General features: G+C 42.1%; 4 protein-coding genes across 5 annotated transcripts in view; 2 read left to right on the top strand and 2 right to left on the bottom strand.

Annotated features, from left to right (window-relative positions):
* Positions 1-15,211: 15,211 nt before the first annotated feature.
* Positions 15,212-21,737, bottom strand: lipg (lipase, endothelial). The gene is made up of 10 exons (XM_080432381.1): positions 21,430-21,737; positions 19,677-19,867; positions 19,049-19,228; positions 18,120-18,231; positions 17,782-18,000; positions 17,325-17,570; positions 16,896-17,016; positions 16,421-16,645; positions 16,207-16,311; positions 15,212-15,978 (listed from the first exon to the last, which is right to left on the bottom strand). Exons 1-10 carry the CDS (start codon positions 21,518-21,520, stop codon positions 15,966-15,968), a joined length of 1,503 nt encoding a protein of 500 aa, XP_080288507.1. The 5' UTR covers positions 21,521-21,737; the 3' UTR covers positions 15,212-15,965.
* Positions 21,738-31,077: 9,340 nt separating this feature from the next.
* LOC308089511 (E3 ubiquitin-protein ligase KCMF1-like) lies at positions 31,078-52,385 on the top strand. Of its 2 annotated transcripts, none has more exons than XM_080434284.1 (7): positions 31,078-31,241; positions 36,903-37,070; positions 45,801-45,940; positions 46,438-46,539; positions 48,315-48,495; positions 50,069-50,387; positions 50,733-52,385. In XM_080434284.1, the coding sequence occupies exons 1-7, from the start codon at positions 31,226-31,228 to the stop codon at positions 51,067-51,069; spliced, it is 1,263 nt and encodes a 420-aa protein (XP_080290410.1). In that variant the 5' UTR covers positions 31,078-31,225; the 3' UTR covers positions 51,070-52,385. The 2 variants fall into 2 exon arrangements, with proteins under 2 accessions (XP_080290410.1, XP_080290409.1); XM_080434283.1 differs by lacking the exon at positions 31,078-31,241 and adding an exon at positions 33,602-33,687.
* An 8,745-nt stretch (positions 52,386-61,130) lies between these two features.
* On the bottom strand, positions 61,131-109,418 carry slc20a2 (solute carrier family 20 member 2). Its single transcript, XM_080434210.1, has 12 exons — positions 109,218-109,418; positions 89,579-89,649; positions 80,631-81,209; positions 76,897-77,037; positions 76,574-76,659; positions 73,781-73,877; positions 73,523-73,642; positions 71,428-71,664; positions 70,410-71,070; positions 69,900-70,085; positions 66,434-66,518; positions 61,131-62,683 (listed from the first exon to the last, which is right to left on the bottom strand). The coding sequence occupies exons 3-12, from the start codon at positions 80,923-80,925 to the stop codon at positions 62,519-62,521; spliced, it is 2,073 nt and encodes a 690-aa protein (XP_080290336.1). The 5' UTR covers positions 80,926-81,209; positions 89,579-89,649; positions 109,218-109,418; the 3' UTR covers positions 61,131-62,518.
* Positions 109,419-139,673: 30,255 nt separating this feature from the next.
* Positions 139,674-144,179, top strand: part of LOC308089318 (bifunctional methylenetetrahydrofolate dehydrogenase/cyclohydrolase 2, mitochondrial-like) — a gene marked incomplete at its 5' end in the record, with an annotated part of 17,832 nt that continues 13,326 nt past the window's right edge. The window contains 4 exons of the mRNA XM_080433980.1: positions 139,674-139,819; positions 141,134-141,318; positions 142,697-142,819; positions 143,531-143,683. Of these exons, the coding sequence (XP_080290106.1) occupies positions 139,674-139,819; positions 141,134-141,318; positions 142,697-142,819; positions 143,531-143,683 (607 nt within the window). The remainder of the gene's footprint in view (positions 139,820-141,133; positions 141,319-142,696; positions 142,820-143,530; positions 143,684-144,179) is intronic.

The following is a 144,179-nucleotide window of genomic DNA, read 5'->3' as shown; positions in this document are numbered from 1 at the left end:
GCCACCTTTAGCTGTCAGCTGAGAAATATTTAAATTTCCAAAGAGCTCATTGGACACAGATGCAAACAATGAGGTCTTTAGTTATCAGTTAGTCATTCAGTTCATGTTCCTCAAGATGTTTTTGAGAATGTATCACAATTATGATTGTGATTGATTATAATTGAGGAAAAAAACGCAATGAATAAATAAATACATACATTAATTTAAAATCAAGCCGTTGTGTTTTAAAAGGTTTTAAACGTGAAATATTACTGTCAGATGGTTACAGGAGTAACTGTGGTCTACAAGATGTTTGGACAGACAGCTAAACTGAGGGGAAAATATGTTGTATGTCGATTCAACTGTGGAAGAGTATTATAAACACTGGAACCCAGATAGCTCACTTGCACACTGTGACGCTGCTGCAGGTCATTTCTATGGCCCATAGGAGTCTTGGAATGGACAGCTCCCAGACACATACAAACAGATGAAGGTTTGTTATATTTGCTTTATCAGCGTCCGTTTCTTGTCGTAAGGTCCATGTCTGAGAGCAACGGGGTTACGCGTGTGCACATGCTGCACTGTGCCGCGCAAATAGGCCTTCACACTTTTGCGCACATAGATGATGGGCCTGCAGCTGGCATGTTTGTATCCCGCTGCAGACCCATTTGTTTCCCAGCTGTTTCCCAGCTGTGCAAAGACCCCCCCCCCACCACCACCACCACCTGAGTCACTTTTCTTAATTGATTTTATTTTATTTTCAATATAATAACACAGAGCACGACCACAATATGAAACAATTGAAATAAAATGTCATTTTCACCAATTGATTGGTTTGACAATGCCTGGATTTCAGGCAAATAACCAGAGTGGTGGATTAAACTTAAAAAATAAATGTATAAGGCAACATAATACATGCTCTTGGGTGAACTCTGCCTGATAGGTTACCCTACCCAGCTGCTGACTTTGGGTCAGTTTTGTGTCTTTATACTGAAATGGTCGAGCTCAGGAATGGGGCGGAGTAAATTGATCTTGTGACAGTGTATTTTGGCAACGTCCAACTTGTCTTCAATCTCCAAGCAAAACATATAATTTCAGGCTCAGTTTGCGAGCATACTGTTACTGTAATGATGATGCTTCAAGGGAAAAGAGAAGGAATCTGACATGCTGTCTCTGGTGCTGTCTCTGGAGATAGTCTACTACTAGAGTAAATCTTCAAATGATAAACTAATGTGGAAATAATCATACAGGACAAGTCAATATCGTTTTTCATTTTCTGACACATTCAGGTCTGTTTACGCTCTCTAATACAGTATATGTATCATGTTCAAAGATTAGAGTCTGGAAAGAGCAGCGATTATAAAACCAGTAGCAAAGTGTTTTTATTAGGAAGTGCATTTATTTATTATGGGAAATGCAGTTGTAATCACACTTATTGTGCTGTTTTGCAGCACAATACGTTTGGGATCAAAACTGGGCTAGGTGTCCTTCACAGCCACTTTCCCACCAAGTGTCAGAGTTGGGTTTGACACAAAGTCCCTTTGTTTGGCAAGTTGTGACATATTCAATGGCTAACATTCAAACAGAGCACAGAACATTCAAACAGAGCACAAGGGTCACGGTCTAGGGATTAGGGTCAACTTAAAGGTTTGGAGGAGGAGGAGGAAAGTGGCAAAGGGGTTGGGGTTACGTTTAGAATCGTCGTGGGGGATGGCACCACTCTGCAGAACAGGAGATTGTATGTGCCTGCAAATGAATTGCTTTTTATGGTCCTTTGGTGATGTTTGCCAAGCTATTAAACTGGATCAGTTTCAACAGCATCACTGGTTAGGCCTCTTGCCTTTCAGTGCCTGAATGATGCACGTGCACAGGAAGTGGTTTTGTGATTCACATTGATGTGATGAGTAAATTTGCCGTAGACCAACCATGGCTCTTTGAGCAACCACTCAAAGTACTACAATTGGCTTCCACACAATTCTGGTGCGAATGAGACACGGGGCTATTGTGGTCCGATCAATCACACAGGGATTTCTTGGCTCAAAGAAAAGTGAGCAAGGGAGAGTATTCACGACTTAAGCCCTACTTTATACTTCATCTTGCGACAGTATCGTGTGGAGAAAATAATCACATATTTGAAAAGTTTGGAAAAATATGGACACCGGAACAATAGTGGTTTAAAGTGGTTTTAAGTGGCCTTCCTGGAATTGGAGTGAAATAAAAGCAAAAGCTTCTCAGCAGTCTAGTGAAGAAATCAGTTCATCACATCAACAATCATTCATGCACAGAGCGATATGTGCACATTGTGTAATCTCCGTCTTTGCCACAGCCTTCTAACTGCCTCCGATGACGAGAAGCGCATCTGTTGCCCAGAGAAAATGCTGGCCACCACAACCCACAATGAATGTAGGTCCTGAGCCACGCTGCCACATGCGAAACGCATGCATGGGAATCTCAGAATGTCATTGAACTGGAGTAACCCTCTTTTAAGGTGAGGCCATACCTCTCAGCCAATCACGATTGGCCTAGAATCAGGCACTGTGCCCTGAGCCAATCAACACATTTGTGTTCTTTTTTACCCTCTCTCTCTCTCTCTCTCTCTCTCTCTCTCTCTCTCTCTCTCTCTCTCTCTCTCAATTATTTTCATCCCCCCTGAAATACTATTTGATGTGAGTAACTCTCCACCCCCAGAGGCGGAAGTGGTTAACATCCTCTCAGAGTGCACCAAACCAGGGCTTTTGTCTGGTACTTTTATCCCAGTTTGTATCTCCTGGGCTTGACTGCCATGCCATTGTGCAGCGCTCACTCATTCACAAAACACACAGCAGACTGGAGGGGGAAATCCCCTATGTTCCACGTAGACATGGATTGTCGTGCCATGTTGGTCGCAACGGTTATTTTAGTTTGCTCTGCGATAGGGATTGTCACCTGACCACAAAGAGACGCCTTTGATCGTCACATCGGTGATGTATTTAAGAGCGCTACATGAGTGTGTCTCTGATAGTATCTGTGCAGCGGTGTGCTGCTGTTGATGTAATTTGAGGAATGTTGTCATTTGTCCTTAGGGCTTGCATAAGCTGCATCAGGCCAAGACACGACTCGCTCTACTGCTTACCCAACACAAATTCCCACAAAATTCACAACATACAGTAAAGCTCATTTGGCTGCTTAAGCCGCTAAAGAGTCCGTTCCCATACACTTCTATCAGGGGAGACGGGAGGGTCGAGTGGTTAAACGCCTGTTGAGAGCAAAACAGTTGTTTTACCAGGAGACTTGAGAGAAGAGCTGCACCCAGCTGTTTTAGCTGCGAACATTGAGGCATTCTAGGAATAAGGCATAGAGGCTAAATGCACTGGTGGGAAGAAAGGCTTTACTGATGATGAGAGAGAATGGCTGATGGTGGCCAAACATAAATTCACAGTAACCAGAAGTACTATATACGATATCTTTGAACTTCCATGGTATTCATAAAATCATGGGGGAAATACAATGGAAAGAATATAAAGAGTTTAACCTGTTAGATGAGCTTGGCACAGGACAATTACTTTGTGGGTGGACACAATAATAAATCCTGGGTAATTGTTCAGTCATAGTTTCCAGGTTTCATGTTGAAATAGCTGAGGGCTGACTCTTCAGTCACCCTACCTAATAACAGCATCAGAAAATTACACCAGTTGAGGTGAATTTTGTCTTCATCCTCTGGATGCTGGCATTGAAAAATAGGTGTTCTTGTTCACTATTACTGACTGTACATTTACTGGAGGCTGCTCCTCCCCACGCTTGATCTAACTAGTGAACCCACATTTTTGCATGGTATCTACTAACTACACCCATGCCAGAGGGTGAGTGTATATTATCTGATGCTTCAACTAACTGCTCAGTCCTAAGTTACGTAAACAAATGCAACCAAAATATAGGGCGTAACACACGTGTGCTTGTGCAGAACATGTGACCAGCCTCCTTAGGCCAAACTGAATATGTGAAAATAGGCCAGTAATGTCAAGATCTATATGTCAAGTATATATCTGTGACAAATCAAGGAAAGCTACTTGGAATGTGCAATACGATTTCACAGGATTTCCAGATTATAAAGCACATGTGTGCTGGTGTATTCCTGTCTCAGCACTCTGTCTAATGCTTCTGTCTAAAAACTTTTTTTGCCCAAAGCACACCATGGCAAGACCAAATCTCAAGGCACAAAGGTGTATTCATAGCAAAAATAGTCTATCTACAAGCTCATAAAGCATCGCTATGCATTGCGTTGTGAGCTTTTAGATCAGCTATTCACACAATTTTTTTTATTTGTGGGAAATGAATAAATAAAATGAAAATGTAACATTTTCACTTAATAATGACATGCCCAAAATAGTGACGCCAGTTAGAAAGTGGTCAAAATATATATTTAAGGTATATAATTTGCCTCTGTTTTGGGAGATGAGTGCACACAAAGCAATGATATAGTTATAGTATATAAAAAAATAATTCATAACTTTTCGTATAGGTGTATATTGCAATAATGATGTGTGGTTGTCACAAAATCCCAAGGAACACCAGTGTGCATTGACACACCGCTTGGAAATGACTGATCTAATAATAATAATAATAATAAACTTTATTTGTATAGCACCTTTCATGACATGAAATGCAGCTCAAAGTGCTTTACAGAGCAAGAATACAATTACAGTCGGTGGTGTAATGTCGGTGGTGTAATGTCATCACACCACCGAATAATCAAAATCACTGCACCCAGGGGACAGCAACGAGCTTCTCTAAAGGTCTGAAGAGCATTGGTCACCACAATAGAGTGGTTGGGTTGTTGCTGTGAAAACACTTGTGTGGTCAGCTCATGGCCTCCAATCACCATCCTCTATGAAACATATTTCTAGGAAAAACACGGTGGTATTAAAAGATTAACAGTAAATCCCCATTCTATACCACTGTAGGTCTGATGGAAAGTGAAGTTCCCTTTGAGGTGAGATCTGTGTCTGCTGCAGGAGTGAGGGCCATAGGGGTACAGAGAGATTCCACCATGTTTGATCTGTTCCAACGAGTTACAGTCTTGGAATCATATGAGTCAAACCATGTGACTTCAAAGGCGAATAATGCAGAATGCCGTTGACTCATTTGGCTTGGTTCTAGCATGCTGTGGCATTGACACAAATGCCTTTAACATTTCCATTTGGATACATTTTATAACAGTCTCAAATCACATTGTGTCTAACCAAGTTGTCTGCACTAGACCAAGCAAAGGGCTAGCACAAATTCACGATAGAGACCACGTTAAAATGCTACTGACTGAGACACCCACACATACTGCAGAGAGGAGGGCAAGAGGTTCAGCATACGGTATATCATCATCATTAAGCCGCTTATTTTATTATGCAGGCATGATAGACACCTGATCATTAGGGCAATAAAATACGTCGTTTTGACAGGTGCAGTGTGAAACAGAACTTGGAATGCTGTCATTTATATCCAGTCTAGGCTAAAAGAAATGGCAAGGCATTAACCCGCTCAGATGTCTGATTCTGACTCATTTTAAATCAATGTCTGTGGTAGAAGCTTGGGTTTTATATAGATACCTGGCCAAAGTGGCCATGGTATATGTCCAGATATCGTCAATCATCTTAATTTGTTGTCTCCGCCAGGCCATATGGCCGAAGGCCGGAGACTATGTTTTCAGATTCCATTCCAATGGCTGTCTTCCAAATTTCACGGGCCCTGGGTAGGCCACCCGTCCTGGCGAAGACCTGCGCTCCGAGGAGCCTACTTTCCGTGGGGAAGCACTAAGCAGCATTACGTTTTTATGCACCACATATCTGGAACAAACTCCCAGAAAACTGTAGGTCTGCTGCCACTCGCATGTCTTTGAAATCACAACTAAAGACCTTTCTGTTTGCCGCTGCCTTTGATTGAGGTATTTTTGTCATTGTCATTTTATAATTGCTTCCCTTGCTTGATGTTTTCATTAAAGCACATTGAATTGCCTTGTTGAAATGTGCTATACAAGTAAAATTGCCTGGCTTGCCTTATAGTTTCTTCTTCGTTTGATGATTGAGAGCTACCATTAACTCTCATAGTATGTCTCAAAATTACACTTTTACAACATGTAATACAGCATAGGTATAAACGATTGCAAAGCAGCACGCACGCACACTCGCACACACACACATTTTAATTCTTTATTTGAATCCAAATTACAATTAATTTACAGGGAAACAAATGAAACAGGGTTGGTAGTTCATGGCACCTAAGGATACACATGGCACCATCAGCTGAAACAGAGCAATATCTAGCAAGTTGTTTAGCTTTGCTCTTTGTCATGCCAGCGATTGTCAGGCCACTCGTGGTCAGTTTATATACATGGCCCAGGCTTCCAAATATGATTATTGAGAATCTACATCTGTACCCAAGGTTTGTTATGATTCTCAGTAGCGGTTGGTAGAATCACAACCTCTTTGTGAAAACGACATCAGGTGGATATATACACACACACACACGCACACGCACACACACACACACACACACACACACACACACACACACACACACACACACACACACACACACACACACACACACACACACACACGATTAGGCGGCTTGGCTGATGGCCACGTCATAAAAGAGTACTATCAACATGCTTATCCAATATACACGTGCTGTATATGATACATATTGCCATGATACATACAGCCCTCCAAACTGGTAGCTGACCTATTTTCTGCCAGCCAGACACAACTGTAATGTAAGCTGATTTCACCAGCATAGCAATAGAAAATAAGCCTCATCCGCACGCCTGCTATAAGAAATTCACTTAAATCCAAGGCTTCGCATTGGATGGAAAGCTTTATGCATGCTTTTATAACGTGTGAGAATTACATTAATCCTATTCTCAGCAGATTATGATTTCTATTTCACTCACTTTCAGCCAACAAGGGCATTTTCTCTCACATTCCTCATATTTCTCGCTCTTTCCCATGAGAAAGTTATAGCCTACACTTCTGAGACCAATGGCTGTAGAAGAAAAGGCAAGCCATCAGCTGAAGTGTGTGTGTGTGTGTGTGTGTGTGTGTGTGTGTGTGTGTGTGTGTGTGTGTGTGTGTGTGTGTGTGTGTGTGTGTGTGTGTGTGTGTGTGTGTGTGTGTGTGTGTGTGTGTGTGTTGATAGTGTGTGTGTGTGTGTGTGTGTGTGTGTGTGTGTGTGTGTGTGTGTGTGTGTGTGTGTGTGTGTGTGTGTGTGTGTGTGTGTGTGTGTGTGTGTGTGTGTGTGTGTGTGTGTGTGTACTAGACTGTACTGGTGTGGAGTGAATGACACAGTGGAGTGTTTGAGTCTAATATTGTTCTGTTAACAGTGACCATCACTGTGATACTGTGGGAGTGCCCTTTTGAATGTGTGCTGAGGGGGAAGTATGGTGATGGTGTGAGTCTGTGTGTGCGTGTGCTTGACTGCTTGTGTTTGTGAATAGGATAAAGAAAATAAAACGTGTTATAAGATAAGGTGTTTTGACCTTATTTTAATGGATATTCCCTTTTATAGAATCATAAGTATCTTTAAAAAAGAACTGGACCTCTCAGTAGATCTTTGTTTTCAACAAGGACTTTTTGAGCAGGAAGCCTATTCTTCAGGGTCAATGGCGCAATGCTGCTTATCTAAAACATGCTGTGTCAATTTCTGTCAAATATTTAATGTGTGTCCCATAACCAGGATTGACAAATTAGTCATATATTCTACCATAGAAGATCCAACATCGCTGACACTGCTAAAACCTGATAGATCACAACCTTTGCTAATAGGAGCTACAGAGTACATTTCCCCTGCTAGACGTTGACATCTTGTAACAGGCAACTATTCAATTGTCTTAAATTTCATACAGAGCTTAAGTTGTGTCATTGTTTCCTTTCTACTCAATGGCTAGCTTTGTGAGGATATAAAAGTATGGGGCGGTTACTGTTTTGGTAACTGTGGTATGAAGACAGCTGTCATGTGATGTGATGTGATGTGTTTCTCATTACAGTCTATGCTACTATGTGCAAAGAGGGGAAGGGAATCAGCACCATGTGTGCGTGTTGGAGGTGCAAACAAATAAGACAAGAGGTGCTTCTTGCATGGATTTATATGCATTGGATTTGGCCTCACCCCCCAAATGCCCGTATGAGAGTCTCAAAGAATTTGACTCCATAATGTCCTGGAAAGGGCGTTAAGGTGACAAGATCCAATGTCACTGAGAAAGACACAATGTAAATTTGGTTGCTCAAAGTCCGACCTTTGTCGGACGATGTGGATGAATTGCGGTAGAATGACATCTTATTGTGATATTGTTATCATGTTGTTCACCCTTGCCTTATGAAATGTTCTGACATTCTGCATATTATAAGTGTCAAGATGCCATGGCTCAACCCTGGTATCTATTGTTTTGGGAACAGCTTGGCCCTCATGACACAAGTAGCTTCTCTCCTCTCTTGAGTATAACTATGGTCTGATCCCTGTATTTGAGGCACAACTACTTTACCACCGATCAGTGTGTCTAACGTACTTCTCCACATGATATCATGTATTAAAGCACGACTACCACCTTGAAATAAGGTATTAGTTTGATCCAGAAACAACCGCTTGAGAAGAATTCTGTCAGTGGTCGGCAGATTTAAGGCGGCGTCAGAACCAGGATTGGATTTATTTCTTTTTATAAAGACATTCTTGCTAACAACTAGGCTTATAATATGTTTTCCATACAGGGCATCATCTAACACACAAGTAATCACTTGTTTTCTGCATTCATTGTAATCCCACAGTCATACTGTGGTGTTTTATACTCTTTGAGAAAACACTCCAAAACTCGTGATGACCCCCTGGTCTCTGGGAACTCTATGAAAGAAGGATAACCTCTCACAACACCTGCTGATGTATCACATTCATCAGAACACAATCTGCAGCACCTCAATAGGATCGGGTGCTGGGCTGCTCTCCTGCCATTGGTTCCCGCCTCTCTCCAGTTGTGCTTGTGATCAAGAGGCAAGGCCTCTGATGACCCCTGGGGGGGTGTGGTCATGGCTGGATGTGGTCTGATAGGAGGAATTAGCCTCAGGGGGCTAAAAGGGTGTGAGGCCATATGGGGAGAGAACATGACATAGTCAGTGGTCCACGGTCCAGCATGTGTGGGAACTGTGCTGAATCACTGTTGGAGGACAAATACTCCAGCTTGCTCCATCCTTCTCGTGTTCCCCTGTATACTTGGTAGATTAGACAAATCATGTGACTAATGGCTCTCTCACACGAGCACTATAATTGTGACGCAGGTAGGTACTTGTCCTTCAAACATAATTGATAAAAGGGCGCTGCTAGAAATCATAAAAACATACTGTGTAACATCCATTTTCTTTGGCCACTCCTCTCATAGCTCCGTTGTCATTACAGCGTTCGTCTATATGGAAGGAGCGCTCAAAAAGGAATGCTGCAGGGTCAAAGCGCCCATGGATAAGTTGTCACAAACAGCATTTATTAACGCTAAAATGCATAAATAAGTGTCGGGGGCTGACATTCGCGAATACGAATTAGTGTTTCATAATGTTTTTTATGTGGAATGGTGAAAAATATACCAGTGAAAGATTATATCAAAAATAACTTAATTTTACAAGTTACACAGTATGACTTTAAATAATACATTGCAGGTCCATCTGTACTCAGCAGCCCTGGTGTCTGTAATCAATGTATTTATCATTGTGTAGTACTCCCTAAAAAGTACTTCATTTTGCATTGTAATGTGAGGTCAAGAGAGGTTATAACATGTGCATAAACTGTTCACTTTTTGTCCTTTTGAGCAGGGGCATCATTTGGGGTCCCAGGGGATGGCAATTGCCACCCCTTAGCATTTGCATTATAACCTCAAATATTTTTTTTTGCCACCTCTGAACATCTTTTGCAGATTAATCAGATTTTAGATTGGTGAATCTCAGTCCATGTCCTTCCATTTGCCACACGTTATTATGTGTTTTCTTGTCTGCAACCATACATTCATTAGACACTTTCAACCTGACATTGGCCGTAGACATGTCATTATAGCCAAACATTAAAAAAAACACACCCAGTGTGAAGTGGGCGGTGTCAATCAGGATCACAGTGGTCATCATAGTGATGGAAGCTCACTTCCAAAAAAAAAAGATTTTTGGAAGTGCATAATCCTATTTATAGGTTATTAATGTCATCATGTGTCTCCCTAGCCAATCACAGTGCTGAATAGAGTCAGCCAATAGAGTCAGCTAATCACAGTACAGGAAAGTGGGCCAAGTGGGCCAATCACAGTTAGCCTGGGCAGCATTCCTTTTCGGGTATATGATCCGGTCGGGAGCGGAAGTAAAAAAAAAAAAGTGGCCGGATGGGCAGAACCGGAAAGACGTCTCACCCCAAAATAGGTCCGTCCTAATAAAATCCTTGATGCGGCATAGTTTAGCTTATTTTTTAAAATGTAAATGTGCGTGCACTATCCGGAGACTATTTAGCGTCTGTATTATCCCACGGGGAAATTCTATTCCATTTAAATAGGGATTGGGGAACCAAAACAAAGCGGCACCGCAAAACCGGATGGGCAGAATCCGGAAAGAGGATTCTTTTTTTTTTTCAGTAGGCGTGGCCTAGACCGGATCATATGGGTCTTTAGTAACGCAGACCAGGCTTTCCTCCGAGGTGGAAAGACTGGTGATGCGAGGTTAATCACAGTGCAGGAAACTAATACTAATGAGGTGTCCCAACCCCACTTATAGGGGCGGCTACACCGCCCAAAAACATATTTTGTATTTAATAGTGGAAATAGCAGATCTACAAGCTCACAATACATCCATTGCGACGCGATGGGAGCTTGTACATCTGACATTTTTGCAATTTTTTAAATAGGGGTGATGTAATTTTTTTGCCACCCTCTAATTTCGTCTGAAATGACGCCTCTGCTTTAATTTGAGCCAGACATTTGCGGCCATGAGGCACACCAAATGAGTAAACACTGAGACATCTCTCAAGCTGGTAGTCATTTTGTTTTTCTTTGCTGGTCTTAGATGGGTAGAGCAACAGGAAAGCATGGACAGAGAGGAGGGACAACACAGAGTACTCAAAGGTGACAATGTACTGTTCAGTGTGTGGAAAATTCCGTGGAAAATTCTGTGCACGGACCCAACCTCACTGCCACCCACAACCACCCTCCACACTACCACACATGAGAACTAAGTGACAGCAGTGTAATTATAACCGGCAGTGAACAAAGACAGCGTGCTATCATAAGAATGTACATACAGTAAAGATGTCAAAGTGGGGTGCTTGTTTATTTGGCCCCTTCATGTTATGTATTGTATGTTCATTGTGACACCTGTGTCTTGCTTATTTTCCACACATGGCCTCACACTCACTGACCATGTGGATGAAGCATCTAGGACAGCCCAGCCACGTGCACACTGACCTGTGCCTGTTACATTGGAAGGCATTGGCTCAAGGGTAGAGTGGCCGGTAGAACGGCCGGATTTGAACCGCAAGGTCGATCCCAAGGTCGATCCCGGGCTCGATCCCGGGCTCCCCCAGAGTTAGTGTCGAAGTGTCCTTGAGCAAGACGCTGAACCCCTAATTGCTCCCGATGAGCAGTTTGGTGCCTTGCATGGTTTCCTCCGCCATCGGTGTATGAATGTGTGTGTGAATGGGTGATGTGATGCACAATCTATGTAAAGCGCTTTGGATAAAAGCGCTATATAAATGCACCATTTACCATTTACCCAACCCGATCGCCAGAGAACTACGTATGTATGCACGGATCCAGTGCACTTCATTCCGTGGATAGTCGCCTAGAAACCCTGAAATTCCGTGCATATGTACATCTCTCCCTTTGTCACAAAACCATTTCGGAGGCGCGCAGTCTCAAGGGAAGTGTCGCCACGTAAGGGGCCACCGAGCGAGCTAAAGCGAGCGAGTTGCCGTCCCTTGTTCCTACTCAGCGCCGTTTGAGTTATGTACCGATAGGCACAGAATCGTACATTTTGTTGTGGGGACTGCTCTGCTTCCGGGTTTTTCCGGGTTGCGACTGGTTACGCCCACCGTGGGACTCGCCGTACATATGCACGCAATTTCGGGGTTTCTAGGCGACTATCCACGGAATTAAGTGCACTGGATCCGTGCATACATACGTATATCTCTGGCGATCAGGCTGATTTACCATATATCATCCAGAATCACAGAAATAGTAGATAGCAAGTAAACTGCAGTACCACGCATCACGCATACAATCTCAATAATGCTCATGCTAGTATATATTGAAATAGCCTGCTGCAGCGAACAACACAAACCCTGAAGCGGAAAACCAACGTGTATACACACGTTCCTCTCTATCCTTGTCAGCTTCTCAATGGAAAACTGGAAAACAGAAACATTTGGAGGGATGGATTCATAGACAAGATGATGCAGACAGTGTCTCTGGATTTTATATACATACATACATACATACATACATACATACATACATACATACATACATACATACATACATACATACATACATACATACATACATACATACATACATACATACATACATACATGTGTGTGTGTGTGTGTGTGTGTGTGTGTGTGTGTGTGTATATATATATATATGTATGTATATATACATATATATATAACGAAAAACATCACATGGATGCACCTGGGACGTATCATCAGTGTTGTAGCCTGGGGTCATAGGATGTTTCGGGTCTCGCAACATACACCCTCACCCAGGTGACCCAGCCGGGGTTGATCAAGCCCCGACTTACGTCCCAGTAGCTACCCACGGTCAGTCCTATAGGGCAAGACAGGGCCACTCAGTCCGCTTCTCCGGAAATACTCTGCCGGGACTCGGGGAGGCTCTGGCACGTGGAGGGACTAGGCTCTGTGGGTTGTCTCCTGGCCGGGCTCCTCCTTCGTCTCACCAGGTCCAGGACCTGAGCGTTGCACCAGACTCCCCTGCTACAAACATTTCATTCTGGTGTGATGGTGTCTTGGCCCGTGATGGTACTGCAATGAATATATATATATATATATATATATATATAAGAAATATATAAATATAAAATATAAAATATAAAATATAAAATATTATATATATATATATATATATATATATATATATATATATATATATATATATATATATATATATATATATATATATATATATATATATATATATATATATATATATATATTTATTTATTTTTTAAACTAATATATCTATATATATAATTCTTTCGTTTTATTATATTTCTCTTGAATTTTTTCATTCTTGTTCTCTGAGTGGCGTTGATGTTCTATTTTAATAAACAAAAAAGCTTTAAGATTTATACATTTGAACTCATGTTTTTTAGTTATTGAGTGAATCTTTTCTAAGAATGGGTTATAGTTTTTTTTCACTTTGCTTCACACTCATACAGGCAGACATTCCCTTATACCAGGATAACAAGTAGAACCAGTATAAACCAGTACAACCGGTGTTCTTTTAAAGGTCACATAATAATTCTCCGGGGGCATTTAGAGATTAAGTTCATAATTCAAGAGCATTTTGACGGGAGTTGCTGAGGGAAGACTTTCCAAATCCAGACTAGTCACAAGCCCTCTTTAACCTTTACAATGGCACTGCCTGCGATTAGATCAGCAGGCATTCCTTTGTGCTTATAGGAATTTCACGTTTGAGTGTTTTGTCTTGATTACAGTTCATCGATTTAGAATTAATTTCACCTTAGTATTTACTAAATATTTTCTGTATAAGTCTATTCATCAATCTTTATTTTTTCCTTTATGTAGGAGAAATATCTTGCAGGTTGTATTCCTGGAAAACACCACTGTCTGGCTAAATTCTCAATTTGAGCCCCTGCAGTGTTTCAGTTCAACATTTCACTACCCATTTCCCAAAGAAGTTCCTCAAATGATTTGCTTAGAATTGAGAATAAGGAAGGTGGCGTGCCTGTTTTTCCCCATGTGTAGCAAGGCTATGTAAAGAAGGACATAAACGTCAATTTCTTGATCCGGCAATTACAGCTGGCAGATTAGTCGCAATGGGAGGCAAACTAGAGCTGGACATATAATGGAAAGCATTTAAATCAATGAGAGCCAAGCCATATTGGACAAGCATATGAATTAACACTGCCATTGGAAGATTGCAACATTTGTCAAATAAGTTTAAAATATGAGTATGAGTGTTTCTGACTGTGCGGTAATTGCCTGTCATTGCGAGACTGTCAATTGGTGACAGAATGTCAACCAATTCTCAGTCCATACTGCCAAGTAAGAAACTTCCTCTGTGCTATTTGGATACCTCAATAAAATGATACAGTGTTGTGCATATCGAAGAACAAGAGCTCAGAAAGAACGTGCATTGTCTTCTTTTTATCTTCCTGAACAGATTCTCTGACAAAATAATATAAATTATATACTCCCCAGTCCCACTCCTTTGGGGTGTTTTCTATCTATGTACATTTTCACATGTTAGGCCTGCCGACTGTGACACTGAACAAAGATGTAACTTCCATCACTCAGTAGCCAGATTCCAATACTCACATTTCTGCCTCCTTTCCTCCTTCAGCATGGCGGTGTTGGTGAAATTGGCGACCTGACGAAATAGGTGACCATCTTGTGTACTTCACATAACGTCAATTTCTGAACGTATATCACTGCAGTTTGTTTATTAAGAGTAGTCGAAATTTCAGTATTGTGATCTGGCTATATATATATATATATATACATATACATACACACACACACACACACACACACACTGTATGTAGGGCTGGCCCCTGCTGGATCCAGCCAAAAAGCATCCGGGGAACATTCTTTATGTTATGCTCCTTCATGCACAGAGGGAAATGTGCCATAAACTCAGGAATGTTTATTGGATTCCAGTTCCTTTACACATTTACTGGTATATCAGAGTGGCTTTCTTTGTCTGGAGATAAGGCATACTATAAGCTTATGAGTAAGATAACTTTGTGAAACATTTGGTTAATAATGTGGATGGGTATGATTGCCTGATTTAAGAGTTTGGTTTGAACCAACTTGGCAATGTCAAAGCAACTTCCTCATTTTGTTCGGGGTACTTCCCAATTGTGGGCATACCAACGTGGACCATGGTGGGAAACCGTAGTATTCAGGGAAACGAGTTGAGATTCTTAGTTGACCATAACCTTATTTGTTACATGCCAGCATTTAATCAGATCAATGTGGAAATGCGTCAACATACTTGAACACATAAACAAGATTTATTACAAATAACGGTGAATTTTATTATTTTCCAAAAAGTTATTTACATTATGTACATAAAACACACATTTACATTTACTAGGTACAGTAACAATGACATTTTGCACTGAGCCTCTGAAAGATCATGTGCAAAAAGCTCACTCATCTCCTTCGGTTATACAGTGTATCACAATAATCTCACACAGCAGAAAGGCACACTTCTTGGTCTCTCACACATACACACGCACGCAACACGCACGCAAGCACACACATACTTTTACACCCAAACACACAATACTGCAGCAAGGTGTGCTTCAGGTCGATAAATAAGCTTGGTCTTGCAGTGCTTCTGTTCTTCATAAATAAAATAAAAAAACAAAAATGTACAGTAAAGCGACTAGACTTGCTGGTGAACATCAAATGACACACAACTGTATACTACTTCACTAGTCCACATAAGGAAAAGTTCTCTGAATCCTCTATGAATGTAACACGCTTAGGCCTGCCTCCGCTGCCAGCCCGCGCACTGTCCAGCAGCTGTTCTATTGGACAGAGTCCAGGGCCATTCTGACCAGAGACCAATGGAAACCATCCACATGTATTCAGTGTTTGAGACCTCGTTTAAGCCTCTCCCGTCGCGTGCTGACCAATCCACCTCCTATGAAAAGTGCTCGAATGAAGAAAAGGCAGTACTCCTCACTATAACGTGTTGGGTCCCCATAGTGACAGTGCTGTGCTTGTTTGAGGTATCCTTACATGGGTATTCTGTCAAGCAAAACAAGCAAATACATTTGTTAGAACACACAAGAAGTTATTTTAATCAAGCCAAATTTTTCAAGGTTTTCTATAAGTGACACGGTTGTACGATGGAGCATAAATTAGGCTTAGATTGCTGTTTCCCGGGCCATTACATTATTCTAGAAATAAACATTTTCATTTGTTACAGTACATCCATTCTGCATTACTTCACAAGCAAACAGTAATATTCCATACCTTTTTCTTGGTTTCACTTCCCATCCATCGCGGCATTTTACATAAGTCACAGACTCTCCTGGTGATATCTCAGTCTTTAAAGGGTCTTGGGCACAGAATGTAAACCTATGACAACATGAGCAATACAGTCAAACAGACAAAAAGGTAACATTGCAGATGAACCTTGAACAATTATGCCTAGTTATGTGCCATTCATCGGGGTGCCATCGCTTACTTCTTTTGCGTTTCTCCAGCTTTCACACGAATCCGCCGTACTTCTAGCACCGGTTTGGCGGGCGCAGTTTGCCAGGACCACAAACTCTGCTTGATGTTCTTCCAGACGGCATTCCAGGAGTCAGCGGCTCCCTCCCAGCTCAAGCTGATCTTCAGCAGGTCCCCGATTTCGTCCTCAGTAAACACCAGGAACGTGTTGGTCAGGTTCAAGCCAACACTATCAGGCCTGAGCATTGAGAGGAAGAAGATTAAAGCCACATCATGACCACACACAGAACCTCAAATACACTTCAAAGTCCATCTACAAAGAATTATTTAATTCACCCGTATAAAGGCTACCAAATAGAATGGTTAGCATGCCTACATACATTGAACCAAATGGGCCTGTAAGGAGGTCCCCTTAAGGGTCCATTTTTGTAAGGGTCCATTTGGAACCCAGACTGCCCTACAGTAGGACATGCAGATCAAGTACTTACACATCAACAAACATGTTTTCGGTATCATTGTGTTCTCCATGCAACGTGACGTGGAAGGTGGGGTCGGCGTTGTCAAACTGTTTCCTGTTGAACACGTGCATTTTCATCTGGTAGTGGTATCCTTTAAAACAGAAAGAATAGATAAGGCATAGATTCAACAGCGGCAACCTTGAAAACAAAAAGTAGAATTACTCTGCCATCCACCACTGGGAACAGGAGCTAGCCCAGTGTCCAGTACAAATAGTTTGCAACCAGACACATTCAACATAGACATGAGATAACAGACATTACTACTGTAAATGTATAAAGATAAGACCCTCGAGGCTCGAGTGATCACGAACTTGACACGAGTACAGAACGGCTTATCCGTTTCAGTCTGTTTGTCACCACCGGAAGAAAGATAAAACCTGTCATCTCAGTTCAACTCACCTCCAAAGGGTGTTTCGGCACCTGTCTTCAGGTACATCTTGCTATTGCTACGTCTCTTGCGCATCTTCTTGGCATTGTAGCCGATGTTGTTGCAGCGGTTTTTGCGGCAGCTGAGGCAGATGCCTTTCTTGAAGCGGTCCGGCCCAGTGCACTGGTAGGCAAAGCTCATGTGGTCCTTGTTCATCAGGGAGTCCACGAACAAGTGCACAGCACGCTCATGCTCACACTTCATTACCTCCATGAAATCTTGAGGGGATTGAGAGAAATTTAGAATTGTAGGCAAACTGTAGTTTTCCCAACAGCTCAACATAAACACACATGCACTTTAAATAAAGTAAAAGTTCTCAATGTGTTGCTTACGTAAATCCAAAAACAATAACACCCCCAAAAAAGGGTACCTTGCTACTAAATTACTGTACAGCTATAAGTCACGTCTAGATAGTTTTTAAGTACTTACTTCCAGCAATAGCCAGCACATCCCCGAGTGCACAGCCTGGCTGAACGTCGCCTCCATTGGGGTAGATATCAATGTCTCCTATTGGTTGCTGGATCCCAATGCTCACGCCCAAAGCCTCTCGGGTGTAGGTGTGCAGGACGTCGACAAAATCAGCATCGTCTGGAGAGAGGCGCTTCTCCTCTTCAACACCTTCAAACATAGGCCCTGCAGGGTCAAGACCTGCAAGTGCAAGAAACTAGTCATTAGGGACATTTTTTAAATCACTATCATGGCAACACCATTGTGTGATTTCCTCTGGGGAGCAAAAGTTCAAGTCATATCAATTCCCGCCCACTTACCAGTGATTCTACCAACGTTCCCTCGTACATGTGTTCCTGCATAGCCTGCAACATGTGCCCCCAAACTGTAGCCAATCAAGTGCACCTTCTCCAACGGCAGCTGCTGCTCATCCTGTTTTGAAAGAAGTGATAAAAAAACTAACATCAGCAGCTGCCACCACAAACGCCCAACCACAACCGAACAAGTCCTGGATTTCAGCCAATGACAATCAGTAGTGCATGCTAAATCCAGCCAATCCCCACTCTGGTAATGAGTAGAGAATACATTCACACTCCTTTCCATGCACTGGCACCTCCATCATCTGCCCCAGTTCATCTCCATGAAATACAGTTATTGTCTATGCCTAGAACTATGTGGCAGTATGCCCGAGTTACTCTTCTCTAGCAATTCATGCCCTAGCTTGATTTCCCTGAATGAGATAGTTGGCTTTGTCCCAATACTGATAAATAGCCACCTTTCCGCACTCCAATGGGCACTCAACTAAAGGCATATGGAGTGGCACAATAACAGAGGTCATTCATGTGAAAAATATTCATACAAGGAAGAATAATGGGGGGGGGGGGGGGTGGCGGTTCAAAAGTTGAGGATTCAGATTCTTGGTATTGAGGCTGCCTTTTGAATGTTCCTGATGCTTAAATGACCACTTTGAATGTGTGCACACCTGGAACTGGTTGGGAGATGTGTTATATAAAATGCTTTGTGAGAGAAGTGTTACAGAAAGCACTTTATATGAAATTTCCACCTAACATGTCCACACACTGAGCTCCCATTTTTGCCATAAAAGCTATACATTCGTTTTAGTGTAGGCTATGAATCAGTCTTTACACAGTTTCATGGCAACATATTGGATTTATGTGTGCACCTTTGACAACACACTGTTCAATGCTCTGGTCAAGGCTCATGAACCCAAATAAAACCCTGCACATACCTGGAGCCAGTCGATCATTTTGGCGATGTGGAGGCCCACACGAAGGGTGTGGTTGACTGCATCGGGGTAGAGCTGATGAGCCAGCGATATCCAATCGACGACAATCACATTCGCCTCGCGTTCTCTCTGCATCACCGCAGAAACCAGCGTTTTCATCCAACTCTCAAACATCCCGCTCATCTGAAAGGAAGGGCCAGGAGCGTCACTCATCTTTCCTTAAAACTAAAAGCCTCATAAATGGACCACCGTATAAGCTTCAAGTGTCAAATGAAACTTATCCATTTGCAACTCTGAGTGTAGACATGTAACCAAATGGACCCTTGTGCACTCTCAGAGTTAAATGAACAAAGTGGAGTTTACAGTACGGTGACCTCTCTCCAGCACCGTGACATCTACATGATACATTCCAACCAAAGAGATCCGGACCAAGAATCAACATTTCTGCCCCCAATAACAAAACACGCACATCATCAAAGACCTTCTTCTCAGCAAGACCCACACTGCAAGAGATGCTTAGATCTCAGAAATAAAGAAAGCTGCAATTAGATGAGGAAAGTAGGACAAATGAATCAAGCCCATGAGTTTGCTCTAGTCTTAAATGTGTGCGTGTTCATTTTGATGAGCTTACCGTCCAGCCGTGGATAATGAGGATGGTTTTGGCTGTGGCATTAAAGCCACACTCCTCTAGACGCTCTTTGTTGCCAGGCAGAAGGTAACAGCCATCCTGTTCCAGATCTAGACTCTTTCGCATGTTGAACTTGATGAGGTCATTAAGAGAACTGTCGTCTCTTGACAACTGATCCAATCCAGTCTCTGTACCTGATACAATAGAACAAAACAACAGAGGTTATAAAATCAGCTGATCTTTGAGTTACAATAAACTACTGTGCCCTTTACTGTGCCCTTTGTTAATCTGTCAATCTCGCATTCAGTGTTGCAACTTTCAGTCACAAAAGGTCACTTTTTAAGAGATCTATGGGAGGTCAGAATCATGAGCGGACCCCTTTGAACTTGGTAAAGAAAGACACTTCTTGACGAACATCTGCTACAATAATGTGGAGTGTGCGGCTGCGCTCTGCACAAGGGCCTGCAGCCAAAATGTCATCTATACCACTTTCTTTAATTTGCTTCTCTGACACAGCTGCAGACAGTGCTCCCATGGTGACATAACTTTCTAGTCCTCCTCAGGCCAAAGGGGTTGATTGATATATATGGCTAAATTAATTTGTTGTACTTCTTACTAGGCTGATTGACCAGTGGTGTAAAGTAACCAAGTACATTTACTCAAGTACTGTACTTAAGTGCAACTTTGAGTAATTTGTTTTACTTTACTGGAGTATTTCCAATTTTCAGTACTTTTACTTCTATTTCACGACATCTCAGAGACACATTTTATACTTTCACTCCACTACAATTATTTGAAAACTTTAGTTACTAAGTACATTTTGATTATTACAGAACATACATTAACCACTTCAGCCCTATATACACACAGACATTTTGGCCATTTGACAATAGCCAACAAGATCACGAATTTTAAATTCCGGACTTTTACTTGTAACAGAGACAGAGTATGTCTAGATTGCAGTATTGATACTTTTACTTAAGTAAAAAATGTGAGTACTTTTTCCACCACTGTGATCGACTGACCCAATCAAGCAGGCTAATCAGCCTTACGGCTTGCTGCGAGTTTAAAACATGAATGAAAGTTGGTCGCCAGGACCCATGTGCGTGTGAGCACAACAAATCCAAGAACGCAAAATGTGTTAATTTGATTATAGGCTACATTCTAACAGACCAAACAGGCTTGGCCAGTGTAATGAAGCGGTGCCTGGCAAAACGCGGAACACTGAGCGGAACGCGGCTCCCAAGTGGAACACAAACCGTGGCTTTGTCCCTGCCTTGCCTTCCCCCCAAAGGACACGTAATCTCTTCAAATCCATCCCCGCTTTTCAGCCTCACTTAATATTACCCTTTACACACTTGTAACTGCAATGCAATCAACCCCGATTAACGACGTAGATCACCAACAACAGTCCACTGTGGTAGCTAATGTGAGATTATGTTCAATTAGGCTTACTTTAAAAGAGAACATGTAAATGCAATAACGCGCATAATCTCTTACTTTCAGATGTGCGTGCGGTGGTAGCCTAGATCGACTTTTAACGGTAACCGGAACGCTCGCCCCAAAACCCCCATTCTTTTCCTTTTAGGCATAGTTTACTGAGGTTCCGTTTAGGAATACCAGGTGGAGACCTTTCCGAAGTCGCCGGATTTGCCCCCCCCGCGGCCACTGTGTTTTGGGGCGAGCGTTTTTGGTACACCTAAATTTAGGCACGGTAAATAAAAAGACACGTTATTGCAATGAATGAAAACCTTACCTTTAACCGCTGCATTCTCCCCGGGTTGAGATGCAAATAGGACAACTACACACTGTAGGAAAATCCACAATGAGAGAGTGATACGATTCATTTCTCACCCACCAAGGAATGAGGAAGAAACGTTTTTCTGTGAAAATATTAACTCAAATCGTTCCCAGTGCCCGGTGTATATAAAGTGTATTAATATGTAGAGCTTTTAGATCCAACAACAGGACGATCGAGAGAGAGAGAGGGAGAGAGATCAAGCCGGGTCGGGTGGTGCGTTACAGAGCGCGTTTGGAACCGGTTACTGACTCTCACTGAGTGAAATGTATGAAGTTGCATCAAGTGTCTCATTAGAGTTTTAAATAGTTTCTCCTTTTCAGTCATCTGATCATCGGCTGATCTATCTGGGATTCTATTGGTCAAGCCCCCATTTGTTTACGTTTAAAGGCGTGGCGGAGTTGAATGAACTAGTAGTAGGCGTCTCACATTGCGGCATTTTTTAACCCTTACATCAGTGGTTCGCAAACTTTTTTAGCTCGAGTCTCGAGAGACCTATTAGGATACATTTTATATCTCCCTGGGACCCAAATGAGTGAAAATAGCAGATAAGCTCACAACACGTCGCATATTTTAACTACTTATTTAAAGTATTATTTTCCCTCTAATTTTCTTTTTTTTATTGAATTATTTTGAAAAACTTTTGAATTTATTTCTAACTTCTGATATATATTTTTTAAAGTTTGGGATTTTGTATTTATTATTTAAAAAAATTATAATAATGAAAAACTAAATGTAGGAAACAAGAAAATAAAATGGTATTTACTCACGACCCATACAAATTGGCCCGCGACCCACACATGGGTCCCGACCCACAGTTTGGTGATCGAGGCTTATATTTACGGATGCTTGGGGTGTGTGTCAGTGTGTGCTGACGCACATCGTCCGCTTTCCGTCACGCACAGCTATGGTCTCAAGTAGCACTGCAGCAGCAGCCATCAAAACCCGGGTGAAATCATGTATCCTGTTATGTGAAACAAAATATAGATTCGGTTAATCATTTAGGCTCAACATTTAAACAATTTTTAAAACGTATTTTGCCTCGGTCCATGCATTGTGTCATGCACGCAGTATAAATCTAATTTATCCAATAGTAGGCTATTTTGTGCACTCTGGGAGTTGGGAGTTTAGGCTACTGTGTTGGAGGAAGGGACTAGGCTACTAGACAGGCAGAGCCAAGGCTTGGTAACATTCCTCGCTTTGTAGTCCGTTGGGAGCAATGGAAGAAGTTTCTATTTGACCATTATCATACGTGGGAACCCCCCCCCCCCCCTTGAAGCATGGTGGGAATATTTAAAAGGCTCCGACCCGTGTAAGGGGGAGGAGGTCGGTGGGTTACCTCATTCTATCTCACTATCTGGCGCTGTGCCAAGCCATCAGCTTAGCTCACGGACCAGTTTCAATTGATGGAGGGGAAGAATAGGCTCACTCACTCACACTGCAAGGTCTTCTTGGCTACAATAACGCCACTGTTTGTGTACATACATACATGAGCAGCCCACTACTCAGTAGAAAATGCCACTGTAGGACTGTCTTGAATACACCTGCTGCCAGATCAGCATCAACATCCAGCACCTTAAACAGATGTCTCTCCTGCCATCAGAGATACTGTAGAGTGTCAGTGTAGTCAATATAGGCCAGTGGTTCCCAAACCTTTTTGCGTGTGGAAATCTAAAACAGAAATTTGTCTCCCCGGGACCCAAACTTCTTTATTTCTTGAATTCCTTTTATTGATTTAGATTGAAAAATCTTATATATTTTTATTTATAACAATTCTGGTTAATTCTGGAAATATTTGAAATAATAATATATATTTTTTAAATGTAGGGAACAAAAAGGTACATTTACTAGCGACCCATAAAAAAAACGGGTCCCGGACCCGAGTCCAACCCACTGTTTGGTAAACACTGATATAGGCTATGCCGTACACACACACACACACACACACACACACACACACACACACACACACACACACACACACACACACACACACACACACACACACACACACACACACACACACACACACACACACACACACACACACACACACACACACACACACACACACACACACACACACACACACACACAGTGTTCCCTGATGGCTAATTTTATAGTGTTCACTGAAATGGAAATTATATTTTTCGAATGAGGTTGTGTGTGCAACAAGAATAGATTCACAAATGTTTGCTGAGGCCAGGAACAAACTTTTCTATTTTTAGCACAGTGTCAAACAAGCATGCATTAATAACCTCATGAACACAGCAGGAGGTGTGTAGTACTGCATCATCCAGGGGTAGGCCTACACAGTTCACATGATGTACTGTAATGACCTTTTTTCCTTCTTAAATCTGAGAAAAGCCCCCCACGTGTGTGAGCATGTGCACACACACAAACATACACACAGTTGTGTTTTTCAAGCATGTTAAGCCACTTAAGCCTTATACTTCTCTTACGATCGCAAAAATAGCAGATGGAAGAGGTGTTGCAAGCTACAACACGTCACATCGCAACGGGTTGTGAGCTTGTAGATTGCCTATTTTTGCAAATTTGGAAAGATCTTTTCTGCTGCTTGCTACCATTTCTGACAATACAATGACTCAAAAGTGCAATGAATGATTTTGTGCAACAGAAAAGCACTCATGCCCCCCCTGTGAGCTTTGCCACCCAACCCCCCTCCCCAGGTTGGATAACACTGATAGAGCGTGAACCAAGCCCAGAGATAGAAGCAATAGTAGGTGGACAGATGTACGCATGAGCAGGGCGTTCATCATGTTCTTCCTGGTCCATTCACTAACTAAACCTATCCAGCAATTAAGCTTCATATAATCTACAAATACTGACATCTGGACACTTTGCACTTTGTTTAATTTGAGCCGTATGTTGTCTACAAATAAGGTAGATGGGTAAACCACCTCCACCTGTCTGTAAAAAGTATTATAGCTTGATCAAAATCCTATGTCTTCAACAACAGAGAACAACCGTGAACAAGTGATGAGGGCCCTGGAAACGGTGAATAAGATGATGAAGGAAAAGGATGGAATATTGAATGTTCTGAAGGAAGGCCACTTTTGCATCAGTTGGCTCCAGGCTGCCCCCTGGTGTCACTGCTGTGGTGTAAACTAAAGGCTTATTGCAGTTCACTGAGGTCTCATCAGTGATGGTTCCATGTAGCCTGGCATTGGCCAGACTGACAACATGGATTCACTCTCGCGTTCCTACCCGGTATCAGTCTGGACTTCGGCCCATAGGGCGCGAGTATAAGAAATCAGAAAATGATTGGTCCAATCAGTGACTGCGTTTTAACTGTTCTGGAGAGAAGATCTAAGTAACATACTTATGCTGTACTACATGCCTAATATAGCAACAAAAGGTGAGGCACAATCATGAATTTAATTCATTTCAAATAGAGATACTGTATTTTAGATATAATAGCATACTTGAGAAGGAGTTATTTTTACTGTTAATATAGTCACAATGGTGATAGGAGGCTGAATTACAAAAGAATGTTCTGGCTTTCATAGATGTGTACTGTTTAACCACTTAAACCAGGGGTTTTCAACTGGTGGTCCGTGGACCACTGGTGGTCCGTGGAGGTATTGCATGTGGTCCCTGATCATGCATTCAGTAATGTAGTAAAGTGAAGAACTTCACAGTTCCTTGTGAAGTTCTGGATGAGTTGTCAGGCAGAATTCCCAAAGCTTACAGTAAAAGCACAATGTATTTTAGCTTTTGTAACTACGTATCTCTGTGACCGTAGTATTTTCATGCTGGCAATATTGAAGAATATGTACAGGGCAAGGTTCGCGCCAGAAAATGACATGAGACATGAGACTCTATAGCCAAGAAGAGACAGACATGGACCACCCTTAATCATGCCATTAGAAACAGTTCACTCAATGACCTGGTGACCTAATGACATGTCAATGTAGTTGGAGGTCAAGTAGGAGGTCAAGAACTTCCGGGGTGTCCGCTGGCCTAGCGATCCAGGCACATACCACATATGTTGGTAATCCAGCTTGACAGCGTGTCGCGGGTTCGACTCCCGATCCCGGCGACCTTTGCTGATGTCATCCCCCCCATCTCTCTCCCCATTTCCTGTCAGCCTACTATCCTATCAATAAAGGCATAAAAAGCCCCAAAAAATATCTTTAAAAAAAAGAACTTCCACAGAAAAGGGAGGAGAAGGGGAAGTGTACCTGATTGCCTTAGTTATCATTATTAGGAAATGTGCCCATGTAATAGTGTGTCTGCTCACTCATATGGTATCTTATCAAAGGATTATGCATATTTTTGTTTTTATAACTATAATATAATATAATTATTATAAGCTGAGGATGCATAGCAAGTGTTACCAAAAACACTAATCTTAGCCCATATCCCCACCCAACACAACAGTGGTCCCTGGTTGATTCTTAGACAGGGTGGTGGTCCCTAGTTCACAATCAGTTGAAAACCCCTGACTTCAACCCTATACACTTCATTCATCGGGTTCCCCCAGAGGTCTATACTTGATCCCCCCCTCCCCCCCCCCGTAAACCAAATCTCTTTGGTTTGAGCTTGTATTTTCAAATGTTAGCCTATTTTCGGTGAATGCTTTTGCCTAATAATGACATGCCCAGAATCGGGATGCTATGGGTTCAAGTGGTTAAATGAATAACATTTTTTTAAACAATTAACACCAAAATACATGTATTTTTGTTGACAGAATGTCTTTTGCTTCGCAAGGTTTGAGTATAAGACTGTCCTTTGTTTGTCTTCTTCTGCAGCAAGGGAGGACGCACGCACAGAGAACCAAAAAATGCGTTCAGACTGTCTGAATTATACATACATGTTTCTTTATAGTCAGGGGATATTAGCAGAAAAATGTCCAATCTTGGAATAAATTCCTTACCAAAAAAAATCTTCACCAATGTGTTTGTAAAAGTGTCTAGTAACACATCTCACAAACAAAGACTGAAATGCAGTTTCCCTAGTGGAATTTTTGACAGCTGCTGAAAGTTGGGGTACCCACCATAACCTTATGCAGGGAAAAAAACTGCCCAATCTCAATGGGCTTTTTACACAAAAAGTATACCTGGAAAAGGATGGCTATGGCCGTTTTTAGCCCAAGGAGTGGTTTTGGTGCAAAACAAATGCTTGCAATGGATTCAGAATCATAAAAACACCCTAGTTTGACCCCTCACATGCTACTTAAAACAGAATTAAATTTAGATTTTTTTTAGGTTATGGTGGGTACCCCAACTTTCAGGAGCTGTCACAAATTCTCCTAGGGAAACTGCATTTCAGTCTTTGTGAGATGTGTTACTAGACACCTTTACAAACACATTGGTGAAGATTTTTTTTGGTAAGGAATTTATTCCAATTTTTTAAATATCCCCTGACTATTAGATACATTACAGCGTTCTACAGCAGCACCATCGAGAGAGTTCTGACGAGAGGCACCACTGCCTGGTTCGGGAACTGCACCGCCGCGGAACGCAAAGCACTGCAGAGAGTGGTGCGTGCAGCGCATCGTAGGAGGGGAGCTTCCCCCCTCCAGGAAATACACGAGAGACATTGTGTGGCTAAGGCTGAAAGCATCATCGGGGACATTCACCACCCCAGCCATAGTCTGTTCAAACCGCTGCCGCATCCACGGCCAGGCAAACGATACAGGAGCATCATGAGCAATAACACCAGACTCTTGAACAGTTTTTATCTAGCAGCAATTAGACTGCTGAACAAGAGCTAAGTCTGGTGCCACTGCACAGACTGAACTGACTGACTCCTTTTATATATACGTATTCATGACTCTAATTTACTATGCACTTTAGTCACATTCATTTATTATGCAGATTAGTCATATATTATGCACTTTGTCTATCCTCTCTCTTTTATGATATGACTATCTTTCAACAGCAATGATGAGCCTGCACAACTAAGAATTTCACCCACCTTACTTGTAATGTGATGTGACAATAAAGATTGAGTGTGATTGATTCTGATTCTGTAGGCTACACTAACTGACAGTGCAAAAGTTTCAGTCCATGTTGGACTTTACCTCAGTGCAAAGAATGTGTCTTTTACAAGTCAGATAGCTTGTGTAAAACTGTTTATTATAACTATCAAAATAGAATTGTGACAAAAGTGGAATAATTGACAATTGCTTTTCTTTTCTTCAGGAAACTCTGAGAGTGTAAAGAAAATATCTGTAAGGGTCCAAGTGAGGTTGCCTCAGAAAATATGTAATTATAAGAGCTTGAAAGTAGTCCATGTGTTGTTGTTTTTCCTATTAATTATTGTCATTTATGACAACATTCCCATGATGCTCAACAGAAGTGGAATACATTGCATGATTTTACACAAATAAGACTCTGAAAGAGCACATAATCAATTTGGTATGTTGGATTTGTGGGCCTAACTTCATGAGGTTAGCAATTTGATAGTCGTGGTCAGTGACAGTGAATAACTCAGTCAGTCGGTTAGTCTGGGTGGCAGAATGATTCTGCAGTGTCAACTTGTCCTAATTTAGCCCGAGAAGGTCTGCCAGGCAAGGCACAACAATATGGCATTGTTTAACAGGGGAACAATCGCGTAGGCCTATTCAGGCAACTCAATAGGCACAGTACATTTGAGATCATGCAGAGTAGATCATTTTACACAATGAACCTTAACATTGCCAAAACTAACTTTATTTGATCATGCCAGAGGTTTTACATGAAAACACACTGGTGTAAGGCTAGTGTTCCATTATCAGCCATAACACTGAGCAGTCTTACAGTATGCGTTTCTCTGAAACAACACCAGTTGTTTGTAGAAGTTGTGCTGAAAGGTTTACCCTGCACTGATGTCTTCTTATCCTATAATACAATTGCGCTTCACGTTTGTGATGCCCAGAAACGTGAGATCCCGACGGTTTGATTGGCCGAATTGGGTCACAAACGTGACATCCATCTGGATGTGAAGTTACTTCGTGCAACAAATGTCACAAACGTGACATCCGGATTTCATTGGCCAAGCTTCGCCTGATGTAGTGCCCTGATTTGGTTTTGAAATCCTTGCATTGGTTCTGTGATGCTGTTATTTTATACCCTTTTTAAGCAAGGCTGTTTTTTTAACGTCTGAGAGGAGGCTGCATCTCATCTCATCTCATCTCATCTCACCTCACAACAAAAAGGATGTCCTGATTCCTGAATGCATTTTCAGTTAGAGTAAAATGGCTTTCCCTTTTTTTCCTCTTTTCATTACACTTATCCCTGCGGTCCTGTGTCTTGTCCCTGCAATCCTGTGTCATACCCTCATTGCTACGCATGCACTTCGACGTGCATAGCAAAGAGGACATGATGTCTAAAGACATCAGATCCTCAGTCCCATTCACAGGACAACAGCTGCCAAGTGGGTGCCACATGTTATTTGTTATTTCTCTAATGCCATTATTATCATTTAGAAATCATTAAGTGACCTTGTGTCTTCAAGTTAGTGTATTGCTTTCTGAAATGACATACCACAATACCACAATGCCACAATGTCTTGTCATGACATTGCAATGACAAGACATTGCATGGATGATCTGCATGATGCCACAATGTCTTGTCATATCATTGTAATGATGACGATTGAAATTCTTTATTAGGAATAAGATGTACATGAGATGTAGCGTTTGTTTTTGAGGGGGTCCTAAAAACAATAATGCAATATAAAGACATTTGTACGAGACATTTAACAAAACCCAACATCCATCAGAAAATAAAACAATACCAAATGTGACAAAGAAACAAAAAACAAAACAATATAAAAAAGACGACAAAACACAAAACAACGCTAAATCAGGGTATTATACGTACGTTATACTATTACAAACAATTGATTAAAAATCAGAGATATCAATGTCAGTGTCTATGTCAGATAGCATACAGTACTATTAGAGTTATGTAGAGATAACGAATGACTGTATGCAGCTGCTGCTGAGAGCTCCAAGAACCTCCAGTACAAGCCAGATGTTTGTTAGTGTTGGGGTACCCACCTTCTCTGCTGTGCAACGCAATCTTTGCTGTCATAACTAACCCTATACGTAGTTCTGTCAGGTTCTCCTCTAGACCGTGGACCAATGCACTTGTCTGTATGTTCTAAACTGAACATGGTGGAAGTCTTATCTCTGTCTAACCCAAAATGAGACAATCATGAGAGGACAATTTTACTTTAAGCTTTGGTCATATAGAGCTGCAAGGCCAATTTTCCATAATAACAATGATAATACATATTATTATTATTATATCATCATTGTTGTTGTAGTTGTTGTTATTATTATATTATTATTTATTTTTCAAAAACAGATGTTTTGAGCAGTATTTTGCCCATGTCAATACATCTAAGTTCTCTAACATGGAGCTGTGTGTTATCAACTCTTGTAGAAGGAAAATTCTAAGCCCAAACTGCCCAGACATCAGTGGTGGAAAGTAATTAAGTACGTGTACTTAAGTACAATTTTGAGGTATTTTTGGGCGGTGTAGCCGCCCCTATAAGTGGGGTTGGGACACCTCATTAGTATTAGTTTCCTGCACTGTGATTGGCCCACTTTCCTGTACTGTGATTGACTGACTCAATTGGCTGACTCTATTCAGCACTGTGATTGGCTAGCGAGACACATGATGACATTAATAACCTATAAATAGGATTATGCACTTCCAAAAATTATTTTTTTTGGGGAAGTGAGCTTCCATCACTATGATGACCACTGTGATGACCACACCGCCCACTTCACATTGGGTGTGATTTTTGGGCGGTGAAACCGCCCCTATATGTGAGGTTTGGACATCAACATTCGCTGCACTGTGATTGGCCACCATTGTACCCCCCCACCTATTGTACCCCCCCAACCCTGCGCTGTGATTGGCCACCATTGTACCCCCCTAACCCTGCACCGTGATTGGCCACCATTGTACACTATGGTGGCCAATTCAGGACTATTCAGGACTGTGATTGGCTAGTGAACACATGACACATGTGCATAGCCCTATAAATAGGACTATGCACTTAAAAAAAAAAAACATTTATGTCTTTTTCTAAGTTAGGGGTGTACAATGGTTGGTCCACAATATTACTTTTCTTTAAGTGAACTTCCATCACTGTGATGACCACTGTGACCACACCGCCCACTTCACACTGGGTGTGATTTTTTACTTTACTGGACTATTTCTAATTTTCAGTACTTTTACTTCTACTCCAAGCTACAATCTACAAGCTCACAATGTGTCACATCGCGACACATTGTGAGCTTGTAGATCTGCTATTTTAAAAAGATTTTTTTATACATTTTATGCATTTGAAAAGGTGTGAAATGTGACATTCTGCATAATGAGTACTTTCTACTTTTGGTACTTTTGCTAAAGTAACATTTTTAGTCCAGACTTTCACTTGTAACAGAGTATTTCTACATTGCGGTATTAAGTTTTTTTTTAAAAACTGTGAGTACTTCTTCCAACACTGCCAGTCTTGACTTGCAGGCTAAAACTCACCCAAACACCGACCTTAATACAAAAAGACCGTGGCGCCCTCCAGTGGCCGTCGGCGTGAGTGCGTCGGACACAGTGACACAGCAGGAGGGAGGCGGAGTGTGAGCAGCCAGACCGGATCCTTCATGAGGGAAGAAGAGGCCAGGAGGGACCAGGCTGTCAGCCCCGGCTTCTCCTCTCTGTAAGCCCGCGATACCATTCCTCGTAAGCGAAGCCAGGGAGCCCGAAGAGGGGGCCGCGTTAATGCTCGTAGGATGTCCCGCCATGAAGGTAAGGATAAACGGACACACAACGGACATGCAAACGGGAGTCGCTGATGTACGCAGTGTTGCAGCCTGTTAGCAGGGACCAGCTAGTGAAGGCGTTCTCTCTCTGTGTTTTTGCACCTCCTCTCGTCCATGGAGGAGCAGGACGCCTGTTGCAATACAATGGGAGCTAGGGGACACATTATGGCGGCCACTCAGAGGTCCTTGCAGGCGGTCAGCCGCCGAGGCGGTAAACATACGGGACGTGAAGATGCGGGACGGTGGAGTAGGTGCTACAGCACTGGCACATATAAGCGGAAGGGCTGGCGTTAAGTAGCCATGTTGCTGAGCTAGCTAGCCTCGCGAGCTAACGCTGTAAGTGGGTTAACTGTGTCAGCGTTAGCAGCAGGCTAGTTAGCAGCTGGGAGGATGGAGGGGAGGGGAGGGGAGGGGACGGGGGGATGGAGACGCCAGGGATGAGACGGTGACGTCAGAAGTAAGCGTCGCCCGGGCGTAGGTGCATCAGACTCACGGGGGCAGTGTTGCCATGTCTTACTTATTATAAGCGACTTTTGGGGCTTGTTTTTCTCTAAAGTTGCTTGTAAATTATTGGTAGTTAAAGGACGACTTCACCCATTGTCAACCTATCTTCATATAATTGGTCACTAATGCTTATTATATTATGGCAGAGGGGGTAGACAAAATAGGTGCCATAATGGCACCTATTTTGTCTACCCCATCTGTGTCTCAGAGGAGGGCTGTGGACAGTTCAGAAACCTGCCTACCAGTGACATCATCGACTGGGAATCCAAGCTAATAGAAACTGCAGGCTTTCTATTTCTGGAAAGTTAGCATGTTATAATGTAAGCCATTGTTCTCACGTTAGTAAAAATAATAATAATAATAATCTTGTTTGAAAGAAAATAAAATCACACCCAGTGTGAAGTGTGCGGTGTGGTCACAGTGGTCATCACAGTGATGGAAGTTCACTTAAAGAAAAGTAATATTGTGGACCAACCATTGTACACCCCTAACTTAAAAAAACCCCATAAATGTGTGTTTTTTAAGTGCATAGTCCTATTTATAGGGCTATGCACATGTGTCATGTTTCACTATCCAATCACAGTCCTGAATAGACTGTGATTGGCCAATCACGGTGCAGGGTTAGGGGGGTACACTGGTGGCCAATCACAGCGCAGGGTTGGGGGGGTGCAATTTACAAACCTCACATATAGGGGCGGTTTCACCGCCCAAAAATCACACCCAGTGTGAAGTGGGCGGTGTGGTCACAGTGGTCATCACAGTGATGGAAGTTCACTTAAAGAAAAGTAATATTGTGGACCAACCATTGTACACCCCTAACTTAAAAAACCCCATAAATGTGTTTTTTTTTTTTACCATAAATGTGTTTAAAAAAAAAACAAACAAAACATGTGTTTTTTTTAAGTGCATGAATGGTCCTATTTATAGGGCTATGCACATGTGTCATGTTTCACTAGCCAATCAGTCATAGACTGTGATTGGCCAATCACGGTGCAGGGTTAGGGGGGTACACTGGTGGCCAATCACAGCGCAGGGTTGGGGGGGTGCAAATGTCCAAACCTCACATATATAGGGGCGGTTTCACCGCCCAAAAACACCTGTCTAATGATGATGTCACTGGTAGGCGGGTTTCTGAAATGTCCACAGCCCTCCTATGAGACAGAGACCGGGTTGATTTTTTTAAAATCATTTTATCATGAGCATTAGTGAGGACCAATTATATGATGATATGTTGAAAATGGGTGAAGTTGTCCATTAAGGGTTGCGTTTTTGTAGGCTCGTTTGTAAAGTGTAGTTTATTATTTGGGCTTGTTTCCAAAATGTTGTTTAAACCAGTGGTTTATTCCCCCCCCCCATCTAAAATATGTTGTGCCAGGGACCCCCATACATGTGTTAAAATGTTTCAAAAGTATTACAAATGTGTCACTTTTTTTTTTTATCAAAAAGATTATTTTGATAATGGCAGATCTACAAACTCACTGTGTCTGCTATTTTCAGATAGCCAATGCATCTAGGTTTAAAGTGCTCAAGTCATGTGGCCTGTAGTCCCTTCTTTTTGGCTTGTTTTCATTGACCCGGTTGCTTATTTCTCACGCAAAACCTGGCAACACTGGTCGCCTGGCGTCCACTCTTCTGCTGCCATCAGACTCACGGGCTACGCTCACGGGGCCGTGCGTTGCACCGCAAAACCGCCCCGACGTCTCTTTAAAAAAAGCCTTCAATTCACGCACAGCCTCGGTCGAGGCTTTCAGTTGACATTACGTCATTATTGTCGAGCCACTTACTACTACGGTCTCGCCCACTTCCGACTGTCTATGACGTCACTCGCCCATCCTTTGTATCACTGGGGCAGTGAGTTCAGTCAGTCTCTGGAGCAGCTAGCGGCTAACGTCACATAATAACTGTCATTATGAGCAGCGACGGTACTGGTAAGTGATAGTGGATCATTATTAATGACAAACTAACACCAGAGACGCTGAACTACAGGCTACAAAGGAGCGTGAGCTTCAAAGTCAAACCTCGGCTGAAGCAAGCTAGCTTTAATTGGCTAAAAGAGAATGCTGGCTAACTGTTTGTTAAGCCAACAAGCAGACGTTGATGGCAAGGTTGGTTTTAGGCCCCGACCGACCGACCGGCCTCTGGTTCCCCCCCGTCTCGTCTGTGTTGTTGCCACATTTATTTATTGACGCTATGCCGTTACCGTGGGCTCGAACCGTTTAGCTCCACGGCAACGCCAGGAGTCAGTTTCTCAGATAGTGTAAAGATCTGGGGTCCCATTTAGGCTCAGATTTTAGGTCTATTTCACCTTGTACTTGTACACCGTCAGTTGTGGGGTGTACAAGTACAAGGTGAAATGGCCCTTTATAACGTTGTTGACAGTACCACTGAAAACGCAGCCAGCAGTGCACAACAGGATCAAGTTGTTGACAGTGACTGTTCATTTAATTCTGAGTGGACAAATTGTACAGACCAAAGTGGACAATGTAAAGGTGCATTTGAGTTTCAAATTAAATACATTGATATTGAGGATTTGACTGTGTAGAAATGAATGCTTGCAGATATGAGCTTAGGCTGGCTAACTGGTGTCATACAATACACCCCTGACAGCACGACTGTCGTAGTCAATCAAGAATTGCCTGCATTCAAATGTAGTGGCACCTTGTTTACCTTGGAAGCATCATGTTAAAACCTTGGTTTACACATTTTTACGCTGTGGCTCTGTGCGAGGCTAGCCATGTACCTGTATATTAGGGTTGGTTTGTCAGTTTGTGTTACTTTATCCATAGATAAGCTTGCAAACTGAAGATCCGATCAGTGCTGAATGTCTTGTGCACACTTACAGTAGCCTAACTTAGTACTACCAACCACACATTATTTGTAATACTTTTTTGAAATACTTAACTTTAACGTTTATAATGGAAGTCAGTGTGTCTCAGATTAGGCTGAAACCGTGGCCAAATTTGGAATCTAGATGCATCATAGACGACTGACATCACAGGATCACCACATGAAGTCCAATATCCACATTGGAGCCACACCGTTCCCATGTGGATTGTGTATAGCTATTGTTATAAAAGATGAGTTTGTAATTGTGTCGAGGATTTCTTTGTGAAGGTGCTTGCTTGTGTAGTTGTTTATTATAAGTGTAGGGTGAGGACAAGGCGAGTAAGGAGAGTAACTACTATTGTAACAAAAACGAAACCGTATTGCTGCCATGTTAACAATGACAGACCTGTGTGAGTAGTCCTCAAAAAGGACTCGGATTGATTGGTTGTAGATTAGATATTGGCACATTTGGCAGGTACTGACTGTAAACATGGAAATTATGAAAATGCAAAAGAGGAAATTTAGGATATTTGCATTCATCAAGTCAACTAGCCCTTTAGTGTTTGACTAAAGGGCTAGTTAGAAGGTAAGATTCAGATAAATATATACAGTACATGGAAGTGAACCCTATGATCTTATTTCTATCATTCTCAGATGGCATAAGTGGCAGATGGCATATTATGCCATCTGAGAATGATAGAAATAAGATCATAGGGTTCACTTCCATGTACTGTATATATTTATCTGTATCTTACCTTCTATGATCTATTCATAGGAAACCACTAGTCACATTGCAGTTAAAATTGTGCTGCAGTCAGTATGGCCAAAAATGTATTTTCTCACAGTAAAATATGTTTTCTTAAAAAAAAAAATGCAGTAATTGATATTGGCCTAGGTTTGATATCGATACATTTATACCATTTTTGTGATCAGTGTTTGTTTAAAAATCCCATGTTGAATTTTGGTAAATTAATACTACATGGACATGTGGTGCTTGACATGATCGGTATGTTTTCCATCTAATTCCAGCTAATTGAGTCACATTACTTTTGTCCATGAAGCATTGCTATAGCTTGTTGTGTTGTGTGACACATGGCTCCTAATGATAAACAATGAGATTTAACATAACTACCTGGCTGCTGCGTTTAGAAACAGCAAGGTATCCCCCCCCCCCTGCAGCTCCCTGTCTATCAAAAAAATCTGCACACATGATCCAACAGATTATAGCAGCCTAAGTGAGACAAACTTAGCTACTGGCAGCTTGTCTCAGGTTTGTCATCAATCCGGGAGCTATTTCAATGAATAAAACGTTATAATAAGTATGAGTGTATTAATACATTGTAACTAGTACATCTGCTGCGGTTGGAGGCGGTCTCCCTACTCTTCCACTAAAAATGTAGACCCTGGTGTAGGGTAGGACATCCACTGGTTGAGGAGTAGGATTGCCTGAAGCTCATACGCGCAATATCTCCCCCGGAGTCAAGAGGGGATTCCCTCTTGTTGGAGCGGTAGAAATTTGGTATCTCCTTCAGGAACCTCGGGTTTGAATCCCAGGTAGTGGGTCTGAGTAAGAGCCACTTAGGCTCCCAACGTCACTGTACTATGTTGAATACATTTGAAACCTTTGTAGTGTGCAACTGTGTGGAGACTGCGGAGTGCAGACTCTATTTTTTGTTAGATTTTAACTTCTACCATGCACCTGGCACTTTATAGAGCAGATGACGTGCATGCTTTCTAGCTTGTTTGTTAGGACTGCAGCTTTAAATGTGATGTATCTAGCAATTAAATGTGTGTATTGCTTTTTGCACGGATACATATCCTCCAAACGGCCATTTATCTGAAGTACACTTTAGATGTCACCTGTGCCGGAGAATCTCCCACAGTGCCACAGTGGAAGCATGGCTATGGGAGGGGATGAACAGAATGTTAAGACTAAGAGTGCCATGGTGTTTGAACAAAACGGAGTGGAGCTTCAGGGAGGGGAGCCTGAAGTCTTGGGCGTTAGCTAGGAGTTTAGAGTGGGTCTGGATTTTGACTGTACTGTATGCTTTAGGAAGGTGGGGGAAAACAACAGACTGTGAATATACTGGTCGGTACAATTATGGTCTCAATTAAACTTTCATATTGTAGTTCACATTCTTTTCTGGTCTTAATGTTTTCAAAAAAGTACCCTTTTAATATTTCTATTTCACCTGTCAAAGTGCATTAAGGAAGGTCTGGAGGTCGGAAGATCCCCAGCTCCTCCTGGCTGTGTGTCGGAAGTGTCCATGAGCAAGACATTAACAACAACTATGATTCTCTTCTTCTCTTACTCCAGGTGTGAGCTGTGACGCGTGTTTGAAAGGCAACTTCCGAGGGCGACGATACAAATGTTTAATTTGTTACGACTACGACCTATGCGCGTCATGCTATGAGAGCGGAGCAACTACAACCAGACACACCACAGAGCATCCCATGCAGTGTATATTGACCCGGGTTGACTTTGGTGAGTAGCTGCCGTGATTGTGTCCCTCAGCAGATTCTCCATGTTGAAGGAGCTCATGTATTTGTAGTTTTGGTGATAAACAAAACCCATGTTGGCTTTGTACTTTGCTGCACTTTGTACTCTGTAATCGTTTTGTAATCCTGTTGTTTTGTATTGTGATGCACAATGTAATTTGTTTGGATAAGTAATGTATAAATAAAGTGTATTATTAATATATATAGACCAGTTATAGCTTTTTAAAAGTAAGGGATAGGGGACAGAGAGAATGATAGGAATTGTTAGACGGATGTACTCTAGATCTTTTGACCATCTGTTTAGGGATGTGAATGACAATTGATATTATTTTTGCAATCCCCTACCGCCATCATGTTCAGAAGAATTTGCATCATTCTAAGCCCAACACTTCAAAGTCATGTTTAAAAAATGAGGGGCTTTATTTAAAGTTTATTTAAACCATACGCCAGGAGTGGGCGTGTGGTTGTCATCAATCAATCAATCAAACTTTATTTATAGAGCACATTTTTACACAACCTTAGTTGACCAAAGTGCTGCACAGGTAAAAAAAACCAAAGCAATACATCAAATCAAAAAACACAGAACACATAATCATGTATAAAGCACATGGCATGTATTCATATAGGAGACACGGACATAGAGCGAGTATATCTACACCTATGTACACAGAGGGTAGGAAATGATCGATAGGAGATTAAAAACAGGAACATTTTAGGTTTGGATGTTGTTAACACATTGACCGCCAGAGGTTAATCTCATAATGTACTCACCAGTGCCAACGTTTTATTGTTGTTTTTTGTTTTTTTCACGTCGCCATAGACGTCGTTAAAATCCTTAAGATTGATCTGTGCACTGTTTGTAAACATCGCGGACATCTCCCTGTGTCTACCAGTCCAAACCACGTGTCAAACGGGGCATCCATTGTTGAGTTAGAACGGTTTATGTTAAACAGTGATCAGCGAGGAGAAAAACTACAATCGAAGAAAATGGCGTTTCAGTGTAGACTTTAGAATGGGAGCCGGCGTGATCGTCAAAACCGGATCCCAAATAATTCTGTTTCCGGTGGTGTTACAATGAAATGTGCCGTACCGGAAAATTGAAAAAAAAGGAAAAAGCACCACAGCCCGTAGGCTACGGGATCGGCGCTTAAGCGTTGGATTTAACGGCCCGTAGAACTACGGGCCCGGCGGTAAATGTGTTAAAAGCCAGAATCTCAATGGACTGATCGGTTCTGATGAGGGGGGTTGGGGGGGTGTTCCACAGCTCTGGGGCTGCCACCGCAAACGCTCGATCACCTCTGGTTTTGAGGGTTAGGTTTGGAGGCACAGTCAAAAGCGACTGGCCAGCAGAGTCAGACCTCAGAGCTCTGGGTGGATTATGGGGTGTTATAAGTTCAGCCGTATATATAGAGGCCAGACCATTTAGAGATTTAAAAGCAAATGGCAGTATTTTAAAAACAATTCTATATTAGAAGCTAATGGAGTGAGGCCAAGACTGGTGTGATGTGGTCAAATTCTTTGGTACCTGTAAGAAGGCGAGTGGCAGCGTTTTGAACTAGTTGCAAGCGCCTGAGTGAGGAGTGGTCAATGCCATAATATAGGGCATTGCAGTAGTCCAGCCTAGAGGTAATAAAGGCATGGATCACTTGTTCAAATTGTTTGTTGGGGAGATGGGGTTTAATTTTGGCGAATACCCGTAGATGAAAAAAGCTGGTTTTGACGACTGAACTGATCAGTTTTACAAATTTGAAATTGCTGTCAAAGATAACGCTGAGGTTTTTTTGCGCTGTTGTGGATATTGGAGGTGAGGGGGCCCAGGTTATTGACAGGGGAGGTGGGGTGATGTCCAAAGATAATGATTTCAGCTTTGTTATTGTTAAGATGTAAGAAATTTGCGTTCATCCAGGTTTTGATGTCATCATGGCAATTGTAACATGTTGTCATGGTTACTTGTAGTAGGTACCTTGTGGAGATCCAGGTGCCCGTGATTATTGTACCGTCACTTCCTTCAGTAGATGTTTGCACTGCAAAACCTCTCGTGTCTGTGACTCATTGAATGTATTCCTTTACCTAAACTGCCGTGGTGGCAGCGGCGATTGGATTTACGTCTCATGCAGAGAAAGGATTTCCTATCAAAAGTCTTTTGAAGAGACCGTCGCACTGTGGATTTATTCTACAGAACACGAGAGGATTACAAGCGTGCTGCGCGCAATATGGCAACGTCACTAAGAGCTCCGAAACAATGGTGCTTAACCAAGATAGAGAATGTGAACTCGTTTGAAAACTGGTGACAGAATCTCCTGTATACACTGTTACTTGACAATGAGTTCGCCCCCTTCCTTGTTGACGGCGCAGCGTGGGAGAAGAAGACTAGAGCGTCTCCACACAGAGATTTCCATGACGACGGGGAGGACCTCCCCCGCACGCAGCGTCGGGACAAAGGAACAAAAAGTAAGCATGTTGGAATTGTTGCTTGGACAAATAGCGAATTATTGTCCTGGGATTTCACGTCAGAGTATAGTCAAAAACTCTACATCCATTGACAATATATGGCAGGCTATACGTCAGCATTATGGATTTCAGTGCACAGGAGCACATTTCATTGACTTTGCTGCTATTAAATTGGAACCTAATGAATGACCAGAAGACTTATCTCAGCGCATAATGGCGTTTGTGGAGGACAATATGTTGCACAAAGACTCTGGGATCAATCACATGGGAGAAGTTGTGACAGAAGATGAGGAGCTGTCACCATCACTTGAGAACTTTATTGTGCTTACATGGCTCCGCCTCTGATGACCTACCCAGACTTGTGAAGCAGCGGTATGGCACAGAGCTACGTTCACGGACGGTAGCATTAAGACAGAGATTTCGCAGGCCCTTGATTCCCTGTTAAATGAACTACAGGCTTCAAAGGATGCAAGGGCTATGCGTACAGCTGTTTCTGGATTTTCCCGGTCTAGTTCTAGATTTTCTAGCTCTGGATTTTCCAAGCCAAAACAAATGAATCATGTTCCGAGGAGGAGGGTGTGCCCTCTTTGTAAGGAGGCCAGAAGGCCTGATAAATGTTTTGAGCAAATGCCCATTTCTGCCCCCTGAGGACAAAAGGTTCATCAGCCAGTGTTGTTCAGCGGGTGGTCATCAAGTCATCACCGTATCTTGACACCTTTCATGGACATCTAGCTGTAAGACTCACTATTGACAGTGGCACAACAGGAAATATGATGAAGGCATCATGTGCCACAAGACTGGGCGTCACCGTTACAAAGACCACACAATTGGCCCATCAGGCAGACGGCTCGTCCCCGCTGAAGGTATTGGAAGAGATAAGAACATGCTTTCAAAGGGACGGGCACAACCTCTACTTGGAAGGCCGTGTCGTGGCGAACCTTGATTCAGACATCTTGGCTTGGTGAAGAACGACAGGCCAGCCAAACATCAGGTGTGTGTGGGTGAAAACGCCTACTATTATGGCACCCAGCACAAGAGCGATAGACATGTGGTGCGACGTGCACATGTACTCAATGCACCTGACAAGTCTACAGTGTGGCCTGGGAAGTACATCAAGCTTGATCTGCCAGCCGACCTCTGTGACGTGGACGGCGGGTTGGCTGTTGAGCCGCATGTTGATCAAAGACAGTCACGCCAATGGCTTGCTTGGATTCAAGGCGTGGCAGGGAAGATCCGGGTCCCTAACTTCACCAAGGAACCGCAGTTGATCCAGAGACATGACCATGTATGCCGTGTTAGAGCTACATTTGCCCCGTCATGTGAAAATGTGCCAGTAGTAGCCGAGTCTCCCAAGTCTGGGAGACTCAAAAGCCTTTTATCAAATCCCCTTATCCAGGGACTCATGGAAATATTGTAGAGTTGTCCGTTTAAGGGCGTTTGTGTGTACGTGCGTAGCGCCATGGGCATGCCGGGGTCTGAAACTGCGTTGGAGGAGTTGACGTGCAGGGTTTTCGTGGAGCTTCTTGAGCAAGACCACATAGCCAAAGTGGCAGACGACATGTACTGTGGCACAAACACTCTTGACGAGCTGTTGGCCGTCTGGAGGAGGGTGTTGTCAGCCTTACAGCATTGTGGATTGAAACCTGCCGCCACCAAGACCCCCGTAGCGCCTCTAGGCTGGGTGTGGTGTCAAGGCACTATCCGAGCCACCCCTCACTGTGTGTCTGCCCTGGCTGCGTGCCCTCCCCCAAAAACTGTGACTGAGATGCGGTCATTCATTGGGGCGTACAAGGTGCTGGCTCGTGTACTCTCAAACTGTGCTACCACACTTGCTCCACTTGATGACGTGGTTGCTGGGAGAGACTCAAATGATGTGATCCAGTAGTCAGACGAGCTGCTGTGTGCTTTCAGTAACTCCCAGAAGACCTTGTCCTCGGCCCACAGCATTACATTGCCGCTGAGCAGCTATGGATTGTTACTGATGGTGCTGATGGTCAGGGGATCCGGGTTTGGCAGCTACGCTGTACATCACCTTTAAGGACACTGTGAAAGTTGCAGGGTGCTTTAGTGCTAAGTTGCACAAAAATCAGTCCTCCAAATCAGCGTTAATGCCGCATGGTGTAACATTCAGAAGTTGACGGGTTATCAGCTGCGCCGTACCTCCTACAGAGTCAGATTTAGTGATTGCTGCAAGGTGATAGGCCCTGAGAAAGGGGTCAGTCCTCTTGGACCGACCTGTGACCCATGTATAGTGCCTCGTCGGTCGGGGCATGAGCGGCGGGAACCAGATAGGCTACAGGTGTGAAATGTGTGCTATTATATTATGTGATTGGACTATGTTCAAAAGGACAGGAGTTTTGGGGGGGATTGTGGGATGCACAATGTGTTATGATGCGCAGCTTGTGTGGCTAGTTCAGGCAGGCAACTCAAGGCAGAGCGCCAACCTGCTCAGGTGACAAGTCACATGCACCCTTCTCCTGATCTTGGCGGTTATTTAAACTTCTCTGCCTACCTGTTCATTCTGGCTTCTCTCTCTGGCTGTGCTGTCGTGCTGCTGTTGCTCTCCTCTGCTGTCAGCGCTGTCTCCTGCCGTATCATCCGCTGTCTGTCGCTTACCTCGCTGTCTGCTGCTGCCCATGGAGATTCTCAATCCCACCGCCTCCTCGGCATCCACCTGTAGGCTCTGTTTCTAGATTCCCATTGGGTGTCTTAATTCATTCCCTGTCATTCTAATTGGCATGTAACATTTATTAAAATGTTCATGCTTACAGGGAATGAATAGATGCAGAGCCCTGACGCCAAACTATGCTTCATATATCGATGCTTAATTATGCTCAACTAGAGTCTCGGGGGGCTACGCCCCCCTCGACACCAGCCGCGCACAGGGCTTTGCGTTTGTTGGTCCCTCCGTATCCCTGTCTCTGTGTCCGTGTCGCTGCAGCACAGAGTGGGCAGTAGAGATGGGAATTATGGCTCTTTTAAGGGAGGCGGATCGTGGGGTTGCGTTCCTTGCCCTGGCCCCTAGCCCCCTAGGCAACAAAATCGTGGGATACAAATGAAAACATGGCGAACCCCTTTGAAAGAGGCGTTGTGAAGACTGGCTCATTTATGGCTGATGTGTATATTATATATGTTTTAAAAAGAAATGTAAATATGTATGTATTCATGTCATAATAGTATGTGTATTTATGTTGTAGATATAATGTATAAGTTAAATATGTGTTATGTACTGTAATACAGCATATAACATTGATTATATTATATTATGATATGTAATAATATATAATATAATATAATATAATATAAAACATCATTAATACAATATGTGTAATAATTGCATAATGATGACATCACTGTCGAATCCTTGGTATCATCATCTTAGCCTGTGTTTAGCAAATGCGTCAGCAGCACGCGCTGTTTTTTTTTTCCACGCTCGCACTAATGAAACACTAATCGGAGAAGCGTGTGGTTTTGAGGTAGAGTGGTAATGTAGTAGCATTGTGCTGACCTGAATGGAGCGTGGAACTGCAGAAGACACGGTGCAATGAAGGGGAAGAATGTTTGGAGCGAGCGAAGGGTGATTTCAATGGCCGCCGCTTCGTGTTGTTTCGGCTGTGGCCGTCGGCGTTCGGTTGTGCTGACGGTAAACGGTGCGAAAGTGTTTCCCCGTCCGGTGTGGTCGTAATGTGGTGAGTAGAATTAATTATGTTGCGAGGTGGAAAATGTGTAGTGAGCAATGAGAAGTACCCTACGCCACCCGTAAATTCAGCGTGCACGTTGTGGCTGGTGTTGTGGTGAGATGTCAGATGTAGTTGTTGTGTTTAGTCGAAATCAATGCTGTGGGTATGGCGTCAGCAGGCGAGAGGTCCAAATGAATGGAATTGCTGTGGGCGTCAGCCGCGGAAGTAGCAATTCGCCCTTTTGCCCTTTATAAGAGTAGATAAGAATATATTCTAAATTGAATCCAAGAGTTGTCTGACTGAAGTATGATTAAGGGGGTGTCTTAGAAAAAGGGTGTATAGCTTGAAGAAAAAGGGTGGCGCCAGGAGTGGGCGTGTGGTTGTCATGGTAACATGTCATGGTTACTGCCCTGATTATTGTACCGTCACTTCCTTCAGTAAATGTTTGCACTGCAAAACCGCTCGTGTCTGTGACTCATTGAATGTATCCCTTTACCTAAACTGGCGTATCATATTAGAATTTACTTGGCAATTATTTCTAATCATGACTGTTCATAATAATGTGTTTATGGTGTTGCTGAAATGTTGGCAAGAGGACAGGCTCACTTGAACCAAATGCTGAAATCCTGTCCTCATGATTGCACAGTATGCAAATGTTTTAGGCATGGAGTTTGACCCATCTGAACTCTATAATCTGCACGCAGTTTAAATGCTATGTGGAGGTTTTTCTTTTCTAGCCGACTCTCTCCTCCTTGTGCTCAGTGATGCCAGATTTTGTGAGAGAAATAAGCAACCAGGTCTAGGAAAACAAGCCCAAAAGAAGCGACTACAGACCACATTAGCACTTTAAACCTATATACTGTATACATCGGCTATTTAAAAGTCTTGAAATAAAATGTGGAATATTTGGAAGATTTTTGAAATATTCTAACACAAATAGGCTACATATTAATTTGGGTGGTCCATGACATGCAAATATTTGAGAACCACTGGTTTAAATAATAATTAAAACATTTGGAATCAACCCAAATAAGCAACTATACTTGAGAAACAAGCCCAAAAAACGTAACCCGCAATTACCAATATTTACTAGCAACTTTACAGAAAAATAAGCCCAAAGTCGCTTATAATAAGCGGACATGGCAACACTGCTTGTGCTGTCATCGGACACTGAGTTTATGTCTTCATAAATAGGTCATCATCATTATAAAAAGTATTACCACTACCACAATCAATACAGTGATTTTACACAGTCAGCTTTTTAATCCACCACGTATTGTCATCACAGGCAACTCTGAATCTGCAAAGCCTGATTTATAAACGATGGTGTCGTTTGCCGGTCAAGCTTCCAACTCAAGCTTACAGCTCACGTCACATGACGGACGGAGACGTGTTGTGTGATATAAAACTCTCTGCTGGATATTATTCAATGCATTTAATCTAGTGTGTCTTAATCATCCCACATCACACTGCTAGCCTGGCATGGCCAGACTAATATCACTGCGTAGATATTAGTCTGGAATCTCTGTGTGGAACCTGCATTTCCAAGGTGCGGATATTGCCTCTGGTGGGCGGGTTTATCCCCAGAGGCCCCACAACTAAGGGGGCAGCGAAATCCAATCGCAACGTTTTAGAACGACTTTGAATAGGTAATTGCAAAGTAAAAATGTACCAAAAAATATATATTTTTAGAGCACAATTTAAAGATGGTGTGGAAAGTTGACATAATGTTCACATCCCTAATTCTGATTTGAATATCAAAAATACGGTATAGTTGGGACTTATTTTGTAGTTCTGTTGTAACAAGGACACTGCAAATTCTCACTCAAATTCGAGAATGGCTTTGGCTAGATAAGTTAAGACCAGTGTCATGTTATACATGGTGAGAAAATGTCCGACACAAATATCTAGGAACAGTGTTCAATTCCCAACTCAAATTTGATGTAAACACAGAGTGGTCAAGTGTGGACAACATAGAATTCGGAAGGAATGGAAGATTAACTCCTCATGTCACGTGATTATGGGATTTTTTATCAAACATTCATTGAACGTTTTCTATCTTTTTGATGGGTTGTCTCAGTCTGTGAAGGACAAGAACAGCCCAAATGGTATTGTGAAAGTCTACTCTTAAGATAATTGGAGCCCGGCAAAGAGACTTGTGCTTCCTTTGGGAGAAACCGGTGGCCCAGAAAGCAAAAGGAATTATTAGCCAACCTGACTATGTTCTGTCCAGTGAATTCACTCTAATGCCCTCAGGCTGCTGTTATAATTTGCCTCTTACTGTAGGAGAACAAACCGCTTACACAGAGTCCTTCATTCCTTCCACAGTCAGGCTGTTGTTGAATGCCACCAATAAATGATGCTATTTATATGAACGATCGAACAAAGACTTATTTAATTTTTTATGCCGTTATATATATACTGTATATATTTGTGTGGTTTTGATCGCTTTCTTCTGAAATATAGCTTCCTTGCCTGTGAGTCTTTTGTGTCATGTGGGTGTCGATTGGGTGGGCTGAAGATTAATTGGCCCTCCTTGGGATAAATCAAGTAATCTGAATGTCCAAATGCTTATTCCTCTCCAGACTTATATTATGGGGGCGAAGCATTCTCAGTGGAGCAGCCCCAGGCCTTCACATGTCCCTACTGTGGCAGAATGGGCTACACCGAGATCTCCCTGCAGGAGCATGTAGCCGCTGAGCACACAGAGACCTCCACTGAGGTGGTGAGTTGGTCCCCATCCACCTATCATGGAGGATGTTTCAACTAATGTAACCCTTTTTAACCCGTTAAAACCGGGGAAGCGTCCGTGTCATTTTCGATTTCTTTGGCTATTCAAAAATAGCAGATATACTAGTTCATTGCGTGTCACTTCGTGACGATGAACCTGTATATCTGCTATGTTTGAAAAAGCGTGAAAATGTGTGCAGAAAAATAATAATATATATATATTGTTTTTGATGGGGTCGGCGGCCAAATACATTTGAGGGTCCTTGACATGAAAAACGTTTGAGCACCACTGATATAGCAACATACTGTACGTTTTTCAGAAAACTGCTAAGGATTTAGAAGACATTTGTAGAATCGGCCTCAGGTCTTAATGGGTTAACTAGAATGTGTTTTTAATCGTCCTCTGTGAACGCTCTGCGATGGCAAATGCCTTTGAACTCCTTTCTAAGAGGTTGTGAGTTGAAGTAACAGCATCTCTCCCCTATCTCCCAGATCTGTCCTATATGTGCAGCACTGCCGGGTGGTGACCCTAATCATGTGACCGATGACTTTGCTGCTCATCTCACACTTGAACACAGAGCACCCAGAGACTTGATATCCTTCACAAATGTTATCTGATCTTCTTTGCCAAATAGCATCAGAATCTAAGATGCAACAAAGTATGTGTTTGATGTTAATTGGTTTATTTTGCCAAAAATCTTAAGTGGTTTTATTACCTCATGTATTTTAGGTAATAAAATACCTGAGGTATAAAATACTGGCAAGTATTTTATCAGAAAGGTCCTACTGACCTTCAATTAAATGTTCGAAGCTTGCTTTAGACACTCCATATTCTTCCTCTGCTGGGACTTAGTCAACAGGGTTGTCTGTAGGCTACGTGGAGAAGAAATTCACAGCCCTATTGTGTTCCTATCTAGATTTGAAAGCACGATCACCACTGAATGTAACTCATCAATTACATTTTATTTTGAGTGGAATCTGGTTCCTTCTGAAACCCTATAGATATGGAGATTAAAATAGATAAAATAATAACCTTTACATTAAATGATTCTGTTGAGAGAGATCGGACAGTTCACTTCCAGTTAGGGAGCGCTAAGTTGGCAACATGGTGGCGTGAACTAGGTGGAATCTTTGGAATACAAAAAGAGCTCACATACAGTCATTGAGTTAACTACTTAGTTCAATGGACAACTTTGATGTCTTTTTGGTTGGATTTTAATCCAAATCCAGCACAATGCAACATCTACCAATTGACCTCCAAACGGACTACAGCGAATGTTGCATGCCATGTGCTATGGAGTCATTAACACATCCACCGCCAGAGGTTAATCTCATAATGTACTCACCAGTGCCAAGGTGTTTTTGTTGTTTTTTTGTTTTTTTCATGTCGCCATAGATCTTGTTAAAATCCTTAAGATTGAGCCGTGAACGGTCTGTTTACATCCGCGCGATCTCCCTGTATCTCCCAGTGAAAACCACGTGTCAAACGGGGCATCCATGTTTGAGTTAGAGCGGATTACGTTAAACAGTGAAATGCGAGGAGAAAAAACTACAGGAAGAGAATTGAGTTTCAGTTTCGTCTGTAGAATGGGAGCGGGCGTGATCGTCGAAACCGGATCCCAAATAATTCTATTTCCTGTCATCAAACCGGAAACGGAAGTGGATCAAAAAAATTCCGAAAGTGCACCCGGACCGCGCATGCGCGAAAAGACCGCAGCCCGTAGGACTACGGGCTCGGCGCTTAACCGTTGGATTTAACGGCCCGTAGAACTACGGGCCCGGCGGTAAAGGTGTTAATAACATGATACAAAGAGGATACAACCTCAATGCACCTGTTCCACTGATGTGATTTATGTCACGGTATACAATAAGCCCATACCTCTGGCTTAATAACACAAAATGGTAAAAGAAAATTGATTCCTGGGCAATATGCAAATATGTGCGAAAGCATAGTCTGTTCTCTGTAACACTGAGTGTGAATCGACAGACCTAAACCAAAGCTATGTATGTTGTCAAGAAAAATAACTTGCAGACCTAAACCAAAGCTATGTATAATGTATTACACTGAAGGAAGAATCCCAATATAATGTAAAAGCCCAAGCTTACCTGACACGGATACACAATGCCACCTACTGGAGAGAGAGAGTTTTCTTTCCTTTTCTTATAAACATCACCAAGCTGTGCATTGGACTACATAGAAGTGACACTCTTGTTTAGAAATATCTTTCATAGGTATCCCTGCAGTTCCACCCAGACTAAGTCCCCATCTTTGAAATATAATGCATTTTATGTGTCGACAGTGGTTATGAAAGAGAAATGTGCAGTTATTTGTCACGATGTATGCTTTATTCCTTAACGGCAATCTTAACGACGAGTCAAGTGGGGTGCGGCATGTGAGGAGGATGTTCCATCCCGGACGCGGTCTTGGGGGTCCTCGGGCCCGCCGCTCCAACATGCACTTCACCAGCAGCACCACAGGGGGGCTCTCCGCTAGCCAGAGCGCCTCACAGAGCTCCAACTACAGCAGAGAGGCCATGGACCCCATAGCAGGTCAGACACGCACATAGATGAGACGAGGGGCTGTGAAACTCACTCATAACATTATAGTCTCCTTCCTCCAGGCCTGCAGCTGCTACAACAAGAGGCTTTGGAGTCTAATGCAGGACAAGCAGCCGGAGGCTCTGTATTCTGTTGAACTACATGAGACATGGATTGTTTAGTGACTAAGACAAACCAAAACACCTACTACAAAAAAATAGAAACTTGATATGCGCTCACAGCTGTAACTGCAGGAGGCCTAAACTCTCTCAAAACACTTTGCACGTGCGTGCACATACTGTATGACGCATGCCTTCATAGTCATGTTCAAGTTTGGATGTATTCCAAACACAAATTTAAATACAACTAAGTTGGGTGGTGGTACACACACCGTGCCAGTATTTGCTGGGAGCCTAGTCTACTCAGCAAAGCCATTCTTGCCCGTTTATCCAGTTACTAATTTTAATCCAGTTGAGTGCACAGCCATGCCATGTCAACTCCAGCTGTGACCATAATGAGTGTCCCTTTCCCAGTCCCTCACAAAAGCATACAAGCATAGCCTTGCTAATAGCGTGCTGTACTGTCTGCCTGGTTGTCTGAGTGACCGTCTTATACTGATAATCTGACTGCAGTGGTTTTGTCATTCATACTGTCGCGCACACACATCCACTGTGCCAAGTAGTGCCACGTGGGCGGCCATCTGCCTTGAACGTGTCTGGGGGAAAGAAAGGGAGAGAGAGGGAAGGGGGGGGGGGTGGGAGAGACAAGATGGACAACAGCAACAACCATAGTAACAACTATAATGACCACGTTAACTATAATAGCAGCTATAATAACAGTATGCAGTTGTATTCCATGGACAACTGCAGACTTATTTGCAGCTAGAGGTCCACAGTCACCATCCAAGGGAGCCTGTGAAACACAAAAGCTCCGAGGGGAGGTCCCTAATGGTTAGTTCACACGGGCAGATTAAAAGATACATGCTACCATTCATTTTCAATGGAAACCAGCGACATGAAGATACAAAGACGCATCCGACGTTTGTAGCTGTCTAGCGACAAAGATACAAAGCTACAAATTCAAATTGAGCTGGGTTCAACTTCCAGGTACAAAGATACAAAGCTACAACTGTAGCTCCGATGTCCGCATGTGTGATGACGTCAGCGACTGCGTTGAGCAACACGGATACAAAGCAACACAACGACAAAGATGCGGTGTATCTTTGTATCTTTTAATCTGCCCGTGTGAACGCACCGTTAGCCACATGCGTTGATGGGACATCATGGCTGAATTGGCCAATCAGTGCAAAAAGTGAATAAGTTATTCTTTCCCCATGACTTTAAGTGCAACTGTTATTAGAACTGATTACTACTACAAAAACTAGGGGTGCAATTCATTCTTTTTTTTTGTATTGATTGATCTCATGACACGTACAAAGTAACACAACAGAACATGCATCAGATAAGTATAGAGCAGCATTAATTTAGCAGTTAATCAATACAACACAAAAACATAAGCATATACACTCATACATGCACACAAGCACTAATAGTAAATTTTCTGGTGTGTGTGTGTGTGGTTTCAGAGTTGTTGTCTCAGTTGTCGGGGGTGCGGCGTTCGGCCGGCGGTCAGCTGAGCTCGGGTCCGTCAGCCTCCCAGCTCCAGCAACTTCAGATGCAGCTACAGCTGGAGCGCCAGCAGGCCCAGGCGGCGCGGCAGCAGCTGGAGACAGCCCGCAACGCCACCCGGGGCAGTGGCCGTGCCAACGCCATCCTCAACACCAACTCGGCCGCCGCCAACCCCAGCCCCAGCGCCAATCACAATACCAACCCGAGTCCCAACCTGGGTCCCGGCGAGTCCAACACTCAGCACACGGCACATAGCTCCCAGTTTCTACTCAGCAGGTCTGTTTATCTGTGGTCCGTCAGCCCCATTCTCTGGGTTTTATTGCAAAGTATAACCTGCTTGTGTGTGTTTTTATGTGTAGTAGAATTTGAGAAATAGACATTGTGTGGACACATTTTTAGTTGAGGCTCTTGCACACAGCCCGTATTTTCCATCTGAAATTGTTGCACGTAAATTCTTTTAATCAATTAATATATCACAATGTGTCAATCATGTTCTGCAAAATGTTATAAGCATTGGACTCGATGCATAATAACTTCACTAGTGCTAACTATAACTCAGGCTGTTTGTGATGTCCTCCTCACAAGCATAGTAATGCCAACGTGTGTGTGTTCCCACCTCAGGCTGAGCGAGCCACGGCTGTCCGAGGCGGAGCGGCAGGCGTGCGAGGCCCAGTGGGCCGACCGGAGCCTATTTGTGACGGAGCTCCTGCTGTCGACACTGCTGCCCGACCTGGACGCCTCGGCCTCCTCCTCCGAGGACGAGGACGACTGCCACCGGCCACTGCGGAGCTTTGCCGACTTCGAGTCCATGGGCTGCGTGGAGGTCATGACCCTGGACGTGGCGCTGGAGAACCTCAACCTCAAAGAGACAACCCCCAGCGCGAAGACGTCAACGAAAATGACGACGACGACGATGCCGGCGGCGACGAAGAAAGAGCCTCCCGCTCCACCCCTTTGATGACATGGCCGCCGACCGCGCCCAAACCACCCGTTGTAACTGGCTGACTATACTGTCTGTCCAACTGCCAATGGATGAAAAACACACACAAAAAAAAAAGACTGCGGCTCTTTCCGGCTTCATTTATTTTTTTGTTTTTTGTTTTACCCCCCACCCCTCCCCCTCCCAGTGATTGTCATTTAAGCTCTGCCGCCGCCCCACCCACTCCCCCTGCGTTTATTACGTTGTGTACATTGACTAAAAGTAGCGAGACGAGAGAATGTGAAAGTGAGCAAAAACGATGTGGGTGCGTGAGAGAGAGAGAGAAAATAACTTTTATGAATATATTATAGAAAATCTATATGAAAGTTGATAATCAATGCCACATAACCCATGTTTCCTCTATAGCAGACGAAGCGATCATAGGTAGCCGTTGAGAGACAAACATGTCCTCACAAACACACTTCACACTCGCATAGGGAGAGGACGCAGACAGAATCCTCCCCAGACAAAAAGGAAAAAATGGAAAAAAAAGAGAAAAAAAACGAAAAAACAACGCTGCTGTGTATTTATAGTTATTAATTAAAAAAAAAAGTGCTTGGATGGTTTACCACAACTTAAGCATGAGCTTAAATCACCATGTGCCCATTTCTAACTGCACAGTCACTAAACGGGGACTTGTTTCTCTCAGTTGTTCTGACGCCCATGAGCTGTACATTTAGGGAGTCAGACATTAGCGCGCCACACACACACAAGACAGACTGTTGATGGAGTTTGGTTCAAACCCCCTCCCCATGTGACATCACATGTATTGGTCATGCGACCTCGCTTTATATCAGCTATGGGCACTTTGGTTTTCAATTGCATATCCAGAGAAGTGTCCATTGGTGTACACTACAGTTGTGCTACATTAAGGCAGTATGCAACATGGAGGCAAAAGGAGATGAATCATGGTAACTATCTCTTCAATGTGACCATTTTCTGGCCTTTTGTAATATGGAAGAAATATAACCCTGGTCTTGATATGGTAGTTTTTTTTTTCCTCCTTTTCTCGGAAGACCAGATGTTACTCTCTCCCGCTTCCCGTGATCTGAATTTCATCCTCTCTCCATTGCTCATGAATGCAAAGATGATTCAACATGTGACTTGAAGGAGAGAATCATTACGTATGCTCTTTCCATTCATTTCTCTGCGTTCAAAGATCTTTGTATGCCTCCACTGCTACCTTAAGAATGCAATGTATGTTTTTGGCTTGGCGGAAACGAGTCAAAAGACAGGGTAAACCTTTCAATTTGGAGGACAATAAAAAATGTTTTGGATGGAAATAACTAACCCAATCCTGCTGTCTGGTTTGTGTCCTGATTTATTGGCCAGCATGAGTGGTTTTAGAGCTCCCCAAAATGATGTAGGCACAGATTTAACATGAATAATTGCTAATCATTGAACAGTGAGGCCTATTGCCCAGGGCTGGGCAATTAACCAAAAATATATCAAAACTGATATTTAGTGCCAATAACTTAATGCTCATGTACGTTAATAAAATAATTGAGAAGCAGGTTTATTTTTGATAATTTTGTTATAAAAATGTCAAAATTGATTAGTCTTAACCTCTGTATTATACTTTGTCGTACAATGGTGGCGTACAAAAAAAGTGAAAATAGCCGCTCTACCAGCTCAACAAATCACTGTGAAGAGTTGTGAGCTTGTAGATGGGCTATTTTTACTATTAAAAAAACAACAATAGTAATCGAGGCAAAAGTTCGAAACAATGGCGGATTTGAAGACCTATCGCCCAGCCCTACTACTGCCTATATGGAACTTTTCCTGACGTAACCACATGAACCCTCGCATTCCTATTCTGGGCAAAAGTAGCAGATGTACAAGCTCACAATGCATCACGATGTACACCAAAGTTATATGGTTTAAGTGGTTATTGCTTCATAATGTGGTAAATTAAATGATGTCGATTTCAGATGCAAAATGCATTTTATACATTTTATAGCAAATGTGCAAAAAGGGAGAGTGCACTGTGCATTGCATAATCCCATAATGTAATAACCTAAATGTAATAAAAGCTCATGTAACAATGAGCGAATAACGTAATAACGTATTACCTTACAATACATAGTCGCTCAAAATGTAAGAACTGTTCATAACATAATAACGGCTCATATTGTTGAGTAAAGTGTTGCATCGTAATAATCATCATGGTCAATATCATGTAAGTACTGACATGATACTGACCATAAAACATGAGTAAGGTTCTTAATGTAACGCATTATTACATAATTACATTCTGCAAAAATCTGTTATTACGTTATTCGCTCATGATATTTATTACATTATGAGCTTACATTGAAGTTATTACATTATGAACCATTATTACATTATTAGTTGCTACTAACTCATAAGAATGTGTGAAGTGAGCACATATACTAATTTACCCTTCCGTTCTGGGGTAACACTGAATTACATGCAGATTATCATAAAATGTACTAGAAACAAGAATTTTCTCAAATCCCCAGAGAAAAAATGGTGAGACTAGGCCTGACCATGCTGATGGCAGGAACTCAAAGGGCATTATCATAGTTTAATTTCTGCCATCTAGTCTACTCTGCAATTTGAACACGTGTAACTGTTGTGGTTGAGATCAGTCAGGCCCCAGGACATCTTGAAGATACATTTAATGGATTCAGTAAAGGTGGCTCATGAGGTATAGCAGTTGCATTGGAAACGCAAGGTCCCGGTTCAATACTCCGCTCCTCCTGGCTTCGTGTCGCCTGATTAAAGGACTTCACCCCATTTTCAACCTGTCTTCATATAATTGGTCCTCACTGGTGCTCATTATAACATGGTACCATTTTTGTCAACTCAGTCTATGTCTCAGAGGAGGGCTGTGGACAGTTCAGAAACCTGTCTACCAGTGACATCATCGATGGGGAATCCAAGCTAATAGAAACTACAGGCTTTCTTTTCCTGGAAAGTTAGCATGCTATAATGGAAGCCATTGTTCTTGCGTTAATAAAAATAAAAAGAATAAAAATGTAATATTGAAGGAAAAAAAAAACTTCCTAACGATGATGTCACTGGTAGACGGGTTTCTGAATTGTCCACAGCCCTCCTATGAGACACAGACTGAGTAGAAACAACATTTTATCAGGAGCATTAGTGAGGATCTATTACATGAAGATAGGTTGAAAATGGGTAAAGTCGTCCTTTGAGTGTCCCTGAGCAAGATGCTTAACCCCCCACTGTTGGGTCAATACCTTCTTTACTTGGGCCTTTAAATTCCCTGAGCAACATAGGCCATTGATGAAAGTCCTCCATCCCCTTTGGTCCTGTTGGGTCAATGTAGAGAGGTCATTTCCCCTCTGGGATCACTACAAAATAAATATCCTTAAAGCGGTCCACTTGTGGCCAGATCACCCAGGATGCATTTTAATGGCATGTCTGAACAGACCCTCAGTCACTGGTTGAATCTTACAATTAAAATAAAATCATAGATGAAGACCTAAGACTTTCATATGTTGATAAATAAGTATGTGCTCAATGCTCATATGTAATTTGTAACACATTTATCAGAAGAAATATATTAATGATGATTGGCTACTAGACAAGTTGGTTATCCTATGTGATAATTCATTATGTGAAGGCATGCAGGACCGAGGGTCATCAGAATCAGCATGACTTTATTTGTCAATTTCCCTATGTACTTACATACAAAGAATATGAAATACCGTTCCCCCTCAGCCACTTGCAGTGCAACATAAAACATTAAAGTATCTAAAAAAACATAAAAAGTCCAAAACACAACATAGACAAATATTAATATATATATATATATATATATATATATATACACACAGGTATATATATGACTTGCAACTCATCTAAAATGCAATCCTTTAAAAAGTTCCCAGCACAGTTTAGTAAAGTGTCTTAATGCTCCTGTACCTCTTCCCCGAGGACAGGAGGACAAACAGGCCCTGGGAAGGGTGATGGAGGTCCCTATGATGCTGGCAGCTCTTCGGGCACTGAGTTCTGTATAGAGCTCCAACAAGGAGGGGACAGGGGCACCAATCCTCCCAGCTGTCTTCACCACCCGGTTAAGCTGAGGTTTCTCTTTGCCTTGCAGCTGCCGAACCAGGAAGTGAAGCTGTAGGTTAGGATGGACTCAATGGTGCCATCTTGGGTTGTCTAAAACAGTGCTTTTCAAAGTGGGGTCCAGGGTTGCTTGAGGTTCAAGGGGGTCTCCCCAGCAAAATCAGGAATAGTTTAATTTAACTATTATTTTACTGGCTAGAAGTTATCCCAATGAAAGAATGTACAGTATGACTATTTCAGATCATAGATGTAACTTTATCGACCCCACCCACAGTTGTATGTATTTAGTATGTACTAAATCTATCAACAAACTGGCGCAAACTCTTTCAAATGGGGGCCCAATCAGTTAGGGGCTCCTTAAAATGATTGCAAACTAAAAAAGTCTGGGGACTCCTAAGAAAAGGTTTGTGCTTAGATAACAATTAGGTTTTAGGTAAACGCCTGAGTAATTGTAGTCACAAATTCATAACATTCTCATGTGTTTTGCCATATAATATGGCAAAACCATGGGACATATTCAGGTCAGCCAGGCAGGGAGGCATCTGACTTATCTAATAAAGCCTGTAAGTGCATTTTATAGATGGGAACTAGCTGAGTGCATGCATTATCATATTAAAAAAACAAGATAAATCTGTTCCGTCAAGGATTAAAGGTACCAGCCAATCAGAGCACCCCGGAGCACTCTTACTTGCACAAGTTTTTGTTTATCCATCTGCAGTAGATTTTTTCCCCCTTCAATTTTAATTTTGTGAGACAGCCGTCAGAAATTGTGTGTTGTGGGCAAATGGGGTTATGGGGTTTTTTACATGACTTGAGAATGAGATAATCAATTTTGGATTAGGTTTAAGCAGTTAAGGAAAGACAGACAAAAACAGCAAACAAGTTAACACCACTTTGTCCTGTTGTGTGGGGCATTCAATATTTGCAAGTCAGCATTCTTCAGTGTTTCTGTGGAGATGCACAGAGGGGCTTCATGAATGTGAGACCAGCACAGCCAGAGAAGTAGAACAAACAAAACAAAAAGCGGTGCAAGCTGTGCAAAGTCACTGAGATACTGAGGAAGTTCATAAGATTTGGCAGAAACATTTACCTAACAACCTCAAAAGGAAGTTGACATGTACATTTGCCAGGAGACTAATGTACTGGAAGTTGGTTGCTCTGGGAGACCAACTCTATACACTAGGTAATGTGTCTCCTCAACAATAAACCAATCAAAAGGTATGGGTGGTATCAACAATAAAACAATCAGAAGTTATGGGAAGTGTCAACAATAAAACAATCAAATAAGGTTTGGATTTAGGACTGGACATCATCCCATAAATAACACACAACGCACAGGCATTCTGGTTCTTTGTAATTTTAATTCCCATAATTTAATTAGTTTAAATGCAGACATTTCTCACTAAGAATTTTAAATAAAACAACATTACAGTACAATATATGCAAATCAGAAGAGCTTAAGATCGTGTAGAAGCCCAGGATTTGTTTTCCTTTTTTGTTTTCTTTTGAACTCTGAAGGACTGGACAGTTAAATAGCAAACATTATAAAGACAACACAGAGCAATAAAGTCTGCAGGCCAGCCAAGGAGCACATTCTATTACAAAACTAACCAGAATACTAGCTAGAGACACGCCACATCCTTGCTTGGTGCTGCCACCTAAGATGAAAGTCAGAGTTGACACCCTTTGACCTTTTTCAATGAAGTGGTACGGCCACGCAAAAGGGAGAGGGCGCCGTTACACCATAGGTGGACCTATACAATGCTGTTACAACCATAGGTGGACCTATACAATGCTGTTACAACCATAGGTGGACCTACACAATACTGTTAAACAGCTTTTTATTGCACATTCAGGGAGATAAATGGCGCGTTTTGTTTTTGCAGTGAACTGTAATAGGGATGAACAGTTGCAATGCAATAAAAAGCACAGCAACTCCCTCAATGGCACCTTCAACACTCATTGATCCATACTCATGATTTAATATAGATTTATCAAAAATGCTGTCCCTCTCTTCCTTGAGCAGTGCATCCCTTGTTGGCCTATCAGGACTGAGAAGACATGGAGAAAGAAATATGACCATGTGAGCTCCAAAGGGGGTCTGCAGAGCATGTAATGTCATGTAATGTTTGTTGCTGCACAAACAAAGATGTCTACCACTGAAGTTAAATCTCTCAAAACAGATTGGACTGAAACGCCCGTTTATGCATAAACCTCATGATGCAACATGGAGGACATGTCATTACCATTAATTTCAACCTTTACATGTCCAAGTGGGGCGTTTAAAGTATTTTTTTTTATTATAAAGGAATATGTCTGATTTCTTTAAATCTGTACACTCACCTAGGCTACATGGAACTGTATGGAAGATAAAAAGACACCAGCTGACACCACGTCAGTGCAGCCCCCTATATAGCCTACTGCATGTTGAAGAGGTAAATGGTATGAGCTTCAAGAGTGGAGGTCACCGGGTCAAGATGAGGAAACAAATGCAGACCATCCTGATCAAGTCTATACTTTCAGATTCTTAAAGACCCCAAATTTACCTTTGTGTCCAATTTATAACATTGCTGGTCATAGAACTGCATTATTGAACCAATCATATACGTAGTAAAATAACTCAATGTACAAATGGAACCAAATGGACCTGTAGGGGTCTAGATGGCTCCATTTAGTTACACTCCGGAGGAGTTAAATGAACACTGAAGACCTCGTTTGTTTCCTTGGTCGTCAGCAACATGTGGCTCCAATCTCGCAGCTCATAATGAAAGCGGTAGGGAAACAAAATTACAAAGTGTTATTGTCTAATATTCAAAAAATAAAAATGGTCATCTAAAAATTGGATCTATTGGCAACAGACACATTAATCTCCATCTTGAGAGAACACGCCGAGTTAAGCAGAACTGTGGCACCTGTGAGGGTGCACTTCTGTGACATAGGGCCACTTCCCTGTATTGCTGCCGCTATGACAGTCTTAAGCCTAGTTCAACTAGACGAAACCGTTAAGCCCGATTTATTCCTCATCGTACGATGGCGTCATGTGCCGAAAATAATAGATCTACAAGCTCACAATGCGCAAATGCGACGCGTTGTGGGCTTGTAGATCTGACATTTTCAGCACATGACACCATCCTACGACGGAGCAGAAATTGAAGCATTAGAACGTTGAGGAGAAAAAATGTGTCTGAATTTCCCCTTATGACCAAATCCTCTGTCGTTATGCTAGAGTTCTACTCAACCCGTCGCGTGTTCTCCAAAGTGTCTGGTAGCTCGCTTCAAGGTTAAAACTCAGATATGGTAGAAAAATATATAGTCTTGATGAAATTTCTCTATTTATTCTCTTCATTATTGAATTGCACCCATACATGCAATGTTAATGCGTGGTAGTAGCAGTGTAAAGTGACTCTGGGATCTTGATTAGCACTACTACTACAACACTATAAACCCCAAAAACAAAACATGAGGAAAATGAGTCATTATCGTGCGCACTCACACTCTTTTACTTTCTAGACACTTCTGGTTATTTTTCTTCTTGCACTCGATAATTCATGGTTAATAGTTTGTCTTTCATTGGCATCATTAGGCGAAAGTTTTATTGTATTTATTTTTTCCAGATACTCTACAATATGGTTAAGATGTAAACACCACAATACTTAATCATTGTTGTATCTGCACACAGTAAAACACAAAGTTACAAGGCAAGTGGCCACTTAAGCATAGATTTGTTCATGAGGAAAAAAAAGAAGAAAAAAGAGAAAATGAACACACCACAAGAAATAAAACTCTGCCACATTATGCGTCAGGTTTGTTCAAGATCAAAAAAACAACAAAAAGCTGTAGATTTGTTCATTTACAGGTCAGAGACTCTGTTGAAGCTGGTGATGATCAGTGCTGTCCCTCTGAGAACAGCTCATTGAAAAATAATCCTCACAATGACATCATTAAGCCTAGTTCTAGCGCTCAACTTGACCTCGTCTTGACTTTACACACATCTAGTCACCTTGTGTTTGCCAATAGCCAGCCTTTTCATGGTAGCATTCACAATGACAGAAAAGTAGCATTAAAAACACTGCCTAATTGTTTTAAGGTGACGCGTGATCGGTTCATGTTTCTCAGTTGAAAATCGATTGTCTTCAGGCGAGCGCCACAGCCATACGACAACGTATAGATTAGGCTTCAGCCTTTAACCACTTATACGAAACCCCATATGGTTGAGCGGAGTCCCTCAGGGCTCTACACTAGTGTATTTTCTGTTTTCTGTTATTGTGGGGTAAGCTTTCGTTGAAAATAGCCGATCGACAAGGTCGATCGGCTATTTTCTGCGAAAGCTTTCCCTACAATACGGATGCTGGGGTTTAAGTGGTTAATGGCTACAGGTGTTCTAGACACCCCACCATCGTCTTTTCTGCAGTAGTGTTGAGTTTGAAGCTCTGATGACCCAAGGTCTGACATGATAGGGCTATAGCAGTGGTTCTCAAAGTGCGGTCCGGGGCCCCCCCAGGGGTCCATGAAGTGGTTCCACAGTCCACACACACAATTTCAAGTCTTGAAAAAAGATCTTGTACTGCGGCCAAATGCATATTAATTTGGGGGTCCTTCACATGAAAACGTTTGAGAACCACTGGGCTATAGCACTGGCAGGGGGAATATTAGATATAGCCTACATAAGGGATATGAGATTTAGAGATATACAGTATGAGATTCAAAGACCCTTCGACCAAAGGACCAACATTCATCAGAAAAAAAGGATGGAAGAGAGCAAAAGCCCTTAATAAGGGCAATACAGAAGTTTACTGAAGGGCACGGAGCCTTCGATATTAGGAAATACGAGACAACCCCTGGAAATGGCCTCTGTATGTGTTTATGTGCATGTGACTGACAAGGCATACATGTGTAAGACCTCTTGTAATTGGCATGTTGATATGGTGACAGTTAAACCAATTTATACGTGGTTGCGTGCCGATGTCGCACACCAAAATGACCAGATCTACATGCTCACAACCCGTCGCAGCTCGACGCATCGTTATGCTTGTACATAAGCATTTTCGGCGTGCGACCCCCACATGCAACAAAGTATAACAGGGCTTTTACTGTGGCTTACTTTGGCAGGGGACGTGATGCTGTATTCGTTCACATCCCAAACACACGTGCGTTAGCACGTGGAGACTCACAGTACATTTTTCTTATCAATACCGTAAAATCCATCCGGTATAATTGTTAGACGCAAAGTGATGAAATGAGAGGGAAATGGCAAGTTTCCCTAATAATTACTGATACAGTAGCAGAGCAGAGCATTTTACCCCCCCCCCCCCCCCTTAAATGAGGTTTAAAGTGGACGTGAAAGCAGCACACAGACCAAACTGATGAGACTGCTCCTACTCTGTAAACCTCAGAGAAAAGCATTCAGCTTTAAGTGTGCGACTGCTCTTATCTCCGTCAATGGGGTGTTGCACACTTACACTATATGGCCAAAAGTCAATGGACACCCTTTCTAAATAAGTGATTCGAAGTAGTGCCCTTTGTTCCAGTTAAGTGAAATCTTAATGTCACAGCGACACATTCTGGACAACTGTGTGCTTGAATATTTTCTGGGGAATTTCTGCTTTATTTTACCAATCCCAGAATAGTGGATAAAGTTCTAGGAGCAAAGGGGGGGCCCACTCCTTATCAAGAAAAAGGGAGTATTTAATGGTCCCCGGGGGATGGGAAATACATTTTCGACCTTCACCCAGCAGATGGTTGCTCAGATGGTTCAGATGAGCGTGTGTGGGGAGTTAAGTGACTTGCTCAGGGACAATTTGACGCGTAGACACTTGGGCAAGCCAAGGATCGAACCCATGACCCCCCCCCCCCCGACTACCAGACGGCCTCTCTACCCACTCAGCTTCGGCCAACTATGCCCGTTATTTGCTCCGGGACAATTTGACACGTACAGTAGACACTTGGGCAAGCCAAGGATCGAACCCATGACCCCCCCCCCCCCCCCCCCCGACTACCAGACGGCCTCTCTACCCACTCAGCTTCGGCCAACTATGCCCGTTATTTGCTCCCATTCAGCAACAAGAAAATTAATGAATTCAGTTACTGTACTATTGCCACACAAATAGTAGCAACAGTTGTGCCACTTCTAATAGTTAAAGAGGACGAATTTCACGTATGTGCAAATGTAGTCAGTGACAAATACCCTAACAACTAAACAGAGCCTAACATTTTTTTTTTTTTAATGGGAGGCACACAGTTGTCTAGCATGCCGTTTTAACTATAGCATTAAGATATCCTTTCACTGGAACAAAGGACACTAATTAGAAGCATTAATTAGAAATGGTGTCCACTGACTTTTGGTAATACACTGTATATGACATCACATAGAGCCCCCTTCCTCTTAAAAAAAAAGCCCCCAAAACCTATAGAGTATTTACAGTACAAATTACATTATAGTACATCGTTAAAAAATATGATATCCATCTTCAAAACATACAGGACCTCTTGTTAAAATGACCACTTTTTGCAAATCAGGGTTTGCTATGGTCTCATGTAGGAAATGAAAACAAATTGACAGTCCCGCCACCCTCTCCGAGGCCTCTTCTCTATTTGACCCAGTCGTACCTTCCAGGATAACATGTTGGGGTGAGATGAAGGATGGGTTGGTTGACCACACGCACATATTGGTTTTTTGTTTTCTTTTTACCATAGAGCAAGCTGCAGAACAACAAATCACACTCAAATAATCCAATATTACAATATTTACAGTGTTTCTTTTTTTTCTTTTTTTTGGGCATTTCAGAAGGATAACTCTCCTATCCGTCTGTGCCATCTTGGAGGTGGCAAGAATGCAACAAAAGTAAATACTTTTATAGATCTGCAGGCATGTAACATGTTTGTGCAAAATTAAATCAGCAATTAGGTTTTTCTTTTTGTTTATCCGTTTGTACGTTCACGTCACCGAATGAAGAAACAGAAAGATGAGCACATTCGTTTATCTGCTGGATCATGTTGTAAAGTGATCAGGGAACCCTTAGTGCCCTCTTTATGTACAGCAGGTTGATAGTAACACGTTGGTTACAGACGTTCTTGACACAAAGACAAAGAAAGGAATAAATAAAATTTTAAAAGAACAGATCAGAAACTCAAATGAGTCAGAGATAAGTGGACTGTTGAGGCAAGCAGCATGGGAACCAACCCTCCTCACAGTACAACAACCCAAACTATTTATCCTTTTGTCTCGCTCTCCCTTCATTCCCTCCGGTTAAAACTCATCCCTTTCCTTTACCTGGATCTCAGCGCTCTCTTTCTCCCTAGTCTCTCTCTCTCTCTCTCTTTCGTTCTTTCCTCTCTCCTCTGTTATGCCCTCGCTGCCTAGCGGACCTCAGACGTAGGGTAGGATGCCGTAGACAAACAGGGCCATGACAGCAGCGCTGAACAGGCCAGCCACGGGCACTGTCACAAACCAGGCCAGGAAGATGTTGCGGAAGAGGCGCCAGTCCACCGCCGTTTTTGAGCGGATCCGGCCCACTGCCACCACTGAGCCCACCTGGGTCCACAGAAGAGATGGAAGAGAGAGAGAGAGAACAATCAACAGCAGCACAGCACAAAATCTTTTATCCATTTCGGTCACTTGAGACACTTAATAGAGCAACAGGTTGCCCAGGCTTTTCTTTCACCGGAAAGGTCGTGAAATTGACATTGGTGACACAGGAAGATGAACCTCTGGCGCTGTCCCCTGATTTATTTTAACACAAAGTAAAGGACCACCACAGTTGCCCGACCACACTGATCAATGATTGAGATTCAGCAAAGGATCAATACACTTAATTGGCCTGGCTGGATGTTTTGGAGGATACAACTGGAAAAGAAAAGCCTGCGCGAAATCCCTCTGGCTCTTCAAGGTCAGCACTGAACAAAACCATTTGTGGGTTAGAGGAAGCCAAACACAGCACTCAACAGTAACTTGTGTTTAAATGTTGATGTTAAAGTCGAAAAATTGGCAGAATTTTAAAAGACGTTCACTTTTCAAGTCAAGGCAAATTTATATATATTTTTTACAGTTTATGTAGTTTTATTTAGAAGTAGAGTAAAATACTATTAATTACTTTCCTTCCAGCTGTATAAATACTTCTGCGTACTTCTGCGACTTCAATCAACAAATGATTCTTCACTCACCTTTTTTTAAGTATGCAAGGCACTCAGAATGGCAATTTTATAAAGACGGCAATAATTGAATTTCTGAGTGGCAGCTCCATGTTCATATGATCAGTACATGTACAGTGAGTGACTCTACTGTGCTCTGTCAATGAAACCGCAGGTGGGTGGAACTAGAGAGTGCCTCGATCTGTCTGCTCTTATACGGCAAATGTAACCTGAGATACCTTCAGTCATGCTGACAGCTAAATTTGTCAGGCCAAATCAAGAGCAGTTCCTCACTCACTCACACACTCAGACCTAGGTGAACCTTTGCCCTACACTGACCAAAGATTTGTATTTATCCATTTATTTTCAGCCAAGGAACATGAAGGTTAAATTGACCCTTTTCAAAATGTTTGAGGACACAAGGGTCCCCCAGACACACACAACACCCATTTTTTGTCCCCTTTCTTTAAAATGGCTATTTGCTATGGCTAGATCTAAACTTATGAGTCAGGTGGTTGTTGAATAGCTATTCTCTACTTTACGTTTATGTTTATGACTATGTATTATAGAGCTTATGATAGAGTCAGTCACTGCACATTATCACCCCCAAGAGTGCCACCTCAGGGTCCGGCATCAATTCAGTTATCACTCTGTTGAAATTAAGGATATCAAATGCAAAAATTGCTATTTTGCATTTCAGTTAAATGAGCATAAACTGAATTGATAGCCGTCCTGCTCCCATACACAGTTTAACAAGAGTACTGACAGAGGTTGTCAGTTACTTCACAAAATGTATGACAGTTTCATTGGAACGTCTTATAATTTCATCTTTTTGTTAATCATTTTGTATCGTGCGTTTACAGTATATTGTACTGGTGTCTTTAGGACCCCCTCGAAAACAAGATGCTGAATCTCAAGGGGTTATTCCTAATAAAGAATTTAAATATTTTCAAAATAAATTTACAAATGAACTGGCATGCATAAGCATGACATTCATATACATTTATATAAAAAAATGTTTTAGTCCAACAACCTCTATCGATCCCCTGGAAAAAATCAATCATATCAATCAATCGATCAAGTCAATCAATCGATCAAGTCAATCAATCGATCAAGTCAATCAATCACTCAGTAAATGCCTCAAATCACCACCATAGATAGTTACAGTAACACTAATAATAGTAGAATTAGCATATTGGCAGAGCAGTTGATTAATTCAGGTTTTAGAGGAAATAGGAGAGATTTTTAAGAAAAGAATGGATGACAATGTTGATCTTGAGAAAATGGTAATCAAATTAAACATCAGTTTTGGTTCTTGTGCCTTTTTCATCTGGGCAGCTTCATGTACTGTCAACTAACCATGTCTATGTGAAGAAAAACATAATAAAAAAATAAAGTTAAGTCGAGCCAGTTGTGAACTGGTCTGACCTAAGAGTGAATTGAGTGATGCCTGTGTGACAGGGAGCGCCTGAGGTCAAGGCTGTAACAGTATAGCTTCTCCTTCATGTTAAAATGGAAGCTGCTCGTGCGCCTTCATTACCTGCTAAGATGATTAGCTATATGGAACCATACATACCCCTGGTGGTCTATAGTAGGATTGAATCATTCTTCCTGTGCCTCTGTTGGGCTCCTCAGGTTTTATATTATTGTACATCTCAGTAAGACAAATATCCTTCCATTCATTTATTTAAGAAATGCCTACATTTGGATGTCATTGTTTACCATTATTTATAAAAAATCCATTCAAAAAGACATATGGCAATCCACATGGACGCTGCTTGGATGGTGTTTAAATTAGAAGGTGGATCTGTATGCAAGGTCACATTAATTAATATTCTTAATCAATATTAAAAATGTATAAAAAATCTGTTGCCTCTGTAAATTTCTAATGGGCATGGGGAAGTTTAACACTAGAGATAAAGACAAAAATAAATATAGGGAGCCTTCAGCCTTCATCATGAGTCCTTTATACATTTGTTAGGAATGGTTATGGCGCTCAACCTGTCTTAGACAAGCCGGCGGTGTGCCATTTCTCCTATTGTCTTTTATTCAATCTCACAAAAGCTCCAAACGGGCTTGTCAACTTGGCTGCCTCAAGGAAAAGTGCACAAAGGTCCAAAGCTGCAACTTCCCAGAGCTGTGATTGGCTCTGGTTTGCTGATTTGACAGCTAAGGAAGTGAAGTGATGGAGTGGAACTCAACGGAAGGGCTCTCTATCACAGCGTCACTACCACGACTCTGATACCTTGCAGTGGGTGGAGCTTATTGGGATGCCCACATTGGATGCAACAAGCACTGTTAGCGCACTCATTACTTCAATGCAAAATCCGCTGTGAAGACAGATGGGGACAGAGAGGAAAGCAGAGAAAAGGAAAGGGGGGGGGGGGGTGGAAAAACAAGTTGAGATGGGGTGGTGTGAGTGGAGACCAGGGGGGGGGGTAGGGGGGGTTGCAGTTCGGGGCCAAGGTCCAAGCTTCAGCAGGGTAGAGGGCCCCGCGTATCAAACCATGCTGTGAGTGCTGAGAGGGTGGGTCGGGATGGGACAGGGAATGAGACACCATTGATGGATAGGGAAAGGGAAAGGGATGGGAGGGAAGGGGGGGGGGTGCTTGGGGCGATATTCTGCCACTTCTCCCCAGCCTGGATACCTTCATCCTAGAAAAACAGGAGGGGAGAGGGGCTACCCACTACCGCCCCAGGGCCACGTGGAGGCAGACACTCAGACCTGTGACATGGTGCTTTTGGACCAGTATGCTTATCTCTTTATGCCGAGTCAGATTTGTGCCCATTGGGCGATTGTCAAGCATGAGTAGGGAATCAATGTTGAAATATTTTGTGGTTTTGTAAGTAGGCGAACTATGCCGTAAACAAATTTCTATCAGAAAGCACTTGCAAACTGAAAACAAGAACATCAGACAAACATACAGACAGACAGACATGAATAAATATCAGACAGACATAAATAAAAGACAAATGTTTGCAAGGCTGACTGGAGAGATTTGTTTGGGGAAGGGCGAACTGGTCTTCGTGTCAGTACCCCTCCTGTGCTCTGGGGGGCAGTGTGAGCTCCCTGTCCCCTGGACATGCCCTGTGGGAGGGGGGGGTTGAAAAGGCCATGAGCGAGGGCCAATGATGGCTCTCCGCTCGGTCATACCTTGCAGTGTGTGGTACTGACAGGGATTCCGATATTGGAAGCGAGCACGACAGTGAGGGCGGAAGCCAGCTCTATAGTGAATCCGCTGCGGAGGAAGGAGGAGGAAGGGGGATGGGGGGGCAAAGAGACATCCTTCATTGTAATGCCTGGGACACGTGGTTGAAGGCATGGGCCGACCATGACCCACCTTCCACAAAACACACATTCGTGGACAACAGCTCTCTTGCGTACACACCAATACACACAGACACACACACACACACACACACACAAACACCAACTTGTAGTGAGAGTGGACAATCCAATCTGCAAAGGTCGTCAGGTCCTGAACGTTGGCGGATCATATAGCCGTCAAAAAGACTGTGTCTGCACGACGTGGACTCGTAGCCTAAAGCCCCCTTACAGAACATATAGAAAGCAACCCATTACGCCAACCGCTTTAACAGCAGGGCATGTTTTGACAACAACCCTCGTTCCCCTTTACAGAAAAGATAAGTCCTGCAGTAGCTCCACCTACACTTTTTGGGAAGAACTTGGAACATTTGCGAAGCACGGTCAATTATATAACTGTGCCACAGAGTAAGGAGGAGTGAGTATCTAGGTTTGTGAGAGCGACCCCCAGGGCAAAGCTTGACTAGGGCCAGTTGGCCTGTTTGTTTGCTCAGCAGCCTATCTGTCCCTGCACAGTCAAATCTTTAGTTGATTTAACGTTTTTTTGAAAAATACTCATGTTACTATGTCAGTGGTTCTCAAACTTTTTTCATGTCAAGGACCCCAAAATGTATATGTATTTGGCCGCGGACCCCCCATCTCAAAATATTTTGTTCCAGGGACCCCCAGAAGCAAAGATTTGAGTTACAAATGTTTGCTTTAAAAATATATATATATTCAAAGATTTTCACGAATTTTCACTATTTTTCCAAATATTAATATTTATTAATATATTCAAAAATAGCAGATATACAAGCTCATAGTGCGGCACTCGGTGCCTCGCTATGAGCTTGTAGATCTGCTATTTTTGAATAGCCAAAGTGTAAAATAATGTTTTTTAGCTCAAATCAAAAAGTGACACAGATGCGTTCCAGGTCTTAATGGGTTAACTTCCAAGAATTGGACCCGTTCCATATTTTACATAATACTGCGACACACATACCATCATAAGAGTTCCGCGTGGTACATGCTCAGCTGCACCATGCCGCATGCCGGCACTGTCAGCATGCCAGCGAGCGCGCATGCATGCATTTCTTGTTCGTGCCCGAACCGTCTGTCAGAACTCTCGCTCCTAAACAACCCTCTAGTGTCAGGATGACGAGTGGAAACGGACACTTGAAGAAAAACCAGAGCAAATTCCTCTTTGTAAAGCAAAAGAAGCATGGTGGTGAGAGAGAGAGAGAGAGAGAGAATGAAAGAGGGGGGGGAGGGTTAGAGAGCTGTAAAGCCGAGGTAAAATTAATGTGACAGAGCAAGCGTGAGAAAAGAGACAAAAAGGGCTAGTTCTACGTGCAGTGTCGCGCATCGAAAATAGCATATCTACAAGCTTTCACAACACGTCGCTGTGCGACGTGTCGTGGACTTGTAGATCTGCTATTTTCGTTGTGCGACAGTGGTGCACGACTAACTATACATCCGGCAGAGAGGGGTGAGTGAGGGCTGGAGAGAGAGGACAGGACAGATTTAGAGAGCAAGAGCGCCACAGAAAGACAAAGACAGTGATGCAGTAAGAGGAGAAAAGGGAGAGTGAGAGAGAATGTGGCAACAGAGGACAAAAGGGAAAGAATGAATGAAGACAGGGAGGAGGTGAGAGAGGAGTGCAGGAATCAGGGCAGGGAAGATTTATTGAAGAGAAAGTAGAGTGAAAAAGAGAGTGAAAAACAAGAGGGAGGGAGAGAGAGAGTCTGTCTGGCGTCCCTCCCTGTGGTTGGGGACTAAAAGGCCACATTTCCCACTGTGGCTTCACCTCCTCCCCCATGCATCCTTCCTTCCTTCTCTCCGCCACTCTCTCTCTACTTGGAACGCCCAAAGTCACCAAACTTCCTGTAGCCTGGTTTGAAGTTGATGCCAGGCAGCATTTTACCCATGTGCCTGACTCATACAGTGAACACATACACACAAACACGTACTTCTTGACTAGTACCTTCAACTGATTTCCATTGTCTACATTCATTCCCTAACCTCTAAACCTAACCTTAACACTGCAATCCGGAACTTTTAATTAGTTAATACAATATAACTAGTACAGCGTGTTCTCCCTGTTCTTCTACTGTGAAATGTAGGCCCTGTGATCGGGTAGGAACACTACTGGTTGACACATGGTTATTGCCTGAAGCTCAAATCACAAGATCTCCCCCTATCCCAAACGGTCGTTCCGTCTTGGCTCACTGGTAGAACGCTTGTCTCCCGCATGAATACCTGGGTTTGGATCCCAGGAAGGACATAAATGTTATGGATTGCAGCTTTAACCATCACCACTACATGCCTATCCTTTACCTTAACTTGAGAATCATTCTAACCCTATCACAGATTCTTGTGTGCACACACTCACGCACACACACACACACACACACACACACACACACACACACACACTTTCACTGACACCACAAAATATACAAACACACCGCAGGTGCACATTCTCATAATGTGTGGGGAGACCAGGACAGTAAAAATAAGACATTGTCTTGACAGATGGAAGTGGTTTACTAGCCTCATCTGTCCGTGGGGAACGGCGCTGGGTAAGTGAGCTCTTGGGCTTTGTGTGTTGTAGAGTAAAAGGCTACTCATTTATTCATAGCTGTTAAATAAGGAGTCAAAGGACAAGTAGTTTAGAGTGCATCGTAATGCTACTTCATACCCTATGCCAGATTATTGTGTCAATTTAACCACTTTAACTGGGCATTCCCATGTTGGGCAAGTCATTATTGTCAAAATCTTGCAATGAAAAGTATTAACAACTTACAAGAGCTTGTGACTAAATAATAACTACATTGGATTCATTAGTTCATGGGTTCTTTTTTCCCATTCTCTGAAAAGTAACGGTTTTGGACATACAGCAACGATTCGGTATATCATAACATCTGAAAAAGACGCAACCATTAGGTCCAAACACAAGACAGACGAGCAATTTCATACTCACACATACATACAACATAGCCACATCTCTGTTTACTGCCAGCATGGGCACATTTATCTTTACGGACTATTGAATGTCATGTGAATGTCGTTAGATAACACTCTAGCATCAGATAGGTGCATTATTTACATTCCAATGTACCTGCATGCACATAAAAACCTTCCCAGATAGGTGCTGTATTCTACTGTTGCTACTTGGAAATGTGTGTACGTCAGCAAGATCAGGTCTTTTGTGTGTACCAGCGAACAGAGATGTCAACAAGACAGAACGCGTGCACGCACACACACACACACACACATGACACACACACCCGCCCCCACCAGCTTTCTTCCTCACCTGGACGGAGTGATGGGAGTCAGGTCCTTTCCCATGGTCTGGATGACACGGCGACCCCACACCCACAGACCTAAACAGATGCCCACACCACCGTAGAAGAGCAGCCAGATGGGTGTGGCAGCGTCCTGCATCACTCCACCCTGTTCGTAGATCATCCACAGCGCCACCAGGGGCCCAATGGCATTACTACAGGGGTGGGGAGCAAAAGGGCACATTAGATTTAAATCCATCTAGCCACATAGTGTTGAAAAGGCAGGTCAGTTTGTTTAATTGACGCATTTCTTTGGTCCACATGGCCCACTTTTGTGTCGCTAATGTAAGCACAGATACCTAACAATATGAAATCCAACATGGCCGAAACTGTGCACATCACAAAGTGTTGAGGAAATAAAAATTTCAGACAAATATTTACAAACATATTTTACACAAATTACTGTCATGTAGTACTTTAGTGATTATGTTGCGATATGGCACACCATATGCAGTGTGAGCAGCAGGGGGCACCAGCACCTGACATCGTTGCCTCCATGGGCAAAGGAGCCGAAACAGGCCGTCAGGATCTGCAGGAAGTGGAAGAGCAGGTACACTTCAGGTTTGTCCTTCTCCTCGTGCTCCTCCTCCACCATGTCGTCCAGGGGCACGGGGCCCGGGGCCCCTCCGGCGCCATCCTCCTCCGTCGCTTCCAGCTCTGTGGCCAGCTTCATCTCAATCCCGCCCTCTTCGGCCTCGATCTCCGCCTCCGCCACGGCGTTGCAGTATGACGAGTAGCTGTCGTAGCGCACACGCTTCTTGGAGTACGACACGCTGTTGCTCCTGCCGCCGCCGCCGCCGCCCTCGCCGACCAGCTTCTCGCTGTCCTCGCGGGACTCGGCGCGCACGAGCGGCTGCACGGGCATGCCGCAGATGGCAGCCGTGTAGCAGGTGTAGCTGTTGTTGCGCCGCAGCAGGCGGTAGTTGTTGTCGGCCTGGGGGCCACCGACGTTGGAGCGGTCGGAGTCGTCCTGGGACAGGCCACGCCCCAGGTGGATCTTGTGGAGCAGGTCCTTGTACAGGCCAGAGTCCTTGTGCACGGTGTGGTACACCTGGCCATCGCTGCGCATGTGACCGTCAAAGACGCTGCCGTTGGAGATGGGTGACTTCAGGGTGCCATTGGTCATTGAGTTAGTGCGACCTGGATAATGGAAATAACATTTTAATATTAGCTAAAAGTAAATATATTATTATTTATGATGGCCATATAATACCCCCCCCCCCCCCCCCATTATAAATAATAGCCGTATACAGGCCTAGACTTAAGAATGTTACACACATTCTTTTTAGCGCTGGTGCAGGACTAAACAAGTAACAAAATCTAAAAGTTTAAAAATAATTGACTTCTCTTTTTGATCGTTTTGTTCTGCACCCGCCCTAAAAAGGATGTGCATAACATTCTTGTGAACTAGAACATAACATTTCCATTCAATGATATAAGAGATTTGACACTTCTTATTAATATAACATCTTATTTAATCACTGGCCAAAATCACACCATAGGCCCTGCCGTTGGGAAGGATGTTGCCTCCATTAGCCAAGCTGCTGTTGAGCTCTCCAGAGAAGTCACGCGCTACTCGCTCGCTGCTGCCTCCGGTAAGCGGCAGCACAGCCTCGTCCGTTCCCTTGGCTCCTGGTAGCTCCTTGAAGACGGGGCTCTCCTCTTCCTCCTCGGGAATCTTGTCCAGACTCTCAGAGGAGATCCTTGAGAGAGCCTGCTCCTTTTTCAGACGACCTGTAGTAAGCAAGAGCAGCAGGAGGGGTACAAGATGGAATTGGTACCACAACAAGCAGAGAGGGGAGCAATGTGCACCCAGTGCCCAATGCCCATCGTCTTCTGCGTTGGGTAAGAGGTACCGTTGATGTTTGGATTCAACACTCAGATAAACACTATACCAAATACTTCTGCATTCACAGAATGATCATGTGTTAGGTTTACAATAAGTACATTTATGGTATGTTTCCAAAGCAGACTTTCAAGGTATGAATATTGTAGTAAAATGGCTAATTCAAGTCAGTAGGAGGTCCAACAGTATATTGTTTGGTTTACAGGAGAGTTGTGTGTGTGGAGGGCACGCAGACCCAGAATGTGATTTTAGAAACACCGGAGGCTTGGATTTCATTATGCACGCTTTTTTTTATGCACCAAGATTAAATTAGAATGATGAAAGGCCTAGAACAAGAGAAAAATACAGAACAACAGAAGCCTGTGACTACGCGACAACATTCCGCACAGAACAAACCGGAATATAGGCACATCAGCTGATCCTACAAAACAAACTAATCCCATTTACACACTGACTGACCGCTTTCCCCCAACACAAACACTCTCTCAGTCACCAGACATTTCACTTTGACGGATGCAGTAATGATTAGAACCAATAATATCACTCACAATCCTTGCTGGTATTCAGAGGTCACACCACAATATGCAACAGGTCAATTTGGTCTCAGTCACACAAGTAAGTGTTTCAAGTAGTGTAGCGTTTCTGTTGTACCAGCGTAAGATCTTTAGCCGAGTGATTGCCACAATAGCAGTGAATCTGAGCGCCTACAGTAGCACAGTGCTATGACTGCAGGCTACATTCATTAACTTATTACCTTTATGTCAAATAGCACCATGATGGATTTTGCAATACGAAAATAATTTACCTGAGCAAAGCATTTGTCGGTTCTTTCAACTGATAAATACAATTGTCACCGCACATATATGAATCACAGGTATAGAAAGGTAATGTCTGTCCGCACACAGTATAATGCTGTCCCGTGCTTTTTTTAATAAACCACAGGTATATCCAACAGAACAAGGCCACGTTGCATACGTAGTATAGGATTAATTGTCACAACTGATTGTCTTCAGCAGTGTGGCCTGTGATCTTACCCCCCCCCCCCTCCCCCCTCTTTGCGGTACACAGATGGGAAACAACTCGAGCCTCAAATGCACTTGGCACAGAAAACTAAACCACATTCACAGAGTTCTTTGGAGGAGGTTTTCGAGGCCTTGGCAGTGGCCATGGAGAGAACACATCCGCTGGCAGTGGCTCTTTGGTGTCAGAGCACAGTGTGTGCTATGCCCGAGCCTGGCTCATCCGGGCCTGGTTCAGAGCACTTGGTTCTCAAACAGCATGACAAAGAATGCACACACATACACACACACAGATACATTACTGGAAAACTATCTGCACATGACCCCACACATACATACGTAGAATAACCAGTATTGTCCAACATACACACGTTTGTCTTACCATCTTTGTGGGGATGCCAAAAGCACAAAATAAAATCTCATTTTTACTTAACTTGCTGGCCCAGGCCCAACCTAATGCTGCTAACCAAAACCACACATAACCCAATCCTAACCCCAACGTCAAAATCCCTATGCCTAAAACCAACCCTCAACCTCCTAAACGCCTAATTCTAACCTCAATCTAACCTCAACCATTGTAACCAACTGTAAAACCTTTCTTAACCATGACCCGATCTCATGGGAACCGGAAAAATGTTGACCGTTTCAAGGTTGATTTTAGTTTTCTGGTTTTTACAACTTTTACCAAACAAAGACAGAAGACGCACACAAACACACATGTACCTACTTGCTATTTTCCTTCTCATCCAGGGACAGACGAAAAACCAGACCACAGCAGCACAGACCAGGGAGCAGGCCAGAGTGATGAGAAAGATGGCCCATACCGGCATCGATTCCAATCCCAGCACTACAATGAACACACGGCAGGTACAGAGAAATATGCACGAGAAGCAATGCCTTGCAATTAGTTACTGTACATTGATCAGAGAATGAATCACTGGTTAAAAAAAGGTGTAGATGATATCCATTTCAAGAGAGTGCTTACGTGGGGCTCCAGTGTACATGATGGAGAATGTGTTGATCCCTATGGTTGTGGCATAGAAGAGGGGCAAGGCTCGCAGCCCATTGGGAACAGAGTCATCCTATTGATATAAAACAACAAACAAACCCCAGGTCCTGAGATCCGTCCACTCGTGGCTGTTTTTTGCATCTACTTTGTTGTATTTGTTTTAAATCTTTAGGCTTTGTCCAAATCTTTATGCTTTGTCCAATTGTAATCACAAGTGCTTAATCATCTGATCGTGGGGAGAGAAAAAAAATGGGATTTTGCTCACACTGCTATCATAATAATGAGCCTGTGATCAAATGACAAGCTGCATGTGAGGTTCTTTGAAGTACACAGTATGCTGGCCTACTGCACATTATGGACTATTCGATTAAATAGAGAATGGCAAGTCATTGGAATAATATCATTTCCATACACCTTTTAGGTTGTTAACCTCAACACAATGAATTAGATTGGCTAGAATAATGGTAGTAATGCCAAATGCTCTTAACCCATTAAGACCAGGAACGCATCTGTGTCATTTTAGATTTCTTTGGCTATTCAAAAATAGCAGATATACAAGCTCATAGTGCGGCACTGAATGCCGTGATATGAGCTCGTGGATCTGCTATTTTTGGAAAATGTTAGCAAATCTTTTTTGTAATAAAAAATCGGAACCTCAGGTCTTAACTCATTCACTGCCTCTGACGTAATTGACGTAATTAACCAATACTGCCACTGACGTAAAAAACGTAATTATATATATATTTTTTTTAAACAAAAAAACAAAACAAATTTGACCCAAAGACCAAGGAGATATGATTTTTCGAAGATCTAGACTCTCATCCACTTCCTTGTTAACTTAAAAATTCTGTATCTCGGCTCCTGAGTACTTTTATTTTTTCAATGAAAAATCTCTGGCAGTGGGCAAACGCGGTCAGCAATAATTCTGGCAGTGAATGAGTTAATGGGTTAAGGCCATTACACGCCAAGATCGATGCCAATACAAAAAGTCACATTGCTATGAATAAAGAGAGTGTCTTTTGGTCTAAATAAATAATTGACAGATTTCAAATCACATCACAGTATTGGCTATTTTTTTCAGACATGTTTATATTGTGGCAAAACATCAGTTAATAATTAAATAAATACAACCCTCCCACCCCCCAAAATCATAGCAATTTCACTCAGTGAAATCCCATCTCTGATATGCAAGGTTTTATTGACTGCATATAAGTTTGAAAAAATATTATTGACTAGGGTGTTAAAGTCCTTTAGCTTCCCAGACACAAGTGGCTGGCATGGACTATGAGCCCGCCCTGAATTTGACCCAGCTACTGTACATAGCAAGTCGTCTGAGTCCACAATTATAACCTGTTTTACCATATGACTCATCCACTCATAATCCCATGGATACGACTTTAGGATGATTTAAACTCTTCTCTTCCTAGTCTAGTCAGTGATTGCATGTTACGCAAGAACCGCTGGTGTTGCCAAATCAAATGGATTACTGTGCTGAAATTATTTGGATAATTCTGTGTATGTTTCTAACGTTTCTTATATGTGCAGACCTTAATTATGCACTGCTGCAGTTCCTAATAATTCATCACATTGTCGGAGCTGGAACACAGATGATTAGGATGTAACATTACTATTATACCCTAAATTAAGCAGTAAGTGTTTGCGGCGATGAACTGCAGTCCAGTAATCTCTCAAGACAGACTTGAAAATCTGCTGGCATGGTCTATAAAATGCGGATGATTTACCAAAACAAAGTTGAGTGGGTGTGGCTGAGATATAAACCTCCACTGTGTGTATCTTAAATAAGGTAACATGTCGAGCACTGAATCTAAGACACTGTCAAAGTTTCTAGGAATTTGTGGAGAAATTATTGGGGGTAACATTAATTTATTGCTCGGTTCCAGTAAGACCATAAAGGCAAATTAGACTTATATTATGTACTGGAAGATATAACGGGAACTGTCAGTATGCACGATGTGCTCAGGTCAGTAAGCAAATCTAGAATGTTCAAAGAATTGCAAGTCTCGTGAAATACATGACCCAGAGCACTAGTGCGAGACACACGTACTGTGCATCTACAACACCTACCACTCAATCACATGACAGAAAAAGAATATTGTCAAATGCTGTAAGAAGTCTGTTATAAGTTCTACCTGATTTATTAGGGCTAATCAATAATCATCAATATCACTATAGCTATATAGTTGTTTTTTACTATTGTCTAGGTCTATGCCTTATATGCAAATGCCCATCAACACAAGTCCCAATATTGCACTTTATGTGGCATTCCAAGAGGTTTATTTGCCACTTGTAACAATGTGCAGGATGTAAAAATATAAAATGTAAACAATGTAGTAAATAAAACAGGTGTTGTGTAGGAAAAGAAAATAAGCATGACAAATTAGGCTTTTGGCAAAACTGCTCTAACAAGTAGAGCCTCAAAGGCATTGATTTAAATGCATGTACTTGAGCAACTTTCGATAGATGGCTATCAAACATCTCGTCTGTTAACCCCTTGTTTCTTTTGCAGTGCTGTTGTTGGTTGGTAAAATTAGCCTGAAGGGGCGCGGCCGAGAGCCTCAGCATTGAGTTCCAGTTATTGAGGTACTCAGGTATTGAAACTAGCTTAACCCCATTTTTGTAACCAATTAATTCCTAGATTGGCACTACAGTGATAAAGAAATCTATGCTAATCTAACGTGGAACAGGGGATATAAAGCATTTATACAGTAATCTGACAAATAGAGTGCCTTGGTGCAGGGTTGAACCAACCTTGTCGAGGATGAAGTATCTAATGGTGAGAAACAGACATCCAGACATGATTCCAGAGAGCAGCGGAGAGATGAACCATGATGACACTGCAGCAGAACACAAAGAACGTATCAGAACAACAACAGCAGCCTCATATCTCTCTCACACACACACACACACACACACACACACACACACACACACACACACACCTATAAAGATAATTCACTTTCAAACAAACAGCAATTTTGCTCTGCTGCCTCTGCATGTACAGTAAGGACATGTCTGGGTAGAACAATATGATACTGAATGTGGGTGTCGGCAGGGCACACATAAGTCATTACCAATCTTAACGAGCTGCATCCAGTGTACGCCTTTGGTGCCGTTGACCACCATGGAGAAGCCTATGGTGGCGCCCACGATGCAGTGGGTTCCAGAGATGGGCAGTTTAAGGAACGAGGCGATGAGCTGCCACACGGCTGACCCTGTCAGGAGAACAACAGGCAATTATAGAATGAGAGGTTGTGAACTGTGAAGCCTCCACATACACACACTGCATATACAAGCATAGGAACGAGTCTAGCTTGGATTTATGCCAAGCTGTGTAAAATCACTTTTATAGCAGTGGCTGCCATGGCAGACATGTAAGACTCAAGTTAGTTTATAGTTTTATACCGGTGTCGCACACCAAAAATAGCCAATCTATTTTCGTTGCACGACAATGGCACACAAGAAAGTATAAAACAGGCATAAATAGACCCTCCAGAAAAATGCGTTTATGCGATCGCAGAATTTACTGCATAATCAGCAAAATGGCGCATAATTATGCAGGGGTAACGTTTTTTCAAAAAGGCCGCATTGCATCGCATAATATGCGCATCGCATCGCATAATACGCACATTGCATCGCATAATATGCGATTCGCATATTATGCGATATTAAATATTAACATATTTCGCATTTTTCGCAACTTTTCGCATATCTCGCATATTGCCGCATATTTCACAACTTTCCGCATATTTCGCAACTTCCCGCAATTTCACAGCATAAAATTGCAAAAAAAACACATATTTCATCGCAAAATCAAGGATTTTAGCCCGCATAATCAAGAGTTTTAGCCCGCATAATCAAGGATTTTTGCCCGCGTTTTTCTGGAGGGTCTACATAAAGGACCATCCACACCAAGCACTATCATTTTAATTATAAATCTTTGGTTTTAAAAAATATTTTAATTCAGGTCAGTTCTACAGTAGTTATAGTACTTGGTGTGGACGATACTTACAGGACAAATACAGCACTGAAGATGAATATCTCCTCTAAATTTCTCCCCAATTACAGGCTTTATTTATTCATTCATTGAACTGAAGCTTTTTTTTTGTTGCTTTCAAATCAACCAAGCTTTTGTCTGTATACAAGGCTTGATGGCATGTTACTGCCAAATAACAGTATTTGAATGCATTTGGAAGCCTTTTACTTAAGTTTTAAGTCGGTAAACGTTTGAAGAAAATTTGTACTGAAGCTACAACGATGATATCTGCAATGTCCGATTCCACAGAAAATCGTTGATTTAGGTTCCAGACTGTAATTATGCCTTAATCATAACTCTTTGACTGCGGACGACGCGATAACGCGTCAAGTGCTACTTTGTCCAGTTGGCCGTCGACGCGCTCGACGCGCTGGACGCGCGTTCATTGTTTAATCTCTGATTGCGCTATGCTGCTTAATATTCAATGTTATTCTCGAGTTCCACTTACTTCACGGACATCTGCATCCGGTTTCATGACCTGTATTCCGTTTCCGGTTTTTGATTCTTTTCCCCAGTCATTTTCGTCCAAAATAGGTAAATAAACGGTCTTTCACACGGTATGACGGACAAACGGACAGTTTCTCTTCTATAATCTATGGTCTGGGTGACGATCAGTCATCGCCGTCGTATATCACAACGTAATTTTCGCCGATCAAAACAATGGGGGGGACGTCACATCCGTTTTCATGTTTTTCCTTGTCTAATCTATGAAGAAGGGTGAGAGAGACCCAACGACATGATCAAAGCTGTCATGTGCTGCGCTCTAGTGGCGGATTTGTGCTGGGTCTTTACATTATGTGTCCTTAAATTATTTTCATGAGAAAAATTCAAAATATAAAAATAAAAAAACACGAAAATTGCTGGCACTGGGGGAGTACTTTATGAAAATACTCTGGCAGTCAAAGAGTTAAATTGACAATTTAGAGGGAAAATAGAGTCATTTTCAGGTTGCTGGCCCTACTGAATATTATACACCAAAGACAGCTTTGGTTATCCTCTATGTCTCTGTAAAGACTTTGTTTTACAAAAATTCATCACCGTCATTATGGGCAACTTTCTGTAAACTCTGTGAAGCGATTCTCGCCAGGCCCGTTTTAAATCCGGCATATGTGCATTTTCTAAACAGGTGGTATACAGGACGATGAGTGATTTAAATTAGCGCTCCACAAAACAACTTCGCCCCCACGCCGAAAACAAAGGTATTCTCTCTAGGTCGTCCTCAGACGAGCCCTTGCTTCCAGTCATCCCGGTTCTCCAAACATCTGGCCAGTTTGTTGGTACTTTGCGCTCCTGCATCATTCTTGAGTATATCCAAGTATTGCAGATGTTAAAATGGCTAAATAAGAAAAACTCTGGGTTGTTCATAATGACAATGGTGGATTTCTGTGAAACAAAGTATTTACAGACACAAAGAAGATAACTTGTGTGTGATAACATTGACAGCGTGATAATCTCACGCTGTCAATGCCTTTATTCCACTTTCAAAAATAAATATGAAAGAGAGAAAGGTTGGCAGGGAATAATAATTTTGGTGTTGAACTGGATTTCATTTGAAAGTAGGGCCGAATGGGGCTGACAGGACATACAGTGTGAGCACTCAAGTTGGGCTTGATTATCGGGCCGTGCAGTGTGAGCACATAAATCGTGAGCTTTGGCTTTACATCGAACGATTTACTCATACAGTATGCGTAGTAGTAAAAAAAAAAAAAAACTACAATTGTGCAGTGTATGACCAGCTTTTAGGACACAAGAGAAACTTGTGTTCTGTGATGTCCCTTCAGAACACGAGAGAAGAAAAACATATCATCATCATGTTGAAACTAGCCAACTACAGTTTCCCGCTTCAGATTAATGAAAATTTGTATACCCATAGATCTGATCTCAGACCAGTTTACAGTCTTTTACTCGCTGTGACCAGACCACCTGTAAACCTAGATCAGTGCTCCTATTCTTAGAGACTAATATGTGTTTACACTCTTTGGGCCTCTGTTGGTGATAAGCGGTCATCACAGCCCCATCCCCAAGTGAAGGAAAACATGAAGGTTAAATTAAACCTCCCCTCCTGCAGGTTTAATTCAAGCATCCAATTAAGTCCTGAGTCACTGTAAGCGTTTTATATATAACCCACAATTCAATCTCCACGCAGAATCTTAGAAATATACTGTAGATAATGAGAACTCCACAGGCCTTTGATTGCTTGGAAGGGAAGAGACAATTTCTGCGGAGAGACCTGTTTACAAACCCTATGAATGGATTTAATTATGTTGATGCTTAAGATAATAAGTAGGTGTTGTTCAACCTTTGACTAAATTATTTGCCAACGCTATTTGACTCCGTTGTTGATAGTTAATTAGTTGAGCAAATATAAATCAGTACCGATTCACACAAGCTTTATTAAAAGAGTGTGCAATTTCGTGGGCTCATGTCATGTTGGTTAGAATCATGTCTGCAGTGGTGTCCCTTCCCTTCTAGTCAGCATTTCCATTTGTGATTACAAAAATGACAAAGTTGTGAATCAACATTCAGTCAGGTGTCTGACAAATTGCAATCTGCTTTGACCTGAGACGGTATAGTCTCAGGTCAGTAAAACCTGCACTGAACGCAGATCAAAACCATGGTCAAATTATCAACTATACCTTCTTTACCTTTTTATGACATTAATTATTTCTCAATGACTTTATCAGTTAAAACTTTGACAGGTATGAAAAGGAAACCGTTCAGGACGGTGCTGCCTTATAGAAATTGTTTTCTATAGCATTAAATCAAACGTACCGACCATGGCGCTGACCTCCCCAGCCATGAGCACAGGCACCGTTTCATTGTAGAGGGTGACATCTATGATGCCCTTACGAATGGTCTCGCCCACCTTGGCCCCCAGTAGCATTGACCCTAGGGTCTCAAAGATGGATGCCAGGATACAGGCCTGCTTCAGCGTGACCACGCCAGAGCCTACTGCTGTTCCGAACGAGTTGGCCACATCATTAGCTCCCACCGAAAATGCCAGGATGAAGGCAACGATGAAGCCAAGGATGACCATCCACAGATACGGCTCCAGATCCACAGCCATTTTGATTTGATTTCGAGGTCAAAACTAATTCCACAGAAGAATATAGAAAATAAACCCAGCTAAGCTGATCTAAAATGCGGTGCTCTGTGCGTTTGGCAAAAGGACTTAATTGTCCGTCACTCGCTCCTTTTCTTCGTCCCCTGGTTGTGAACAGTCTGAGGGGAGAAGCACTAGCGCTAACTAAGCGTTTGGAGCTCAGTCCAATGAGTGGACACTAGTGTTGGTGGGTGCAGGGGGCATTCCATAGCTTAGTTCCGAGACTGCCTGTCTGCACACTCGTTCACCTGCCGGGGAAACAGAAAAAAGAAACTGATCAGTGTCATACAAAGTCACCATTACACTTTTCTTTCAGGCATAAAAAAAAAACTACTGCCAATCACTTGGAAATAAAAATGTAAAGGTGAGACATGAAATAACTGGACACGACACACAAGGAAGACCAGAATGAGAATGCGAGTTGTCTTATGAGAACATAAGACAACTCAGAAAAATAATGATTAAACTATTCAGAGGCATGATGTTGAAATACAGCAGGGGATCAATAGGGATATGAGACTAAATATCGTCTTGAGATTTTAGATATCCTCATGCTATAATATGACATTACTGTAGTCTTTTCCTGGTTTTAAAGGCTGCAATACAGTAAAGTGATATAATTTTCGGAACCTGCCTGACATCACAGCACCGATTATTATTTCAAACATCTCGCTGTGTAAATATTTTGTGAAAGAACCAATAGTCCTCCCCACAATATTGTCACAATATTGATATATTATATTTGATTGTGCCCATTTTGGCCTCTATGTTGTAGTCGAGGATTTGATGAAAACAGAGAGCTCTCCAGAGAGGGATGTTGAGGACAGCTCAGATAGCCACAATAGTAAATCAGAGCACTTCAAAGAAATCAAAGATGACTCTTAGGCAGGTTAATCTGACTCTTAGGCAGGCTTTTCTGTCAACACTGAGACTATAAAGAGACCTGTTGTACTCAGAGTAAGATGTGAACTATGCATCTGACATCAGAGTCGACCGCAAACCCCCCCCCCCCCCCAACCGCCCACACCGCACACACAAAAGGGCCAGCTCAGATCTCCACGAGACCAGATCCCATTTCATTGTTTTGTCCCCGTCAAATAGCATCCGATATGTGTAATACAGACATTTAAAGGGACACTATCACACATCTTATATTTTACAATTAACTTTTGAGATTTCTCCAACATATTTAGACACAAAAATGAAATACACAAAGTACATAAGTGTGGAAGAATCATCATAAAAGTATAAATATATAAAGAAAAACAAAAAACAACAAACAAGCGGTACATCCCCCAACCCAAATCCCACCGCCGATATGAGAACAACAACACCACAGTGCAGTGAGAAAGACAAAAATTAGCCATTCGATGCCACCACTATCACACTGTTGATGTGCATTTTAGTTCTAGTCTCTAGAAACAACATTTACCACACAATCCATATTGACAGAGAATAATATGTACATGTATGTATGTATGTTTGTCCTACAATTCCCATGATGCATTTCACAGAAAAGCATCAGCCTGGCATGCTTAACTGTGGCAGCCATTACATCAGCCTGATTCATATTCTGAAGTCAAGGTCACAATTCAGCCATAAACACAGCGAACAAGCATAAGGTTACAGCGACCGTTTTCACACTCCATATTTTACTCCAGTGACATCAACGGAGTGGTTTTCAGCACAGCCTCTGTGCCATGTCAGAGACACAGAAGACTGGCTAGCTGAAATGGAACATTGGCCTTATAACAATTATATAGATAATGTGGAAAATTGCAATGTGTCCCTTTAAGCAAGCAATATCAACCAGCCTGATGTCAAACCTGATTAAACCTGAACTGATGAGCGAGAAAGAACACCTAGGCCATAGATAGTTGTCGCAGACGGAGAACGTACAGTATCTTTACTAATCCTCATGTTTTTAGTGTCACATCCAAGTTTTTACTTGCTACCTTGTAAGTACAAGTTTAATCAAGGCAGGGTGCTTTTCTCAGGCAAAAAAAAGTGCCTGGATTAAAGTTAACACTGCATTGCAGTAAAAAAAGAATACAAACCCAGCAGTGATGTTTTCTACAGGCCTACTGCTACACTGGCTGAACAGTTCACAAAATCAAATCACATAAGCCACAAGAGACAAGATTGTTCTTTTTTTGCACACAAGTTATTGAACCCAATTTGGACTACACTTTATTCAGATTCTTCTCATTTTGACAGCATTAACAAACATTAACTAGCCTTAGACATTGCTACAAATAACTGGTAGTTTGTTGTAGTGATTGAGTTGTGATTATCTCTTTTATATCTGCAGGGATATAGGGCTCCAGCAATGCACTTACTGAGCAGAATCCTGTCAATGGTCACATGAGACAAGAGTGCATTTGAAGAATTGCGAGCCTGTCTGTAACCTCTCATAACCTAAGCATTCAGATGAATCAGTTTGTGATTTTATGAAGGTTGGGCCTCTAAGGAAAGCACAGAGATTGTGTGAGTAATTGAAAACAATTGAAAGAAAGAATTGTGAGACTAGGCCTATACAGCATAGCCCGATTTATGTTTTGTTGCAGAAATAGCAAGCTACAAGCTCACAATGCATCACATCATGTTGTGAGCTTGTACATCTGCTATTTTCCGAGCACCACCCTGGCTATCGGGCTTCAAGCCATGTCCAAAATGGCTTGTTAGTGTAACTAACAATAATACAGTATACTTTGCATGCTAGGGGCTAGGCTGCTGATACTTGTAGCCTGATAAACAGACCTTAAAAAACCTTCAAAATCTAGTGTGCAATCACAAACCCTGACTTGGTCTACAATAAAGCTATTTACCTCTTTTATCCAAGTAATTAACCGAGGGTTAATGGCTGCACATTGTTGTTTTGTTGTACGGTAAGCCTATTGTTAATGGGGGAAGCATTATATAAACTGCTTGGAAACCAGACTACCACATTCTCTGGGCATTAACCAACTGCGTGCTCTGCATCACGTGAGAACCAGGGAGTTCCTTTCTAACCATTAGCCTCTGGCCAATCCAGTTCCATCTCCCGCCGATACAGAAGAACCATCTGGAACACTTGAGGTCACATACTCCTAACCCCTGTGCTTTTGGCTCATTGCCAACCATAATAATCAGATGAATGTTAAAGACGGCTAAAAGAATTGGTGCAGAAGAGATCCAAGTAGCCAGAACACTACCAAGCACCTTGCCTCTACAGTAGTTTCTCTGAAGTAGAGGCCGACTGATGCCAATCCCCATTTTTTGAAGAGTCCCACCGATTACTGATGTTTTGACAGATATCTTGTCAAAAAGTGCAACAATTTCTATTCAATGAAAAAAAGAAGGAAAAAAAATTAATTAAAGTATCTATTTGAGAACATTAATCAATTGCTTATAAGCAATTTTGTATGCTTATAAGTAACATTTTAAGACATGAGTAAACAAATAGAAATGAACAAATCACAGTTCTGTAACTCCCTCACAATTCTCTAATTTCAAATGGACTAAATTTGTTTAAATTTTTACACTCAGAACTAAATTAATTAACACTGACTAGGGTCCCAGAGATATAAATGATCTCAAATGGGGGGTTGTGTATATCAAACTGGGGGTCCTTGAAATGAAAAAGGTTGCGAATCACTGGTGTACAATTTCCCTAACCCATTTAGACCCGAGGCCAATTCAAAAGACGCCTTCCAAATCCTGACCTAAGTTGAACCGTTTTCAAGTTTAAATTAGGTAAAAAGTACCCTTTACATTTCTTTATTGGAACAAGGCTTCATGATATTCTCAGAAACAGCTATTTTAACGCAACAAAATTACTTACCACCATTTTAGTTAATTCTCATGGTCTCTATAAAAAAAAGTGACATCTGTAGTGTTAACTCGTTCAGTGCCACATGACGTCTAAGACGTCAAGGCCTGTAGCGCCCTGAGCACCACATGACGTCTAAGACGTCATGATTTTTTTTTTTTTTATATATTTATTGCTCATATTTTGTTCATGTTCATATTTATGTTCAGAACCCAAGATATGATGATTTGAAGATTTGCTGCTCCATTCACTTCTTGTTTAACTTCTTACTGAAAAAGGCTGTATCTCGGCTCCTAAGCACTTTTTTTTTACAATGAATTTTGGCTGTGGCACTCAGAACCAAACTTCCATAAATCAGAATGGCACTGAAAGAGTGGGTCAAATAGTGTGGCTCAATTCCCCCCAAATTGTCAATATTCAATGTTTACATGTTTGAGAGTGAGAGAAACTTGTTTTGATTGATTGATTGATTGATTGAAATTTTTATTAGGCAAAAGAATGTAAAACAACACAGTTACATTTATAATGCTTTTGTCTAAAAGGTCCGGCCAAAAAAGTCCTTGCGGACTTGTTTCCGTTGGGGTCCTTGATTTAATTTCATAGACATATATAGTAGCAACCAAACAGTTCAAAAATCAACATGAAAATACAGATAATACAGAAAAAATACCACTATGTAAAAAAGATTTAAAAAAATAAAAGCATGAAAAAATTAGAAAATATATGTACAAAAAAAGGGGGGGGGGGGGAGCATGGAAAAATAAAAATTATATACAAAAAAGCATGAGGAAATACAAAATATGTACAAAAAAGAGGAGGGGGGGGGGGGTCGTCTGTCTACAGGGAAACTGGTACTAGCTCCTCTTTCGGCCTCCAGAAAGATGAGTTTTTAGGGCTGTTTTGAATGAGCCCAGCGAACTGCATTTTTTGAGGGATGGGGTTAGACAAATTAGACAAATTGTCCTCAATTTGCATTTGCTATTAGGAGTAAAATAAAGTTTGGGTTTATGAAAAATAAATGACTTTTTACATTCTATGGTATATGGGTACATTTTGACCCTTAACACCACAGATGTCACTATTTTTAATAATATATATATTTTTTTAAGTTAAAAAACTAATATTCTAATATTAGTCTATTATAGCTAGATGACATCATTATCCATTGTCTTCATTATAGGAAATGTCATGAGTGAATTAAAAAAATGTGATAATTGAAAACGAGCTATATTGAAAGATGAAACCCTAACCCAAAATAATATTTCAAAAAGTATTTACATGGATATGAATGCATAAAAAGTCAGCTATGAAGTGGGGGGAAATAATTAATGAAAATTAATATTTTTTGAGTATTTTGGCTGAGTTAAATCACGGGTCAAATTTGACCCGCTAACACCAAAAGTGTCAGCAGGTTTCTAACACAATGCAAGGGTTAAACTGTACATAGTAACAATAACACCAAAAGGGGTTCCCGGATTGAAAGGTATAGTAACGTATAGGGGTTCCAGGTCTAAACAGGCTAAATGAGGAAACTAAACATGACAGCCGCAGCTGACAGCAGGACTATTCTAAACCCAGAAAGGTCACACAAAGCCACTCCATGCTGTACACATTAAACTGGATTTGTAGCAACGAGTCACGACTGGTGCCTCTGCATTGTTCAGTGCCTGGTTACTCTGGCAGTTATCCCTCACTGTGACCTGCTTCAGATGGGATTCACACAGGCTCCTTTTCACACACACCATCGTCATTATGAGTCAAAAAAGGACGTGTATGTTTCAATTAACCAATGAAGGATTTGAAGGTACAGTATATTACTAATTTAGTGGCGAGGATGAACATTGAGAGTGAAATCAGAGGGAAAAAGATGCTGGAAAATATTCCAATCAAAAACACGTCTTTATATTTTAGAAAATGGAATTTATTTGGAATGTCATGTACTCGTGAGTACAGGAAATGTACTTAAAACGTTGAAACCAATTCTAACCTTAATGGTTATAGGCTATATAGTGTACATTTTAACAGTTTTAACTTAAATAAGCCACAAGGTTCAATGCAAAGACCATTTCTCAGTTTTGGCAGATTATTAATTAGGGATTAGGGATGGGACAAGTTAAACGGTTAACCATTTAACAGGAATGTGTGTCACTAACCATTTAGGACTTAATAACCGAACTTAAGTCATATGAAAGTAAATAAATTATTAACAGAATATTAATGGAACAAATCACTTCAATATAATCTATAATTGTTCCTCATACAATATTTTACAATACCTATTAAAGAATTGTTCCTCATACAATATTTTACAATACCTAATAAAGAAAAAACATTTGAGGAGAAGAAAACAACCTTACAGAATGAGAGATAGACCACCTAAAGCATGTTACAATACATGTTTTAGGCCCTATTTGAACTGTCCAAACATAGGACAGCAACTTTATTTATTGATATGATGTCATAGACGGTCCAAAGGTTAAACATTTGCCAAAAAAAGGTCCAAATGTCCATCCCTAATTATATGCAGTGCAATTATATGAATCACATTGATATATATAAATGAAGTGTAAGTTGAACACTGTCACATCCTTTATGTGCATTTGATATTTGTTTTTGAAATGTAATACTTTTACTCAAATTTTCATGCTTATGTAACTGCAATTCGTGAGAAGCCACTCTTTTATACCTGGTATAAACTTGTGATAGACTATAAAGTTGTTCAAACTTAAAGGACCTTTTGATTGCAGTACACTTTGTGTACTGCAATCAAAAGGTCCTTTAAGTTTTAACAGCATAGTCCATCAAACTATTCTGTCAGCCTATATAGGTCAAAGTCAGCCATTTCAAAAGGAGTTTAGAACCATTACTGGATTAGACAAGCACGTGTGAAAAGCTCCTTCCTATGATACCCAGTGAAAAATATTGACACTCTTCATGTCATTGCGGAATCCTAGAAGTCAAGTTCACGGAACACTTTTTGTGGCTTTGAACCGCTGACATGACACCTCATACCCCCACACTCCACAAATAATGAATCCACTTTAAGCTTGCAATCGCTGCCAAGTTCATTTCTCGGAAGATGGATAGGCTACTATGAAGGTTTGAACCATGCCCTTTCCATGAGATGTGATTAGAAAAGACTTTAAAATAAATGCCAGGGGGCGTGTCCAGGTGGTGCAGTGGTAAAGTTCCTGTCCACCACTTAAAACCGGGAAAGCATCTGTTATTTTAGATTTTAGCGTTGGCTATTCAAAAATAGTGTGAGAACTACCGATCAGAATTGGCCTCAGGTCTTAATGGGTTAAAATCCACCACGGTACATCCGGCTTGGCCAGACATTCCACTGAACACAAAGTGGCTGTGTTTTTCCAGTAAGAAGCCGGGTGGAAGGTGATCTCTGTTGATGCATCTGCGAATCCTACAAGTTGGTCAAGGCCTCCTCAGCAGGGAGTGGAACTGGGGAAGGCCAGTGTGTTGCTCCGCATGCATTACGCCCCAAGCCCCCAGAACCGCGGTGGATTAGTGATGCTGCCGTCGCCTGATGGTCAAATCTGGGATTGCAAGACTTCCGCATTTAAAACACTATACTGTGCATCATCTGAAACACTAGTGCGCCTGCTCCATTGGCTCCAACGTTGGAGCCCATGCAGGAAGTAGAGGTACTTCCGGGTTGCTTCATGCTCTGGTGAGCAACTATCACTGAAATGAATAGGTGGCGGCGGCTAGATATATTATAATATAGGATTACGCCCAACTGGTGAAACTCCTCAATGTCAGGTGTAAAGAAGCGGCTGGCGATGTCACATGTATCAGAGTGAACATGTTTTTTCCCCCCTTTTCTTTAAACACACATCACAAAATGAGAGTCCATCAAATAATGTTATAATTGTTATAAATGGATCATTCATAAATAATCCACAAGTGCAACAATCCACAAGTGCCACTTTGAAATGATGTAATGTAGCAATGAAGCCAAAAACTTTTTACAGAAAAAGAAAAGAAAGAAAGAAAAGTAGAGATTCTACCTCATGGAAAGCAACAATTTTGGTTTGGCACTATATTAACCGGAAGCTTATATTTGTCTTATTACAACATTAACCTTTCGTGAAAGTGTGTCCAACATACTATACCAAACTGTCAACAGGAAAGCCCTTCCAGCCATTTGTTTAAAATGGCCACTATCCCTCCGATAAAATTACTTGTTTGAGTTGCCGTAGACCAGACCTACTTATTAATCTGCCTGAAATGCCACTGCATCACAAACACAGCTGGTGGTGTGAACTGCCGCGTCACGAACAACAGTCTGCACTTCCCACCCACTGATGGGGGGCCCTGATGAACGATACAGCCCTCCATCATCATCATCATCATCATCATCATCATCATCTTTGTCAACCCCCCACCCTAACTCAAATCCTGCCTGGTCCACTTAGTCACTGCCCAGTGCCCACCTCTTGTCAAGCAGACACGTTCAGAAGTGGCAACATGCAGTCATTTGATGACTCATGTGACAATTGTGACAGCTAAAGCGCACACAGTAAAATCCTCAGTGTTAATTTAACTCAGAGTGAACAAATTTAAACAAATGGACCCGTAAGGTTACAACGGAAAATGTAACCCATGTATATTATGCACATACCTGCGTACTTCCAAGGACACAGGCTGCACACATCTTGTTAAAACACGCTTGCCAACTTAAAAGTCAGAGACAGGTTGTGCGAGGCAAAAAGAACCAGTAACAAAAAAAAAAACAGCAGAGGCAGCCAGACGGGAATACAAACGAGCCCGACAGTCAGTTCTACTCACCTTGGTGTCATGTAGTGTGCCACCTCACTCTCCTGGCAGACGGTGGGGAAGATGATGTGTGTGATGAGTGACTGTGTGAGAGGGGAAACACACACGCACAGATGGATGGTTGAAAACGGGAAAGATGGATACGGCAATAAAAAACGGGGACGAGCACGTGATTGACAGGAAACAAGATGAGGAGGAGAGAGGGGAGTTCGGAGACCGCGGCTGAGTGAGAGAAGAGGTGGAGTGGGGGGTGGGCTAGCGAATGGTTTGGTGATAGCCGGAGGAATCAGCAGGTTGTGATGGTGTTGCAAAAGAGAGAGAGAGAGAGAGAGAGAGAGAGAGAGAGAGAGAGAGAGAGAGAGAGAGAGAGAGAGTGAGAGTGAGAGAGAAGTCAACACACACACATGAACACACTAGAGGGAGAGAGTGCAGCACAGCCATCCCAGTCTAGACTGCCTCTTAAAGAAAAGGAGTCCGCATCTGCATCACAGCACATGGCGGCCAATGACAAACCGTCAGAGGGCCGGGGTGTACCACTGACTGGTTCGCTGTGTGCAGGGAGGATGGGCAGACGGGAGGGGTGGCAGCCAATGGCTGCAGAGGAAGATAGCCATGGGGGCGGGGGGGAAAATCAGGCACAGAGGTGTACCAGTGTGTGTGCGCATGTAGTACGTATCACAGCAAGAAAAGGCATGCAGTCAGATCAAGGGCATTTAGAGCACTCTGTCGTCCACTAATTATTTCAGTGTGCAACTGCGTTGTAACACTTCAGAGTAGGGGTTATTGGTGGATGATTAAAATAAGCACATTTGGAGTGCACATGTTGATGCACCTGTTAAGCGCAACGGCAACAGTAGAATAAGCGGAGAGTCCTTGGGGAAAAGCCCTGGATTGCACAACCCTCTGTGATGCAAGGTTACTGCGAGGTATTAAAACAGTGCAAATGTTGCGGTCAACCAATCAGTTCCTAACACACTGGCCGGTTGCACATCCGCGCATTATCAACACCATTACTTGGCCCGAGGCCACCTCTTTAGTTTCTCTCCCTTTCTCTCTCAGTTACAATTGCGCCTCTTTCAAAGAGAACATGAACAGTGTGCCTTTATCCAGCTTGGTCTGAGCAGACAGACAGGCACTGACAGCGGCTCTCTCAACAACACAATGGAGTAGACGCTGGTATCTCTCAGCAAGCTCATCTCTGAGAAAATACGCATGCGAGGCAAGAGTGCAGGCTCTCTCTCTCTCTCTGTCCATTTCTCTTACAGCAATTGTTCACATCTGCTTAACAACAGGCACGATGCCTATAGCCACAAGGACTGTGCTGCAGTATTTACTTACTATAACACAGAATGGGCTTTTCCCCAAATGAGTTGGATAAACAAAAAAGGTAACACTAGGGCTCTTAGAAAGTTTTTAATGTAAAACCGCAGATGTGGGTTAAACATTATGCATTGTATGTGCATGATGCAAAAAAGAACCTAGAACAGTCAAGCACAGTACACCCCCCGCAAAACGTATGGCAAGCTAACACATTCTACCTCACAAATTCAGCAAATTCTCGTGTCAGGTCTTAACTTACAAACACGCCTTTAACAATAACATCACTCATTAGGTGCATTACGGAGGCTCATGCTTGATTCTGAGAAGGAGGGGGGGATTTGAAAATTCACAAATCACAATGGACAGAGGTCTCAGTTTGCATTTGTTGAATGCCTGTGGCTTTCTCCTGTTTTCTTTCACACTCTCGCCCTTTCGCCCCTCTCTCCCTGCCATGCCTGTTAAAAAATCCTATCTGCGTCAACTGCACCTGCTGCTTTTAACTATTTTACACAGCAGGGGGGCACTGTGTCCTAGATCCCTGACGCACACACACACACACAGATGAGTCAAGCTCCACAGGCAAGGGAAGGGGGTCCCTGAAGAATGACAACAGCGTGCAAAAAGCATGTCACTCTCAGCACTAATGTGTTGCTCACAGTCTATGAAGGTTTGATATATTTCGCTGCATGCGATGTTGTGCACCGGAAATGGCAGATCTACAAGCTCATAACGCGTCACATTGTGATGCGGACCTTGTAGATAGAATATTTTCCCCAACAACACGCAACTAAGTATAAGGGGGCTTTGTAAGACACAGTATGCATGCATAAGCAGATGCACACCATATCCATAAACCCTCTCATACATTCTAGTGTCCTGTCATCTCCAGCTATGAGCCTGCCCTGCACTGCAGCACTAAGTCAGCTTATCAGGCAGTGATCCTTATAAATCCTTCAGACAGGCTTGACATGGCTGATTCCTGATCGATGGCATCATTCAAAGGTCTATCTGGATATTGTATTCAATCATTTATGATACAGACAAACAATATTTAAATATAATGTGGGACTGTCTGTGACTAGTTTGTTTACAAATGTAGGCATCTCATTTGCTGAGACTACAATAGGAAAGAAGAAAAAAGGTTAACTTTGAAATAAAATGAGCAAGTAAAGCCTCTGGTTGGAACACAAGACGCAAAACTGGAACTTAGCTCTAATTCAAATAGGATATTGCAACTTCCCAGACAGTCCTTATGACATTATGTTTTTACCTAGAAGAAGAGACCTGCGGCTGCATTTAAGTCAAGTTGGCTGTGATGAAGAATTAGGCAGGGAAGTCTACAATTTGCCTCACTAAAGAAAACTTATGTTGTTCTAAGCCCCAAAATTGAGCATATTATGAAAAAAATATTATAACTGGATTTATGAGTTCACTTCCGATAAGCACAAGCCATATTACAATGGCAAATTGTACAAATTCAAACAATTGTCAGTTATTAAAGGTGCAGTAAGTGATATTGTTTTGTTAAAATAAGTGTTGAAGAGCTCTATATTGTGATAGTAATCATTTGCTATAGTGCGTGCCAACGACTCGTCACCACGGGGGGGGGGGGGGGGGGGGGGCGTGGCATAGTAGCTGCAGACATACTTGAGGGGGGCAATGTTAATTCAACCTGGTTTATATACCCCTCAAAGATGTCCGCCGCTACCAAATTGTTGAGTGTTTGTTCAGTAACAGGGCCAGGGGTCTCCCCTTCTCTCCGGCTCTTCAGTAAAAAACAGAAAAGGCATTTTCAGGTAAGGATGCCAATTTGATCTAATCAGGAGAGTGAACTCATGCAGCACACTGCATAAACAAGTGAAATTGGTAGTGATGACACAGAAATGAGCAGACAAAATTGGAACACTACAAAATTGAAGCTGATGAATGGGTACTCTCTCCTGATTGGACGAAATTGGCAACCCACCTGATTTCAACTATTTTCTGTTTATCAAAGAGCTAGAGAGACAGGGAGACCCCTGCAACTGAAGCAGTGATTAGTATCAGAATATAGAGCGTTAACTTTTTAACAAAAAAAAAAGTTAACCAAAACAAAATCACTAACACTACCTTTAATATTAATAGGCTACAAGTCAGTAGACCTTCCATAAAATCAATTATTTGTCTGAACACAAAATAACCTTTAAACTAACTGGGGATCAGTTTTCTTTCCATCACTGCAAGCAAGTGTGCCTTCATCGGCCACTCATCATACCCACTCTTCAGTAAAAGGCAACGATAACAAGAATGGACAAATTACAATCATGCACCACACAGTCTGCTGCTCTCATGTCCCTCGTGTCCTACGACTTTAGCTGGAGAAAAGAGGCCACATTACAACAAACAAACCATTGAACCCCCCCAGGCTTTTTGGTGTTGTTGGGTAAGCATTTAATATGTTTAAATACTGATTAATACTCTTAAGGTCATCTCTCTCTGGTTTCAGGTGAGATTGGCAAGCTTTCAGCTCCTTCCAGAAGTGTTGAAGTGTCAATAAATGTGTCCCTATTGGTATGACGTGGACATCTATTTAAGTGTGTGTGTGTGTGTGTGTGTGTGTGTGTGTGTGTGTGTGTGTGTGTGTGTGTGTGTGTGTGTGTGTGTGTGTGTGTGTGTGTGTGTGTGTGTTGGATGTTTAAATGTCCCAAATAGGGTACTTATTTCTAGGGTTAGCAATCGGAAACGGATGATAATCAGTATAAATATGAGATCGGAAATTGTGATTAAAAAAACATTGGCAAAAAAATCATCCAATGATGCTAACAAGACTAGGACAGAACCTAGCTGGACCATTTATGAAACATTGGTGGGCTTTCAATTCATAAACAATGGATAAAGGAAACGCAGACACTAATTTAGCTTTAGCACATCTTAATCCCATGACCTTCGTCAGTGATGTTCAGGTTTTCGTGTCATGACATCCCCATAGATTTGGTCATGCCAGTAGATAATATAGGGTGACTGGAACCAAAGAAATGAGTGCATTGCATTCCATAGATTGTAGAAAATAAGTTTTTAGTTTTGTAAGTAGCATTTGCTCCCCCTCACTCTTCTCTCTCTCTCTCTCTCTCTCTCTCGTCTTGGGCACAGTCTTGCTCTGCGACTCATGCCATGTGCGTCTGTTTTACATAATGATAGGGAAAGACTGATAGCCTAATTGTTTTCACCCAGTTAGTCAAGGTGATGGATGAACATGTAAGTAGTGGAAGCTCTGATTTGATTCTACTATACAACAGTCTACTTCTTTAACCACTTATGCCCCATCTAATTAATTGTATGACAAATAGCTAAACCAGCCAATCTATTCTACTGGATCACAATGTGTCACATCGCAGAGCATTGTGAGCTTTTAGATCTGCTAGTTTTGCTATTGTTGAAAAATGTGAAAAACATTTGAACATTTGGGAGGTCAGGGTTAAAGTGGTTAATAAACACCAGCACCATACCCCCGGAAGTCCATTTCAGTCCTCTCCTTCCAGGCTTGACTTGCTCACAACTCCTCGTCTCTCAATTAACCATTTCAGCCCTGTATACTTCACTGTATGACAAATAGCGAAAATAGCCGTAGAATATCTTTGAAAATAAATTTAAATCACAGTAATGTTTTTGTTTGCCCAAAATAGGGACCGCCAGGGTTAACAAAAGTACTGGAAAAGGACCCTCAAATGTCCCTACCTCCGTTTCGCCATTCCGGATAGCATTCATCTGGTGGGTTGGCAGGCCTCACCATATTCATTTACTTGGGTAATGTGGGTGCCGTTATTGGAGAGTGCATGAAAACAAAACAAGCCGCAGAGTCTATGAGAATGAGGGTCAAAAGAGAAATTGTGGGACAATTAATTGTGGTTTGGCGTTTCCTGATAAGAGAGGTGATTCATTGGTTGCCTGTGGTGGTTATCATGTTTAAGGTGTTTAGTTTGTGTGAGACAATGCCTGGATTTGTTTCAGCTGAACCTTGTGTGTGTACAATAAGGGAACATCTCTGTTATTACATGTTATGTGTGTTTGAGTATTTGTGTGGCATGAGTTAGTGAGTGAAATAGAGAGTGAAAAAGCTATCTAAGCTGGCTCTAGCGGCCCGCTCCCGTTCCTAATCCTGGCTTCCAGCACATGACCAGCTAACAGCATTACGGATTGCCTTTGATTAGGGTTGCTGTTGTGCACCCATACTGGGGGGACAACGGCAATATGGGAGCCTACAGTATGTATGCGACCACCACTTTGCTGGAATGCCAGGCAAGACAACCATCTGAAGGACATACACATACAGGCTTAAGACTGTCCACGAGCTTGCTGCCTATAGCGTACGTAGTGCACACGCTCGACAGAGGGATGAGGCCTGTCGGATTACGCCTACAAGTCACTGAGTCAGCGGATTACCTTGAGACTGTTATTCTAGGTGAAAATGCAGATTAATGCTCAAAAATGTGTCAGCTAGCATTAGCTGTGGCTAAAGGTCCACAGAGAGACTGACTAGAGCAGTCACAATATGGGAGGGAATTTCACACGACAACTACAGCAGCTAGCTTGCAAATGCGACTTGTTAAATCATATCAAGGGTGGCTTGTGCAGGAGATATTTATTTCTTATAAATAATTTCATAATTTGTGAGAGCACTAATTTCATAATTTGTGAGAGCACTTTGGTTCTTGAAGAGTAAGACCTGCCAAGTCAAGAAACCCCATAATAATAACTTATCCCATATAAGCCAGATGTGTTTTTAGTTTTTGCAATTTAATTCCCATACAATGGAAAGATATACATCCTTTTGACATCTTCAAGATACAGGAAGTGAATATTCAGCCCTCTAGCACTGTATGAAAATGTTATTCAGTCTGATTGGTCGTTATGAGCCTTACCGATAATCTGTCATTCTGTGTGAGCCCCCAACCAATTAAATGGTTTTAGCTTAGGAACAATTCCACACCCAAATTCTTTAATTGGTCGTTGTGGTGTAGTGATAAATGTCAAACCTAGGATCACCGACACTCAAAATTATTGCTTCCAATTCCCACAAGGGGATTTTTCTTTTCAATACAAAAATATGGTAACATTTAGATACAAGTAGGGCTGGGATGTGATGCATTTTTTATTACATTTCTTTGGTTAACCATGTAAACCACTGTTAATGTTTAGGTATAGGGCCTAAGTAGTGCTGGGAAAATGACTGCATTACCGTAAAACTGTGGTTATGTGATGCTTTTTTTCTCTCATTTAAAGTCGCAATCCATAAGATTTATGGGATTGCAACTCGGGTCTGCAGCATGGGTAGCCTTGAAGACTGACAAGAGTTTACATTTTTTATCAATTCTGTCCTGACATTTGTATATCTCTGTCAGTCTTGGTGGACCCCCAAAATATCCACTGCATACTCCATGTTTAACGGTCCTACTACTCCAGTCCATACATGTACAAATTCAAAACGTAAAGTACTTACCCTCAAGCCACAGATGTTACCCATCGAGTCAGACCACTTGTGTTCCATAACCTCCCGTATTGTTCAATTAAGAGCCGGTTTAATCCAATCTGTGCCTGAATTTCACTGTATTCCTCATCCTCAATGAGTGTAGGGGGGGCTCTTGCAGCAGGTGGAAGCTGGTATTACAACCAATGGGAAGGGAAGAAATACAGTGACATTCATGCACAGACAGGATTGAAACAATTCTTTACGGAACAATTTGGAATATTTCAGAACACAACCAAAGGGTAAAATTATTTTATTTATATATTTATTTTTGGGGGGGGTCCACCAAGACTGACAGAGATATACAATGTCAGTATCTGTAAAAAAAAATTACATAAAAATCTCAGTCAGTCTTTCAAGACTACTGCGCAGAAGACAAAATGTCTACCAGTGAGCAAAGCGGAACAACCGCTCGGGCAGTTAAGATATTGCGATTTGAGCGATTTGAGCTTCAGGCAATAGCACTTGTTAACCATTAGTGTTCTTACCCACCCACAACCACAGGGTCTAAGAGCAGGGAGAACACCTCCAACCACTGCAGACGTGCTCGTTATATTGTATTAACATACTACCCCATACAGATTGGTCAAAATAATGTTTTATTCACTATAACAGTTCCTGATTACAGCTTTAAAACACTTTAACTACTGAAATGTTTTTCACTGTGGTAAGAAAGATTCCATCACAGTCCTAAGTAAGGTTAAAGGTTTAATGACATTCACTTTTACACCACATTCAAAGTCTTTGTCCTGGTCCTTCAAAAGTGTACAAAAAGTTTTAAGTGAAAATTCCATTCCAGTGATCAATGGCAGGTGTTTTTCTCTCACATTTCTAAAGCCTTTTCAACTGCAATGAAAAAAGAAATCTTTGCCTGCGGGTGTCGCTGGTGAGGGATTTTGCCTGTCAATCATCGCCTCTGCTCCGCCCCCCCCAAAGGAAAGGATAGGGGAGGGGAGGGGCGAGGAGGAGAGTGGGCGGGATTAATCGACAGTGACCTCACTGTCGAAGGGCCAAGCTCAGATTACTTTTCAGCCTAATTATTCAGAAAACCCCAGACCACAGAAAATCCACTGAATGTTCTAAGTTCAGGTTTTTTGGGTGTAATTGAGGTCATAAAACCCCAAATAAAACATTGAAAATAAAAAAAGTGAAAATGAATGTCATGATACCTTTAAAGAGAGCATGGGTATGGTATGCTCAACGTGAAGGCAAGGTTCTGCGTACTTTGCCAATGCCGTCCGACGGCTGAATATCCACTGTTGCCATTTCTCACAGCCTTAGTTGTTATTAAAAAGCAACGGAAATAACACTGGTCGTTAATGAAAACAAAAATACTGTAAGAGTATCGGAGGAATTTGGCAATGTGTGTCCTCACCACAGGAAATGAGATGTTATTTTTGCTCCTGGAAAGATATTTCAGAAATGTCCACACAAATGTTCGTAGAACAATGAATGAATTCAAAAGCAGGGGTACAATGGGGCAACCATGTAAGATGCATGCAGCATACAACACTTGACACTACAACCTGGTGCCACTTCTATGCTTTCCAATTGTTGAGGTTTTTCTGGACCCCCAGGAAGGGGGTCTAACAGCTTTTTAAGACTCATGAAAATGTGTTCTTTACCTTTTTAATTATTATTATTATTATCATTTTCAAACAATGTTCTTTACTCTAGATGGCACTGGGTAACCATTGCTCCAAGTCTATGAATAGACTATTACAGAAGCTCTCAGATTGGAACCATTCATACATTTGTCAAAGGGGGCATTAAAACATTCTAGGCATTAAATACTGTACATCTGGGCAAGTTTTCTCAGCATGAACACCCCCCCCCCCCCCCCAGAAATCATTAGAAGCCATTACGAGATGGCAAGACGTTTGATTTTCCAGTGTAAAATAGACAGCTTTGAAATAAATTTGGTATCCACTAACTACTTTACATTGGAAGAGAGGTATGCTTGAAGCTAGTAATCTGTGCTGACTTTATGGACATCCATTTCCAATCACATGCTGCTAGTGTCCCAAGTGCTGCTGTGGCACTGTGGCAGCATGCTGCACTCTGAGGGAAACCCACTGTGACAGGTGGTCTGCTTGGGTTCCGGGGACTGTGAAGGGAGGGGGGGGGGGGGGGGGGTTTACGAGGGGGTCATCTTTAATCCTGTGGGACCAAATCATTTCCTTGAGAGTTTTCCACCCATCACCTCCAGTCATAACAGCATGGTGCCACAGCAGAGGAATTACATAGGGGTGCAGCCAGTGACCCGCCCCCCCCTCACAGGGCCGTAAAGCCTGATTTATACTGTACGTAGTCGTATGACAGTGTCCCACGCCAAAAATAGCCAATGTAGCTCACAAGCAGCTTGTAGATCTGCTATTTTCGGCTCTGAACACATGCACACGCATACGACATTGTATGAATTATTAGTCTTTTATTATACTTATTCAGCCACATTTGGCACCAAGTGCCTTGAGGGGCTCTTTCTAGGCTTGCAGGGTCTAGCAAATAAGGCATTCCATGCTTTATTTAGCAGAACTAATGGGAGTTTGTTAGATGACAACCAACCTTCAACTGTTGAACTGGAAGACCAGATATACCCGACTGTATATAGTACAGATTGCATGTTCAAACGTTCAAGTAATTTGGTCCTCATGGCATTTAGTTATCTATTTTTGTATTTTATTTGGACGGGACAGCTCATATTAATGTATAGAACACGACACATATAATGCTGTGTAAATACACCAGATTTAGCAAGAATGCCAATTTCCAATCCGTAGTCCCCATACAGAAAACAAGCAACATTACAAAAAAGAGCACATATAAACATTACTATGTACTACTGTACAAACAGAAGAGAAAAACAGTATAAAAGGTCTAGTTTTGACCTAAAGTACAACACACCAATCTAATAGTGGTCGTCAGGAAAATAGATCAAAATCAGCAAAAAATGATGATCATTGATCAATTGATCAAAATCGTGACTTTAAAATCGAAAGTCAAATTGTTATTAGCACCTGCTGTTTGATGTGAAGAATGCACACTGCAGTTAAGTAATTAAAACCGGGAAAGCATCAGAGTATTTTTTATTTTATATATATATATATATATAGCACAAAAAAGTTTGAGAACTACTAATTTAGAAGGCATTTCTCAGGTCTTAATGGGTTAAAAGAAGAGCACTACATGGGCCAAGTGGGGCAGAAGGGCACTTTACAACAACCAACCACCACCTTTTTTTTTGTCAGTGGGATTTAAAAAGTTTACAAACCTAAAATCGAACAGATCGAATCGTGGATTTAGGGAATTGTGACACTCTGACTCCTATCGTCTAATGCTTCTTCCATACTTCGAGGTTCATGGGCAGATAATGGCACTATGAGATTTTTTTGACGTATGGCGTAGTGTATTTGAAGGTCAGAAAATGTCAGTTTGTGTCAATGTACATTTTGTTGACTTTAGCTCAGACCCACCTCTCAAGCCCTGTGAGTGCACACGCCACACGCGCGTGTGACCGTGCGTGCGCACTCTGTGAACACGTGGCAAATTCTATGAAGATGTCAACACCTCGTCAGTGCCTGGTACCCTGGGAATTCTAAAATAAATAGAATTATTGGCTTCCATAACTTCTTGGCCAGGCATTTGTCCTGGAATATTACCTCTACTTGGGTATATGACACCTGTTTATTCTACACTTGGCCCATCTTTACCCCAGGGTCTGTGATGTGGAATGGTTATTGTGAAAAATATACCAGTGAAAGATTAGACGGAGTATAAAATTGGTCTAAAACAAAGCTCGGCTGATGATGGTCATTGAAAACGGCTGCCAATAGTGTTATATAGACGTATTCATGGTTTGATGACAGCACTGGCTGTAGTTATGATTGGAGTATGGTTACAGTACAACCGTGGTGTGTCACCAGGTCTGATTTCAGATATGGTGAGAAAACAGATGGTTGTCTTATTCCACAATTCAGCAAAACATACTTCCCAGAATTTTTACGTTTCAGCCCTGACTAAACGTTTCGATGTCAGTTACATCTTCGTCAGGTCATCAGCTATGACCTGACGAAGACGTAACTGATCGAAACGTTGTCATTCCTGTCTCGCACCCTGCTCTTTTAAAGAAAGGGCTCCAATTGAGTTGCTCCAGTGCTTTCTTTTTACCTACTATATGCGTCTTGCTCCTGAGAGATGCACATGACCAGCCTGATTTTGGCTTGAGGCGCTGTGGAACCTCCCTTTATTCCCGAATACAATAGTGGCGTTTGTCATGCCGTGAACAAAAATCTATCAAGTCAATCGGCAAAAATCTATCAAGTCAATCGGCAGACCCTCGTGAGTACTGTAAGACGCAAAAATGTGGCACCGCCTAAAAAAAAATACAATACCTTTTTTATGAATAAATAAATAAATCCATAGCCTTTTCAACTCACTAAACTCACGACAACTCCGGCATCAGCAGTACTTGAGGTCGACATTTGAGTAAAGCAACCATTTAAGTCAGACAGAGAATGAACAGTAACAAGTTGGTACCCAAGCTACCTGGTAGTACTGTTAAATACCACTAGATACATTCCCTGAGTGACAACCCACAATCCCCTCTTGTGAGGTGTCACATATCTAACCGCCACTCGCTCTCTGTTGCTAAAGGCCGAGGGGAGGTGGAATGATTGGGCTAGAAATAGCAGTGTCACATGAGGCTGTCCAGTGACTAGTACGCCAGCCAGTTGCTCGTCCTTACATGGAACCCAGCCCCTTTCATACACTCACTGACAAAACGCCACCCGTAGAGTGAACACCTATTGGCCTACGCAAAACAATTTAAATTTTCACGGGCTCTTCATTCATCACAGACTCTTGACGCGCCCTTTAGTCCCATGCTGTATGGCGCTGTGACATGAGATCTACAAGCACACGTGCACACACAGTCACACACCTGTTCAAACAACCCAACCTACACAAGCTTAGAAACACTTCTTCCCACCTTTGTCAATATAAAAAGGGCAGAAAAAAGGCATCCCACCGTTTCCCAATCTTTGAGAATAGACATGTTGTTCCTTGTCGACAAGGGTGGGTCTACACACAGAGTATATGTGTGTGTCTGTGTGTGTGTATATGTACTGTATGTATGCCCGCGTGCGTGCGTTGTACATACACACATACACATGATTAAGTACATACACATGATTAAGTACATACACATAGTACACCATTCTTAACAATTCATCTAATGATCATCCTTACCCTTATCGAGTCAGCAGCACTCCTATAGTTTCCTACGCGTCTTATCACAGAAAGAAATAGGCTTCCCAGATGTATACTGATTTGCTATTCTCTCCCTGCGAGCAAAAAGATCTACAGTTTATAGGTCCTTATAGGGGGAGATTTACAGTTGGCAGCAGGGTGGTTTTGTTTCCACCCAACACATAAACTAACAGAGACACAGATGTAATTTCCATGGTCTGAGTGGATGATCCCAAAAGCTAACCAGAGCCTCTTCACCATGCCTCTCAGTCTTTCCCTGAGCACTTTGCCCTCAGGAATTTTCCAAAACCCCAAAGCAACCCCAGGTCAAAGCAGAATAATGAGTCAATAATATTAAGAGGCAAAAGGCAAGTCTCTCCATAAAGCAATCTAGTCGACAGAGAGAGCGTGTGAGAGAGAAATACTATAGGTTGTCTAAAATGAATTTGTTAATGCAGATACCAGTTCTGATATTTTGGATAACTGGAAGGCCGATATCAAACAGCTGCTGAGTCAAAGCCATAATTAACGTAGAGAACTTATTCAGAATCAGTACCCTAAAAGGCATCCGATTCCACCGTTTGCAGTTTGTGCACATGCCTTTCATTATAGGCAGGCATGTTTATCATTTACCCTATTTTACAGTTCATGCACTTTAAGCACCCTTACCATAAGAATAGTGCTCGAAATGTTGTTTTATATGCATTAAAAAATCAAAACACATGAGAATTTATTTTATTGACATCTTTATCAATAATGTGCATTTTCATCACATGTAATAGTGCTCCTCGTGTTCCCTGACCTTCAAGCATAATTAAACTTTGACAAGAAATATTCAAGCTCTGTAGAATAAAAATGTATGATCCAATATATGCTCCCCGTTGTTTCTGCCAATTACAAACCCAACTCGGGGTCTTTTGAAAATAACAAAAACTACTGAAGATATAATCTCGCCAATATTCATCATCATGGCAAGGTAACTACACAACCCAAACCTTTTGCTTTAAAGCAGTAACAACTGGAAAAAGTGCTCCTTGGAGCACAGGTCTCCACCAGGTCAGGTAGGTTATTGTGGCCTCCTGGAGGTGCTTTAATAGGCCAAAGTGAAACGGGTGCCATTTCTTCCTAGGCCTTTCACTGCAATCGGACGCTGCATTCATGATTTGAGGCATTTTGTTACAAAGATTTGCCTTGCATAAATCGACCTGCTGGTGGAACTATAACGGGCCAATGTGAAAAGGGTGGCATTTCTTCCTCTGCCTAGTGGGAATGTAGGTGCAAAGTTTCACGGGTATCGAACGCTGCGTTCATGATTTGAGGCATTTTGTTCAAAACGGACCAATCCTGCAAACTTTGGAAGCCAATGTTAGCCAATCATGATGGAGTATGAAAGATCTGTCTTGATCACATGACTTTAGAGATACTGTCTACCGATTTGCGGACAAAATCTGTAAGAGTAATATAAAGAATATGTGTGCAGAAATCTGCCTCCTGGTGGCGCTTTTACAGGCCGAGCTGAAAAATTGGGGGCAGAGGTTCTGCTCTGGCATCCAGGGAGTGTGTGTGCACAGTTTCGCTGCGATCGGGCCAACAGTGCCGGAGATTAGCTGCAGACAGACAGACAGACAGACAGACACACACACACAGAGGGTGCAAAACATAATCTCGACCACACCTTCGGCCTGGTGGAGACAAAAACACCTAGAATCACTCAAAGGGATGCCTGTTATCTTTCCACTCCTCTTTACATTCCATTTGTTTGCGCCATTCTGTTTGCTTCAATTCTCGAGTGACAGATTGGCGGGTAAACGTTATCAGATCTATGTGTGGGAATGTGATAATCAACGTAGCTCGAGTTTGCAGCAAAAACATGGATTAAGGAACTAAGCAGACATGAGACAGTTTCTCACACACTCTCTCACACACACACACACACACACACACACGAAGATCCCTGCTGTCCGTCTGTGACCTATCATGTGATGTTGCCATGGCGGAGAAGGGCTCAGACAACAGTGTGATTGTGTTCCGAGGGTGAGGTGGGCCGATCGGCGACAGACTGTTCTCTGACTGTGGCACTGCCAGCCCTGGTGCCAAATTGCGCTGCCTCCCACAGAGAGACAGACACACCCACTGGCAGACAGGCCAGCCTGCACGGGGGCCCTAGCTACCGTCATGGAAACCAGTACAGGCTCTAGTGCGTTTTCCATATTGGCTTCTTTATTTTTCTACATCAGCAAGATCAAGGTAATTTTTGCCTCTAGGAGCATATTCATCCTCCAGGTTATGGTTCTTATCTGAGCCGCCACTAAACAGCAAGTAGAAAACGTAATGAGTCATGTCTGTATATCTCTGTCTGGAAATGTGTCTGGAAATGTGTCCACCAGAGGGTGCTGCAGCTCAACTATGTCCACCTCTACATGGCCTCGTTCTGTATTTTGAACGTCGTGTCCACATCGCTGCATTTGCCGTTGATGCCCCATTTGTAAACAAATGTTATTATATATTTTTTCAGAGTTCAGGAGTGAAAAGGGGCACATCAAGCTTATGCTAACAAATCATCGTACCATGATTTTAACAATTTGGCATTTGCTTTAAGCGCAACAAGAAATCGCTTTGCTGCGTCTTTCCAACCCGAGTCACATACTAGACTACTTCTGATGGGGATAGTAGATCATTATCAATGTCCACTGTATGACACCTAGCAGACCCATAGAAATCCATGAAAAGTTTAATGGATGTATTAATTTTGGGAATGATAAATGTCTGATAAAAAAAGAAAGTCCCGCCCCGGGCAGCTGGCGTAGCGGTGCGTGTCACTCCCCATCTCTCCGTCCCCATTTCCTGTCAGTCGACTGTATACTATCAATAAAGGCAGAAAAAGGCCAAAAACATTAAAAAATAAAATAAAATAAAAAAATCCATTAACTCATTGACTGCCATGGACGAGTACACTCGTCAGTTGGTCCACAGTGCCATGGACGACTTTGACGAGTTGTGCGTTTTCAGTAGTTTTCCACTAGATGGCGCTGTTCCCCAACCTATGAGCCACCATTTCAGGCTCAGTCACAGAGAGATCTAGGAGATTTAGGAGAGCACAAGATTTCCTTTTCCATTCACTTCCTGGTTAGCGTATGCTAAGACATGCTATTTTCAACAGCCCATAACAAGTGAACGGGGGGTCGCGATGACTCTTTTGCCGCAGCACAGTGAAACCCTCCGTGATTAGCAACGATCGGGGGATCGATCATACTGGAGATAAATATTCTGTGACTAGTTGAAAAGGTAAGTAAAACGAAAAATCACTGGCAGTGGGTGATTTATTTATATCTGGCAGTGAATGAATTAAGTGCAAATGTACAATATTCTTGTAACAAGAGTTCAAAGTTGCCTGTTCAGACCTACGGTTGGCCCAAAGCAACACAGATTCTGGTGGTTTAGGTCATGTTTTGAGCAGTCATCAAAACAATTCTAATTGAATGCCAAGTGGCACTGCACAGGAAATGTGTATGTGCCCAAACAAAAATGCAGGCATTCCCTCTTACTTGTTAGAAAGCATCAGTTGAGGTCTCACTTCATGAAAACTGTCAATTGCCAAAACAATGACCTAATCGAGCAAAACACCTGAGAGTTTAGCACAGTATTCATTAGCCAAGACTTAAATCACTATCTGCACAATGCTTTTGAAGATGTCATGTTGAAACCCTTTTTTTGTTACTTGCTTCACTAAGACTAGGTCTGTCAGGCCTGGAAGAAAAACAGCACAAAATGGTTGTAAGGAGAAAAAGGGCCAACTTTTAAGAAGGGCCAGGCAGTATAATGAGGCCGTGTGACCAGCCTGTTCACAGTGGACCTTCTTATCACACTGAGAGGCCTCAGGTGAAATTAGCATAGGCAAACTGGGAGGGAGGGGCTATGGCAGAAACTGGAGGAACTGTCAACAGCGGACACACGTGTCCTCAACAGACAACACGCACAGGCACACACCCATCAAAACTAGTCTGCCTCTGCGTTCTCGGCATCTTGTTTTACGTGAAAACATTACACAATGTACACATACTTCATGCATGCATATGAGAAGGTCCCTCCACCCCAGCACACAAATAGCTTAAATTCACCACTACAAAGACAAACAAGTGAGGGGCCGCTCTTTTAACTGCTGCTTAACTATGCCGTCTGTGTTTATTATGACGAAGTGTTCGGTTTTATGGGACAGCAAGCATAAAAATGTGACTGTGTTGACAGTGTGGGCTAAGTCGTGACTGCACCCTGTCACCACAGAACTAGCAATTTGCAGTGAATCATTCCAACTTGATTGTTTTTCAGAAAGGTTAGTCAGGAGGACAGTCAGGAGGGAGTGGGACAGGTCAAAGTACAGTCAAAAGCTAAATTGAATCGGTACAACCAAACGCAAAATGGAGAGGGAAATATTTTTGTAAATTTTTTCTCTGTGCTCAAACGTAGTAGCATCACAAGAGTGTCTTAGTTGCTGGCCGCAAACAGGTTCTGTCTGTCATGTGTCTTACACTGCAAAGCAGACAGCTGCATACACTTTTCAAAGTAAACAATGATTATGACACATTAAAAGAGATGTTTTGTGGGGAAATACATTCTGAGAGAAAACCAGTTACGTTAAAACACATTTCTCAATAACTATGGAATAGAATAAAGGAAAATAAAATCTTATGACAGACAGAAGCATTTTGTTAGGCCAAGTCCTAATCTGTGATTTGTGAAACAGTGCGAAATGAGCTCGTTTCCTAAACAATTAACACAGTATGTTGTAAAATTATGCTGTTTAGGAATTGTCGTGGGCATTATCATTCTAAACCCATGTTGTTGCTGTTCTACATACAGCCAACCAGTTGAAGAAATCACAGATTGAGGCTTTAACCTTTGCTTTTATGAAATATCTGAGACCTTTCATGTTTATGGACGATGCATCTGAACTATTGCTAGATGGCCACTACTCTTCCATCTTAAAATAACTGATAACCAAAAATAGCCAATCTACAAGCTGATTGGCTATTTTAGGTGCATGGCATGCTTCCATTGAAGACATGCTGGCTTCTATGAAATCAGTCGTGGCGACTGAGAACTTTAATCCATGCAATAACTACAGCACCGTCCGGTTTGTTAAGTTTCTACAAGTTGTGCATGTGTGTCAATAATTCTTAAATACTGTGATAACATTCACGCTAATCCCAATACATTTAATTACTCCTAAAACCTGCTTGTTACCCAACATACTGTGATAATAACCCAAACTGCAGAATTGATGAATAGAATGCCAACGGCCACACTAGTCAGGTAAGGTTATGTAATGTCTGTCACTCCCTCAAGTAATTATGTAGGTAATAGGTATATATAAATCAGAATGCGAAGAGAATCAAGAGATTCATCCCCTTTCTGGGGCAATCAAAGCATAAAAGGTTGAGTAAAAGAGGGAAGTAGTATTTACTATTTAGATTTCTTATCTTATCATAATAATAAGCTTGTCATATCTATCATATATTTGCCTTTGGCGAGACTAGACAGAAATCCCCAGTCCTAATAACTATTATAAACAAACTCATACAATATGATGGAAATACAATTATAAACTGTACATAGCAGTTAAAGACCTCAGTGTTCTTCCATTTCTTATCATGAATAGGTAGATTAATAATTAACCCAACATCCCCACTGTGTCTGTTTGTCTGGTAAATGCTGCAGATGTGCATGCTACTATATGGAGACCCAGACATCCTTTTTTATACTATTAAAGGCTATTCAAAAATAGCTGACATCGAAAAAAAATGAGAATTTTAAAAAGAATGTTGGGTCACTCAGGTGAAAGTGGTTAATAGAACTACAATGAAACATTGAAATATAAGCTACAGTATATCCAGTCAGTGATGGAAGAAGTACTCACATGTTTTACTTAAGTAAAAAGTATCAATACTGCAATGTAGAAATACTCTGTTACAAGTAAAATTCCAATATTCAAAATGTACTTGAGTAAAAGTACAAAGGTATTGGCATCAAAATATACTTAAAGTACCGAAAGTAAAATTACTCATTGTGCAGAATGTCCCATTTCATTGAAAATAGCAGATCTAAAAGCTCACAATGCGTTGCACCGCGACGCATTGTGAGCTTGTAGATCTGCTTTCAAATGGCCGAAATATATATAGTGGTTAATGTACGTTTTGTGATTATCTGAATCTGCAAAGTAACTATTAACTAAAGCTGTCAAATAACTGTAGTGGAGTAAAAGTAGGCTACAATATCTTCCTCTGAGATGTAGTGGAGTAGAAGTAAAATAAATCCCTCCCTGGGGGTCTAGTTAACACAGACATGATGGGTGATGAACTGGGGCACATTGTGTGATGGGTTGGGTGGTCGTGCAGTGTCCCACTGCGCAGGCCCAGTCCTAGACCCCGTCTGCTCGTCAAATGGTATATAGGCTACTACAGTATATCGGACGCAGTGTTGCCATGTCCGCTTACTATAAGCGACTTTGGCCTTGTTTTTCTGTAAAGCCCTTGTTGGTATAGTAGCGGGTAACGTTTTTTTAAGCGACTTTACAGAAAAACAAGCCCAAAGTCGCTTATGATAATTGTGAAGCAAGCCTAAATAAGCAACTACACTTTACAAACGACTCGTTTGTAAAGTGTAGTTGCTTATTTAGGCTTGCTTATTTAGGCTTTAAACCAGTGGTTCTCAAATATTGTCATGAAAATGTGTTGTGCCACAGGGAGCATTTGTGTTGTTATCATGTTTCAAATATTCCACATTTTATTGCAAGAGTTTTTGAAAATAGCAGATCTACAAGCTCGTTGTGAGCTTGTAAATGGGCTATTTTCAAATAGCCAAATGGCTTTAAGTGCTCATGTGGCCTAATAGTTGCTTCTTTTGCTTATTTCTCCCACACAATATGGCAACACTGACTACAGTATATCGGACGCGCACGGAAAGCACAACAGAAACAGAAATGGACTCGCGTGATTTTTTTTTAGGCATTCGATCGAATCTTGATCACGACCATCATTGTAATCCCCCCCAACCCCCATCAACAAATGGTCGCTCAAGCTTTGGCTCGCCTTTAGGACATAGTAGTAAGGACAAGATAACAAGTGAGACCATTCAGAATGGTGGTGGTTGGTTGGGTCACCCGGGGGACAATGTTAGTATCCCACTACAGTCACGCACGTGTAAAACACGACGTTGTCGTGTGTGTCTGTGTGTGTATTAACGTGTCGTGTGTGTGTAGGAGCACTCGCAACATTGTTTCAAGTCAAATTGCCACCATGTGGGAACGTTACTTTGATGATGTGCGACAGTGTGACCATGTTGAATCTTGACGTGTGATTCTTAATTCACTCGCTGTACACTGTGTACAACACAGCTGAGTTTAAACGCCGCAGTACGACGGTGTCGCTTGTCAAAAAAAAAGAGAGCAGATCTACAAGCTGACGAGGAGTCGCATATTAGCTTGTAGATCCGTTCTTTTAGGGCAAGCCACATCCTCACTCGATGGAGTACATATGAATTAAGCTTTTTCTCATCGAGGGAAATCAGTCAAAGGCTTTCACTTACCAGCGAAATGGGAGAGCAGAAAACGTTCCCGTAGCTTCCTCTGTGTTCTTACTACTAGTGCCCACTGCCCACGCTCACAGACTGCTCTGCTTCCCGACGGAACGCTTCCTTCCCGTCACCGTGGTCGTCGCCGCGTGGACTTCAGTGGCTCTCTGTCGAAAATGTCAAGATTCCAACACTCCCCACTCCCGAGAGCTCAGCCTCGCCTCCAACGACTCACAAACTGGAAGCCCACGTCAAGTCGGCTGGAGTACACATTTGACTTCCGGTCACGGCGGTCAGTGGACTTCAGTATAAGTCCACAACTCCACATTTATGATAATGTTTACAAGTTTTAACTTAACGGTTTGTTAACACACACACATATAATATATTTGTGTGTATAGTTGAACATTGATTTGAATTTTATTCAGAAAATGTTTTATTATTATTATTTTTAAATTATTTTGTTCAAATATAAAATGTGTTAAAAATGTTAAATGTTATTTGTATTATTGCTATTATTATTATTATTATTATTATTATTATTAATATTATTGTTTGTATTATTTGTATTACAATTATTTATCTTCATTTTAGTTTTGCAATTATTCTCCCAAAAAGAGGCATAGTATACAGTTTTGTTGCCAAATTGGACTGGCAAATTTTATTTTTTTACCTGATAATCTTCAATATGTCCTGCCTAAAACAAGAACATTTGTACCTAGTGGAGTCAGTGTTATCCTGCTTAGTTTTCTACAAGCTTCAGAACCACATCCAAGGCAGCTACTGTAAGCCTATTAATTAAGCCCTGTTTGCTCCAATATAAAGACATTGTTTTAGACGAAAGACAAAACAGGAACAACTAGAAAAAGTGCTCCTCGGAGCACATGTCTCCGCCAGGTCAGGTAGGTTATTGTTAGCCTGGTAAAGCCCCTCCCTCCGGAAAATCTCATTTCCATTTGATTTCAGGAAGGAGTCTGGCCTGAAGGCTTGTCTGGGCGTTTCTAGCCCGTTCACCAAATGGACGAGCCTATCAGCGTCGTCGCTCATCGTTCTGTGATTGACAGCGAAAGTTGGCCAATCAGGTGGCGAGTTCGAGTGAGCCCAAATGGAACCGAGTGCAGCCTGAGTGCAGCCGAACAAAAACGAACGGCAGCCATCTTTTTTGACCGCAGTGTTGTCTACTCTCTTTTAAACTTCAAAACGCTCTCAAACTTCTATTTTGAGGCACTGAATTTACTTTTAAGATATCGTTTGGATAGAATTTAGTTGTTTAACTAATCATGACAGAGCCTATTTAAAAATACAAATTCAGAGAACCGGCAGGGGTAGGCACGCGCATGTATCCGAAAAAGGCAACCTATTTTGGGCATGGCCGTCTCAAAAGTCCCGTTGCGTCAAATCGCCCTCCTGGTGGCGCTATAACAGGCCTATGTGACAAATTTGGGCCAGAGGTTCTGCTTTTGCATCCAGAAAGTGTGTGTGCACAGTTTCGCTGCAATCAAGCCAACGGTGCCGGAGATTAGCTGATCACAGACGGAACCACGGACGGACGGACAGGGTGCAAAACATAGTCTCGGTCATGCCTTTTGCCTGTCTCGGCCATGCCTTTCGGCCTGGCGGAGACAATTACAGTATGTTGAGTCAACACCAGGAACACCATTACAGATTGCAAGAAATACAAAATGTGGTGGAACTGTCTGCATTCTCTTCCAGATCAACTGAACACACTGAGGATAAGACTCATGACATGGATATGTACTGTAACCAGGATCCTTGCCCACTGGAAACATCTAGAGCAGAGTGCAGACGTGTGTAAATCCTTCAACAGGGGATTAATCCACACAAGGCATCTGGCCCAGATATATTACCAGTCAGGTCCTCAAGCCGTGTGCAAACCAGCTGGCAGATCATTCAATCACAGACATTTTCAACCTTTTACCTTAATGACCCAAAAGTCATCCTCCCGGCTGATGATGTATGCATCAAATGACCTGGCCTTAGAAACTAGGAGGAAAAGCAGCCAAGTGTTCAGATTGGGAACTCCTTCAAGACTGTTGGAAAAGGTGACTACTTCATCAAGCCAGTTGAGAGAAGTACCATATTTTAATTTGTTTCACCCTTTTTTGGTTACTTAATGCCATGTGTCATTTCATAGTCTCCACTATTCTTCTAAAAATAAAGAAAAACCCTTGAATGAGTAATGCAACTCATTCAAGTTTTATATAGGCCTATATTACACACACACACTTTGCTTTGCTTATGGTAGTCCCATCATATCCGATGAAGACTTACCTCTTCTTTTGGCGAGTTTTGAGGTGACTGTGAAGTCCAATGCACGGAGACACACACACACACACACACACACACACACACACACACACACACACACACACACACACACACACACACACACACACACACACACACACACACACACACACACACACACACACACACACACACACACACACACACACACACACACACACACAGAGAGAGAGAGAGAGAGAGAGAGAGAGAGAAAAAGAGAGAGAGATATTCACTTTTAAAGGGACACTTCACCCAAAAAAAACTTTGTTTCAATGGATTAGTCACCTCATGGAGACTTGAATTCATGGATATTTTTTTGTTTTTGTCTCATTCCTAAGACAATAATTTGATGACCAGCGGACCGGTGGGCAGCAGTTCCGTTAGGAGACACAGCGGAGACTCGTTGTGTCTCCTACCGGAACCGCTGCCGGTCATCAAATTATTGTCTTAGGAATGAGACAAAAAAATTAATAAATATCCACAGTTACAGTTACAGTTAATTGACTACCAAATGATGGTAACATTGTACCTTTAAGAGAAACTCTAGGGCAGTGGTCGGCAAGTAAGTTTGGCCTCGGGCCAAACTTTTTCAAAGACATTAGATGGTGGGCCAGAACACAATCAATGGCTAATTTAGGACTTGGAACTTGCAACAAACAACCTTATATACAATAATAATAACTGTATTGTTATAAATGTACATATAGATGTGGTATAACACAATTGATAGATAAGCATGCGGAATCAAATGAAATGTTACAGGTGCACACAGAAATGCTATGTAATCCTTTTTGAGCAGGCGTCATCCTTGAATGTTTCACTTAGAGGATATTTAGTGAACATTTTATCTGGAGACAGAGAGCACTCCTTTTCGAACAAGTAAAGAGCTCTTTCATGGTTCAAGGTCTCTTAGAATGGAGAGAAACAAAGTATCAATTAAGGCATGTGAAACACAGCTTTGGTGTGTTTTTGAGAGAGGAGAGGAGTTTTTCATCCAAAAGTCTCAAGAGGAAAGTTGACAGTGAAAACATAACATTCAAAGAATGGAAATATAACTAATCAAAAACACAAAAACGTTGACTAATTACTTGACCAATTACCCCAACCCCCCCCCCCCCCAAATCTCCTGGATTCTGACAGTGTCCAATGTTGGCAGCCCTGATATATATATATATACAGTATATATATATATATATATATATATATATATATATATATATATATATATATATATATATATATATATATATATATATATATATATATATATATATATGTATGTAGATATGTAGCCTACTTGGAGTAGCCTACAATTATTTCTACCAGTTGTGACGTGTGTGTACATGTGCGCATGTGACAATAGTCAACATGGACCTGTCAACGCTATTTATTTTGAAGTTCACCAACCGGAAGTTAAATGTTTATATCAGCGCTCATGACGCACGTTTCTTTGTGACTTGATGCTGATGACCGACCCACTGTCATCCACACACAAGACAACCATGCTGCCCGAATCAAAGCTTTTTCATCCGGGAGTTCGGGGCATATGCGACATGAAAAAATGAAATGTAAAATGTTGAATTAATTTGAAACTATGTCTATGTGATGTCTTAGCTGAGCTACAGCCACTTGTAGACAGATGCAAACTATCAATGGTGGAAGAAGTACTCACATGTTTTACTTAAGTAAAAGTATCAATACTGCAATGTAGAAATACTCTGTTACAAGTAGAAGTCCCGTATTCAAAATTTACTTCAGTAAAAGTACAAAAGTATTGTCATCAAAAAATACTTAAAGTACCAGAAGTAAAAGTACTCATTGAATGTCCCATTTCACAACTGAAAATGTATAGACATTTATTTTGAAAATTGCCAATCTACAAGCTCACAATGCCTTGCATCGTGATGCATTGTGAGCTTGTAGATCTGCTATTTTCAAATGTTCGAAGTTTTTGTATGGCTGAAGAGGTTATCGTGTTTTGTAATAATAATCAAAATCTACAAAGTAACTATTATCTAAAGTTTTCATATTATTGTAAAGTACAATATTTTCCTCTGAGATGTAGGGGCTAGAAGTAAAAGTATTGAAAATTGTAGATACTGAAGTACGTAAAAATACCTCAAAGTTGTACTTTGTACAGTACTTGAGTACATGTATTTAGATACTTTACACCACTGCTAACTATGCCATTCTCACAGCGTCACACGATTTAGAAAGCTGTAGCTATACAGCCTGCAAAGCCAGAGCCCAAGATGAAAGCATGTAGGCTATAAATTGCATGATGACTTAAAGGCCAAGACGGTCTAGGCCACTTCTGGGTTTGTTGAAACACATAGCTAACTACTTCAAATGAAAATGTTGAAAAGATGCCTTTGCTGTGCAACCTCTTAAGACAATTTAGGACTGGGTTGATTGATTCCCTTCATTATGTTGCATTCACAGAATGGAAACAAGCCAGATGAGTAGGCCATTTGAAGATGACTTGGCAGAGGAACTACTGTGCTGGCTCACAGTTTCTCCAGGAGGACCTGAGAACAGGTGAGGTCTCTGTGTTTTACATGATTCATTGATTGATTGAACACTGAAAATTGTCTCAAATAAATTCTGAGGGACGTACACGTATATCAAACAGCTCCAAAACAATGTCATGTTTGGAAGTCACATTGAATTAGGACGCATAGCATGTACATATAACTCTTGTCTTGAAACAAATTGACTAAATCATATCAAACAAACAAACTTGTTGTGACACTAGCAGTAGCCTCGCTCCCTGCCTTTACGGTGTGACAGCATGGTCTCAGAGTCAGACAAAGGATTGGAACATGACACACCCAGGTCCCAGCCCTCATATAACCTGGAATGTAATGTAGCCTAAAGGTGTTTCGCTGACAGGTCAATCACTGACAGCGAAATACTCAGGAATGATATATATATTAAAAAACTGATTAGAATGTTTGCCCTAGGGACACTAGTCATGGGTTCATGGTTAATGACTACAACAAAAGCAAAGGAAACTGTAGGTTTTGAAGGGCCTCTTTGCATCCCTGGTCTACCACAAGAAATGGTGACATAATACGCTTCTTTTCAATCAGATTTATTACAGAACTTTATAAAGAATGATGGAATGAAACACATTCATTCATCTTCCATGGCACTACAGAGCATCTAGTGCAGAATCTGAAGACATGCTGTAGCACAGCACTGCAATCAGAACTTCTTGTTTTTTGTTGTTACTATTTGGTTGCTTTTCAGAGCAAAACGACGTGTTAACCAGATGATTTCAACACAACTTGAGCCAGTGGTGATATGTGGCCCGATGATGGTTGATGAAATGCAAGTGAGCAAAGCACAGGATACACAACAAGTTGTGTTAAGTAGACCGTAGAGAAATGTCAGACCAGAGACAGGTTGAGACTACAATAGGCTCTTACTCAGACAAATTCTGCTGTGCGGATTTAATTTATTTTTTACTATAGAACTTCCAGCACCCACCCTAGTAGGTCTGGGATGTGCATGTCTTTTGTCTTTTTCTCATTAAGACTACAATAGCACCATGCAATAGGCCCAGATATACACATGGCTGCAAGTCGTTTGTGGGTTTTATGCAGGTTTAAATTCCCCACAGGCAAAGGGATGTAGACACATACACTATTTATTCATTAGCTCATCAGGCACTGATGGTTCCAGGTCCACAATAACCAATCAGAGGACAGAGTGACTTCTCAATCCCACCTCACACAGGGACACGATTGCAACCAGTAAGGTTCCTGTAAAGGGAAGGAACAGATTTTTGGGGAGATGCATAGTGCATTTAGTATTATACAGTAATGTCAGATAAGTGTAATGTGCACATTGCACACAGTATGCTGATATTGGCTGACAGCCAGGTGAAGCTTTTATATTCTGTTCCAAATTAATGGGGTATAATGCTTGAAATAAAAGAAAGCTGCATGGTTGCATGGTCAAACTGAAGAGGTGCTTTGTCCATCAGACGACATTGAGGCTTAATCAGGAGTTTAGGACGGGGGTAGGCTGAGTGGTGGACATTGCTCTTGTCTTTATATGTATGTATTTTTGTTTTTTGTGTCATGTGAAATGTGTGTACTGTTTATGTGTTGCATACATGGCTGCTGGGTCGCAAGACAAATTTCAGTGAGAACTGACAATAAAGTATTATCGTATCGTATCGTATCATCAGAACATTGGCAGCAGTCGATCAAGGTGATACTTAGGTGTGGGCTTCAATTTCAGTGCACTCAAGTCATTAACAAAAGTATCAAAAGACACCCAATCATGTGCTCCTGAAGGGTGTGTTGTCCCCATTGTAAAGGCGTGACTTGGAGCCAATTGTGCACATCCTGCAGATAATCTACATCGAGCTCTCACAATAGTGTACAATAACAGCCAAGTGTTATAGCGTTTTTTCAGTGAATGGGTTAACCCCTAAAGGCTGTTATTTATGCTTGTATGTTGAGGTGTTGTTGTAGCTACGTTGTAATGAGTGATTTATGCCTGTAGTTCTGTGTAGGCTTTACCCATTGCCTGTTGTATACTGCCACAAAACTAGATTGCAGCGTTGTGCACTCCTTCTAGTCCTAGATAACCCTGTGTATCGACTGGTATGGCAGTGAAGAGAAGGTTTGCTTTGGGAATGGCTTTACTAGATTAATTATGTTAGTCTAGCGTGTAGCATTAGTGAGAAGATTACATCAGAAGAGGCAGAGAGAGTATAATATAGAGACTTTGAAGATGGTGAGAGTGTGAGACCACTGAACATGGTGAGAGGCAGGAGAACGAAGTCATCAGCTAGCTTACATTTAAGCTTGTTGACCCTGATTATATTTCTAACTTCGTATATGAGCTGAGGAGAAACATACATAGATCCTTAGGCTTAGGCATATAGGCAGAGCTGTTCTGCTAGTTCCAAAGTCCAGCCTTAAGAGTAAAAATGACCACAACAATTTGCCATTAAGGCCCTGTGGCTTTGGATTACATTGCCTGAGAGAGAAACACACTTACATAGAATTTATTTTATTGTTTGTTTGATTATCGACTGTGTTCTGTTGCCATTGTTTCTCACAGCTGTGAATAACCTTTTAACTTTGTTTTCAAAGGTAGAGTAAAGGTTATTATTATTCACCAAATATGAAGTGATTTGACGATTTAACACATGGGTTGCACCGGCTAATCTCCTCCACTGGCATCAATCTCACCCAGAGAGGTTAGCAACGCAAACCAAAAAACACAGTTCTTGCTGTGTCCATGCAGCCTGCGTATAGCCACTAGTTAAACTTTTAAAAGGTGCTATGGCAAGCACTCTTTGTATCTACAGCATACAGTATACTGTATACGTCTGTAGAGGCCAGTCTACAATCTGATTCAGAGGAAGGATGCCTGTGGGGTAAGGTTTCTCTTTAAATACCAGAAGAGACTGGTCTGTGTGCTTCACATGCCAGCTTGGTGCGATTGTATGTCCTTTGTAATTTGCTAGGTTTGTGTGTAGATTATTTTAAATATAAACATAAAACATAATTGGGGTCGTAGTTGGTTTGTGTACACAATGATCAGGGAGGGAGCTTTCAATTTAGTCAGTGGCAGGTAAGCGTGCCCGCTCCACTAGACCAGTGGTTCTTAAAGTAGGGTCCAGGGACCCCAAGGGATCTTGAGGGGGTTCCACAGGGTCCCCAGAAAAATAATTTAAAACAGTTTTAATTTCATTATTACCCAATGAGAGAATGCATAAGAATGACTGTTCAGATCATGGGTTTCTACGCTGTCTCCCCACCTAAGAATAATAATACCAACAAAAATCTTCTCTTATCAAAATCCGGGGGTCTGCTGCCAAATATGTATCAATTTGGGGGTCCTTGAAATGAAATGTTTGAGAATTGAAAATGATTTTTTTTTAGAACTACTGCACTATAGACCAGGCGTTCGCAACCTCCCTCCTCTTCTTACATCTGACACAAGCTGAAACCCCCCCACACGTGCACACACGCACGCGTGCACTCACAAACACACACACACACACACACACACACACACACACACACACACACACACACGCACACACACAGACAATCTTATGTTTTTTCAAACATATTAACCACACACACACACACACACACACACACACACACACACACACACACACACACACACACACACACACACACACACACACACACACACACACACACACACACACACACACACACACACACACACACAATTTAATGTATAGTTATTCCATTAGGGGTTTCATTATACCTCTGGGTATTCTTCATGGCATGTTACCTATAAGGAACAAGCTCTTTAGAAGAGCATTTTTCTGCATGTCCCCTATATTTTTGTATGTATGTACGCCCCCCACATTTCTATCTGTCTGTTTGCCATTGACTATATTGGTACATTGACTATGAACATGTCTATCTTGTGAACGTATGAAGGGATATATTTCACTATATGCTCTGCGTCATTTTACGACACCACTACTAGGCTACGGGTCATGTCATGGGTGCTGCAGTATTTTAAAATGAGTCTAAATATTGCTCGCTATTATGGCCATGGCCACGTGTGGAGGGCATAAAGGAGTTACATAACTAGCCTATCCAGTCAACAACAGGGGGAGTAGATGGGAGGGGGTAGGTGGGGCTAATGGCCGTCTCACACACATCTAAGCTGTGAAATCATTTTGCCTGTCGCTTGTTTATATACTTTTTTTTTATTTTTATTTTTTTGTTTTGCTCAGTAGTATCCTAGGAATAACTTTGTTACTTTGTTCCAATTGCCTGCTCAGACCTACCCAAATAGGTTTTAACCACTTAAACCCCAGCAACCGTATTGTGGGGAAAGCTTTCGCTGAAAATAGCAGATCGACAAGCTCACAACACGACGCAACGCGTCAGCGACAGCTTTTCCCACAATAACAGAAAACATACTAGTACAGAGCCCTGAGAGACTCCGCTCAACCATATGGGGTTTAAGTGGTTAAATGGCCCACACACGGACATTCACCCAACCAACTCCAGACGGCCATTACATATTGCTAGTAATAACCAAACCATGACTAATCTATTAGACTCAACTACCCCTGTTCACAAGCTGAATCTTAAGCCTACGTGACCAACACAGCGTTTTCTGTACTCCTAATCCAGTGAAAGCTTGTTATTGTCTGAAAACACAGATTTACAACGGTGATACCCTCAAGTCTTAGACGGGATCATTGTTTAATAGAATAATATTTTGAAAGGAGTTTACGCATTGTTAACTGCATTGAAAAAACACTTTCCATCGAATAGACATACCGTATCATTAAAGGTGGATCTATACTCGACCATAAGTCTCTCCTCAGCCAGTCAGTGATCACAGCAGTCACCATGTGGTGTCACAAGTGCAATCTCTGCTCTGACAGCCACCTAACAAATATCACAGCTCTCTCATAGTTACAGGAAATGTAATCTCCTTTGTTTTCAATTTTTTTTTCTGACTCTGTAGCATGCCACGTTGTGCTCCCAGTTTGCAGTAGATACTCATTAGCATTACTTAATGTGTAGTCCACCATGTTATTATGCTGAGCTCCCGGGATCAGTAACATTTTCACTACGTTTTGCCACGGATTCTGTGCACCACCCATTTAGATCATCTTCAGTGCCAATCACAGGTTGTAGTTTGTTTCTTTTAGTTTTTCAATATTTTCTATCAGATTACATTAACAGCAGCAGAGAAATCAATATTTTTTTTGCTTTTTGCAGTTGACCCATATAATACAAAATGTGTACATTTCATTGGAGTTAACCACTCAAACCCTATATAGTATATACCTTTTCCCCTCCTTTTCTCAAATACCAAATCCATTCACTGAAAATAGCCAATCTATAAGCTCACAACATGTTGCATTGCAACGCGTTGTGAACTTGTAGATGTGTAATTTTCACTGAATATTTGCCCCAGAATAGGGATGCTGCTAGGGTTCAGGGAGTTAACTGTATCGAAGCTTTTGTTTCACAGGATAATAGATGCATGTGCAGGCAAGCCAAGGTGTGGTGTCATCGTGGATTTGTTATGAATACACTCCCATCACTCACAAAAAACCTTAGTCTGTACCACTGTAAACAACACACCCATTGTACAGGCCCCTTTATACAGCTACTTTTATGAGCTACATTTCATTTATTCAATAGCAATTTGAGTCATCCAAACTGAACCACAATGCATGAACTCTAGCTTATCATGTTCATAACACCTGAACAACTTAATATGCTCACATAGCTCACCATGTTTTTTTATTTTCTTTTTCTCGTTTTTCTTTTTACAGTGAATTTACTAAAAGCTAAATATATTCCAATGGTATTCATTGGTAATTATTCACCATTATCTCGTGTGCAGATTTAGATCTCTGTTACTCTTTGTGTGTGTGTGACTGGTTTAATTGTGTAGGCATGAGTTGCCAAGTATTTCATCTTTAAAGCTTGTCTTTATTTATTTAAGATCTAAGTAATCCAACACAGACAAGAAGTGTTCAGATTAACCATTTAGTTTTCAACTGGTGGACCGTGGACCACTGGTGGTCTGTGAAGGTATTTTATGTGGTCCCTGGTATTTCCATTCAATATAATGTATAAAGTGAAGATTTGATTTTGTTTTATTTTGGAGAAACTTAATTTGGTATTTGTGTGATATGAGGACAGTGGCTTGTGTTTCAATTCCAAAAGTACTTCAAGCTTACTACAGAAGAGGAAGAGCTCATTGTCCACAGTAGTATGAAACACAGTCCCTTGTGAAGTTCTGGATGAGTTTTCAGACAGTAAAAGCTAAATGTAATTTACCTTTTGTAACAGTGTATCTCTGTGGGAGTGATATTGCCACACAGGCATACCTGAAGAATATTCGTTGGATAAAGTAAGAGGAATAGATCAGTGGTTGATTCTCAACCTTTTTTTGAGCTCTGGACCACTATCATATTTCAAGCAATCTTCAAGGGCCACCCCAACCCACCTTTAACTAACTTAGCCCACATATCTCCACCCAACACAACAGTGGTCCCCAGGTTTATTCCTAGTCAGGGTAGTGGTCCCTGGTTCACAATCAGTTGGAATTCTGATAGTCGTGTATAAGATATTGGAGCTAACAATGTGTTTTGCATCATGGTTTCCTCAGGTTTGCACTTCACTTCATTGGGATAAGTGTGGATTTATTTTTAGTTTAATTTAGTAAAATGTTTTAATCTTTATTTAACCAGATAAGTCCCATGGTGATGGTTGGAACCCTGGCCAAGACAGCAAACAAGCAGGCCAGGGATTACAACATAGAATTACAATAAAACACAAAGCAAAAACACAAATTGAACACTAAAACAAACTAAAGTGAAACAGCTGCAGACCTCAGTTTTTAACTTATGAAGTAAACTTTTAAAATGACCTAAAGGGATTAAGTGCTCCAGTTTAATGTATTTCTGGAGCCGATTCCAGGACCATGGAGAATAAAAACAAAATGCCATCCTCCCAAATTCTGTCTATGTGAGGGACAATAAAATGTGTCACGTTCAAGCAATTTAAATAGCCAGGATTGCCCAATGATGGCTTTATAAATGACAATATGAAGAGGATAATATGATAATGAAGTCAGATCTGTCCTTTAATACAGATGACAGCAATGTTTAAGGGATTTGGCATTAAAATAAGACATAAGGGTCCATTGTAGACTGTGTCTGTAGCCTGGAGAGTGGTAGCAGAGGCATGCAGAATAACAACATCACCATCCATAATCAATTACTGGGAGAAACGTGGATACAATCAGTTTTTGGTCTTTTTCTTTAACACATCTTATTGTCATTATTTGTGCCAACAGGTGGTAATAATTACATACATTACATAGTTACAGATCATGTGACAACATATGTCATCAAACTTCAGTTTCACATACTGTAAGTACATTGTCAATATCTCCTTCCTTTATAATTTCTATGCATACTTCTATTCACTATACATATATAATAAAACAATAGTAATGAGTAAACAAATATAAAATGTATTTCTTCAGCTACTTTCAAAAGGACGCTAAATGCTAGTCGTAGATTAGAATGTAACAGGGAGGCTACGATATCCTCTGCTCAATTGATTTTTGTTTTATTTTGTAGAATCCTGTATGAGGTCCATCATTTAGTGTTAATGTAAAATGTATAGGCCTTTATATTTTAGTGAACCTTTATAAGCATAAAGGTGGACACCACAGTCACTACAGTAGCCTACTCATTACTAAGTAAATTTAGCAGATCATTATACCCATCTGCTGCAGCCTGTTTTTATGCTAATGCAGTACCATTTGATGGACAATATGTGTCATTGTTTTGGGTTGTTAATTGTTTTCCAATAATAAATAAACAATAAACTATTGCATAAAGCTAGTGTGGTGGAATCTCTCGAGGAGCAGGGCTCCCCAAGCAAGGATGACAGACCAGTCTGCATGTTCACGATTCATTCAGCACGAAGTGTACATTACAACATCCTAGGTTTAATCTAGCATGCGCACGAGCAGGCAGCAGGAATGACTTGGCAGGAATCATCCTGCAGCAGAAGAAGCAGGCAGCATCAGCAGTATAGAAGCTCAATCAGCCTTAGCTCAATCAGCTCCCATGAGTTCCGGGTGCTTGGTGCTTTTATACTATCCCTATCAAGCAGACATAATCAAGCTATTCTTACCAACCACTTTCAATATTAGCCTCCTGCATCCATCATCAAAGTTGATGCCGCAGACCTAATATGTGCAGTCAGTTCTCACATCTCTATTTGAATCACAGATCTTTAGACACAAGGGTCATTGGCTGGTCATTGTGACATGTCCAGATATCAGATGTGTCATCATGTTTCATCATCTTAATATAGCAGTTCAAACGAGACAGTTATGACACAATCTACTAGTCTGACCACTAAAACATATGTGTGTATTTACTCAAATACATGTATACGAGTGTGTGTGTGTGTGTGTGTGTGTGTGTGTGTGTGTGTGTGTGTGTGTGTGTGTGTGTGTGTGTGTGTGTGCGCGTACGTACGTGCGTGCGTGCGTGCGCCTGCCTGCCTGCCTGCCTGCCTGCCTGCCTGCCTGCCTGCCTGCCTGCCTGCCTGCCTGCCTGCCTGCCTGCCTGCCTGCCTGCCTGCCTGCCTGCCTGCCTGCCTGCCTGCCTGCCTGCCTGCCTGCCTGCCTGCCTGCCTGCCTGCCTGCCTGCCTGCCTGCCTGCCTGCCTGCCTGCCTGCCTGCCTGCCTGCCTGCCTGTCTGTCTGTCTGTCTGTCTGTCTGTCTGTGTGTGTGTGTGTGTGTGTGTGTGTGTGTGTGTGTGTGTGTGTGTGTGTGCGTGCGTGCGTGCGTGCGTGCGTGCGTGCGTGCGTGCGTGCGTGCGTGCGTGCGTGCGTGTGTGTGTCTTTGTCATTTTGATAACATAAACTGTGTTTTTGTTATCAAATTAATATGTAATGCCTGGTCCAGTATTGTATCTCTTTCATTCATAAAATGCTCAGTAAAATTGCATGCTAACAATACCGTAGTGTAGAATGTACCATTATTTGTCTTCTAAACTCAACACAACAGCGCCCCCTTTGTCTGCCCTTTTGAACTATAATTTTAGGGTTGAACTGTAATTCTGAAATGGGTTCAGACACTAATGTCATGATTACTAGGTATAGATTTTGCTTTAACAACCTTTCCATTGTCTCTTTCAATAATTATTCTTGGATTCACTTAGAGTTCCCTTCTGTAGCAACTTGGGTGGCATTCTGAAAGAATGCTTCAAATTAAGTTTGAAATGCAACTAGGTATTGCATGACTAGTTGCTTTGTGGTGGTATTGTGGCATATTCCTTATGCAAACTTGTAATGTGTGAAGTGAACACAGTTTGGACATGTTAAAATACAGTATAAAGTATTTGGCCAGTTTGGCTGTGATGTTGTTGCCTTCCCTGGAAGTAATTTGAAAACTAATGTGGTGCTAGAGTGCTGCTATGTGACTAGAAATGCAGAATATTAGTTTTTCAATTTTCAATTTCTTTGCTATTCCCCTCCCCACACACTCTTTTATAGTAGATATAAGAATACATGGAAATGATAAAAGACAGAGGTCTAGAGGATTGTATTGATGTGCTGACAATTTACCTTTTGGTGTGAAAATTGACATACAGTATCACATGATCAGTAATTATTGCTACCTTTCATCACAGGTCTTTATAAGCCCTTTATAAACCCACACCTGATGCTAATCAAGTGAAGAGTGAACATGAGGAAATGACTATGCAATACACGTTGTTCGCTCCAATATAGTTGATTTGTGCATATGTGCACTGGATTTCTTTGATCTTCAATGATATTTTGTTTGACGGCACAGCAGTGCACATGGACCCCAGTTTGTGACAAAAAGGGTGCAGTTATAGAGTGCCTTCCTCCAAAGCCCATTGACCCATTCACACACCCACAGCGGAAGCAACCATGCAAGGCACCAACCTGCCCCTTCGGGAGCAGTGAAGGGTTCACTGTCTTGCTCAAGGACACTTTGACACATAGCCAGGAGGAGCTGGGGCTCGAACCGGGAACCTTCCAATTCCAAGACAGCCACTCTACCTCCTGAATCACTGCCGCCCCCACTTGCTGCAGTTCAATCACTGACACTGTCTCTGTGTGGTATAAAGCAAGTCATTGCTTTTATGCCACACAAGGGAAGCTGGGTTTCAGTGTAAGAAGAGGGACACATTTCTGTTCCACCAAATCCATGAATTGTCAAGTGATATAAACATGACAGAATAAACTGATGACCTGTTAGACAAACATCAGTGGTCTGTCTGGTAAAATACATGGAAATATACAGCAAACATGAGGCATTAGTAGGTCAGTTTGTGTTTATTAGATAAAACACAATAGGATGTATGGACATAATCCAATGTCTCTCATTTATTATCAGTCGCAGATGGAGGATGGACAGCAGGTCAGGCACGGCATTGTGGCCGGGCCGATTTGTCAAAACTGTAGGAAAATGTTAATTCAAATGAACTCACAATAATAATGGTGATTAGATGTACTGTAAGTCTGCTGAATGGTCAAAATGTGTAGCTTGCTGAATTTGAATAGTAGGCAAAAGATATGCCACTCCAAAAATAGAAGCACATTGTTTGTAATTACTTTTAAAGATATGTTCATTAATTTCAGCATTTTATTTCATTTCAAACCTTTACACCTTTATAGCATGCTGCTCCCTTTGGAATTACTGCCACTCTATTACCACATTGTAAAGATGGAATCTGACACTTATTTTATTGAATATTAACAGCTTTTTTTTTAACCAATCCATATGGTAGAGTATGTTAATACAATATAACTACACTATAGTACATCTGGGGTGACCTGATAGCAGAGGGTTAGGGTGCGTACCACATGGGCTCTAATGACTGACAGTAAGTCCCCAGTTTGATTCTCCGTTGGCTGGACCATTTGCTGCATGACACTCCCCTACTCTCTCCATGTTTCCTGTCTTTCTCCACTTCAACTATCAAATAAAAGCCCCCAAATTAAAGAATATGTAACTAGTACATCTACAGTGGTTGGAGGTGGTCTCCTTGCTCTTCCATTGAGAAATTCAGACCCTGGTGTCGGGGAGGACACTACTGGTTCACAAATAGTACTGCCTGAAGCTCAATAGCACAACCTCTCCCCTGGCCAAGCAGGAACTGCCTCTTGACTGAGCGATAGAAATGTGGTCTCATGCGGGACACCGGGATTCGAATCCCAGGTAGGACATAAACGTTACTGTTACGGCCCTACATGGCCATAGTGGGTGTGTGCTTAACCCTCTGTCAGTGTTTCAGTGCTGCATGAGGAATGAAGGTGGGAGTGGCCGTGGAGATTGGGGACACACCTGGATCCCATTCCCCAAATCAACCAGCCAGTATTTCACTAGTAAGAGACCACACCTTCTGCTCAGGTTAAACAGCATTTATTGAACACAGTACAATGAAATATACAGAGATGGGAAAAGTACTGACATTCTGTACTCGAGTAGAAGTACAATTACTTGTGTAAAAAACTACTTTAGTAAAAGTAGAAGTACTCATTCAAATAATTACTCGAGTAAAAGTAAAAAAGTACAGGCTCTGAAATGTACTTTATGAGTAAAAGTAAAAGTATTTTTACCGGATGTTTCTGTGCAAAGCCAATTGTACCCGAAGGCTATTAAACTATTAAAATTGTCTATTTTGTCCAAAATGTTAGAAAATATAATATTTGAAAAATGGTCTAAGTAAAGTAAAGTATACATGATGTGAACATGCGCGGTACATCATTATTAGACTTAATTTATCCTTCAACTTCTAGTTTATGCCCCAAAATGTTTATGCCCCAAAATGAGCAATTTGTATCATTTGTAGAAATATTAGAGGGTCTTCAACAGGGGGTCCGGGACCCCTAGGGGATCCTCAGAGCTACTATAGGGGGTCCACCAAATCTTTGTGTGATAGGATGTTTTTTTTACGTTAACCACTTGAACCCTATAGCATCCCTATTCTCAGGGGAACATTAGCCGAAAATAGCCGATCTACAAGCTCACAACGCCTCGCGCTGCAAGGCGTTGTGAGCTTGTAGATCGGCTATTTTCGGCAAAGAGGTTTGGTGTAGGGGGAAAGGAGCAAATCAAGTACTAAGTAGCCTATTGAAGGTTTAAGTGGTTAAATGTCTGAAATTAACAAAAATAAATCATTTACACAACACTAATGTCTATGAAGCTATCTATGAAATCTATGAAAATGTTTAATCTGCAACACAATTTTATACAATATGTAGTGGGGGTCCCTGCTTCATCTTTCTCTCAGCTAAGGGGTCCCAGCTTCATCTCTCTCTCAGCTAGGGGGGTCCCTGCTTCATCTCTCTCTCAGCTAAGGGGGTCCCTGCTTCATATCTCTCTCAGCTAAGGGGTCCTTGCTTCATCTCTCTCTCAGCTAAGGGGTCCCTGCTTCATCTCTCTCTCAGCTAAGGGGGTCCCTGCTTCATCCCTCTCTCAGCTAAGGGACGGGGTCCCTGCTTCATCTTTCTCTCAGTTAAGGGGTCCCTGCTTCATCTCTCTCTCAGTTACGGGGTCCCTGCTTCATCTCTCTCTCAGCTAAGGGGTCCTTGGCCTGAAAAACGTTGAAGACCCCTGCTTTAGACCATTTCCCCACAGTACAGTACAGTTTGAACAAAATAGCCAATTTTACATCGAGGTGCCCAGATGTCCTGTTACCATACTACAGTGAGACAGACAGACAGACAGACAGACAGAGAGATGGCATTAACAACATACTGTACTTCATTCAAACACAGCAAGTGAGCCTATAGACAAGCCTACTTCAAAGTAAACACGCGCGCGCGCACACACACACACACACACACTTTTGCAAGGCTGACATCATGCCGCGCGCACGTTATGTGCTTGATTTGTCCATCTATCGGCACTTTGTGTTTGGTTGTTGTGTAGATGAACTTACCATGCCGCAGAGGTTCAAAGAGTTTAACGCACTTCTAGCGTTGATACAAGACTAGACCGTGTTGATCTAGCTGTAGTATACAACCCTCGTAGACGTATTTATGATTCTGACGTCTTCAATCTACGAGAGTTGTAGGGTTCACGCCCCATGGAGACCTGGACTTTCTGCACTATGCCCCGTAGACACTCCAAACATGTACAAATGTGAAAATAAAGGTGCTTAACCCCAAGCCCCAAATGTTAACTGGCTCTACGGGGTAGTAGTTTAATGTAATAATCCATATCTTTCAATGAAGAAGTGTTTTAATGCCGTCTGTGGCCGAACGCCATTTTTTCACCCTCGTTTACTTCCTGTTTACATTTAGTGTAATTCCGGGTTCCACCGGATGCGCCCTGTCACTACCCGTCACTACCGCCCATTGGGAACTTCCGACAGAATCGGCCACAGACGGCATTAAAACACTTCTTTATTGAAAGATATGGATTATTACATTAAACTACTACCCCGTAGAGCCAGTTAACATTTGGGGCTTGGGGTTAAGCACCTTTATTTTCACATTTGTACATGTTTGGAATGTCTACGGGGCATAGTGCAGAAAGTCCAGGTCTCCATGGGGCGTGAACCCTACAACTCTCGTAGATTGAAGACGTCAGAATCATAAATACGTCTACGAGGGTTGTATACTACAGCTAGTGTTGATCCAAGGCTACCACACTTCCACAGTACAACAATGTTTAAGTCACAGGAGCGTGGTTTGGACAAAACCTGCGATTAATCCACGTGTTGTTGTTATTTATATTCGTTTCACTGGTACACACACACAGACACACATGCACACGCACGCGCACCTCTCGGCCGACGGACGAGTCATAACAGCTCATAACAGAAAGGAACTTCCTCTAAGGACTTCAAAATAAGAGCCACTCGTAATAATCGCTCACCTTAGTTTTATTTTGGTGTCTACTTACAGGAAGTATATACCCATTTGTAGTAACGTGACACACAGAGCTATAAATAATAACTCTTGCACCTATTTTCGCTTGGTCTGCGCGCAACATTAAAACTAAAGTAACGAGCCTGTTTTGAAAATGTACTGAGTAGAAAGTACTAGTACTTGTGTTAAAATGTAACTGATAAAAGTAAAAAGTAGTCAGAGAAATAAGTACTCAGTAAAGTACAGATACTTGAAAAAAGTACTTCGTTACAGTAACGAAGTACTCCGTTACTTCCCATCTCTGGAAATATATGTGTATCGATGGGGAGCCCAAGGTGGGGCGAGACTCAGGGTGGGGGTATAGTCTCGGGAGCCAGGAGACCGCCATGGTTGCTCTGCTCGGGAGCAGTCTGTCTGCTCAGGAGCGGTCTGTCGCCTTCGCTCCGACACTGCCCCGCCCTGGGGCTCCTGGAGGAAGGAGAAGAAATAAAGTTAGATGGGCAAAATTGGTGAGAAAGGAGGTGGTTGGGGAGGAGGAGGGGATTTGGAATAACTAGCAGTGAACACAAACAGGTAGGTGATGCAGACGCAGGTGTATTTATACTGTGGTGATGGCAGCGGAGATTGGCTGAGAGATTAGCAGCGCGGTTGAACTTGGTAAGGTGATTGTCCTACCAAGTTGAGCAGAGGTTGAGCAGAGGGAGGTCTCTACTCCTGAACATGCGTTTAATACAACTACATTTCACTAGTAAGAGACCACACCTTCTGCTCAGGTTAAACAGCATTTATTGAACACAGTACAATGAAATATATGTGTATCGATGGGGAGCCCAAGGTGGGGCGAGACTCAGGGTGGGGGTATAGTCTCGGGAGCCAGGCGACCGCCGCGGTTGCTCTGCTCGGGAGCAGTCTGTCTGCTCAGGAGCGGTCTGTCGCCTTCGCTCCGACACTGCCCCCAAAAGGCTGGCTTGGAAGTGGCAAGGCCGGAAGGTGGAGAAGGATGACGTCCGGGAGAGCGAGGAGCGGTCATGCATTGGTGGTTCAGTGGCAGAACTCCCTGGGGTCGGCTCCGAAATCTAGGCCGAGTCCGGTCCATCTTGGCCCAGGGCTTCTGGGAGAGAGAGAGAATCAGCAATTTGGTTAGAGTGACCGGGGACGTGAGCGGCGCGGAGGATGAATTGGTGGGTGACTGAGGTCCAGATGAGGCGGCGGAGGAAGGGTATAATGGCAGGGGAATTGGAACGGCCTTTGTTGATCATGTCAACGGTGGATTGGTTGTCCGAGTGCACCAGGATGCTCCTTCGGGACCATTCGTGCCCCCAAAGAAGCGCGGCAGTGACCAGAGGGAAAAGCTTGTGGAGTGCGGAGGAGGGGTGAGTGGAGGGGGGGGTGAAGGCGAGGAATTCGGTTGACCACTCTGAGGCGAACCAGCGGCCCTGGTAGTAGCCCCCGTAGCCGATGGAGGGGGCTGCGTCGGTGTAAAGCTGAATGTCGTCAGGGTTGGATACGAGCGTGTCGTAAAAAAAAGTGATTCCGTTCCAGTTAGCTAAAAGGTGACACCAGAGGTGGAGGTCGGTGCGGCAGGAGGGAGTGATGGTGACTTGGTCGTGCAGGTTGGGAACGGAGGAAGCTCTGGCGAGGAGGTGAGAGATGAAAGGGCGGCCTTGGGGAATTATACAGAGGGCAAAGTTGAGGTGACCGAGGAGTGCGAGTAGTTGGCGTTTGGTGCAGTGAGGGGTGAGAATGTAGTTTTGGAGGAGAAGGGTGATGCGGTGGAGCTTCTCGAGGGGAAGGGAGGCCTTAAAAGCCACGGTGTCCAGGGTGATCCCTAGGAACTCCAGTGAGGTGGAGGGGCCGATGGTTTTGGCCTCGGAGAGGGGGACTCCGAGGTCTTTGAAGACCGAACGGAGTATGTTCAGGCCTTGGGCTGGGGGCCGGCTGGAAAGGGTTGAATGCGGTGGGCAAGAAGGCTCCTGAGAAGGGAGCTGAACTGGGGTTGGGAGGTGCGTGGGGGAGCCCTGGGCATACATGGAGGATAGGAATGAAAACAGCTGAGCTGGGTCGGGTAATGGCGAGGCCTGAGTGGAAGGTGCCGGCTGCGGCAGGGGAGGCGGGAGGGAGTAGGTGGGCGGCAGTGCGCCCTGAGCGAGGGGCAGGGCTTGAGGCGGGGGAGGTGCCGCCTGAGCGAGGGGCGGGGCTTGAGGCGGGGGGAGTGCCGCCAGAGCAGGGGGCGGGGCTTGGGGAAGGGGAAGTGCCGTACTCCTGAACATGCGTTGAACATGCAACATGCACATGCAACATGCGTTGAATACAACTACATAAAGGGCTGGAAAGAACAACCCACAAGCCTCTTTTACCATTGCAACACCACATGCTGAGACCCTTTGTTTTGCTAGCTAGTGTTTCCTAGGTCTGTAGGCTGTGCGCCATACCTTTCTTGCTGAGTGCGAAAGTTAACTTTATTTACTGAGTGTTTAAAGTACAGACAATTCTAAATATAAGCCAGTATTAATTATATTCCCAACCCTTTTCCTGAGTACCTCTGAACAGGGAAGCTGGTAGGGGTGTGCTGCCATTTTCTTTGTTTCCCCCTTTATCCCTGTTTTTCTTAGGTAGGGAGTTTAGATTGTACTTTTTGTTTTGGTGTAGTTGCCTCCGCCAGGCCGAAAGGCATGGCGAGAGAGTATGTTTTCGCCCCTGTCCGTCCGTCCGTGTGTCCGGTCTGTGTGTTACCAGCTAATCTCAGGCACCGTTGGCCCGGTCGCTGCCAAACTGTGCACACCCACTCCCTGGATGCCAATTCAGAACCTCTGCCCCACATTTTTCACATGGGCCTGTCATAGCGCCACCAGGAGGCCGATTTGTGCAAAACCCATTTTGTCCCATTACTCCTACAGTTTTTAACCAAACCTCATGTAAATCGGTACACAGTATCTCTATAGTCATGTGATCAACCCTGATCTGTCCGATTCCCCATATTCCATCCTCATTGGTTAAGGTTGGCTTCCAAAGTTTGCAGGATTGGTCCGTTTTGAACAAACTGCCTCAAATCATGAACGCAGCTTGCCATTTCCATAAAATTGCACACGCACATTCCCACTAGGCCGAGGAAATGTTTCAAATCAGCCTCATGGTGGCGCTATAACAGGCTGATTTGCATTTTTAACTATAACTGCACCGATCTGCGTGAAACTTTGCACGCACACTCCCTAGAGGCCAAGGAAAAACATCTGAACTGCATTTTTCACATCTGCTTTTTACAGCGCCACCAGGAGGCCGACTTATGTCAAACACATTTTTTTATATTACTCCTTCCGATTTTATCCAAATTTCACGCAAATCGGTACAAATGATCTCCATAGTCATGTGATCAAGACGGATGTGTTTGTTTTTTCATATTCCATCCTCATTGGCTAAAATTTGCTGTAGTGGCTTGTTTTGAACAAAATTCCGCAAATCATGAACGCACCGTCCGATTGCGGTCAAACTTTGCACGCACATTCACACTATGTTGGGAACTAATGCCACCCTTTTAACATTGGCCTGTTATAGCGCCACCAGCAGGTCTAATTTGGCAAAACATTTTTTTTGCACAAAATGCCTCAAACCATGAATGCAGTGTCCGATTGCCGTGCAAGGCCCAAGAACAAATGGCACCCTTTAAACATTGGCCTATTTTAGCGCCACCAGGAGGCCACAATAACCTACCTGACCTGGCGGAGACCTGTGCTCCGAGGAGCACTTTTTCTAGTTTAGTTTGTTTTCTTTTCAGGTAGGGAGTGTTTTGGCTTTGGCCACCCTGACGTTTTTGCTTTCCCTGTTTGTTGATCGCCTGTGAATTTAAGTTGATTAATAAATTGTACACTCTTTTTTGGTTGAACCTGACTGGTCTGAAATATGTTACTCCTTATCCTCTAGACCATATAAGGTCGTAACAGTTACGGATTGCAGCTTTAACGCTGAGGATTTTACTGTGTATCCCAGTATAACAATAGGAAGCAGTCTTACCCACTCTCAGAAGATCCGCCAGTCTTCAAATACTCAACAGTGTCACTTATCAACTTTGGTGTCTGTGGAGGGAGGAAATTACAATGAATATGACATGAATAATGCATACGGTAATTAAATTAAACAAGATGACTGTTTTAAACAAAAATCTAATCTAGTACGAAACGTGTCAATGAATAAATCAATGAAATCAACAAACAAATTATAATCCTTGTTCTGCACAGTAAAATCATCGGTGTTAACTACTTTCAGCCTAAGCATCCCTATTTGGGGCATTATAGATTAAAATTTTCAAATAATTTAAAAGAAATTCCAAAGATCTTTCAAAAAAAGCTAGAAGCTATTTTCCCTCGTTGTACAACAAAGTATACAGGGCTTGAGTGGTTAATTGAACTCTCGAGAGTGTAAACATTTCTACACAGTCTTTCAGGGTTAAATCAACACTGGGACCATCCTACCTCAGTGGTGAAGCAGCCTGCCATGGCGTCCTCTGCACAACACTTGCACCACATGACCTTGTAGCTGTTGATGATGACAAGCAGCTCTGCATCTAACATGGTGGGCTTGTGTCTCACCAGGCTATACAGTAGCCTAGACACACAAATATTGTCCTTTGGCAATGGTGCATAGTATTTGGGTATAAATGGCATGGCATTTCATCATTTATATTGTATATTGTTGCTGTCTGTCAGGCAGAAACCTCCATATTTATATTGTGATTTTTATATTGTGATATTGTATTGATCTGTTGTTTTGGAAAGATTTTCACATACTGTGTAATGACATGGCCAGCATAGGGATGCCAGCTTGTCTGTGGGTTCCCACAGATACGTCACCAATGGCAACCAATGAAAATAATTGAAAAGAGCTTGTGACTACTTTTTTCTCATTATAAATGTAGCTGAGACAGCACTCACTTCTTCTCAGACAGCAGCCGAGCTTTAGCCTCTAAGGTGCATAACTCTGGTCCAATTGTGATGTTGATCTCTTGGGGTGCGAAGTTGGCGTCAGGCTTCATGGCAGACATGCAAGGCAAGCGTCTTGAATAGGTCTGATTGCAGCAGTTCACAACTTGTTGGTTAACCTCATCAGGTTTTGGGTTGTGGCAAATTTCATTAACAAAGTTGGTTGTAATCTGTGGGAAGACAGAAGGAGGATTAGTGACAAGTGCTTCTACAGAGAGAAGGGTGGCAAACATGTCCAGCTAACCTCGTTCTCAAGGCAGGGCAGGATATGATGGCCAGGTTCGTCTTTGCAGCAATCATTGTAAATACCGGTCACTCTCTGAGATAAAATGTGGAGCTGGTTGAAGGAGGCCTGGGGCACATATTGAGTATATAGTACCAATTCACTGCAGAGAGAGAGAAAGAGCAGGCTTCAGGCTGTAGTCTGCCGATAAAGCTTGTACAGTAGTAGTCTTTTTGGTGACGTTTAGTCGCTAAATAATGTTAGTATGACCACTCACTTTGTTTCAAAAGCGATGTCTCCGTTCCTCTTCTTCAAGAGGCAAATATTATTGTACTCATTAAAGCTGTCGGTGATGGCCTTTTTAACATCAGCATCTACCATCTGCTCGTTGAAAAAACAGGGGACACCATTTTAATTGCCTTGACATTCAGGTGTTGTCATTTACAGGGGAAATGGCCATTATACAGTACTTTGCTATTGTAAGTATGCACATTCATTAATTTCTTTATAAGCAGTCCGGCCAAAGATAAGATGTAAAAAGGATAATAATCATTATTTAATGAAAATTATTTCTATGCCTTTCCTCGCTTAAGTAAGTTCGCTTGCAGCCAGACTGAATTATTTTGGGACTATCCAGTTAGTTCTTCTGTAGCATAATTGATCAAATGTCAGAAAATAAATGTCTAACTAATGATTATAGCCAAGACTGATAGACTGATAGAGACACACACAGCAGGCTTAACACACTCCGCTTGACCCTCCTTGCCACAGCACGTTTCGAGTGCCTTTTCTGCCGTTTCAGCATAACGAAGGATGACTCCTTGGGATGCCTCAGGGTGACGACGGGACACTTCGTAGATCAGCCTGCCAATTGCAACAGTTAAAAGGATCATACCAGACTTTTTGCCATATATTGATACATAGTTGTGTAATGTTACTTCCGTCCATGTGTTACCAATACTAATTACTGTAAAGTCGATTCTATTCAGGTCAAATAGAGCCAGGGTGCTTCTATTGTGCATGTTGGCTCCATAGATTTATACACTAGATACCTCATTGCCTGGCAACGCGTTGTGAGTTTGTAGATCTGCTGTTGTTGGCACATGATACTGCCGTACAACGGTAGCATAAATTAGGGATAACAGGGATATGTGTGTGCACTGTGCACTCATCATGTATGTGTATTTGTGAACAGTGTATCACTCACCTCCCAATAATGCGCTTGTTATGCTTTGGGCACTGTTCTTGGGGTGAGAACTCAAATGGTTCAAGTGACAAGACTCTGGCAATGTTGGCCTTAAAGCATTGACGGCGCTCATCTCCGCTTTTCTCACAACAGGGCTTCAACTCTTTCCTCTCTGTCAGGGACTCGGAGGAACACAGAGTTCTCTGGAACAGATCACGCTGCCAGCACACACACACACACGCACGCACGCACACACACGCACGCACGCACGCACGCACGCACGCACACACACACACACACACACACACACACACACACACACACACACACACACACACACACACACACACACACACACACACACACACACACACACACACACACACCCTACTCCCATGAAAATGTGACAATGTGCCAAGTTATTTATATATGCAGAAATGTTCTACTACATGAATATAACCTGTTAGTTCACTTTTGAGGAGAAAAAATATTTGAGTCTCCGATATTTCATATAGACCTACAATGTGAATAAAAAAGCTTCCCTACGCGTAATACACCCAGACCAAGTGATTTTGTAATGGAAGCTTAGATCTTTTCATTTTCATTACGAAATAAAAGTTAATTCATTAATTAACTTTTAATTTAAATCTTTGATAATCATGCTTCTGGTTACCTGGAGACTGTTCTTGGCCAGCTGAACGTTTAAATTAGGTTGAATGAACTTCCACCTTACATTTCTTTGAGGAATAACTTGTACATAGGCATTAGGACTTTGAATTGTGATTATGCTTTAACAGGCATTATACCCCACTAATGAAAAGGTACAGCCATGATCTGAATTCATGATGAGACACAACAATTTAAAAGCAACTAACAGAATCATGTATCAGTTTGTATACAGTGCTATTGGTATTAATTAGTCTTATCACAACCAGGGTTGATTTGTAAAAAAAGAAAAGAAAAGAAAGAAAGAAGCGTGTGTGTGTGTGTGTGTGTGTGTGTGTGTGTGTGTGTGTGTGTGTGTGTGTGTGTGTGTGTGTGTGTGTGTGTGTGTGTGTGTGTGTGTGTGTGTGTGTGTGTGTGTGTGTGTGTGTGTGTGTGTGTGTGTGTGTGTGTTCAGTCTGACCGGAAGCAGGAATAAAGCATATCCCCATTGGTGATAAAATTGCGGGGTATCAAAAGCAGAGGCCCCCCCCACATCCCCCCAGCAAATCAAACCCTGATTACGACTATGCCTGTCTTAGTTAATAATATGTTATTCAATGCATGCTGACCAAATCTCCATCACAGTCTGCTTGGGGAGCTTCAGAGCAGCATGTGCTCGCCACGGTATTAGCCTCTTCAATGAGTGGTGCCAATTCAGCCGGGGTGAAGTCTGGAACATTCTGGGATAGAGCCACTAGAACCCTGCAACCAAGGCATTAAAGGAGTAGTTCACCCAAAAAAGTACTTATTTTCTATCAATTACACACCCCATGAAGCCTTGAATCCATGGAGATGTTTTTGTTTTTGTCGCATTCCTGAGCCAATAATTTGATGACTGGGTGGCTGGTCAGTAGGAGGCTCACTCCACTGGTCATCAAATTATTTTTCTCTTTGTCTTGGCTTTTTAACTCCATGAACCCTAGCATACAGATTCTGGGAATGTCATGACAGAACATTTGGCAAAAATAAGCGAATATTCGACAAAAGTAAATGAGCATTTGGCAATGATAGCCGATCCAGATTTTGCTATTTGACATACAAAACATTATACTTGAGTATAAGTGGTTAACTCCATTTATGTCGTGACAAGATGTGACAGTGGAAACCTTATACAGCACAAGAGGAAGACATGATGGTAAGTTAGTTAATATGAGTTCTCCACAGTTTGCTTGTTGTTGCTGACATGAAGATTTTGGGATATTAAATAATGTTTTATTTAACTCCTTTTAATTTGGTTCTTTGGTTCACTTTATTCTTTGATAAAGTGAACCAACACTTTATCAAAGAATTTAGAAACTACATAGTTCCTTGTGAGAACTTTTAATTTGGAGGTCTAACAAATACCTACAGTCTGTAACTGACCCAATTAACATAGCCCAATGGTGTGTGTGTTCTGTTAAACAAACATGTACTACTGGACTAACATTTACTTATCCCCCCCCCCTCCCCCCCCCCCCAAAAAAAACAAGTTTTATTCTCATAATTGAACATTGTGTTCTATTCCTGCATTATATAGTGCTATACTTCATTAACCCCTGCATCCCATAAAATATACTTTTGGAAAGTGCCATTCAATGAATTTAATTATCCTTTCTGGTTACATAAAGCATAAGATCAAAACATTTAACACAAGATAAACAAAACCTCACAGTTTCTTGAAGACATCTTCTGCTGCTTCTGTGAATAACTGACAGAGTTGGTTGTGAGCTGTGACAGTCGGCAGCAGGACCATCAGAGCGAGAGTCACCCAGAGCATGGTGAGAGGATAGGGAAAGAGCACAGAGAAATGGACTGATGACAGGAGGTCAGAAGCTAGTCCGACAAAGTACTGCCTGCAATTCTTTTATAGTAGCCTCGGTTAGTCAACACAACAGTCAATATTAATCTTTGCCCCAGCCGGGCCCATGGGCAATCAATATTTTTCATTCTGGCAGTCAGTGGCGTTTGGTGGATTCCAATCTGGGAACCCAGAGCCAGTGAGAATGAAAAACAGCGCCCTCTGCTGTTTGTACTATCTGCAGAATCTGTTCTTGAGAGATTAGGTGGATTCTAACGTTGACCGGGCCAGAACCGGGCCAGAACCGGTTTGACGGCTAAACTGTTTTTTAATGGCCACTCATAACAATTCGGCCGAATGCAAATGAACCCCATTTGAAAACAAAGGCGACTTTCTGTGGTCGGCTACAACAGAATAGGGTGAGGGGCTGCTAATGTTGATTTTTAGTTTTTTTTCTCCCCTGGATCTTGCCCCTACACAGGGACAAGCTGGGTTTACAGACCGGGCCATGGCCTCGTTGGCACCAATGACGATACGCGCCTGCTGGCAGTGGAACGTCACATTTCACAACTGAACAACAACCATTTGACACAGTTGTTCTTGGAGAGTTACATGAAATCCTGTCTGGTTCAATTTAGCTCATACATACCCTTATAATCACATTTGTAGTCATTTACAGTTCTGAACAGCAGGGGCAAGAAAATGTGTCTTATATTGAAACTTTACGATGTTAAAAACAATTGTTATTTAACACTGGGAATTTATTGGTGTACACAAAGATGTAAAGTGCCAGAAATTGTGCATTTATAGGGCCTTTCTCCAAAGTTCTTCTCAATGTGCATGACATTCATTCATTCACACACACACACACACACACACACACGCACGCACGCACGCACGCACGCACGCACGCACGCACGCACGCACACACACACACACACACACACACACACACACACACACACACACCCACACATTCTTCACACCAATGGTGGACGCAACCATGCAAGGCACCAACCTGCTCATCAGGAGCAGTTGGGGGTTAAAGGCGGTGTTTTCTGGTTCAGGTTAAAACATAACGCATGGTAAAAACAAAATAAGTTGCCTAAAGGTCCTTGCACACTGGTGCGTCTTTTCGTTGCGTTTTTTTTACAACAATGAAAAAAATTGAAAAAACAATGAAAAAAAATAAAACGCAACGAAAAGACGCACCAGTGTGCAAGGACCTTAAGACTGCAGGTTAAAAAAAAAAAAAAAAAAGAAAAAAAAAAGGGGGATATAAATATAACTGTACATGCATATATCATATCTGTGTGAAACCTGAATTGAATTCCCTAATAAAATATATATAAAAAAAAAAAAAAAAAAGACTGCAGGTTATCAAATTAATAATGGGGTGTGTTAAATGAAGGCGCCAATGTGCGTTGACATTTGACAACACTATACTGACTGTCTGGCACACCCACGGCTCTGGCTGGGCACACCTAAATCTAACAATCTGACAAATACGTTGATAGATATTATTTTTGCACTTTATCTCATGTACAATGCACTGACACTCTTTGGCACCTTAATGTCTAATCTCATATGCTGCTATGTGGACCTACCGAAGTGCTACCACCTTTGTGTCTAACCTCATGTACATACTGTACCAGCTGGATAATGCTATGTGTATACATTTATCTTTGATTTTTTTGCCTATCCTTGACATGTTTCTCTATTTTCTTTCTTTTCTCATTATTCTCGTTACTGTGCTTTTTATACAGCCTGCCTACGGTACATGTCATTTATCATATTTAATTTATAGACCATGTTTCTCTATTTTCTTTATTTTCTCGTTACTCTCGTTACTGTGCTTTTTATACAGCCTGCCTACGGTACATGTCATTTATCATATTACATTTTTAGACCTATATAATTATATAACACAACAGTAGGCCTATTAGATTGTACACAGGATTATAGATAGTGATTATGATACACCTCTTGAACCTCACAAGTGGTCTGAATATTCTATTTTTATTTTTCCAGATTAGCTCCATCATAATATTTAGCTCCGACGGAACCTCTCCCTCCGCTGTATAGCTCCGAGATGAGGTTCCTCGTTATTTCCTGCCGTTTGCGGTCGACATTGTCGCACATTTTCCACTTTACATGTTTCTTACCCCTTTCTGCACATCGTATCCAAAAAGTAAAGCATTTGCGCCACTCTCTCAGATGTTTTAAGTTCTAGCGGACCATAAAAGCTATCCAACGAGTTGAAGAAAGTATTTAATTTGCCTCGGTTTTCATCCGGTTACATGTTTTTAAGACATTGCGCAAGAGTTGCGCCCGTAGAGATAACATTACTGATTACCCTACTGGTCAAATGTTGAATTGCATCTTCTAATGCAAAATATTATGGAACCGGATGAAAACCGAGGCAAATTAAATACTTTCTTCAACTCGTTGGATAGCTTTTATGGTCCGCTAGAACTTAAAACATCTGAGAGAGTGGCGCAAATGCTTTACTTTTTGGATACGGTGTGCAGAAAGGGGTAAGAAACATGTAAAGTGGAAAATGTGCGACAATGTCGACCGCAAACGGCAGGAAATAACGAGGAACCTCATCTCGGAGCTATACAGCGGAGGGAGAGGTAGGGGCTACATAATATTATGATCACTAGAGCTACAGAGGACAGAATGTAATCTCTAGGGCAGACAGTAATACACTGCCCTGCCCCTTTTACGCACGCACGCACGCGCGCGTGCAAGCGTACGCACACACACACACACACACACACACACACACACACACACACACACACACACACACACACACACACACACACACACACACACGCACACAACAATAGCTCTGACACGCAAACATGGCGGCCTGTGTTCCACCGCCACGCTCCTCCTTCAGACTCTGTAGCGGATTAATAGCGTTACACCATCAGTGCTGCCGTGCCAAGCTGCGGACACATAGAAAATGCGAGAATCAGAGAAGACATCTGTGCCAGTCAGTGATCAGGTAAAAAACAATGAATCATAATAATGTAATATAATATAATATAACGGACGGATGTCCCGATGCTTTTAGCCGGTGCTGGAATATATCGTCACAGCACAGTGCAGGTGCAGCTTTATAGCAGCAGAATGCCACGAGGAGGTTAGATTTTTCGACCTGATAAAAACCTGAATATAGCCTCATGCTGTCAACAAACGTGTTGGTATTATTATTACATAAGTCCTGTGTTGCCAGTGCGTGAAGAACATGGCACGCATTTGGAGTAATGTTGGCTGCAGGAGAGTACATGAGGGGGAGAGAGAGAGAGAGTAGATGAGATTGTCAAGGTTATCCCTGGGTCGTCATCATGCAGTGTCATCTGTCATGAACACCTGTTTGTCCTGGCTGGCTGGCACCAGTGGTGTAAAGTAATTAAGTACATCTACTCAAGTACTGTACTTAAGTACAATTTTTAGGTATTTATTTTTACTTTACTGGAGTATTTCCAATTTTCAGTACTTTTACTTCTACTCCACTACATCTCAGAGCCTAGGCTAGAATTATTTGAACACTTTAGTTGTTACTTTGTAGATTTAGATTATTATTACAAAACATACAATAACCCCTTCAGCCATAGGCCTATATACATTTCGGCCATTTGAAAATAGCCGATCTGCTCACCAAAATATATATATTTTTGCATTTTATACATTTGAAAACTTGTGAAATGGGACATTCTGCATAATGAGGACTTTCTACTTTATGGTACTTTAAGTACATTTTGATAGTAATACTTTTGTACCGGACTTTTACTTGTAACAGAGTATTTCTACATTGCAGTATTGATACTTCCACTACTGCCTGGCACGTCAGTCAGCTGTTTCCAGGGCCCCAGACCTGACAAATTTACTTACACACAATTCAATTCAATTCAATTCAAAGGGCTTTATTGGCATGAGAAAACATACGTTTACATTGCCAAAGCAGTGTACACACACACACACACACACACACACACACACACACACACACACACACACACACACACACACACACACACACACACACCCACGCGCACACACACACACACACACACACACACACACACACACACACACACACACACACACACACACACACACACACACACACACACACACACACACACACACACACACACACCCACCCACACACACTTTTTATAGGCCCATGATATGACATTTTATTAGAAAAATATCAGATATTAGATTTGATTTATTATTCTCAATTCTGTTTTGCAATTATTCATTGTGTGATTGTGTGTGTGTATTTCTGTCTTCCATGTGGTATATGGACCAGACATGGGGCCGTGGTGATTTCTGGAACAGAGTTGGCTCGTCAGATACACAGAGAGATCCAACATGATGTGGAGGAGCTGATGGCCCAGGGCAACATGAGACCCCACCTCAAAGTTGTGTTGGTGGGGGACGACCCGGCCAGTCGCACCTATGTTAGGAACAAGACCAAGGCAGCCAGCATACTAGGTCAGACTACATCATCACCACACACCTCCACACATGTACAGTAGGATATATAGGATATAACACACACACACATTTTTCTCATTTTATGTTTTTAGATCACACAGACATAATAGGCAGGGGGGGGGGGGCAGTAGCTCAGGAGGAGTACAGCATCTGTCTTGGAATCGGAAGGTTGCCTGTTTGATCCCCGGCACCTCCTGAGTCCTTGCTGAGTGTCCCAGTGTCCTAGCCTCGCGTGGCCAGACAATATCACACAACACACTGCGTGGATATTAGTCTGGTCCCTATCAACGATAGATTATTTTCCAAGGGGCGGTTACAAAAAGATCCAAACGGACTCTATTGGTTAGACCTAAACCAATCAGAGCATCTCCAACCGCTCCACCCGCTCACTCCGCTCCAGAAACTCAAACGCACTGGAGCCCCGCACAACAAATCTCCGCACCATGGGGGATCGGTCACCTTCTGCTCAGCTGCTCCTCGACTGTGGAATGCCCTCCCGGACCATCTGAGAGCACCACAGTCGATTGACACTTTTAAAAAGGGCCTAAAAACCTTCCTTTTTAACAAGGCATTTGCATAGATAGAGATGTAGTTGTTTTATCTTTTTGAACTTCTACTTTGCCTGCTGACTTGATTTGAAGTTTATTCATTTCACTGTTTTATTATTATTGTTGTTTTCTCTTTCTTTTTACGTTTTTAATCCTGTAGCACTTTGAGATTTGCTTCAAATATAAAGTGCGTTACAAATAAAATGTATTATTATTATTATAGCAGTGCTTCCTTGTACAAACCAATCAGAGCAGTGCTTCCTTGTACGTCATTGCTCCAAATAAGGTGATAATCCCGCCCACATTTGGATACTGGGCCCTGATTGGTCCCTCACGACATCGGAGGGAGAGAAATGAAATCTCTATTGAGGGGGGCCAGACCTAATCTGCCGAGGGCTAAAGTGCGATGCAATTTTGCAAAGGCAGATTCGTCTGGAACCAGGCTACCAGTGTCCTTGAGCAAAAAAAGCTGCAGTCTGAATTTTCTACTGTTGATCTATAATGGAAGGCCCGTTTGGGCGGAGGATAAATTGCGCTTTGACCTTCATGCAATACCTCTTATCAACCAATAGTGGTCACTGTTCAGTGAGAATGCACATGTACAATGTACAACTACAACCACCACAGTTATATTATGAACATACTCTACCTTACAGATTGGTCAAAATAATGTTTGATTCACTAAAAAAGTTATGGATTGCTTAACTCTTAACTTCTCCTGGTGAGCAGGTTGGTGCCTTGCATGGCTTCCTCTGCGCTTTTGAGAAAGGCACTATATAAATGCACCATTTACCATTTACTCTGTGTTTTCTGCTGTGTTCGTCTAGGTATCTCCAGTGATACAGTGGTGCGTCCCAGCTCGGTGTCCCAAGAGGAACTTCTGGAGTTGATTGACCAAATGAACCGTGACTGGAAGGTCAGCGGTCTGTTAGTGCAGCTGCCACTCCCTGGTAAAGAAAAGAATACTACTGCCCATTCTGAAAACAAACCAAAATCTATCAATTCAAAAGGCAGCCATTTGGCTGCAGTCAAAGATTGCCACGTTTTACATTTTTTAACTCACACCTGACATTTCTACCCTAGCATCCCTATTCTTGACATGTCATAATAGCCGAACATTCTGTGAAAATAGTAGAACGTTCGGCAAAAATAGCAGATCTACAAGATCACAACCTCGTTGCAATGCGACACGTTGTGAGCTTGTAGATCAACAATTTTTGTCGAAAATATTTTGTGTGCAGGGAAAAATGGAATTGGCCCAGGACAGACCCCTGGTGGACCCCGGTCATCGGGTTTAAGTGGTTAAAGATACGTTAAAGCTTGAACGATTCCTTGGGGTAGCGCTTTTAGGCCTGTCAGTGGACTAGAAAAGGTCTGTTTGAAGGTATAAAATGGGAATAAAAACGGAACACTTGCCGTAGCACTTGCCACTAGCCATGACAACCTTGCAGGCTTATGCAAAAATTATACTTTTTAGACTGATGATAGGTTCTTGGTTTACCTGTGATCCTAGATTACTATTTCTATGCATTTGATGTATTACCTTGTGGGTTTTTACTTGCTTACTGTTAATCGCTCTGAATTAAGAGCGTCTGCTAAATGCCTAAATTGTAAATTGGAACATAATCATTGAACATCTGTGCATCTTCCACCTTATGTAGAGCACATCAATGAGCGGGCTGTGTGTAATGCCATCGCACCAGAGAAGGATGTGGATGGATTCCATATTGTAAATATTGGCAAGCTGTGTCTGGACCAGAGGTCCATGGTGCCTGCCACACCCGCTGCTGTCTGGGAGATCATTAAAAGAGCAGGTAAACCTTTTGAACACGGGCAAGGCAGCCCCTCCAACATGTCACTGATCTTAGTTTGCTGCAATCTGCCTGCTTTACACTCTGTCTCCTGTGTTGTGCATGTACTGTAGCAGTACGCATGTGAGTGTTTTGGGGTGAGGGTTGGTTTATTTCAAGCGAACGTAACATAAAAAGTGACCAGATATTACTTTCATTTAACCATGAAAGCCCTATTTTATACTTCGGCTATTGGTGGTAAGCTTGTAGATCTGCTATTTAAAATAAATTAGTAATAATAATAGATAAATAATCATCTTAAAAACATTTTTTAATTTACATTTAGTTTTTGCCTATAATGACATGCTCAAAATAAGGATGCAAGGATTAATGTGGTTAAGTGTTTCTTACAAATTACATGGGGATGACGATTTTTGTAAGGCCTCTCCCAGAGTACCCTGGTGCATTGTTGTTGCTGCAAGCTTATCTGTCTTGTCAAAGAGATGTATGATCTCAATCG

Source organism: Gymnoscopelus braueri, assembly GCF_963280865.1.
Source record: "Gymnoscopelus braueri genome assembly, chromosome: 7".
Classification (NCBI taxonomy): Eukaryota; Metazoa; Chordata; class Actinopteri; order Myctophiformes; family Myctophidae; genus Gymnoscopelus; species Gymnoscopelus braueri.
The sequence above is the reverse complement of the archived record's forward strand: the minus strand, read 5'-3'. Positions and strand labels throughout refer to the sequence as shown.

Bases quoted from the DNA above. Each gene is read 5' to 3' on its own strand.
- LOC308089511 (XM_080434283.1), top strand. The intron at 46,540-48,314 runs ATATCCTTCACA...GGCAATCTTAAC, and splicing joins ACAGAGCACCCAGAGACTTG to GACGAGTCAAGTGGGGTGCG. The intron at 48,496-50,068 runs GTCAGACACGCA...GTGTGGTTTCAG, and splicing joins GGCCATGGACCCCATAGCAG to AGTTGTTGTCTCAGTTGTCG.
- slc20a2 (XM_080434210.1), bottom strand. From the start codon at position 80,925: ATGGCTGTGGATCTGGAGCCGTATCTGTGGATGGTCATCCTTGGCTTC. The intron at 76,660-76,896 runs GTAATGACTTAT...GTTCTGCTGCAG, and splicing joins GATGCAGCTCGTTAAGATTG to TGTCATCATGGTTCATCTCT. The intron at 73,878-76,573 runs GTTGGTTCAACC...TTATATCAATAG, and splicing joins GATACTTCATCCTCGACAAG to GATGACTCTGTTCCCAATGG.
- lipg (XM_080432381.1), bottom strand. From the start codon at position 21,520: ATGAATCGTATCACTCTCTCATTGTGGATTTTCCTACAGTGTGTAGTT. The intron at 17,017-17,324 runs GTGAGTTGAACT...TCTGTTTTAAAG, and splicing joins TGCCGAAACACCCTTTGGAG to GATACCACTACCAGATGAAA. The intron at 16,312-16,420 runs GTAAGCGATGGC...ATGTTGTCATAG, and splicing joins GCTGGAGAAACGCAAAAGAA to GTTTACATTCTGTGCCCAAG.